The sequence below is a fragment of the Phyllobates terribilis genome, unplaced genomic scaffold (assembly GCF_046119375.1).
Source record: "Phyllobates terribilis strain yellow unplaced genomic scaffold, ASM4611937v1 Scaffold_2__4_contigs__length_985480577, whole genome shotgun sequence".
Lineage (NCBI taxonomy): Eukaryota > Metazoa > Chordata > Amphibia > Anura > Dendrobatidae > Phyllobates > Phyllobates terribilis.
Genome location: NW_027362762.1, coordinates 533,988,516 through 534,132,694, shown reverse-complemented (window position 1 = coordinate 534,132,694; position 144,179 = coordinate 533,988,516). Strand labels below are relative to the sequence as shown.

At 46.4% G+C, this 144,179-nt stretch overlaps 3 protein-coding genes across 7 annotated transcripts; 2 read left to right on the top strand and 1 right to left on the bottom strand.

The window, feature by feature from the left end:
* Nucleotides 1-29,484: 29,484 nt before the first annotated feature.
* KDF1 (keratinocyte differentiation factor 1) lies at nucleotides 29,485-56,660 on the top strand. Of its 4 annotated transcripts, none has more exons than XM_073666174.1 (4): nucleotides 29,485-29,720; nucleotides 35,806-36,744; nucleotides 38,427-38,504; nucleotides 55,817-56,660. In XM_073666174.1, the coding sequence occupies exons 2-4, from the start codon at nucleotides 35,823-35,825 to the stop codon at nucleotides 55,897-55,899; spliced, it is 1,083 nt and encodes a 360-aa protein (XP_073522275.1). In that variant the 5' UTR covers nucleotides 29,485-29,720; nucleotides 35,806-35,822; the 3' UTR covers nucleotides 55,900-56,660. The 4 variants fall into 4 exon arrangements, with proteins under 4 accessions (XP_073522275.1, XP_073522274.1, XP_073522277.1 ...); XM_073666173.1 differs by having other exon boundaries at nucleotides 29,718-29,852; XM_073666176.1 differs by lacking the exon at nucleotides 29,485-29,720 and adding an exon at nucleotides 29,880-30,037.
* A 639-nt stretch (nucleotides 56,661-57,299) lies between these two features.
* Nucleotides 57,300-112,020, bottom strand: NUDC (nuclear distribution C, dynein complex regulator). 2 transcript variants are annotated; one of them, XM_073666171.1, is made up of 9 exons: nucleotides 111,764-112,011; nucleotides 109,179-109,256; nucleotides 108,898-109,098; nucleotides 106,206-106,259; nucleotides 98,596-98,715; nucleotides 90,257-90,451; nucleotides 73,694-73,777; nucleotides 73,484-73,602; nucleotides 57,300-57,600 (listed from the first exon to the last, which is right to left on the bottom strand). In XM_073666171.1, exons 1-9 carry the CDS (start codon nucleotides 111,839-111,841, stop codon nucleotides 57,549-57,551), a joined length of 981 nt encoding a protein of 326 aa, XP_073522272.1. In that variant the 5' UTR covers nucleotides 111,842-112,011; the 3' UTR covers nucleotides 57,300-57,548. The 2 variants fall into 2 exon arrangements, with proteins under 2 accessions (XP_073522272.1, XP_073522273.1); XM_073666172.1 differs by lacking the exon at nucleotides 106,206-106,259 and having other exon boundaries at nucleotides 111,764-112,020.
* Nucleotides 112,021-112,140: 120 nt separating this feature from the next.
* GPATCH3 (G-patch domain containing 3) lies at nucleotides 112,141-124,989 on the top strand. The gene is made up of 6 exons (XM_073666169.1): nucleotides 112,141-112,623; nucleotides 117,995-118,413; nucleotides 121,374-121,548; nucleotides 121,880-122,058; nucleotides 123,810-123,937; nucleotides 124,087-124,989. Exons 1-6 carry the CDS (start codon nucleotides 112,215-112,217, stop codon nucleotides 124,274-124,276), a joined length of 1,500 nt encoding a protein of 499 aa, XP_073522270.1. The 5' UTR covers nucleotides 112,141-112,214; the 3' UTR covers nucleotides 124,277-124,989.
* The last annotated feature ends 19,190 nt before the right edge of the window (nucleotides 124,990-144,179 follow it).

Below are 144,179 nucleotides of genomic sequence, written 5' to 3'. Positions count from 1 at the left end.
ATTGCCGTGGGGCAGGGCGACCAATATGCCCCTGAGATGGGCACGACAGTCCCTGTCCCTGGCTGGAGTGGGGGGAGGGAACACTGAGGAAGGGGAACCCTGTAGTGCAGGAGCAGGGAGGAAGCAGTTCCTGGGTGCATTGAGAAGGGAGTATAAAAGGTGGGCACCATCTTAGTTCAGTGCAGAGAAGTCTGAGCAGAAGTGGCAGGGAGCAGGGGCTCTGCATGAGCTCTGCTCCGGAGGCGGGCCTAATAACAGAGGCCCAGGCCTGGAAGAGGGAGAAGGAAGGAAGAGGAGCGGAGAAGGCTCCAGGAACGAGGAATGAAGGGATCCCAGGGGTGCGGACGGGCGAGTCGCCACCGCACGCCCGAATCCACCTGCGTGGAGGGGTCAGGCCAAAGGGGGAGACCGGTCCCCGAACTAGTGGAGGCAGGAAACGACCCTCAGCTAGAAACCGGAGGCTCTGACATTTTATGTGGCGCAGCCCCTCGCTACACCCGCTAGGAAGGCACCACATAGGGTCAGGGAAACTGGCGCCAAGTTTACCAAGAGGAGGCCCGAGGCAGCCGGACAGAAGTGTTGGTAAGAAAGGCCAGACAAAGGACACACAAAGGGGGTCCTGTGAAGTGCTCCAAAGTTATCTGGGAGTTGTCTGAGCCCCTCACCTGGTGAGCACAGTACGACGTGGGCAGCCGTTACCTGCAGACGTGGTCTGGATAATAAGAACTGTGAGTAAAGGCCCTGAACTGCATCACTGACTCCGTGTCGTTACTGCTGCTGCCCTGCACCATCACCCCCATCCTCCGCATACACTGCCCTGAGGCTATACTCCTCCCGTGGGGAGTTATGCTTCGCTCTGCTGCACCCACAACACCAGCCTCAGTGGTCTGCCCTGTAGCGGCGGTTCACTCTGACCGCAATCCACGGGTGGCGTAGTCGGACATTTAAACATGAAAACCACATAAATAGTTCCGCCACTGGTTTGACCGCCCTGAGCCACGGAACTGGGTCGCCGCCACGAAGACTACAACCACCAGCATCCACCAAAAAGGGTCCGGCTCCGGGTGTCCCAAGGCCCAGGGGGTGCGTCAGAACATTTTCATCACCTTTCACAATCACCAATGGGACAAGGCAGTGATGTCCTCTGTCCCCTCTCTTATACATCCTAGTGACGGAGCACCTGCTCTCATCAATTCGCCATAACCCCAATATTAGGTGGATTGAGGTGGGAGGCACCGAGTACAAGTGCTCTCTATTTGCTGATGATGTCCTAGTATATAGCACTCAATCACATATATCCATCCATGCTGTTATGGCTGAAATAGATCACTTTGTTACATGGTAAAATTTTAAAATCAATGCAGCGAAGTCTGAGGCCCTCGATGTCTCCCTCCCCAAATCCATATAGGATTCCATCCAGTCCAACTTTCCCTTTGCCTGGCCCTCACAGGGTATCAAATACTTAGGAATTCCTATTCATAGAGACCTCTCCCATCTATGTTATCTTAATTTTGGGCCCTTTATTGAACAACTCCATACAGACCACGGTTGGCAAGTTAGAACTGTAAGATTCACTACGTGAACCACTGGTGTTTTGTGGAAAAGCACATGTACACTGCGTTCCAAATTATTATACAAAAAGTGTTTAGGAGTGATAAGGGAAGAATTTGTTTGTTTGTCAGTTAAACTCATTGATGGTGATGTGTGTCAGGGCTCTTTATATCACTGTAAGCAATTGCAGACACCTGTGCTAATTAGTTTGGCAGGTGTGTCCAATGAAAGGCAAGACTACTTAAGAAGGCTCTCTCACATTATTAAGCAGCCTACATTTTCTGCCAAAATGGGAAAGAAAAAGGATGTGTCGGCTGCTGAGAAGCAACAAATTGTGGAGTGTTTAGGTCAAGGCATGACTACAATCAACATTGTGCGATGATCAGGATGAAGTGTCTTGGCAATCAAGAAGTATGTAGCTGATTCACAGTACACACGTGTGCGTGCTGATAAGGGCAAATTGAGGACTCTTTCCTACAGGCAATTACGTCAGGTTGAAAGAGCAGCGGCAAAAAAGCCTTGTCATAGCAGCAGACAAGTTTTTGAAGCTGCTTGTGCCTCCAAAGTCCCCCGAACAACAAGATGCAGGGTCCTTCAGAGGTTTGCAGCTGTGCATGCGCCATCCTGTCGACCTCCTCTATCCACTTCACACAAGCAGAAACGGCTCCAGTGGGCCAAACATTACATGAAGACTGATTTCAAAACTGTTTTGTTCACGGATGAGTGCCGTGCAGCGCTCGATGGTCCAGATGGATGGAGTGGAGGATGGCTGGTTGATGGACACCCCACGCAAACACGGCTACAGCCCCAACAAGGAGGAGGTGGAGTAATGTTTTGGGCTGGAATCATGGGGAGAGAGATTGTCGGCCCCTTTAGGATCCCTGAAGGCGCTAAAGATGAACTCCATAATGTATGTGGATTTTCTCCAACAGCACTTCCTGCCATGGTTCAAGAAGAAGAACCGTGTATTTCACAGCAAGATCATTTTTCTGCATGATAATGCACCATCTCATGCTGCACATAAAACATCTGCATCTCTGGCTGATATGGGCATAAAAGGGGACAAACTTATGGTGTGACCCCCATGCTCCCCTGACCTCTACCCCATTCAGAACCTTTGGAGCATCATTAAAAGGAGTGTCTATGATGGCGGGAGGCAGTTCACATCTAAGCAACAGCTCTGGGAGGGTATTCTGTCCTCATGCAAAACAATTGAAGCAGAAACCATCCAAAACCTGACAAATTCAATGGACGAGAGAGTTCAGAAGCTCCTTTCGAACAAGGGGTCCTATGTGAAAATGTAACATCACCTAGAATAAAGTTTTGAGTTGAAAACTGTTTGATTTCAGTTTCTAACAACCTGCTAATGCTTATAATTTCAAAAATGACCATTTTTTTGGTCTTTATTAAAATGAAAAGGTTGATCGAAAAGTTTGGGGGATCTAAGAGTGTGGCAACCCAGTAGTCATGATTACTTCGAATTCTGACAATATGAGGGTCATGCTGCAGGTAGTGCAGCAAGAAGGCACTTATGTGCCTTGCGCATCTCGGAGCCCCAAAATTATTTTCCGGGCTAGATGCAGCTAAAAATTATTTTTAATTTTAAATCTGGTGAAGCTTTAGTATAGATGGCCTAATAGGATCAGTGCTGCACACTGCTACAAAGCCCAAATTATTTTCCAGTCAAGATACAGATAAACATGATTAGTAATTTGAAAGCTTAAAACGGTTGGTAGGGTGATTTTAACCAATCATCAAGCTTTTACTCTCCCCAGGATGACACAGGGGTAGAAAAGTCGTTTCGGATCCATGATTTGTTCATCTTTATGAACGTGAGTCTGTCTACATTATCAGTGGAGAGCCGCGTGCGCTTATCTGTCAGCACACCACCAGCAGCGCTGAACACACGTTCAGACAGAACGCTGGCTGCGGGGCATGACAAGATCTCCAAGGCGTAAGTGGCTAGCTCCGGCCATTTATCCAGATTGGAAGCCCAAAAAGAGCAAGGGTCCAGTGACACAGTCGTGGCTTCAATGTTTACTTGGAGATACTCCTGTACCATCGTCTCTAGGCGTTGACTATGTGTCAGACTTCTTGTCTCCTGTGGCCTTGCAAAGGATGGGCTAAAAAAGTGGTGAAATGATTCCGCAAAATTGATGTTACCAGCAGATACTGTGGTTCTGTTACGGTTTGAGTGCTGAACACTTGACGGTCCCACGGTTGGCAAGTTGGAACTGTGAGATTCACTACGTGCACCACTGGTATTTTGTGGAAAAGCACATGTAAGATTCTGCAACAGTCTCTGCTGATACTCCTGCATGCGTGCATCCCTTTCTATGGCAGGAATAATTTCTGCAAATTTACTTTTGTACCGGGGATCTAACAGTGTGGCAACCCAGTAGTCAGGATTATTTCTAATTCTCACAATTCGAGGGTCATGTTGCAGGTAGTGCAGCAAGAAGGCACTCATGTGTGTTGCGCATCCAGGAGCACCAAGTCCCTGTTGTGTTGGTGGCGAGGTAACAATCATGCTTCCTTCCTCTGTCCTCTCCCCCCAACCTCGCACAACAGAAATGTGATCAAGGTCTCCCTCATCTGATGAGTCTTCCATCAGTTCGTCCTCCACTTCTTCCTGGGCTCCTGCACCTTCCTCACTAGTTTGGCTGCTACCATGCGCCCTGGTAAAACCATCTCCCCCACCCTCACATGCCTGCCGCCTTGGTGCTGCCGACCGTCTGGACCTTGCAGATGTTAGCCCTTCCGCATACAACTCCTCCTCCTCTACTTCCTCCACCTCCTCTTGTGCCACCACCTGACTCCGAATTCTGTTTAACATGTGCTCCAGCATGTAAATCACCGGAATAGTCATGCTGATAATGGCATCGTCAGCACTAAACATCTTCGTCGCCATTTCAAAACTGTGCAGAAGGGTGCATAGGTCCCTGATCTGAGACCACTCCTCCAGCGTGATTTGCCCCACCTCTGAATCTCGTTGGCCCAGGCTATACGTCAGAACGTATTGCACCAGGGATTGTCGGTGCTGCCACAGTCGCTGCAACATGTGCAGAGTTGAATTCCACCGGGTAGGCACATCGCATTTTAGCCGGTGAAGTGGCAGGCCCAACGACTTCTGTAGAGATGTAAGTCGCTGAGCTGCGGGATGCGAACGGCGGAAGTGAGCACACAGCGACCGTGCCCTCTGCAGAAGGCCATCTAGTCTGGGATAGTGGGCTAAAAATTGCTGGACAACCAGGTTCAACACGTGAGCCATACAAGGCACGTGTGTGACATTGCCCCGGCGAAGGGCCGCACCCAGGTTTGCAGCATTGTCGCACACGGCCTTCCCTGGTTTCAGGTCCAGTGGAGACAACCATTCATGAAATTGGTTCTCCAGAGCTGACCATAACTCCTCAGCTGTGTGACTCACATTTCCCAGACATTTCAATGTAAAAACCGCCTGATGACGTTGAGCCCTACTGCCAGCATAGTAAGGAGGTGTGCAGGATCCCTTCTGCGCAGTTAGAAAGCTTGTGGCATGACCAGACAGGCTTTGGGTGCAGGTGGAAGACCGAGAGGAGGTTGAGGAGGCAGAAGCAGTGGAGGAACTTTGACATAAAGAGGATTGACGCACAACTCGTGGGGACGGCAAGACTTGGACAGCAGCCCCTTGTCCTGCTGTCACCATAGTTACCCAGTGCCCAGTCAGCGACATGTAACGCCCCTGTCCATGCCTACTCGTCCAAGTGTCTGTGGTGAAATGCACCCTGTCACACACAGAGTTTCTCAAAGAAGCGGTGATGTTGTGTGCGACATGCTGGTGGAGCGCAGGCACACCTTTCTTTGAGAAGTAGTGCCGACTGGGCATCTGGTACTGGGGCACTGCGACGGACATAAGGTCTCGAAAATCCTCTGTGTCCACCAGGCGGAAAGGCAGCATTTCTGTAGCCAAGAGCTTGCAGATGGTGAAATTCAACCTCTTAGCTTTCTCATGGCTAGGAGGAAATGGTCTTTTACTTGTCCACATCTGAGGGACCGAGGGCTGGCTATTGTGCTTAGACGGGGTTGATAAGGGTGTCCCCGGCAAACTGCCGGTCTGTGAGGAAGATGCAGGCGGACATGTTAGGTTGCCTTGATCCAAAGGTGGTGCTATCGATGTCGGACAGCGCTCAACACCAGCTGGTGTTACCACCTCCAAAGAAAATGATGACCTGCCAATCACGCTGGCTGTTGCGGGTAAAGAGGTGGCAGGTCTGCGCCCCAAAACAGGTGTGACTGCTGTCCCCCCAGTCACAGAGGATGAAGAGGCCGCGGATGCACAAGATATGGCAGACGGTGATTGGCCCGGCCGGCTAGGCCGCATTGTAGCACACTGAGCTTCCCACTGCAACTTACGCTTCATGTCCATGTGCCGGTTCATGCATGAAGTACTCAAACTATGTATTTTTTGGCCTCTACTTAGCTTTTGCTGACAAATGTTACAGATAACACGAGTTGGGTCATCTTTATCGATCTGAAAAAATGCCCAGGCTATGCAAGGCTTAGCACCCATGCGACCTGAAGAGCCACCACGACTTGTGGTGAGAGGCAGAGTTGTGTTTGAGGATGCAGTTGTTGACGTGCTTCCAGTACTACGTCTCTGTCCAGGAAGGCGCAACCTGACCTCGTCGTCACTAGCATCTTCCTCCACCTCCTCTGCTGACCTCATCTCTTGGCTGACTGTGGGTTGACAGTAAGTGGGATCTCCGACCTCATCATCATCACCCTGTGCGTTATCACACCCGTCGTCCTCAAAGCCAACCTGTTCCTGCCCTGACAAAAAACTAAAGTTGTCGCTCCAATCAGGTATTTGAGTCTTATCATCGTCTTCCTCATTGTCTCCACCAACAGGAGTTACAGTTTGGGAATGAGGGTCTACATTATGGTCAGAACCTTCTGCGTCTGGTCCTGGATCCGACTCATAAAGATTCTGGGCATCAGTGCAGATCATTTCCTCGTCTGGATTCACAGAAGCGCTGGAGTCGACCTCTGATTCCCAGGCTATAGTATGAGTAAACAGCTCTGCAGACTCAACCATCTGTTCTACCTCATACTCAGACGGGCAGCTGGAGATTTGGGAGCTGTGAGGAAGCAAGTGCGATTTGGGTGACACCTTTGAGGACTGGAGTATTTGTGATGTTGAAGTTGATGTGGAGGAGAGCCCACTTAAAGGAGCACTTGATATCCGTTGAAGCACCTGCTGTTTTTGTGCCTCATCTGGAATTTGTAGCGATTGGCGTGGCCGTAAGAAAGGGATCTTATCACATTGTCCGCTAAAAGAAGTAGACATTTTAGTTTGGCTGGAAGATGGTCTTTCTTCTGCAGATGTTACTGTTGCTTTAACACCTACCCCACGGACACAACCTTTTTTCCCCTTCCCAACACGCCTATTCCCCTTTCCACCAGCAGCAGGCCTTTTTCCACTCATTTTGGTGGTTAACTAATTCACAACTCTGGAGTTGTTTGCACAAAAAAACAATGGATGGTAACCGAGCAGAGCTGAGTGGCCAAACTGTGGTATTAGGCCAAAACTATTGGCTGGGTTAGATGCAGAAAAAAATTATTTTGCATTTGCAACCTGATGGAGGTCAGTATAGATGGACTAATACAAATAGTCCCACACACTGCTAGAAGCCCAAATATTTTTTCAGAGGTACTGTAGATGCAGATAAAAATTATTTTTAATTTGCAACCTGATGGAGGTCAGTATAGATGGACTAATAGACCAAGTCCCACACACTGCTAGAAGCCCAAATATTTTTTCAGAGCTAGATGCAGAAAAAAATTATTTTTAATTTGCAACCTGATGGAGGTCAGTATAGATGGACTAATAGACCAAGTCCCACACACCGCTAGAAGCCCAACTATTTTTTCAGAGCTAGATGCAGAAAAAAATTATATTCAATTTGCAACCTGCTGGAGGTCAGTATAGAAGGACTAATAGAACAAGTCCCACACACTGCTAGAAGCCCAAATATTTTTTCAGAGCTAAATGAAGAAAAAAATTATTTTTAATTTGCAACCTGATGGAGGTCAGTATAGATGGACTAATAGACCAAGTCCCACACACTGCTAGAAGCCCAAATATTTTTTCAGAGCTAGATGCAGAAAAAAATTATTTTTAATTTGCAACCTGATGGAGGTCAGTATAGATGGACTAATAGACCAAGTCCCACACACCGCTAGAAGCCCAAATATTTTTTCAGAGCTAGATGCAGAAAAAAATTATTTTTAATTTGCAACCTGATGGAGGTCAGTATAGATGGACTAATAGACCAAGTCCCACACACTGCTAGAAGCCCAAATATTTTTTCAGAGCTAGATGCAGAAAAAAATTATTTTTAATTTGCAACCTGATGGAGGTCAGTATAGATGGACTAATAGACCAAGTCCCACACACCGCTAGAAGCCCAAATATTTTTTCAGAGCTAGATGCAGAAAAAAATTATTTTTAATTTGCAACCTGATGGAGGTCAGTATAGATGGACTAATAGACCAAGTCCCACACACCGCTAGAAGCCCAACTATTTTTTCAGAGCTAGATGCAGAAAAAAATTATATTCAATTTGCAACCTGCTGGAGGTCAGTATAGAAGGACTAATAGAACAAGTCCCACACACTGCTAGAAGCCCAAATATTTTTTCAGAGCTAAATGAAGAAAAAAATTATTTTTAATTTGCAACCTGATGGAGGTCAGTATAGATGGACTAATAGACCAAGTCCCACACACTGCTAGAAGCCCAAATATTTTTTCAGAGCTAGATGCAGAAAAAAATTATTTTTAATTTGCAACCTGATGGAGGTCAGTATAGATGGACTAATAGACCAAGTCCCACACACTGCTAGAAGCCCAAATATTTTTTTAGAGCTAGATGCAGAAAAAAATTATTTTTAATTTGCAACCTGATGGAGGTCAGTATAGATGGACTAATAGACCAAGTCCCACACACTGCTAGAAGCCCAAATATTTTTTCAGAGCTAGATGCAGAAAAAAAATATTTTTAATTTGCAACCTGATGGAGGTCAGTATAGATGGACTAATAGACCAAGTCCCACACACCGCTAGAAGCCCAACTATTTTTTCAGAGCTAGATGCAGAAAAAAATTATATTCAATTTGCAACCTGCTGGAGGTCAGTATAGAAGGACTAATAGAACAAGTCCCACACACTGCTAGAAGCCCAAATATTTTTTCAGAGCTAAATGAAGAAAAAAAATATTTTTAATTTGCAACCTGATGGAGGTCAGTATAGATGGACTAATAGACCAAGTCCCACACACTGCTAGAAGCCCAAATATTTTTTCAGAGCTAGATGCAGAAAAAAATTATATTCAGTTTGCAACCTGATGGAGGTCAGTATAGATGGACTAATAGAATGATGCTATGCCCAAAAGATTTTACTTCACTAGGTGCAGTAAAAAAATTGGTATTCTATACACAGGTGTTATATCTTGCAACACAGATAGGCTACTCCACTGACTAACACACTCTGCAATAGGCCAAAAAGGATTAGCTTTGCTAGATTCAGCCAAATGCTGTGAAAAAAACTTGCACAGCACTGGCACAGACCTGCCTGGCAAAAACTGATAGGAACTCATGTAACCTAGTCCTGAAAAGGACTCCAATTACAATTAGTCTTTACTCCCACAACCTATCTATTTAAGAGCACAGACCTCCCTGATAAAAGTCGTAGGAAATGCTGTAACCTAGTCCTTAAAAGGACTGCAATCACAACTATTCCCTACTCCCAAGCTATCTGTATATTTGTGCGAAAATTGGCTTGAAATTAACAAGGTATAGCGCACACAGCAACAGCGGTGCCGTCTAACACGCAGCTGCAGCAGTGAGAAAATGGTGGCGACGGGGAAAATGGCTTGGTCTTATAGGGCAAGGACATGTGACATACACTGCCAATGACACATGCCCTTGCTTGTGTGAAAAAAAGCACTTCGCTCCGTGTGTGCGCTGCTGATAGGCTGACAGATTGCACCTCCCCAATGCAAATGCGGGAAAGAGAAAAAAAAATGGAGATCTTCATTGTTCCTGCAGAGATCCATCCCCTGCCCCTCCCCCCACCCCGCTGTACACTCAAACTGCGTATTAACATTAATTTTCATCATTACTGAGAAAAAATCCAGTTATGATTTTGGTGCACGAACAGTTATCGAACATAACCTCGAACAGCCGAATTTTTCTCAAATTGTTCGTGTTCGCCGAACGGCTCGAACACCGCCCAAAACAGCTCGAATTTGAGATTGGCGAACAGTTCGAGTAGAACAACGCTCATCTCTAGTGATGACCCCAGGGTACAATGGCTAGTGAGATCCAGCTTATAGCTGAATCTCACAGGCACAGTAAGTGAGACACTGAGTCTCATGCACTGTAGTACATGAGTATTGCAAGTTATGAGACCCGTAATCAAAATAAAAAATATACATGTCCCACAGTGAAAAAGTAAAAAAAAGTAAAATAAAATATGTATAAAAGATGAAAAACATACAAAAAAGCGTACACAAATCACGAAAAGCTGTTTCGCTACACAAAACGCAGCATTTGTAATAAAACGAAAATGAACAAAAAGAGTACACCTAATTGGTATTGCCGCGTCCAGAACAACCAGCTCTATAATACTGGCACGTTAGTTAATCCGTATGGTAAAACAATAAAAAACACGCCTCACAGCCCTCTATCTCACACAACCTGCATCCCCTTGCAGCCCTCTATCTCACACACCCTGCACCCCTCACAGCCCTCTACCTCACACATCCTGCACCCCCTCACACCCATCTCTCTCACGCATCCTACACCCCCTCGCACCCCTCTATTTTATGCACCCTGAACCTCCTCGAAGCCCTCTATGTTACGCACCCTGCACCCTCTCGCACCCCTCTATCTCATGCACCCTGCACTCCCTCTCACACCTTGCACCGCTCTATCTAATGCAGCCAGCACCCCCGCGCACCCATATCATGCAGCCTGCACCCTTCTAACGCACCCTGCACCCCCTCGCGACTGTCTATCTCAGCAACATGCACCTCTTTATCTCACCCATCCTGCACCCCCTCGCAACCCTTTATATCACGCACCCTGCACCTCATTGGACTTCTCCATCACACGTACCCTGCACCCCCTTGCAGGTCTACATCTCGCGCATCCTGCACCCCTTCGCACCCATCTATCTCATACCCTGCAACCCTCTATCTCACGCACGCTCTTACACCCCTCTATCTCACGCACCCTGCACCCCCTTTCAATCCTACAGCCCTTCACACCTCTCTATCTCATGCACCCTGCGCCCCCTTGTAGCCCTCTCTCACGCACCCTGCACTCCCTCGCACCCCTTTATTTCACCTACCCTCTCAGACCCCTCTCACGCAACGTGCACCCCCTGAGACACCTCTATCTCACGCACCCTGCACCGCCTCGCAGAACTCTATGTCACTCAACTCTGCACTCCCCCACAGCCCTCTATGTCACGCACCCTGCACCCACTCTATATCACGCACCCAGCACTCCATTGGACCCCTCTATCTCATGCACCTTGCACCCCCTTGCAGCCCTGTATCTCACGCATCCTGCACCCTTTCGCACCTGTCTATCTCACACACCCTGCATCCCTCTATCTCATGCACCTTCTTGAACCCCTCTCACAAACACAGCACACTCTCACATCCGTCTATCTCAAGCACCCTGCACCCTCTCAGACACCTTTATCTCACACACCCTGTACCCCATCTATCTCACTCACCCTGCACCCCTTTGCACCCGTCTATGTCACACACCCTGCACACCCTCAAACTGCTCTACCTCAGTCACCCTGCACCCCCTAACACCCCTATATCTCAAGCATCCAGCACCCCCCTCTATCTCACGCACCCTGCACTCCTTTGCAACCTTCTATCTCACGCACCCTACACCCCCTCGCTGCCCTTTATGTCAGGAAACTCTGCACTCCCCCACAGCCCTCTATGTCACGCACCCTGCACCAACTTGCACCCCTCTATATCACGCACCCTGCACTCCATTGGACCTCTTCTATCTCATGCACCCCCTTGCAGCCCAGTATCTCACGCATCCTGCACCCCTTCGCACCCGTCTATCTCACGCACCCTCTTGCACCCCTCTATCTCACGCACCCCCTCGCACTCCTCTATTTCACACACCCTGCATTCTTCTATTTCACGCACCCTGCACTCTCTCGAATCCCTTTATCTCACGCACCCTGTGACGCGCCCCCAGGGCCGTGGGGTACTCAGCAGCCGGGCCTCTGGATGACCGTGGGGGGTATCACGGTGGCTGACCCAATCCGTGGCCCAGGGCGGTCAACAAAAGGGGATTTCTTTATAGGGGATTTGTAAAGTGTTCGTGACGCCACCTGTGGAATGCGGCTAAAGGGAGCCGCCGCTGCGGAGCAGTCCTCTGAGGCAGATGGTAGGACAGCTTGTGATGGAACGGCTCCCCTCAGGGCAGCGTGGGGGTAATGGATGGTGGTACAGGGGAGAGATGGCAAGGACGGTTCAGGAAGAAATGACGGACACTCACACGGGGGTTCGCTTCGGTACCTTTACTGGTCTTGATGCAGGTATGGTCCAGGGTACTCGGTACGCAGGGTGCACTTCTGGACTCTCCCCAGTGAGCGGGTATAGGGCCTCCTGATCCGTTGCTTTCACTTGCTAAGCTTCTGACCTGCCTGGAGCTAGGCCTGGCTTTATTACTGTCTCTCTTTCTCTTTTGCACCTGCTGACCTGGTGGTAGGGCTTTCTCCTGGAGATCACTCTCCCTGGACGCTGGGGCCTCCGTGATTCCTAGCCCTGGTACTGTAGTCAGCGTTGGTTGACCTGGGACTTGTAGTCTTCCAGGTATCCGGAGATCCCTACTGGGTGTAAAGGGTCCCTGTAGGCGCGGACCCGGTGTCCGGTGTATACTTCGGGGTGAGCCTGGTACGCTCCTCTGCCCACTCAACTCCTCTCTCTTTTCCTCCTTGCTGTCGGCCGCACTCAGGGCCCTCACTACGGCAGCAGCAGACAAGCTGCGTCTTCGCTGCTCTTAGCGTCAGCACGCTCTCAGACTCTCTCTTAGTCTGACTCACAACTAAACTCTCTTCTGACTAACTGAGCTGCCTGGCTCCACCCTCCATATATATATCCCTATCAGGGCTCCCTCTGGTGGTCTGAGGTGGTAGGGTGGAGGTGTGTGAATGTAATGAAGGCCTCTTGTGGAGAAGTCCATCCATGCACCCTACTGGGTTCTGTGGCACCCGTGCATAGCAGGGCGCCACACCTGCACCCCCTCATTCCCTTCTATCTAATGCACCCTACATCCATCTATATCACGCAACTCTGCACTCCCCTGCAGCCCTCTAAGTCACGCACCCTGCACTCCTATATATCACGCACCCTGCACTCCATTGGACCCCTCTATCTCACGCACCCCCCTACCTCACACACCCCGCACCCCTCTATCTCACGTATCATGCACCCCTCTATCTCACACACACTGCGCACCCTCGGACCCGTCTATCTCATGCACCCTTTAACCCTTCGCACCTCTCTCTCTCATGCAACCTTCAGCCCCTCGGACACCTGTATTTTACACACCCTGCACTTCCTCACACCCCGTTATATCACATACCATCACATACCCTGCACCCCTCTATCTCACACATACTGCGCTCCCTTGGACCCATCTATCTCACGCACCCTGTACCACCTTGCATCCCTCTATCTCATGCACCCATTTACATCCCTCTATCTCACGCACCCTGCACCCCCTTACAACCGTTTATTTCTCACACCCTGCATTTCTCTGTTTCATGCACCCTGAACTCTCTTGCACCCCTCTATCTCACGCACCCTACCCCCCCTCGCAACCTTCTATCTCACGCACCCTACACCCCCAAGCTTCCCTTTATGCCAGGAAACTCTGCACTCCCCCGCAGCCCACAATGTCACGCACCTTGCACCCCCTTTGCACACGTTTATCTCATGTATCCCGCACCACTCTATTTCACACACACTGTGCCCCATTGGACCCGTCTATCTCACGCACCCTGCACTTCCTTGCACCCCTTTATCTCACGCACCCTGCACCCCATCGGACCCCTCTATCTCACACACCCTGCATCCCCTCGGACCTCTCTATCTCATGCACCCTGCACCCCCTCTATCTCACACACTCTGTACTCCCTCAGACCCCTCTATCTCGCGTACACTGCACCCCTTCTAGCTCACGCACCCTGCATCCCCTCGGACCTCTCTATTTCACACACCCTGCACCCACTCGGACCCCTCTTTTTCATGCACCCTGCACCCTCTCTCATCCATTTATCTTAAGCAGTCTGCACCCACTCTATCTCGCACATGACTTTCTGATTGTTTTTATTCAAGTTTTTGTGTGTCAGTATGATAAAAAAAAGCTACATTTTTGGTGTGTTTCTTTATTTTTTTTACAGTCTTCACCATACGGAATAAATGATTTTACAGTTTTATAGATCTGGTCGTTCTGGACGTGGCGATACCAATTATGTGTACATTTTTTGTTTATTTTTGTTTTATCACAAAAGCTGTGTTTTTAGTGTGTGAAACAACTTTTCATGATTTTTGTGCACTTTTTTGTGTTTTTTTTACATATTTTATTTCACTTTTTTTAAAAAAAAAAAAACTTTTTCACTTAGTCCCACTGTGGGAAATGAATATTTTTTACTTTGATCGATGGTCTTATTTATTACAGTACTCATGTACTGGAATGCCTGAGACCTTAGTCTAATTGACTAAGCCTGTTAGAGGCCACCATAGCCTGGGGTCATCAGATGACCTCAGGGTACCATGGTGAACATCGAAACCCGCGGTTACAATTGCAGGGGGCCGATGCTGTTGATGTGCCCACTGGGCCATGGGGTACTCGGTAGCCGGGCCAGTCGGTGCTGAGGGATGCCAGGGTGACAGTGACCCTGTCCGTGACCCAGGGCGGTCAATAAAAGGGGAAAAGTAAAAGGGGAATAAAGTTTTTATAGATAATGTTCGTGACGCCACCTGTGGTATGCGGCTATATGGACCCGCCGCTGCGGTACCGATCCACTGGAGCTGATGGCGACGCAGCAGAGTTGGTTCAGCTCTCCACAGGCAGAGCTTAGCTCCAAAGCAGGAAATAGTGATGTTATGAGGTAGATGTTGTTGGTGCTGTGTAGTGCAGGGCTGGTGATGGCGCAGCAATAATTCTAGGATACAGTGGGGTGCAGTATTCAAGGTTTACTCACAGTTGTTCAGACTCCAGGTTACCAGCACCAGTGTGTAACCTCCCACGTCGTCCTGCGTTCACCAAGGAATGGGTTCAGCAATCTCTCAAGTATCTCGGGAGTACTTAAACGGGACCCCGTTCTATGTGCCTTCCTTGTCGTCTTCCTGCGCTGGCTCTCACCCTCCTACTCTGCGCCTCACAATCAGTGTCCCAAGCCGGTAGCCTAGGGTCTTGTCGGGCAACCCGCAGTCCCCTGGACCCTATGCGGCCACCTTTTCGGCGATATAATTGTGGTAGTGGGCAGCTGCACCCTGAAAGTACATTAGCCTCCGGTTTTCTAGCTGAGCCTTGCTGTTCTCTACTAGTTAGGGACCGGTCCCCTCTCTGCGGACTGATCCCTCTACGTCCGTGTAGATTCGGGCGCACGGGTGGCTTCCTGCACTCACCGTGCCCCTGGGATCCCCTCTGTCTCTAGAGCCTTCCCTCTGCTCCCGTCCTCTCTCAGTCTGTCCTCCTGGGCCTCTCAGTCTAGGCCCTGCTCCTCTCTCCTCTCCTCCTGAGCAGAGCTCCTCCAGAGCTCCTGCTCCCAACTCTCTCTCCACAGACTCTCTCCTCAGACTGACCCCAACTGTCTGCTTCTAGATGGTTCCCTTTCTTCTTATACTCCTACTGATGGTGCTCCCCTGACCTACTTCCTCCACCCACACCCACTACATGGTTCCCCCTCTCTTGGTTCCCCCCTTCCAACCAGGGACAGGGCTCAGCATTGTACACGTGCATCTTGCCCCGCCTGCTGGTCTGGAATGGTGTAGTGTTGGATGCAGGTGGGTGGGTCCCGGGCAGTACCCCATCCTTACCTGAGAGTGGGATACCACACCTCTGGGTGAGATGCAGTACCTCTGTGGTGACTGAACCCGCAGCGGCGCCACAGTGTCAAATGGGGGCTCTTAGAACTCTTTTAACCACTTAGATGGTATTTAATGGCTTAACTGGCCTCTATTGGTTCAATAACCAGTAGGGGCCAATGAAGTAGGGCGTCAGCTGTCACATACAGCTGTCACAAGTGGAATTTTCACCTGCTGGGGGGCACTACACATTTAATCCTCAGCGCCATGAAAAAGCATCGCTGAGGATTATAGCCCCTTAACGGCCACCATTAAAAGATGTATCCGTGGCCATTAAGGGGTTAACCAAACACTCACTATTTTATATTTTATACTGCAATTCTCCCTGGCAGCTGGATATCAGCTTTTGGGCCAGATCCTGACTGATGACAACCCATTCTAGTCTAATCAGTTCTCAGAGTTTATCACAATTCTGTGTTTTTGTTTGCCCACCTACTTTTTGAGGATTGCCCACAGGTTCTCAATGGGATCAAGATCTGGGCAGTTTCCTGGCCATGGACCTAAAATTTCAATGTTTTGTTCACTGAGCCACAGTTATCACTTTTGCCTTGTGATATGGTGGTCCGTCATTCTAGAAAAAGCATTGTTCATCACCAAATTGTTCCAGGATTATTGGTAGAAGTTGCCCCTGGACGATGTTTAGATACCATTCTTTATTCAGGTCAGAGTTCTTAGGCAAAATTGTGAAAGAGCCCACTCCCTTGGATAGAAAGCAACCCCACTCATGAATGGTCTTCGGATGTTTTAGGCTATGTTCACACATTGCGTTTTTACTGCGTTTTTTCCCGCAGGCAAAACCTGCTCTCTTAGCATTAAAGAAACTGCGTAAAAAAAGCGTGTTTTTTTGCTGCGTTTTTGTCAGGTACATTTGTCTCTTGTGCATGTTGATAAAGTTTAGTGCATAAAAAAAACATGATTCAACTTCACCAGGTTTTTGCTCCAAAAACGCAGCTAAACCTGATACTTGCGTTTTTGCACTTACCATTGCTTTCTATGGGTGAAAAACGCTGATAGAAGTGACATGCTGCATTTTGCAAAAACGTAGCAGTTTGACAAATCAGTCAGGAAAAACAAAAACAATGCATGTGCATGAGATTTCTGAAATCTCATAGACAATGCTGGTACTGTAAAATGCAGCTTAAAATTTGCATAAGAAAAGCTGCAAAAATGCAACGTGTGAGCATAGCCTTACTGTTGAAACAGAAAAAACTGACTGGCACTTCCAAAACAAGAAATAGGTGTGAACAGGTGCTTACTAGGAGCAGCTACCTCCATATATAACTAACAAACAAAGTAGCACTCTGCAATGCTAAGTATGCGAACATGAAATATATGAAATATGAATAGCATTACTGCTGTAGAAAATAAATGAGAAATCTTAGCGCATAAAATGGCCAATTCATGTGTACCTGGTAGCCACAATAAGGCGTTTCTCGTCATATCAGGAACCTACCAATCCTGGTATGACGAGAAACGCCTTATCGCGGCTACCAGGTACACATAAATTGGTCATTTTATGCGCTAAGATTTCTCATTTATTTCTATTTTCTACAGCAGTAATGCTATTCATATTTCATATATTTCATGTTCGCATACGTAGCGTTGCAGAGTGCTACTTTGTTTGTTAGTTAATAGCGTCACTGTTGGCATGACACAGGACTCATGCTAGTGCTCACCTTTTCTTCTCTGGACAATCGTTCCTTCAGATATCGCAAACGGTTTGAAAGGAGTGTGACAGATCTATTTTAAAGGGTACTTGTACCTCATCCAAAATATGAAAAAAACGCATTGTTTGAGTGCCCTCAATCCCCACAAGTTAAAACTGTTTAAGGTACACATACCAGTCGAACATGTCAAGAAATTATCTCAATTGTCATGCTCTGTAACTTGCGATTTACTCTTCTTAAATGAGTTGTCCACTACTTTTTATTATCCCCCCAATGTATTCAGCCGGTGCCCATAAGGGTTTTTCGAATTACCTCCTGCTGTCCTTATTGCCTGTGAGCGGCGCTATCGCTGGCCGCTCACAAGCATCACATGACCCCCGGCTGCAGCCGGCTCTGACATCCACTGATGTCACGTCAAGTCCAGGCTGTAGCCGGGGGTGACTTACTTCTGCATTCCACGGTTGATGCCGGGCTGTGGGTGGGGTTACCCTCCGTGTCACACCCAGCATCCACCGCCTGCTCTCCTTCTCCTCATTCATTGGGAAAGCGCACGGTGGATGCTGGGTGTGACGCGTGGGGTAACCCCACCCACAACCCAGCATCCAACACGGGGACCGCGTTACTGATGTCACGCCCCACTTGACGTGACATCAGCATGGGGGTCACATGATGCCTGTGAGCAGCCAGAGATAGCGCCGCTCACAGGCAAAAAGGACGGCAGGAAGTAATTAGAAAAACACTTATGGGCACAGGCTGAATACATTGGGGGGATAATAAAAAGTTGTGGACAACTTCTTTAAGTGTGCAGTTGCTTTTCGTTAGGATCCTATCGGTACTATACGTCTTGGAACTTCCTTTCCCTCACTTCACAGTATGCATTGCTCTTGTAAATATCATGTCATGTGGTACACCTGCCTCTCTGTTATTCTTGTGTACAGTTTGTAAACAGGAGAGGAGCAAAGAGATAGAGATCTGTCTAGGCATCTCTGCTGCTAGAGATGTAACACACCACACAGGCCATTGATATCAAGTTAGGTAGTTAGATAGAGGGGAGACACCCAGAGGCCAGAAATTTGGAGTGATTTGAGATCTGGTAAGAAAGTATAGAAACTAGTTAGTTTTCTAAGTCTTCCTCCACTATTGAGGGTCTCCAGACCTTCTTGCCTCTGATAAATCGATATCATCTGCTGCTCTGGAATCTCCATCTCCCGCGCTTATGACTCCCTTTCTTTGGCTTTTTGAGGCACAGTCATGACATTAATAAGGTTTAGATGAATGGATTTTCTTTTAAAGTCACATTGATAAACGCTATGTATAATGGTACGTTTTCTATTTTTGCTTTAGAAATTAGATGACAATCTATTATTCATACTGGTTTTACTCTTCGAGCTACAGTATAAAGAATGCGTAAAACTGCATAAAACTAATTTATAAAGGATGTAAATCATGTATATGTCAAAGTATATATGTAATATAGCATTGTACTAAAAAAATGGTAAAAATGTATTAGGAGTACTGGACTAGGAGAGTGGCACTCATTTCACACAGCTGAAGTATGTAGAATAAAAGCCTAATTTTGGGCACAACTCTAATAACATGTCCTACCTTGATTCTTATATACACAAATGATTCCATAGAAGGTGGTGGGCATATGTCTATGCAGCTATCTTCTTTCCATACTTGTCATTAGTCCACAACAGATTGTAAGCCCCCCAAGGACAGACAGGGTCCTCTCCCTCTGTAGCAGGCTCTCAATATTAGCTCAGATTTATTGTACTTTATGTTATGTGTGTAAAGCCTTTTCACATATACAACATGCTAGACTTGATGGTGCTTTAAAATAACTAATAAGAAATACAAGAAAGTATAATATGGGGATGGAGTTTCCTATGTCAAACACCAATTAAACATGTAACATTTAAAATACATTTCATTAGATGTATTGATCTTCTTTTGAGGCACAATTCAATTCCTCTAGAAGGCAAATGATTTCCAAACACATTAATAAGAAAAACTTGTGAATAGCAAAATAAAACTTTATTGTAAGACTGCAACTCAGCAAAATCGAAGGTTTACAATATCTCCAAATAAATATCCTCTGTACATACATTCATAAATTGTTATATTCATTACCAAGGTCAGGAAAGTAGAAGCGTCCTGAAATGTGGGCAACTTACTTGGGCTGGCATAACCCAATATTCAAGTGGTTTAGAAGAATCAGGCTGAAAATACCTCAATGCAAAAAGTGCATTTGGTTTGGAGAGTTATAACGCCACTTTCCATCGGCATAAATGGCTTATTGTCACAAGTAACAAAATACAATGGAAATAGCTTTGGGTTCCAATTACGAATGGGAAGCAAAAGAGATGCACAACCATATGTCTCTGGATCCAATTTTGATGTGAGTTAATTTGTCCTCCATAATTAGGTAAGGCTATGTTCACATTTATGTTTGGATAGTCTGTGTGTCTTGAACTAGAGGAACCCCATTGATTATTATGGGTTCAGTTGTGTATCAGTTTTTAGAGAGAAGAAAAAGTTTTGCATGATGCACTTCTAAAAATGGACACATACTGGAACCCAGATGAACTCCATAATCAACAGGGCCCCTTTGCTTTTATTTGCATTAATTATTCAATAGATCCATTATAACGGATATGAATTCTGTTTGTCTGACCCATTTTGAGAAACAAACGTAATGTCCAAACGTTAGTGTGAACTAGCCCAAGAAAGAGATTCCTTCTGCACATTAAGCATTAGCTGAAGCCAACAGTTATTCATATTAAAGGGCACCTGTCATGTGGAGACTGCTATCTGATCTGCAGGCAGGGTGGTAAAGAGCAGGAGGAGCTGATCAGATGGTTATACATTTTTTGGGGATAATTTGGGGTAAAATTAGTATTTTATTCATTGAAATCCACGGTGTTGATATGCATTGGAGGAAAATGGGCATTGCAGTTCAGTGACTGACAGCCTTCCTGTATGAATTCTACTGGAACTTTTCTAAGAAACCTATATTTTATTCTGTTCAGCTTCTTCTCTCTACCATGTGGTCCACAGATAGGACTGCATGTACAGCGGGACAGGCTCCTTTTACACATCAGAATAAAGCAATGAATAATGGATATCTTCATCTATTGACTTTCAAAGGAGCTGTTTTAGCCTATTCAGGAGAAAGCCACTTGATGAAAATATTGCAATGCTTTCTGCTGCGGCGCATAACGGATACATTTTATGAGTTTTATACTAATAGAATATAAGGCTGCGTGCCCACTATGTGTTTTTCAAGCGTTTCTGCCCCAGAATTTCCGCAGCGAAAACGCTTAAAAAACGCTTGGTAATACGTACCCCATGGTCCCCAATGATAATCCGCATGTGCTGAATTTCCGCTGCGGATTATCATTGAAGAAAAATCCGCAGCATGTCCATTAATTTTGTGGACACGCAGCGTAATTTCCTCCATTGACTTGCATTGAATCGCTTAATATCCGCATGAGTACATGTGCACATGCGGATATTATGCGATTCTGTGTGCGGATGGTACCCGAGTCTGGAGAAGAGGAGACTCTCCTCCAGACCCGGGTACCATACTACCTGTAATAAAAAGAATTTAAAATAAAAAATATACATTATACTCACCTTCCGATGTCCCCAGGTCTCCTGTATGATGCGTCCTGGCCCCCCAGTGGCTCGCGCTGGTGTAAAAGGACCTTCCATGATGTCATTTAGTTATGTGACAGGTCACACGACCGCTGACGTCGGCGGTCGCGTGACCAGTCACATGATCAAATGACGTCATGGAAGGTCCTTTTATACCACTGCGAGCCGTACAAGAGACCGGACGCACCGGAGAGAAGACGGCGGGCCATCAGAAGGTGAGTATAATGTTTTTTTTTTATTTTTTACCATTTTTATTCTTTTTTTTTTTTTTTAACTATTAACTTGGTCACACTATATAAATAGATGCCGGTTGCATGGATTTATATAGTGTGACTAAGTTGTCAAGCACTTTTCCAAGTGATGCTAAAATCGCTTGGAAAAGCGCTTGATAACCCGCATGCGGAAATGCATGTGAAGAACGCTTCACAAACGCTTCTACCTGGCGGGAAAAACGCATCTAAAATCCTCATGTACAATCCGCATGCGTTTTTCCTGCCAGGGAGATGCAGAAAAAATCAGCACCATTTCTGCATCGTGGGCTTAGCCTAAATGAGGACTGGGGCACAATTACTTCTTCAGATCTACCCATAGCCAATCAGTTACAGCATGTGCGCTGCTTGCGCCCTTTCATGAAAGTAACCTTTATGCACATAAAGCAGCCATCTCCTTCTGGATGTAATGGATCTGTTACTACTTACAACAAACTATTTCTATATGACTGATATCTATAAGACACTCTTCCTACAGAAGAGATAGAATGCATTCTTATATTGGTTTAACTGAGAGAACAAGTCCCTCAACTTTGTGGAAACATCTGGTCTCCTTATTCACATTAAAGTGGTTTTCTACAAGGTCCCTAAGGTTATTCCATAAATATCCCAGGAGATAGCATTTTTATAGATTTTTTCAATTTAAATGAAGATGTTTTAGTTTTATAGACCTAAAGATAAACATGAAAATGCACATTATAGCACTGTTAAAAATCAATAAATGCCCTAAGTTCAGCAAATGTATGTATACGTAATAAGCTTCAAACTAGTGTCTATTAGCTTTACATTTCTGCTTTTGTATTTTTTGTCAGTTTGCATCAGATTTTGCATTCTACTTTCAACTACCGTAATTTGCAGTTTAGCCTCATTCAACCGGACAGCCATTTCAAGATGCCCAAACCACAAGCTACATGACATCCAGAGAGGATCTGCCATTACAGAAAGCCATGTTTTATTCTGACAAGAGTCAGAAAGTGGTTTTCCTAACTCGGCAAGTTATCACATTTCCACAGGGAAGGTGATAGCTTGCAGATCACTGGGAATCCAAATGGTAGGACCTCTACTGATCCCAAGAACAAAATCTCTGGAGTGGTGCACATGCACATCATTGTTAGTAGGACTGCTGGATATAAACAAGCTGTGCGCTCAGGTATCTTTGCTGTTCCATAAAAAATAGTGTCGAGCATGCAAGCCTGCTGTTCGATATAAAATGGTGGTGAGCATGCAAGCCTGCGGTTCAATATAAAATGGTGGTGAGCATGCAAGCATACTGCTCCATTCTGATGGGCCTGTTCTCAATTTAGGACAATCTCGTTAATAATTTAACAGCTTCTACAGAAGCATGGACTCCGCCAGTAAGGACTTACAATATACAATTTGTTACAAAGCTTTCTGTAACTATCCATTCATCTGCATGTGATAGAGATGCAACTCCATTCAGATGTATGGAAAGAATTTTGCAGTTATAGAAATTCCTGCAACTACTCTGCTACATATGGATATGCCATTACAATCTTGTTTATCCGCAGAGAACACTTTCACTATGAAATGTATGCAAATTGTGTCTTCAGAGAGGAAGAGGACAAAACTCTAGTGCCACCTATAGGAAGTAGCAATCCTAAAAGTCAATAGTGACCCTTTAACGAGTCATATCACATGACTTAGGATAAAAAGCCAAGACCAGAAACTCAATTTGCAGACACTGTGTTTCGGGGCACTGCCCCGCGTCAGTGCAAAGTGTGAGTTCTGGTTTGGCTGGATGAGAGACGTCAGACCAGTATCTAGGGGTGGCACTAGAGTTCTTCCTCTCTGAAGAGACAATTTGCATATTTCCCAGAGGAGCATTGCAGCTTTAAAAGTCTCCTCACCTGCGGTGCTTAACACGTCACTCTCCACAAGGAGAAATATTACCCCTAGATACTACTATAAAGTGTAGAAATATTTACACCTGTATTATTTCATATGAAAGAGTCCTAAAATCTGTCAGCAGGAGTGCAGAGAAGTTCATTTCCAAACACAAGCATGTTACTGCGCTAACAACTTCTGCTGTCGGACAGTAGGGACAAGAAACTCCATGTAGATTAAGATTAGATCTCTCATTAGTTGTGGAGGGGACAATTACCATAACAACATTTAAGGGCTTTCTAGGACTTTTGATATCCTAATGATTCTTTAAATTTATCATGGGAACATTGGTTTGTCTTACATCGTTTTAACCCACTCTTAGGTTATGTGCCAACGTAGCAGATTTGAAGCAGAGCGTTTTTGCCTCTCTGGCAGAAAAAAACGCATGCAGATTTACATGCGTTTTTTCTGCCAGAGAGAAGCTTTTTTTCAGCGTTTTCGCATGCGTTTTTTCAAGCAGTTTTCCAAGCAATTTTGAGCATCACTTGGAAAAGTGCCTGACAAGTTGGTCACACTATATAAATCCATGCAACCGGCATGGATTTATATAGTGTGACCAAGTAATAGTTAAAAAAAAAAAAAAAAGATTATACTCACCTTCCGGCGTCTTCCCGGTGTCATCTCTGCTGCGTCCGGTCTCTTGCAATGCTCGCGTTGTTGTGAAGGACCTGCGGTGACATCATTGAGTCATGTGATGGGTCCCATGACTCAGTGACGTCATGGCAGGTCCTTCACAACTGCGCGAGCATTGCAAGAGACCGGACGGAGCAGACAAAACACCGGGAGGCCATCAGAAGGTGAGTATAAACTTTATTTTTTATTTTAAATTCTTTTTTTTACAGATTCTATTGTACCCAGATCTGGATGAGAGTCTCCTCTCCTCCACACCCGGGTACCATCCGCACATTAGAACGCGCCAATTACGCAAGTACAGATGCAGTCTTGTGGAATTGGGGCGTTCTAATGCAAGTCAATGGCGGCAATTACGCTGCGTGTCCGCAAAATTAATGGACATGCTGCGTATTTTTGAGTTCAGCATAAACACTGCGGAAAAATACGCAGCATGGGCATTGAAAGTGCGGAATTGCATTGGAGACCATGTGGGCGGATTACCAGGCGTTTCCCAAGCGTTTACGCTGTGGAAATTCCGCAGCATAAACGCTTGAAAAACGCATCGTGGGCACACAGCCTTAATTTTAGCTTACAAATACTGATACAAAATACTGATGAACTGAGTATTATCTCTTTCTTTACATCCAAGATTTCTCAGGTTGTGAAGCAAAAGACTGTGCAGGGGGTACTTAAGGCTGATCAGGGGGGCGCATACCAACAAATTGCCTCCTTTACAAACATTCTCTAAACTTTAACCATTCAGTTTAATGCCAGAGTTCCAGTGATCATCAGCAAGTGAGTACAATGTAAGATACATGGTAATCAATAATTCATTGTAAACATATCATTGTCATGCAATGGATAAACATTCAAAGTACATTGGATAAGCCTGAGAGTGTTTTTACCTCATTCTGTCAGGCATCTTTTTTGTTGACAGGCAAATGAAAAGGTTAAACTAGTGAGATCAGTGTATACACAGAATACAGCTCACTCATAAAAAGTATACAGCTTTAGTATCCTTCATAAGTCCTTGCTCTTACAGGGCTGAAGAAATCCCAAATGCTTGTGGCCAGTATTCTATATTCTATCAAGGTGAATAATCTTCCCTCACTCCTCTTGGCTTCTAGATATGACTTTTGGGCTCCAGGTTTCTACATTACATTATTTATTATTATTATTATTACATTCAGATTCACTGTGCTAGAATAATGTTTCCACTATATAAATATATCAAGATTCTAATATATCTATTCAGAGAGGCTGCTATAGAAAATATTGAACATTTGTAACAGGATGAAATTGATTGGTATTATTTAAACCTAATAACAGTAATGTAATTATTATTGTATTTGAAAATAATGTTAAATAAACCCACTCTGTGTATATTGTGAGTTACAGCAGCTAGGTAACAAAGTAGAAATAGATGACTCTAGTGTGATATATAGATGCTTAAGCTCACTAAATACTATACATAGAGAGATCAATAAAGCCTGAAATGCAGATTACAGCCATTTTCCACATTTCCTGCTGCCTGCGTAGCTGTTAGTAAGCCAAATTGCTAGCATAATTGTTTCCAGTACTAAAAAAGCCCCTCTCATCTTTATAGTTCCATCGACTATTAAGGAATCATGTAAATACCCAAAGAGAATGACATTTGAATTCCTAGTTTCCTTTCTTCTAAAGTCCTTGCACACTTCCTTACAGCCTGATCTTGTCATAAGAAATAAAGGGGTTGTGTGGTGAAAGCAAGTGATCACCGATCAGAAAGACTAGTGATAACTTATTGATCAGTGAGTGGCGGACCACTGGGACCCGCACTGATCAGCAGCCTAGGGCACTTTTATACCCGTTAGAATTGAGATGCAGTGTGCACGCCCGACCACTGTTCCATTCATTTCCTGCGCCTGGTATTTTCTGGCAGCCCCTCAGAGAATGAATGGGGCAGTGGTGGTCGGGCATCCGGCCTGCTGCTCCATTTTGTAACAAAGAAAAAAATTTCCTGATCTGAAGATCGGTGCTGGTCCCACCGGTGGGCTACCCATAGATCAGGAAGTCCTGCGCATAGGTGGTTGATAACTTTTCAGAGGACAACCCCTTTAAGGTTAGCCAAGAGGTCATCCCGATATGATAACACCCTTCCCCATATCATTCTCCCAGGTGAACAGGATGCTGAGATGCATGAGGCAGGACCCTCACACTGGACAATTGCTTACGCCGCCTCTGTACATAGAGCAATCACTTTATTTCCTATTATTTATTAAGGGAACACTCTGAGCACAACTCATACATGGTCTTATGCCTAATAAAGGGCCTTGGGGATGGTGTATATGTCAATAAATCATTCTTCACGCCCGAGTCATGCAGTGAGCATTGAACAGTGCTTGAGCTTTGCTTAATCCATGTGCACTGTGGTATACATGCTCAGACAGCATAAACAGCCATCCAATGTTAAGGTGACCATACAGAATAATGATGGATGGACCCGCCATTTTTTTGGGACTAATCAACCATCTCATGTGTATGGGAGCCTTACCCCTCTGTTAGTCCCTTTCTTTTTCTTAGACATCTATTTAAACAGTATGGCCATTGTTAGAATCCTACCTAACATCTCATATATTCATGCCCTGGATCCTTGTGAGGAGGAAAAAGAGTTGACAGTTGTTACACACCTGTCCCAGTCTGGGCTCTGCTCCCTACACTTCGGTCCGCTGACCTTTGTGCCCCACGTCGGGCTTTACAAGGAGCCTGACATGCTCCCATGTGTTGATTTTCCTAGGCCTATATGGGGCCTCCCAAGACACACACCTGTGTCTTGGTGTTAATTCTTTCTAGTAAGACTTTTACTTTGTCTTTGCACAGTTGCTGTCTTCAGTCTCCTGGCTGCCTGTGGTTTCCATCCCTGAGTTACCCGTCTGTGACTTTCAGTAAACCTGCTCCTTGTCTGAGGTCTCCAGGACACCTCCTGTCTGCCTTTGGCTTTCAGTTCCTCAGTTACCCGCCCGCCTGCGGCCATCAGTATCTCTGATAACAGTCTCCTGTCTGCTATCCGTGTCCTGCCTGCCTCACCTATCTGATGCACTGATGCCCGTGTGCCCACCTGGACTTTGGGCTTAGAGGATCCACCTCACCTAGTGAGCCCCTTTTTTGTGACAATAGTCAGCTTGGTTAATGCCAATTGTGAGACATCAACAAAGTATTTTGCAAAAGCTTGCACTCAAATGCCCAAAGTGTAATGTTTCTAGTTAAAAAATACACAGTGTCCACTTCACTGGTGGCTTGTGGAACCGCACAACAGAAAATAAGACAACTAATGCAGAGGGTTTTTTTAAAGAATGGAGAAGATGTAAAACAAGCCCTGGAGCAGAGAAGCAAAATTCTTGTGGCCAATTATTCCTGCAAGCAAGGCTCCAAAAGGCTGTTTTAGTGTTTATAGTAGTCTTAGTCTACAGTAGGCAAAGGTGATAATATCTAGAGCTACAAGTGAAATATCTTTCCTAATCCCTTGTCCCCAATTCCTCGCCACTAACACATGCTCTAAGCACTTGACTTCTACCCTGAAAAAGAGCACAGCGGGGATGTCTTGGATGCTGTCCACCACGTCGCTCCTGTTTACTAGGCCACGGAACACACAGAGCACAAGCTAGAAGTCGTGGTTTCTGGCGCCGAAGTACTCTTCGGATTCTCTGACCATGAACTGCAGCCTGCACTTCTGCCCGACCAGCAGCCTCCACCAATCTTGCCAAACCTTCTTTTTGCCTCGCCACTCGTAGCTCAGCTTGTAGGAATACACAATGTACCTGTTGTATCCGCATCTCTAATGCACATAGTGCCCTTCTGTGACCTTCTACTGCCAGTAACCGGCGCCGAGCCTCTATTATCTCTGACCAAGGGGGGCTTGGAGTTACAGGAAGCTGTTCACCTTGAGTAGAGGCTCTTCGGGATGAGGGTGGGGGGGAATGAGCAGGGGACGAGTGATGTGAGGAGCATGATGATGATGAACGCTTACGGGGGGTGGTTTGAGATCCATTTGATTTTAAAGATAATGATGATTTGGGAAGGGATGGACTGATCGCAGTATTAAAGAGATTATCATCAAATGCTGGATTAACAGACTGGCTCTTACTGCTTAGTTGTGGGGAGGGGAATTTTGAAGGTAATGGTTTTAGGTCAAAAACAGATTGCAAATCAGAAAGTGTTGGGAAAGGGTCTCCCGGGCTTATAAGAGGTTCACCAGAAGATGCTTTTGGTGCATGAGGATCTGAGGTGAGAGGGTTAGGAGAAGAGTGAGATATGTCATTCTGTGAAGAAGCAAGTGTACTGCTAGAAACGACATCATGGAGGGATGTATTACTGTTCTTATGTAATTGAATGGCATTTGGCTTCAAAGTGAATGTGTGAGGGACTGAAATGGACTTACTTATGCTCTTTTCCTGAGTACAGTCCTGTCTTCTAGAAGATGAAGGTTTAGGAGAAGTATCACTGGGAAAAGCAGAAGACTTTAAAGGTATATCACGCATACCTTGGGGGGCAGATGCTGAGCGCTTGGGGGATGCACAGGGTGCAGAGGAAAGTCTTCTAAGGAAAACGCTGGGGCCACTCGATGACTTCCAGAAGGAAGAGGTTTGAGAAGGCACAGACTTGGCTTCTTTGGTCTGAGGCTCCTTGGAAGACCTTGGATGGTTGAAAACCCGCTGAAGACTCCACAAAGCACTGCCCTGCACTAAAGGCATTGCAAGACACAAACGAGTAGTGAAAGGCAAGAATGAGAAAGGCTAAGGAGCTCAGGCAGGGAAGTTTCAGTGAAGATGCAGCTTCCTCAGTGATGTCGAAGTCATTGTCCCAAAACCACTCTACTCACAGCAATCTCACTGCAGCTGCTGAGATCCTGAAGATGCAGAGATGATATGATCCCGGGGATGCTGATATTCTGGTTATGCTTTCATCTCAGGGATGCTGATATGTTGGTTATGCTGAGATCCCAGGGATGCTGATATGTTCGTCATGCTGAGATCCCAGGGATGCTGATATGTTCGTTATGCTTTGATCTCGGGGATGCTGATATCCTGGTGATGCTGAGATCCCAGGGATGCTGATATATTGGTTATGCAGAGATCCCAGGGATGCTGATATATTGGTTATGCAGAGATCCCAGGGATGCTGATATATTGGTTATGCAGAGATCCCAGGGATGCTGATATGTTGGTTATGCTGAGGTCCCAGGGATGCTGATATCCTGGTGATGCTGAGATCCTGCAGTGCTCACTGGCTTGGTATGATGATCTCACTTGGAAGCCATTGGTGTACTGCTGATAACTCCTTGCAGGTTAATGTCTCCTTGAGGCCTCTTTCCCAGAGCCTATGTAGTTATTCCTGCATGATCATGCACAGAGCATCTCCTCTCATTCCCCATCTTCCTCCTCTGAACATCTGCTGCTCTGCAGCTCTCTATTAGCATGTGACGTCATCGCCCGATTAGAAGGGGGGGCTGGTGATGATGCGACGGTGTATCCAGCCACTAGAGGTCGTGCTGCGACTGTCTAGAGACCAAGAGCTCCATTCTCCTTTCATACAGGTGTAGAGAGCCGCCATTTTTCTGGAGACACCTATATTTGCCTGCACAATGTAGCTCTTCACAAGACATATTACATTCTGGTGAATACATAATACTAGTGTACAAATAAAAGCAGCATGACGAGCGTGTATCTGACTCACCGGACGAGTATGAGCCTTTCAGCGCCTCTAGTGATGTATTAAACGCTGTGATTTGTAACAATACGTGCGGCAGACCAGTCACTTCAGTCTATTTCTCGGCTGCAGATACCTGTAAGTCAGCGCTAGGTGGCGTACGAGCCTGGAGGAAGCATGACGTAAGCGAGCAGGTAAGGGGCGTGGCCGAAAGGTTCACCTGGCCCACAGGTAGAGGCGGTGGTGCCGGAAACGGAAGCTGGTGGCTGCGGGGAACCCGGAAAATTCCGGAACCGACCCCCTTACTCTTTGTGAAGTTGATCAATGTAAGTAGTATTACGAGTGAGGAGAGGAGCGCACAGCACAGCGAGCAGCAGGACGGGGGAGAGAGGAGAGGAGCGCACAGCGAGCAGCAGGACCGGGGAGAGAGGAGAGGAGCGCACAGCACAGCGAGCAGCAGGACCGGGGAGAGAGGAGAGGAGCGCACAGCACAGCGAGCAGCACGACGGGGGTGAGAGGAGAGGAGCGCACAGCGAGCAGCAGGACGGGGGTGAGAGGAGAGGAGCGAGCAGCATGACGGAGGTGAGAGGAGAGGAGCGAGCAGCAGGACGGAGGAGAGAGGAGAGGAGCGAGCAGCAGGACGGGGGTGAGAGGAGAGGAGCGCACACCACAGTGAGCAGCAGGACAGGGGTGAGAGGAGAGGAGCGAGCAGCAGGACGGAGGAGAGGAGCGAGATGCAGGACGGGGGTGAGAGGAGCGCACAGCACAGTGAGCAGCAGGACGGGGGAGAGAGGAGAGGAGCGCACAGCACAGTGAGCAGCAGGACGGGGGAGAGAGGAGAGGAGCGCACAGCACAGTGAGCAGCAGGACGGGGGAGAGAGGAGCGCACAGCACAGTGAGCAGCAGGACGGGGGAGAGAGGAGCGCACAGCACAGTGAGCAGCAGGACGGGGGAGAGAGGAGCGCACAGCACAGTGAGCAGCAGGACGGGGGAGAGAGGAGCGCACAGCACAGTGAGCAGCAGGACGGGGGAGAGAGGAGCGCACAGCACAGTGAGCAGCAGGACGGGGGAGAGAGGAGCGCACAGCACAGTGAGCAGCAGGACGGGGGAGAGAGGAGAGGAGCGCACAGCACAGTGAGCAGCAGGACGGGGGAGAGAGGAGAGGAGCGCACAGCACAGTGAGCAGCAGGACGGGGGAGAGAGGAGAGGAGCGCACAGCACAGTGAGCAGCAGGACGGGGGAGAGAGGAGAGGAGCGCACAGCACAGTGAGCAGCAGGACGGGGGAGAGAGGAGAGGAGCGCACAGCACAGTGAGCAGCAGGACGGGGGAGAGAGGAGAGGAGCGCACAGCACAGTGAGCAGCAGGACGGGGGAGAGAGGAGAGGAGCGCACAGCACAGTGAGCAGCAGGACGGGGGAGAGAGGAGCGCACAGCACAGTGAGCAGCAGGACGGGGGAGAGAGGAGCGCACAGCACAGTGAGCAGCAGGACGGGGGAGAGAGGAGCGCACAGCACAGTGAGCAGCAGGACGGGGGAGAGAGGAGAGGAGCGAGCAGCAGGACGGGGGAGAGAGGAGAGGAGCGAACAGCACAGCGAGCAGCATGACGGGGGTGAGAGGAGAGGAGCGCACAGCACAGTGAGCAGCAGGACGGGGGAGAGAGGAGAGGAGCGCACAGCACAGTGAGCAGCAGGACGGGGGAGAGAGGAGCGCACAGCACAGTGAGCAGCAGGACGGGGGAGAGAGGAGCGCACAGCACAGTGAGCAGCAGGACGGGGGAGAGAGGAGAGGAGCGCACTGAGAGCAGCAGGACGGGGAGAGAGGAGAGGAGCGAGCAGCAGGACGGGGGAGAGAGGAGAGGAGCGAACAGCACAGCGAGCAGCATGACGGGGGTGAGAGGAGAGGAGCGAACAGCACAGCGAGCAGCATGACGGGGGTGAGAGGAGAGGAGCGAACAGCACAGCGAGCAGCATGACGGGGGTGAGAGGAGAGGAGCGAACAGCACAGCGAGCAGTAGGACGGGGGTGAGAGGAGAGAAGCGAGCAGCAGGACGGAGGAGAGAGGAGAGGAGCGAGCAGCAGGACGGGGGTGAGAGGAGCGCACAGCACAGTGAGCAGCAGGACGGGGGAGAGAGGAGAGGAGCGCACAGCACAGTGAGCAGCAGGACGGGGGAGAGAGGAGCGCACAGCACAGTGAGCAGCAGGACGGGGGAGAGAGGAGAGGAGCGCACTGAGAGCAGCAGGACGGGGGAGAGAGGAGAGGAGCGAACAGCACAGCGAGCAGTATGACGGGGGTGAGAGGAGAGGAGCGAACAGCACAGCGAGCAGTAGGACGGGGGAGAGGAGAGGAGCGAGCAGCAGGATGGGGGTGAGAGGAGCGCACAGCACAGTGAGCAGCAGGACGGGGGAGAGAGGAGAGGAGCGCACAGCACAGTGAGCAGCAGGACGGGGGAGAGAGGAGAGGAGCGCACAGTGAGCAGCAGGACGGGGGAGAGAGGAGAGGAGCGCACAGCGAGCAGCAGGACGGGGGTGAGAGGGGAGGAGCGCACAGCGAGCAGCAGGACGGGGGTGAGAGGGGAGGAGCGCACAGCGAGCAGCAGGACGGGGGTGAGAGGAGAGGAGCGCACAGCGAGCAGCAGGACGGGGGTGAGAGGAGAGGAGCGAGCAGCAGGACGGAGGAGAGGAGCGAGATGCAGGACGGGGGTGAGAGGAGCGCACAGCACAGTGAGCAGCAGGACGGGGGAGAGAGGAGAGGAGCGCACAGCACAGTGAGCAGCAGGACGGGGGAGAGAGGAGAGGAGAGGAGCGCACAGCACAGTGAGCAGCAGGACGGGGGAGAGAGGAGCGCACAGCACAGTGAGCAGCAGGACGGGGGAGAGAGGAGCGCACAGCACAGTGAGCAGCAGGACGGGGGAGAGAGGAGAGGAGCGCACTGAGAGCAGCAGGACGGGGGAGAGAGGAGAGGAGCGAGCAGCAGGACGGGGGAGAGAGGAGAGGAGCGAACAGCACAGCGAGCAGCATGACAGGGGTGAGAGGAGAGGAGCGAACAGCACAGCGAGCAGCATGACGGGGGTGAGAGGAGAGGAGCGAACAGCACAGCGAGCAGTAGGACGGGGGTGAGAGGAGAGGAGCGAACAGCACAGCGAGCAGTAGGACGGGGGTGAGAGGAGAGGAGCGAACAGCACAGCGAGCAGTAGGACGGGGGTGAGAGGAGAGGAGCGAGCAGCAGGACGGAGGAGAGAGGAGAGGAGCGAGCAGCAGGACGGGGGTGAGAGGAGCGCACAGCACAGTGAGCAGCAGGACGGGGGAGAGAGGAGAGGAGCGCACAGCACAGTGAGCAGCAGGACGGGGGAGAGAGGAGCGCACAGCACAGTGAGCAGCAGGACGGGGGAGAGAGGAGAGGAGCGCACTGAGAGCAGCAGGACGGGGGGGAGAGGAGCGAGCAGCAGGACGGGGGAGAGAGGAGAGGAGCGAACAGCACAGCGAGCAGTATGACGGGGGAGAGGAGAGGAGCGAGCAGCAGGACGGGGGTGAGAGGAGCGCACAGCACAGTGAGCAGCAGGACGGGGGAGAGAGGAGAGGAGCGCACAGCACAGTGAGCAGCAGGACGGGGGAGAGAGGAGAGGAGCGCACAGTGAGCAGCAGGACGGGGGAGAGAGGAGAGGAGCGCACAGTGAGCAGCAGGACGGGGGTGAGAGGGGAGGAGCGCACAGCGAGCAGCAGGACGGGGGTGAGAGGAGAGGAGCGCACAGCGAGCAGCAGGACGGGGGTGAGAGGAGAGGAGCGCACAGCGAGCAGCAGGACGGGGGTGAGAGGAGAGGAGCGCACAGCGAGCAGCAGGACGGGGGTGAGAGGAGAGGAGCGCACAGCGAGCAGCAGGACGGGGGTGAGAGGAGAGGAGCGAGCAGCAGGACGGGGGTGAGAGGAGCGCACAGCACAGTGAGCAGCAGGACGGAGGAGAGAGGAGAGGAGCGAGCAGCAGGACAGAGGAGAGGAGCGAGCAGCAGGACGGGGGTGAGAGGAGTGCACAGCACAGTGAGCAGCAGGACTGGGGAGAGAGGAGAGGAGCGCACAGCACAGTAAGCAGCAGGACGGGGGAGAGAGGAGAGGAGCGCACAGCACAGTGAGCAGCAGGACGGGGGAGAGAGGAGCGCACAGCACAGTGAGCAGCAGGACGGGGGAGAGAGGAGAGGAGCGAGCAGCAGGACGGGGGAGAGAGGAGAGGAGCGAACAGCACAGCGAGCAGCATGACGGGGGTGAGAGGAGAGGAGCGAACAGCACAGCGAGCAGTAGGACGGGGGAGAGGAGAGGAGCGAGCAGCAGGACGGGGGTGAGAGGAGCGCACAGCACAGAGCAGCAGGACGGGGGAGAGAGGAGAGGAGCGCACAGCACAGTGAGCAGCAGGACGGGGGAGAGAGGAGAGGAGCGCACAGTGAGCAGCAGGACGGGGGAGAGAGGAGAGGAGCGCACAGCGAGCAGCACGACGGGGGTGGGAGGAGAGGAGCGAGCAGCAGGACGGGGGAGAGAGGAGAGGAGCGCACAGCGAGCAGCACGACGGAGGAGAGGAGCGCACAGCGAGCAGCACGACGGAGGAGAGGAGCGCACAGCGAGCAGCACGACGGAGGAGAGGAGCGCACAGCGAGCAGCACGACGGGGAGAGAGGAGAGGAGCGCACAGCGAGCAGCACGACGGGGGTGAGAGGAGAGGAGCGAGCAGCAGGACGGGGGTGAGAGGAGAGGAGCGCACAGCGAGCAGCACGACGGGGGTGAGAGGAGAGGAGCGCACAGCGAGCAGCACGACGGGGGTGAGAAGAGAGGAGCGAACAGCGAGCAGCATGACGGGGGTGAGAGGAGAGGAGCGAACAGCACAGCGAGCAGTAGGACGGGGGAGAGAGGAGAGGAGCGAGCAGCAGGACGGGGGTGAGAGGAGCGCACAGCACAGTGAGCAGCAGGACGGGGGAGAGAGGAGAGGAGCGCACAGCACAGTGAGCAGCAGGACGGGGGAGAGAGGAGAGGAGCGCACAGTGAGCAGCAGGACAGGGGAGAGAGGAGAGGAGCGCACAGCACAGTGAGCAGCAGGACGGGGAAGAGAGGAGAGGAGCGCACAGCACAGTGAGCAGCAGGACGGGGGAGAGAGGAGAGGAGCGCACAGCACAGTGAGCAGCAGGACGGGGGAGAGAGGAGCGCACAGCACAGTGAGCAGCAGGACGGGGGAGAGAGGAGAGGAGCGCACAGCACATTGAGCAGCAGGACGGGGGAGAGAGGAGAGGAGCGCACAGCACAGTGAGCAGCAGGACGGGGGAGAGAGGAGAGGAGCGCACAGCACAGTGAGCAGCAGGACGGGGGAGAGAGGAGAGGAGCGCACAGCACAGTGAGCAGCAGGACGGGGGAGAGAGGAGAGGAGCTCACTGAGAGCAGCAGGACGGGAGAGTGAGGAGCGCACGGCGAGCAGAAGGAGGGGCGCTGCCAGGTGAGACCCCATTATGGCCTTCCTACCTATGCCCTGGGGTCGGCCCTGGTTGCGGAGAAGTTTTCCTAAGCACAGACCGGTCGGATCCTCCCCAGATGAGGGCACAGGGACCAGTGTAGCGGTGTATGTGAGAGCCCTGGCTCGGGATGGGCCTACTGCCCACAGCTGCGGCCGAGGGATTGCCCTTCCTGTATCTGATTCTCCTCTTTCTTTGAGGTTTCTCCAGGTTACCTAGGTGCAGTGTCACACTTGCTTTCTTTGCAGGAAGCTGGTGGAGGTGGATGAGGACACAGGGACCAGTGTATGTGAGAGCCCTGGCTCGGGATGGGCCCAGTGCCCACAGCTGCGGCCGGGGGATTGCCCTTCCTGTATATGCTTCTCCTCTTTCTTTGAGGTTTCTCCAGGTTACCTAGGTGCAGTGTCACACTTGCTTTCTTTGCAGGAAGCTGGTGGCTGAGCTTGAGGCGCTCGTGGGTATATGTGAAGTGCATGGCAGGCAATGATGTGGAGCATTGAACCTAATGGATGCCACAAAGCCATGTTGCTAGACCCTAAGCCAAGTGTCCTCTGGAGCCAGGCAATGCCAGGTGCCCGCCTGCACACCTGCTGTATGCAGACCAGCCTAGTCCATGCTGTTTTTTTGTCCTTATACATGGGCTTACATAGGTCTGTGCCGTCCATTGTGCATACAAAGCGGAATGACCCTCCTCTAGACTGTCCATATGGGGGATTATCTCTTCTTGGCTGCCATATGGAAATGTAAGTATTGAAAGCTTGAGAATGTACAACTGATTGTATTTTTTTTTTTCCTTAGGACTTATTCATGAAGCAATGCCCCGACCCCATCCTGTGACTGTTCCTCCTGGTCGGGTATCACCCCCAACCCATCATCCTATACATGAGACATCAGGTCATCCAAATTCCCGGCGTAGAAGTCCTCCAGAAGACATAACTTTTATTTCGGGGTCCGCTGAAACCCCACCTGAGGAGCCACCATGCTGTCCTACTGTCTACAGGGCATGGGCAACTTACAAAGCTGTATTGTGCTATGTGGTGTCTTGCAGTTGCTGCCCAGAGAAAGACCCCGACATATACCTTCCTTGCCCTGTAGAGAACTCATCTGGTCCACCGATGAATGGGCATCCTGCTAGTAGCCCCCGTCCTCGTGTTACTGTTAGAGACAAGAAAACAGCCCTTGGCAATAGTTTTAGTTACCCAGATCTTAAATTAATGGGTGTGCCGGTGTATAATAGGCCAACTGGTGCCACAGATATAGAACCCATTAAAGAGCCCCCCGCTTCACTGCAACCACTAGTGTCCCGCAGCTCTATCAAGGACTACTACTCCTCATTGCGGGACTCTGATCCAGAGTTGCCTAGGTTGAGTGGCTCCATGTCCAGTGCAGAGATTGATGAACTTATCTGGCACAAGCTAACAGAATTGTTTAGCCTCCATCAGATTGATGAACTGGCAAGATGCACCTCTGAGACGGTTTTCCTGGAAAAGAGCAGCAAAATTACCGAATTAATCAGCAGCCTGACACAGGACTACCAACTGGAGGAGCAAGATGCAGAGTGTCGGCTGGTGCGGGGTATTATACGCATTAGCACCCGTAAGGAACGAAAACGTGGACACGCTGGCCGTGGTGGTGAAAAAGGAGGCATTGGGCAACAGCAGAACAGCCAGAATGGTGTCAAAACCCCAGACAGTGGCAATGAAAGCATGCAGGAGTCTGGACTGACCAGCCAGGATGGTGCGGATAATTGGGAAATGGGTGGGATGTATATTTTTAGTGTGCAATCAATGGAAACATTTGCCGCATTTCATTCATTCTTTCATCTGCATATATTTAGCCAAAATAGGAACTGATCCCAAAAAGATAAAGATGTTCCTATTTTAGGAAAGAAACATGTAGCTGAAACATGCATGAAAATATTTTATATGATAATGCCCTTGTCGTTTACAGGGGAAATGCTGCCCCACATGGTGTGCTGGAGGGCTAAACATACAGCCTGCATGTGTGATCTTGGGCATGTCCTTAATGTGTGCTATAAGATCGCCTTGAGCATGTGCACATAGTGTCCTATTCTGGCCAGTGAGCCTGTTGGGTTTTTCAAGATGAATATTCAGGAAATTCTGGAGGGAAGTGTGTGTGTGTGGGGGGGGGGGGGGGGTTTGTCCTGAAGCTTTTTTTCCCCCTTGTCACTTGAGCGCATTCTCAACATGTTTGGCCGCTGGCCATTTTTATTTTTTTAGCGTTTTTCTGAGGCTTTTTTTTTTTTTTTTTTTTTAAACTCCATTCAACAATGAAGCAATGGATAGTGTATTTTCAAACAATAATGCTCGGATGCCATGGTGTTTTTTTGAGCCTTCCCATTAACTTGTATTGTAAAGTATAGAGAACTTTCAGAGCAGAAAACCCCAGAATGGTCGGGTCACTATTTAACTTCTCGGCGTTTTTGAATACCTGAAATGAATAAGACACTCAAAAGACTGAACATGTGAAAAGCAAGTTGTTTTTACATAGAAATGCTGATGTTCATTCGTTTGAATGTTTTTGTTAACTTTATCCGGTGGGTTTCAGAGCAGACTCTCCTGAACAAGCGGTCTTATGTACATGCCCAAGATGGATTTCTTCAAAAGGGTAATTCATTTCTCAACTAGTGCTAGATTGATAGGTCCCAGTGTCCCAAGCCCAAAACTGCAGGAAGCAGTAGTTTGCATAGAGCGGCGGTCAATCGTCTGCCCAGCTCTGATGACTGTTAAAACCATACAAAGCACACACATTGGAAGCGGTCACTGTGGATGTGAATTCTGCTCTCTGTACTTCAGTAGGGGTGTTATCTTCATCAACTACATTGCCGGTAGTCATTGTCAGTGAAGAAAACTACATTAAAATTAGGGACAGGGCATACTATGATGTAAAGAAAAAAATGTAGCATGCCTTAAGACCATTTGGCAGACATCTTGTGTGAGCAATGCTACTTTTTAATATCTTGTTTATTACAACGCAAAATTTCTGAAATGATACGTGGGTTAACCTCTCATTTTAGGGTAAATGTTTATTTTAAGTATGGGCCACATATCAGTTTGAAGTAATGAAACGTTTCCTCCCCGTATTTGGCCATTGTTGGAGATCAGCAGCCATGGGTCTTGTGCGTTTGTACAGCATACTCTGCTTAGGGACCAATAGCCCAAGCACCTGTGCAACCTTTAAGTACTGCAGTGTGAGGATCAGTGGGAAGAGAGGAAAATGATTTGGTTAGTGGCCCAGGATTTCTGCGTGTAATACCCAGCTGGTCATTGCAACCTACATGTTGGTGGTATGGGGAAACAATGGCTGGGGGTATGGCCGCCTTTGCAGTTCATGTATATGTTCTCATTTTCTCTTAACACTATGCATGAGCTTTGATCCAAATTTGTTTCATCTTTCAGAATTTTTGGACGTAAAGATTTCACAAGAGACGACTGCAGATCTCATAGCAAGAAACATGAGGCGGTACAGTGCACCAGGTATATAAATGCTATATATTTTGTTTGGGATAACCATTTACTTTGTCTTGTAGCTGATGATGTTTCAAGACTGGGGGGGAAAAAAAAGCCCAAAAAACTAAAGCCTTTGAGATGAGATCGGTGGTGAAAAGGAGAAATGTGAAGGGCCTTTTACATGGGACGATTAAGTAAAAACTGATATCTAGCAAGGGTTCCCAATATCCAGTGTGTACATGTGCCACGATTGAATATGTGGGAATTTACTTGTTTGATTAATTTAAGACTTAACAAATATAGTTTGTAATATACAGTATCCCCTCCTGTAACTAGATGTGCTAATACTCAACAGGCGGTAGGGGGCCACTTACTCTGTATTAGAGGAGGGCTTGATGGATACTTCACAAGCAAAATCACTTTTAGGCCTTTTTCACATATCTGCAATTCACTGACCTCAACTCAGCAGCCTGATCTATGCCTATGAGGCCGTTGAGATCAGGTCCAGATGCGCATAGCCGGTCCACATATGGCAGTTTGCAGATGGGCCATGACTTGCAACCTGTTGTGTGAAGCTAGCCTGAGGTAGTCTGTCTTTTTTTGTTTTTTTTTCCTCCCATATTCTCCTTTAAAATGTGACAGCTCCCTTCCCCTCTACAGAAGCAAAGAGAACAGAGGATGTTTGATTTCAGTATGTAGCACGCTTAGGACATCTTACAATACTCTTTCCTGCTTCCCATACTAGACTATAGTTTCATGTTTAATTAATAAGATTTGCTGCTGACAAACTACGACTTTAGGCCATCAAATTGCTAGGTTCACAAAGTCCAGATGAGTTACTGTTGAACTACATTTACTTACCGCATTGTTAAAAAAATGAAAGTTTTTTCCAATTGTGGTTTTTGATGGTGTGTTTTTTTGTTTTTCTTGCAAAATAACCACATCTTCTACTTCAGTACTCAGTAGAAACAAGAAAATATCATTATTGGCTTGCTGCATATGTCTACTTCTGACTATGGTGGGCAGCCTTTACTCAATCTAAGGCACGATAAACACTTAAAGGGGTTGTCCGGTCCAAATCGACCGCATTATGATTTTTCCCCCAGCGCACACTGTGCTGCAGGGATTCACCGGGATTGGAGGGTATGTATGAGTTATTCATACTCTCGGCTAGAGCCTGACTAGTGGCCGTGGCCTCACTCCATACACTTGTATGGAGTGAGGCCATACCTCGACTAGAGGGCGCGACCTCGCTGCATACAAGTGTATAGAGTGAGGCCACGGCCACTAATCCGGCTCTAGCCGGAAGTATGTATAACTCATACATGCCCTCCGATCCCCGCTCAGAATCCGATGAATCCCCCGCAGTGCCTGCGCTGGGGGGATTCATATGTCTACAGTCACACAGAGTGACTGCAGACTTATCGATTTGGACTGGACAACCCCTTTAATATAAAAGGTTCCTTATTCTTCAATCCTCAGATGTTATATATTTTAGGCATGTTTCTTTTAAAGCATCAACATTACGCTTGTAATTTCTATGACACAACCTAATATCTAAAAATGTAGAGCCCTTTTATGTATGTGTCTGCCATTTCTGGGAGTAAATGTCAGTCCAGTTATGTTATTTCCAAAATGTGTGTTTTTGTGTAAGAAGTGTTTATCCTCTGCAAAGCGCTACTAACAGGAAAAATATACTGTAACATTCCCAGGCCAATATGTAGCCTCAGTCTTACAGGTTTGCCTCAACCATAGATTGCAACAAAAACATGTAATGTATAAGAATTACAGAAGCGTAAGTTCTGGGTCTCTTCAGGCAGGGTGCGTCATGAGGATACTGTCGAGAAGGCACGGAGGGTGGTGTGCCTTGTGTTATGGACCTGACAGAATGTATAATATTAGTGTTTTTTCCTGCAATACACTATCATTTTTCACACTGTCAGGTCCATAATACAAGGCACACCACCCTCCGTGCCTTCTCGACAGTATCCTCATGACGCACCCTGCCTGAAGAGAGCCGAAATGTATGTAATGAGTAAGAGTGACAAAAGCTGTATTTTTGTTGGGTCGGGAATATTTCCGTAGATTTATGGTTGAGGCTCTGGAGTAATGCACTAGTTTTCTCTACATGTATGGATACTGGGAGGAGGGGTGGCCAGCTCACACAACATGCACACTTGCCCCATAAAGGAGTTGTGCTGCCTGAACTTGTAACACACATTGGATTCCCTGGCAAGTGACCAGTGTAGTTGGCAGTGAATGCTGTATATCTTTTCCAGAAGAATCCCCTTTGCAAGGATCTGTAATTCTGTGCATGTATTATGTTAAAATCAAACCGTGAACTGTGTTTTGTTTTTGTCCCCCATGAGAGATAACCAGGCATGTTTCCCGTGTACGTATTTTGATGATCTCTCTCTAGGAAAGTCAGAAAGGTGATCTTAAGTGTTGTGTGAACCCATCTGTCACATGGTGTTTTAGTGGTTGGGTGGCACGTTTTTCTGAGGCACTGGGTGACTGTCATATAATGGTTTCTTTTCTTACATTCACTTCTGTAGTGTGTGAAATGTTAAAGTGTACCTCCAGTTTCACAGGAAAGTAATGATGGCGCAGGACTGTGCAGTATAAAGTTTCTAAATCTATTAGCGATGTTTGCTGATAAGCCGCAGTACAGACCTCCTGAATGCGCTACGTGCTACAGTAATCTAAGCAGGGCAAGAGCGAGCGCTGTAAAATCCTCAGCCGCACTGAAGATGGTGTGCTAGCAGCAGGATGCTGCCTAATGTACTGCAGCTCAGACCTTAGGTGGTCCGTGACAGTCAGATATTGCTAATAGTGATTATAGTTGTAAAACTGGAGATGGGCTTGTATAAAATCAGTAGCCAACCTATACTATTAGCAGCCTTAACTTTATACATTTAGGGAGGGGGTCCATTTAAAATGATCTAATGGATTAGAGAAACGTAATTAAATGACAATGGTAATGTCCAATCTCAGACCACCATGCAACCCCCCAGAAGAAAGCTAGAGCCCCACATACTTGTTATAAACATCTGCAGGGCTCTTACTCTACAGGTCTAACCAATATGTACTTACACTATTATAGACTTATGGCAAAGGATGTTAATGATATAGCCTGCTGCTTGAAAACAGCCGATTTACAAGTTGTCTTCTCAATTAGATTAGATAAAAAAAGATTCCATGCTTTCCGAGCACTAGCAACATCACTGGGTTGTAGCCATACTTTTCGTCTAGTATTGCAGCGAGAGTAGGAGCTTAGCTGAACTGCACAATTAGGTTATGTTCCTAAGAGGCAGTTTTATTGTAGAAACTTCCATATGGTATACATTGGAGGAGGTAGTAAAATCTATGCACTTGCTGCACACCATCATTTTCTGCTGTGTGTCTGAAAAAAGATTAGGTTACATCTGTAGGGATTCATGTGTATAAATAAAAAATAAAAAATCCAGTAAAGTACTTGAAGTCTCATAGATGGTAAACTTGCGAGCAGCGTCCTCTTGGTATACAGCGTGTGGAATTAGTATGAAACACGTCACCAATTTTCTAAGTAAATATATTTCTAAAGGTGCTATTGACATGAAATTCTCACCAGATGTTGGTGGTAACCATTCCAATCCACACAGGCAAAGAAATCAAACCATAGATGTCCATAAATTATCTGTAATAATGATAAATGACATAGGGAAAAGTATTGAACACGCTTACTGAAATTTATTTAATACTTCGTACAAAAGCCTTTGTTGGCGATGACCGCTTCAAAACACCACCTGTATGGAGAAACTAGTCGCATGCATTACACCTTTAGAAGTGCATCTACTTAGAAAATTGATGACGTGTTCAATACTTATTTCACCTGCTGTTTGTTGAATTGTTACTCTGTAATGTATGATATTGTCTGCTCGTACCCATCTACAAACAAAGTACCCTTTAATCAATAGATATTGGAATAAAAATGTTTCACAATGGATGTTTAAAAAAGAAAAATGGCTGTGTGTGAACATACTACTTCTGGGCAGGGAAGGAAGCAAGAGTGTACAGACATTACAGCAGTATGGGATCATAGCTGCTAGCTTCTGTATGAAAAAAAATTTCCCTGCCACTTTAAAACTTGTTTTACTTCAAAGAATCAGCTGTGATCCCGGGCTGTCCTGTCTGCATACTCTTTTGCTTCCTCCCCTGCCCAGGAGCTGTAATATCCAACCGTGTTCCTGTATGGTCGGACAAATCCATTACACAGGGGCACATTTACGGTATAAGATTATCTCGGGACAGGAATATTTTTTTTTTATTTTTACACACATCCAATTGTGAAACTTATTTTTATTCCAAGATCTATTGATTAAAGTGTACGTTGGTCATAGGATAACCCCTTTTAAGTACCATACTGGTCAGATTGACAAATACCAATGTTCAGCTTATGTACACTACAAATTTGATGTGAACACATGTCACTCATGGACACAGATGTGAAGACTATCTTTTTGGCTTAAGTTTGGCTGGCATACAACAACGTACAGTGTTTGTGTGTGTTGTAACAGTAATTTCTTCATTAAAAAAAAACACATTTCCCATTAATTTCAGTGCATGGATGTTGTTGCCATTTCAGCGCACGGTGCTTAAAGGGGTTTTCCCACAAACAAAAGTATATTTTAATCAACAGATCTTGGAATAAAATAAGTTCCATAATTGGATGTCTTAAAAAAAAAAAAAATGTTCCTGTGCTGAGAATCTTATAAGGCTATGTGTGCATATTCAGGATTTGAATGCAGAAATTTCTGCAGCGTTTCTGCATCTCTTGGCAGGAAAAACGCACCCGTAGACACTGACATGCAGTGCGTCTTTCAGGGCCACAGCATGTCAAATTCTCTTGTGGAGTCGCTAGTCTCCGCAACAGAAATTTGACCACTAGCATGTACTGAATGCGGTAAATCCGCATGGTTCATTGAACACATGTGGATTTACCTGCATTCAATAGAACGTAGAGTTTTGGACGCAGCAAAAATATGCTGCATCCAAAGCGCTGCTACGTTTGGATGGTGGGCACATAGCCTAAAACACTTAAAACAAAATGGGGCTGATATTAATAGCCGGGGAAGGCGCCATTGGCCAGAAATGTTCCCTGGCTATTTAATAACAACTCACAGCTGTTTGCTTAGCTGTTACTGGCTAGATTACAGGGGGACCCCAGAAAAAAAATTGGTGTATGATCCCCCTATAAAATTTAACCAGAAAAGGCTAAACAGACAGCTGCAGGATGATATTTAATAGACAGTGAAGGGGCCATGGATACTAGCCCTCTCCGCGGCTAATATCACCCCTCAGCAGTCCCAGAAAAGGCGCATCCATAAACCGCGCCAAATCTAGCACTTAGCCTCCGCTCTTCCCACTGCCGTGTAGCGGTGGGGAGTTTGGTAATGGGGTTGGGGTTCATGTCAGCCTTGTATTGGCAGCTGACATGAAGCCCAGATTAGTAATGGTGAGGCGTCTATAAGACACCCCCATTACTAACCCCGTAGTAAAAAGTATCAACGCTTTTTCAATAAAGACACCGCCAGAATAAAGTATTTTATTGAAATAAAATGACAGTGTTAATTTTTTTTATTATTCTGCCAATCCCCGAAGCCCTCGATCTTCTATAAAAAAAAAAACATATGCCTCACCTGTCCGACGTCACAACGTAATCCAGATTGTCCCTCGGCGATCTGGGTCACTTCTACAGCAGCCACATCAATCACTGATGGGACTGCTGTAGAAGACAGAACTGAACACTGACAGGAGTGTAAAATCACTCCTGTCAGTGTACATCACTGCTACAGGATGAGGTCGGGTGAGGTCATCAGCTGATCAGCTCTGGTGACCTCATACTGCATCAGTACTGCGTGAGAATGTTCCCACACAGCACCGGTACCGTAAACTGAGGTCCTGGAGCTCTCCGCTGATCTTCAGCTGATGAACTCTTGTGACCTCAGTCCTGGCAGCAGCGATGTACACTGCCGGGAGCGAGCGCGCTCCCGTCAGTGTATCGCCGACTACCGGGATGATCACGTCGCTGGGGAATGCCGGACCGGTGAGGATAAAGGTGTTTTGTTTTTTTGTTTTGTTTTTTTTTACATCACGCACAGCCCCGGCTTGGCTGAGGAGACTATTGCTCTCCTCAGCCGTGCTGCTCTCGCTGTTATCAGCGGGAGCGGCGGTCGGATAATGAGAGAAGTAGTCTTCTTCCCCGGGTACCATTCTTTGAGCTTTTTGCGCTGCAGAAACGCTACATAGAATGGATATGCTATGTATTTTAGCACAATGGCAATCCTGAGCGGAAATTTCCGCATCATGTGCACAGCACATCAGGATTGCCATTGTATTAGCTGGCAGACGGATTACCTAGCGTTTTTGATGCATTTCCGCGCGGAGAAAACGCATCAAAAAACGCTCAGTGTGCACTTAACCTAAATGTGTCCCTGCTATGTACTGTGTAATGGCTGTGTCTGACTGTGCAGGAACATGGCCTGATCATACCACATCTCCTGGGCATGGGAGGAAGCAGAAGAGTATACAGACATTACAGCACGGGATCACAGCTGATTCTTTCTTTGATATAAAATATTGTTTAAAAACAGGCAGGGAAATGCTTTACCTCACAAAAAGAATCAGCTGTGATACCCTGCTATAGTGCCTGTATACTCTTGTGTTCTCCACACACACACAGCAGGAGCACATTTATAAGATTTTCTTGGCACAGGAACTTTTTTTTTTTTTTTTTTTTTAACACCTCCAATTGTGGAACTTATTATTATTCCAAGTTATATTGATTAAAATGTACTTTTGTTCGTGGGACAACCCCTTTTAAGTTGTTAACGGGAATCTGTCACCTGTTTTTTGCTATGTAATCTGACAACCGCATGATGTAGGGGTTAAGACCCTGATTTCAGAAGCATATCACTTAGTTTATTGGATGCAGTCACCGTTTTCTTTGCAGAGCTCAGTTGCTGAGCTGTGTATAACCCTGTCCACACCACAGCTTTCTGTCTACTTGTATAGTGACAGAGAGCTGCTAATTGTTGCTGGTGGTGTGCATGAGGCCACTTGTCCTATAGTGATAATCATCTGCTTATAAAACATTTGAGTTGAAATCATAAAACACATCCCAGAAAGTGACACATTGCTGGAAATCCAGGTCTCTGCTCCTAAATTATGGTGCTCTCAGATTACATAGCAAAAACCTGGTGATGGATTTCCTTTAAGCTGGTTGAATGGATTACTGACAGTCCCCATTTATTTGGGATCGATTAGTTATAGTATGAAATGCCTAGAGACCCCGTTAAATGTGGCAGTAAAAACAAATGTTTCATTTTGAAAGGCCTTTACACTCCCTTAATAAATGGTTACTGGTATTTATTTTTTAAGTACCATTGATTCCATGGTGCTGTACATGAGAAGTGGTTACGTACAAAAGTTTATTCACCGTAATTTACATTTCTAACTGGCAAACTGGTACAAAAAGGAGCGAGCCCTGCCCTTGCAGGCGTTCATTCTACAAGATAATGGGGAAGGAGATAGTAAGATAGGGGATTTCGGCAGCATCAGTGGTGGTGCAGTGGCAGTGGGGTCATTACAGGCTGTAAGCTTTCTTGAAGAGGTCGGTTTTCAAGTTCTGTCTGAAGGTTCAGTGTGTGGCAGATAATCGAATGTGTTGCGGCATAGAATTCCAGAGGATGAGGGATAACTTGGGAGAAGTCTTGGAGGCGATTGGGTGACGAATGTATGAGTGTGGAGGAGATAAGGAGGTCTTGGGAGGACCAGAGGTTGCGTGTTAGAAGATATCGGGAGATTTAGTTCGGAGATGGATGGCTTTGTAGGTTGATATTAGCAGTTTGAACTGGATACATTGGGAGCCAGTAAAGGGATTTGCAGAGGAGTAGTGTGGGGAGAGGTGGATTAAACGGGCAGCAGCGTTAAGGACTGACTGGAGAAGTGTGAGCGTGTTAGCAGGGAGGCCACAGAGGAGGATATTGCAGTAGTCAAGGCGGGAGACTATGAAGGCATACACTAACATTTTAGTAGATTGACGGTTGAGGAAAGAAGGGATTCTGGAAATATTTTTTAGTGAGTCTGCAGGAGGTGGCGAGAGTTTGGACATGCAGTTTTAAGGACAGGGCTGAGACTAGGGTTATTCCGAGGCATCATACTTCCGGTACTGTGGAGAGTATGGTGTCATTAATTGTGATTGATCTGGTAGGAGGGGTTAGGTGAGATGGAGGAAAAATTTTGAGTTTAGTTTTGTCCACATTAAGTTTAGGAAGCGAGAGGAGAAGGAAGATATGACTGATATACACTTTGGGATTGGACAACAGTTGGGTAGATCGGAGTGTCATCAGCGTATAGGTGGTAAAGGAAGCCATGGGACTGAGTTGTCCCAGGTCAAAGGTGTAGATTGAGATGAGTAGGGGTCCCAGGACAGGGCCTTGAGGGACACCAACAGAGAGAGGGAGGGATGAGGAGGTAGTGTGAGAGACGCTAAATGTATGTTTAGAAAGGTATGAGGAGATCCATGAGAGAGCAAGGTCTTTGACGCCAAGGGAAGAGAGGATTTGTTGAAGGCAGAGAATGGGTCTAAAAGGAGGAGTATAAAGAATTGTCGGTTAGCTTTGGCAGTAAGTCGTTCGTCATTTTTGTCAGGGCAGTTTCGGTGAAATGGTGCCAGATTGTAGGTTGTCAGAGTGAGTTAGGTGGGAGGAAAGTACAGCATGAATATGCAGTTCGAGGAGTTTGGAGACAAACTGGAGCAGCGATGTGGGATGATAGCTGGATGTAGAGGTCAGGTCAAGGGATGGATTCTTCAGGATAGGTGTGACTTGTGGCATGTTTGAAGGCAGAAGGGAAGGTACCAAAAATTGACAATAGGTTAGAGAGATCGGTTAGGGCTGGGGTAAGAGTGGTGGTGAGATGAGGTCAAGTGCACAGATGGTGAAATGGAATTTGGAGAGGAGATGAGAGCTCTCCTTCACTGATGGTCGGGAGGAAGGTTATGGGGGAGTGGCAGCGGTCTGTTATACATAAGAGTTGTGCAATAAAGGCTTGTCTTGATTGGTCGATCTTATTTTTGAAATATGCTGCAAAGTCAACTGCAAAGATGAGGGGTGGTGGTGGGCAGAGGAGGGCGTTAGGTATAGAATAACTGTTTGGGGTTGTGGGATAAAGAACTTGAATGTGAAAGTTGCTGTTTTGAATGCAGTGAAGTTTTCTTGCTAGTGTATTTTCTTACAGCTCCGTGCTGCAACCCTGGACACTTGCCGAAGCTGCTTTGTGAGGTTGTTGTGCCAGGGTTTTCTATTGACTCGTTGCACTCTGCCTTGAACGAGAGGGGCGACTGAGTCAATAGCTGATGCGAGTGTGGTGTTGTAGAAAACGGTCTTGCTGTGTGTGTCTTGCAGTGAAGATATGGAGGATAGTGTTAGAATAGAATCAGGGTGTGTGTGAATGTCTAGATGTGCAAGGTTTCTCTGGGGTGCGGCAGTTGAGGAGGACCGAGGTGAAAAAGTGAGTAGATAGTGGTCCGATAAGGGGAGAGGTGAGGTTAGATAGGGAGAAGAGGCGGATGAAGATGAGGTCTAATGTATGGCCGTCTGTGTGGGTGACCACATAGTAAGACTAAAGGCTGATGCGAGCAACTGGAGTTGGAGGCTGCAGACTGGGGGGGGTGTCAGTGGGGGATGTTGAAGTCGCCCATGATGGTGGGAATGTCAGCAGAGAGGAAGTGAGAAAACAGGTGGAGAAGTGGTCAATAAAGGCAGTGGCCAGGCTATGGGGTCGTTATATGATGGCCACTTGTATGTTAGAGGGAGAGTAGATATAGACAAGAGTGCACTTCAAAAGAAAGTGGGGTGAGGGAGGGTAGAGGCGGTATGGGGTTGAAGGTGCAGTTGTTAGAAAGAGGACCCACTCCACCACTGTCTATTGCAAGGGCAAGGAGTGTGGGTGAATTGAAGGCCACCGTAACACCACTCAGCCCTAGGAAACATGGCCTCTTCTGCTGTGTTCAAACATTACATCCAAAGTGTTTTTTTTGTTTGTTTTGTTTTTTAAATCTCTGCATGCAGCGATATTCGAAAATTGCAGCAAAAAGAAAATCTATTCACCGTGGCTGCAATAAGAACTCTAAGCAGTAGTGAAATACTTTTTTTTTTTTTTTTTTTTTAGCTATGTGATAAAATAGATGGGCACTGCCGTGCTAAAAGTGATACAGCAATAAAAAAAAAAAGTGCCAGAATTGTTGACTAAATCAATATATATACAATAGAATAGATAAATAAAAAAAAAATAGAATTAGACTTACCGGTAATTCGGTTTCTAATAACCCTCCACCACAGCACCAAAAGAAGGAGGAGGATGTCACCCCACCCTAATAGGGACAGGAAACACAAAGAGGTCAAATAGCCCCTCCCTCATCCTCGCTCCAGTGTTTTTATAAAGGACCACACAAGTATGGATGCTTCAAATTATATTTATTCGAATTAAATGATTGGCTAACCAAGCCTGGGAGGGAATTACCCGTGCTGTCATGGTGGGTTATTAGAAACCGAATTACCGGTAAGTCTAATTCTATTTTCTCCAATAACCCCACACGACAGCACCAAAGGAGGAGTACCAAAGACTCATGCTCCGGGAGGGACAATGGCCTGAAGCACTTTCCGCCCAAAGGCCAAGTCCTTAATGGACATTAAATTAAGTTTGTAATGTTTGGTGAAGGTATGGACCAAGGACCATGTAGCTGCTCTACATATCTGCTCAAGGGAAGCATTAGCCTTCTCTGCCCAGGAGGAGGACATGGCTCTAGTGGAGTGTGCTTTCAGCTTTTCTGGTGGTGAGATATCCTGGATCTGATATGACTCCACAATTGCCTGGAAAATGTCTGAGTCCAGTTCCCATTCCCCGGGATGGATATTCCTTCTGCTCAGAAAATCGGCCTGGATGTTCTCTGAGCCTTTTATTTGCAGACCTGATAAGGAACGAAGATGTCTTTCCGCCCAGAAGAATATTCTTGCTGAGATACTTTTTAGATTCTCGTACCTTGTACTCCCTTGATGGGACAGGTGAGCTACGATAGTCATGTCTGAATAGACTTTTACGTGTTTGCCCGCAATGATTGGAGCCGATGTTTTGAGTGCCTCCTCCACTGCCTTTAATTCGCGGAAGTTGGAGGATCTCCTGCTGATCTCTTCTGTCTAGACCCCCTGGAAGGGGGTTTGGGCGACGACTGCTCCCCATTCCGTCTTGCTGGCGTCTACCGTGACTGTTATCAGAGGGGACTGAGACCATGGAACCCCTGTTCTAAGGTTTCTTGAGCTGAGCCACCATGACAGGGATGTTTTCACATAATGAGGGATCGGGATCTTCTTTTGACGGAGTCTGTGGATCCGTCCCACTGTGCGAGAATATGGGTTTGCAATACCCTGGTGTGAGCTTGAGCCCAGGCTACGGATTGGATTCAGGCTGTCATGGAGCCGAGGGCTGACATGGTAAATCTTAGGGACACCTTGTTCAGGGTCTTCAGCTTCGATATCTTGGATCTCAAAAGTATCTGCTTGTCCTTTGGTAAGAAGGAGGTTTATCTAGCAGAGTCTAATAGAACACCCAGGAATGTTTTTTCTGTGGCAGGGACCAGGTCTGATTTTTTTTATGATTTATCAACCACCCTAGGGTGGTCAGGATTTGGATTGTTCTTTGCTGATCTTCCTGGAGTGATGCCACCGAGGGACTTGCTAGCAAGAAGTCGTCGAGGTAGGGAATGATGCAGATTTTCTCCTGTCTTATTAGAAGCCACTACCTCTGACATAATTTTGGTATATATTCTTGGTGCTGAGGATATTCCGAACGGCAATACGTTGAATTGAAAATGTAACATTTTATCCTCTTGAACCACCGCAAACCTTACAAATTTCTGGTATGTTGGATGTATAGGGACGTGGTAGTATGCGTCCTGTAAGTCGATGGTTGCCATTACATATCCTTGTCCTAACAAGGGAACTGCTGATCTGATGGACTCCATTTTGAATCTTCGGTAGATGATGTATTGGTTTAAGGGTTTTAGATTTATTATTTTTCTGTAAGGGCCGTTTGGTTTTCTTATCATAAGCAGGCGTGAATAGTGGCCTGTTTGTCTTTCTGTTTTTGGGACCGGTGAAATAGCCCCCAATGATAACAGGTTTCTTAGGCCGGAGATCAGAGCGGTTTTTAATCTCGGGGAGGCTAGACGGGTTATTCTCACTTTCTTTGGTGGATATGAGGAGAATTCGATCTTCACCCCCTCTTGAATTGTTTTTAAGACCCATTGACTGGAGCAAATCTTTTGCCATTGGGGAAGGTATTTCATGATTCGTCCCCCTACTGCTCTGGCGTCACCGCTTCTGTTGTCACTGTCCTTTTGGGAAAAAAATATTCCTATCTTTCTCTCCTTTGGGGTAGCTCCATCGACCGGACTTCCCTTTCCCCTTGTACTGGGGATTCTGCTCCCGAGGGGGGCGAAAGGGGGTCTTCCTGTAGTGTCTGGGTTCAGGCAGGGATTTCTTTTTATCAGCCACCTTCTCCAGGAGGTCGTTGAGGGCCTGGCCAAACATATATTCTCCCCTGAAGGGAATGGAACAAAGTTTTATGTTAGAGGCCACATCACCGTTCTACGATTTCAGCCATAATGCTCGCCTTGTGGAGTTCGATAGGACTGCTGCCCGGCGGTTACCCTCACAGATTCTGCTGACGCATCCGCTAGAAAGTCAGTGGCCTTCTGCAGTAAAGGTAGGGGAAGCTTGTATCTCCTCTCTGGATGTGCCCATAGCCAGATGCTCTTCAAGCTGGTTGAGCCATCTTGACATGGATCGTGCAACATACGTGGAGTCTACGTTTGTGTTCAAAAGGACTGCTGATGTTTCCCAGGATTTTCTGAGAAGGCTGTCCATCTTGCGGTCCAGAGGATCCTTTAGTTGCGACGAATCCTCGAATGGCAATACTGTCTTTTTAGCGACTCTTGCCACTTGAATATCGACCTTGGGTATCTCGGTCCAACATTTTGAGGTTTCTTCATCTACCGGAAACCTGTACTTCAATTCTGCTGGTGTATTCAGTCGTCTTTCAGGATTTTCCCATTCGTCCAGGATTGGATCCTAAATGTTTTTATGCATTGGGAACACCATCTTTTTCTTTGAGCGGAGACCACCGAACATCTCTTCCTGGACTGATCAAGTGGGCTTCTCTTCTTCCACTTCCATCGTTCTTCTTACTGCTGTGAGATCTTCCATAAATTCCATTGAGAAATAATATTTCTTATTTCCTCTGCTGGGCTAAGTTCACCTTCCTCTGGAAGGGAAATCTTCCTCTTTTTAGCCTTTGGAGGCGAATCAGAAGTGGATCAGGAAAAGGAGGCCAATGAAGACTGAACCTCCTGACGGACTATCCCCTTGATCTCGTCTATGAGGGACGGCTGCTCTTCCCTAATAATTTTCTCCGTGCATTTCTGGCATAAATATTTTTTGTTTTAAGAAGATATAGCACACTTCTGGCTAGATTTATTTCCTGGTGCAGGATCCTTGTCCCCCTAAAAAAAGAGGGAATTAATGTATCAATTCTAACCTGCACCTAGGAAAGGACCCCCAGTGCCAGACTTACTGGGACTGGAATTGCGTTGGCCTCTGCAGACATGGAGAGGATAGATTCCTGACCATCCAGTGTATAAAAATACAAAAACGGATTAGGTCCTACCTTAGATGTCTTCTGTCCAGGGCTCTTATATAGGTGACTGGACTCTGCGCTCTCCCTCTTTCCTTGGAGAGGGAAGGCTCCTCCCCCTTGGTCCAATTGGTGAAGCAGGAACACCTGCGGGATTGATTATTTATATTTTTTTTTTGTATGTGTGTGCAGAAGATATCCCTAAACGGACCGGAAGTGACCTAAGGGACCCTGTTTCGGCATCCCACGTCACTTTCCGGCCGCTTTCAGGTTACTGCGTTCCAGGGTGGAACGCACACCGGAAGTGACGTCATCAGCGGTCCACGTCTCTCCACTATTGAGACCGCCTTGAGAGGGGGGAGGAGCTGGGCGGAGAGCTCGAGGAGGCCTCCAGCCCGACACCCACCGGACCTTACCCGCAGGCGCAGACTCGGTGGGGATGGGGGTCCTGAGTCCCGGAGGAGACGGGAGCAGCATAAGAGGAGGAGGAAAACTGGCCGGTCCCAGCTGCCCGGCTTAAAGGTATGCTGGGTGTCTGCGGCCGGCACAGAGCACCCTGGATGACCTCTTCATCCCAATAGGGACAGGAAAAAACACTGGAGGGAGGATGAGGGAGGGGCTATTTGACCTCTTTGTGTTTCCGGTCCCTATTAGGGTGGGATGACATCCTCCTCCTTCTTTTGGTGCTGTCTTGGGGGGTTATTGGAGAAAAACATCATTAGGTGAAGGCTGGATAAGTAGTAGTAGTAGTAGTAGTAGTAGTAGCAAAAAAAACAAGAAAACAAGCCGGCCTCCACCTATTGACTTATTTATGTATTAATTTAGCCAACCATTTTGGCCATTTTTTATTTTATTTTATTTTTTTGCTTAATCTATTTTATCACATTACTTTTTACGGGCAAACAGTGTTCGTTTTTGTTCGCCTGCAGCTATAGGCCCGTATCTGCTTTATTCCAAATAGTGGGCGCTAGTGTTTATTTTTGTCTGTTGGCCTACTTATTTTTGGCTGCTGCAGTTTGAGGCTATGTGCCCACGTAGCAGATTTGATGCAGAGCGTTTTTGCCTCTCTGGCAGAAAAAAACGCATGCAGATTTACATGCGTTTTTTCTGCCAGAGAGAAGCGTTTTTACATGCGTTTTCGCATGAGTTTTTTCAAGAACTTTTCCAAGCGATTTTGAGCATCACTTGGAAAAGTGCTTGACAAGTTGGTCACACTATATAAATCCATGCAACCGGCATGGATTTATATTGTGTGACCAACTTGGATGCTTTAAATGCAGCATCTATAATTTTTTTTTTTTTTTTTTATACTAAAGTTAAAAATAAAAAAAAACCCTGTATACTCACCTCTCCAGTCTCCTCCCAGCGGCGGCGTCCTCTCTCCTTGGCGTCCTGTGGTGTATTTGCAAGACCTGCGGTGACGTCATTTAGTCAGCTGATGGTCATGCGACCATCACCTGACCGCTGACGTCAGCGGTCGCGTGACCATCAGCTGACTAAATGACGTCGCCGCAGGACGCCGAGGAGAGAGGACGCGGCCGGGAGAAGACCGGAGAAGTGAGTATACAGGGTTTTTTAATATTTTTAACTTTTTCTTTTTTTCACCACGTGGTAGCCAGGATGAAGAGGAGTTGTAGTCTCCTCTTCATCCTGGGTACCACACGCACCGCGATTACGCCGCAAATTCGTGGCCATTGAATTTAATTGAAACAAACGCAGCAAATCCACATATACCTGCTGCGTTTCAGTGTTCCTCAATGGCTGCGAATTTGCAGCGCAATCGCGGTAGAAATGGTCATGCTGCGTTTTGCAACGCAATGCGAATTCGGCACGCTAATTAGCGCATCATGTGCACAGCACATCCGAATTCACATTGCTTTGCATGGCAGATGGTTTTACAAGCGTTTTCGCGGCTGTAAAAACGCTACGTGGGCACATGGCCTTAAAGGGAATGTATAATCAGAAAATGATTTATTGTTCATATCAGGTTTTTGTGTTTAATGTGTGTTTCTTTTTTTATCACGGTCTATATAAAATAAAACTAGTAATCTTGCAATTTTCACACTACCCACTGGGGCTATTTTAGACTATAGGTGCAGATTCATTAAAAGGGATGTCCGGTCTCGGGGTTCAAGTCTCCAGTCACTGTGACTACAGACTTGTGAATCTTCAGTGTGCACACCAGAGGGGTTCTCCTTGGGCCAGGAGCAGTGGGTGCATATGCATACATACGGCGATTTACATACATGAGGTCATGTACCGTGGTCTTGCTCAATGCAAGTGTATTGTGTGAAGTTGGACACGTCTTGTCGGAATGTGGCAGTAAGTATGCAAATTGCATATTTACAGTCACATGACCATTGACCAGTGACTACAGACTTGTACCCTAAGGCCAGACAACCCCTTTAAGATTGGTGATGTGCACGCCAGTCTTAATGAATGGCTCGCTGGAGTATAATGTACCAAATTTATTAAGAGCCACACAATACTTCATGAATTTGACGCATTTTCTGTGGTGTCCGCCGTGGACTGGAGTAGCATTTTTGTCATTAAAACCGCCATTACTTTTACTGAAATTGATTGTTGTAACTCCAACTATTTTGAGGACCTACTTCAAACTGTCGTGACGCAAAAACTTTACAACTTTTCAAATTCTGCTTTGATGAATGGCACCTGTACTGTCCTTTAAAAACCGTTTAAGGGGGCTCCTTATAGACAGGTTCTGTTTCTTGCTGCTTATATACATTTGAATTTCTTGAAACGGGAAGTATAAAATAATCAGTGTCTACAGTTCAAACTGCAAGATTTACAATTTTTAATGATTGTGATATGAAAAAATAAAATGTAATACAAAAATACTGATTTAAACAATAGATAATTTTCTGGTGACATTCCCTTTAATTAGTTAGTTGCTAATTCTTACATTTGATCACTTTGTAGTTCTGTAGACATTACTCCTATAGGCTGCACATCTTGGCAGGGCGAGGGTGATCAGTTGTGCTAGAAGTTTAGTTCTCACTAGCAGTCCATTTCCTTTTGCACAACACCTGAATATATGGCTACAGTGAGACTTGATATTACAGGAGATATAATCTTGGGTGTGTAGAATTCCATGCTTACTGGCTTATCTGGGCCAAGCATCTCTGGAATCTTTAGTAGGGCCTGGCCATATGGGTATTTGCATGATGGAGCGCTCGTCACAGACAGCTCAGGCCTGAACATACTATAGTGGAGGAACAATCCTGCCTGGACATTGTGTGCCTATGATTATGTATGCGAATTCCAGTAAGGCGAGTCAGAATACTTGTTTTATGAGATGCCATGCAAGTGACCCAATACTTACATAAAAAAACATTAGTGTTAACTTTAAGCTGTCATTATGGTTAGTCCTTCTTTAAAGGTTAGGTAATAAGCACTCGCCCTACCAATGTATTGAAACGACTACCTGTGCTTTAGTTGCTATTGATGAGCCTGGCATATACCATGCTAAAAGTTGATCTGTTAGTTCTTCACCTTCTGTGTGTATACACATCTACAACTTGTACATTCTAAGGCTAAAAATTTCTCCATTGTACTTTTGCTGACTATGTAATACAATTCTTCTTCAGGAACTACTTTCCAGAAAGATGATTCCCTTCCAGACACAGAAACTGACTCTTCAGGAACCCCCCTACTGAAGGTTTACTGCTGACAGAAGATCAGCTGGAAACGTTAAGGCATTTTTGTGGCTAGACCAATTTCTATACATGTCACCCATGCTACTTTCTAAAGTTGAAATCCTAGAGGAACTGTTTAGGCTCTTACCAACAATGGCATTGGTCAGGTCTGCTATGTAATGTAAATGGTAAAACTGTAGATATTCATTTAATGCTTTGTGCTGCTTTCCATTTCTGTAATGTTACATGAAAGCAGCGTAGTGTCAAGCTATGAGTTATCTACCTATGTATATAACTGTATAATGTGTAATTAGAAGATGCTGTTGCATAAGACGTTGTGTTAGACTTGCATGCATCCACCAGCTACATGTCGGTCAGGAAAATGTTAGTTCAACTATTTGACTTTTTAAAATCCCTAAGTTAGTTATTCACAACTTTAAGACCCTTTTTAGTTAGTTTATCCCATACTCTCACAGTTGTCAAGGGTTGGATTCAGTGTGACCTAATTTAGTAATTACTGTAGCTGTTCTCAATTTTAGTCCTTAATGAAAAACCAAGCTTTTTAAAAAAAAAAAAAAAAAAAAAACAAGGCTGCTTTTTCCTCAAACCACAGCATTGATGTCATTTCGCAAAGCCCTGATCAGTTGAGAGTTGCTTTGGGGACTGGAATTGAGAAATACAGCTGCGGAGTACACTCTACAAGAGGTTGGGAGGGGAAGTTCAGGGTTTGTATGGTAATTTGTGTCAATATGTAAATGTATCTATGAATTACACAATAAAACGTCATTGTTATGTACTCAGTCTGGTGCCTCATCCACACATGGGTATTTAGCATCAGTATCTGTAAACCAAAACTAAAACGGGATGGAATAATGTGCCTTCTGTTTAGGTTTCATCCCAGAACATACTGATGTAAAATACTGACCAAAGCACATGTACTATGATCCAAGCTTTTAGGCTGCGTACCCATGTTGCGGATTACAAGCGTTTTTGATGCGGAATTTCCGCAGCGGAAACGCTTGTAAAACGCTTGGTAATCCGCACCCCATGGTCCCCAATGGGATTCCGCAAGTTCTATGCACATGCTGCGGATTTTTCCGCAGCGTTTATGCTGCGTTCAAAAATCCGCAGCATGTCAATTAATTTTGCGTTTCCACAAGCGGAATTGCCTTTGTCCAATGCATTAAAAACGCAAGGCAATTCCGCATGTGGAAAACGTGCGATAAACACGAGAAAAACGCACGATAAACGCGTGCGGAATTCCGCATGCGTTTTTCCGGGAGAGGACTTGCAGAAATGAAGCAGAAATTTTCTGCTTCATTTCTGCAACGTGGGCACATAGCCTTAGAGAATTTCGCTCTCTTGTGTAAGACTAGATCTAAGCATTGTGGCTATTCACAAAGACCAGAGCAAAAAAAAACACAAATTAATGGTATACATTATATATAGTCTTTATTTAATGCTTAGCATGCTTCTTCATGTTCCAGCATTGGACCTTTCTCACTATACCCACACAGCAGAAACACTTAGACGTCGCCTGTATATGGAGCACATTGGTATTGTTCCTGATGAAACTCTGCTTCAATATGCCAGTGGAAATATTGTACAGGTATTGGGATTATGGATCGCTGCTGTAGGTTTCCAAAGTGATTTCATATGAACCATAAGAACTTCTGCATGAAGATTAACTAAATTTGGCTTTAGAGAAATCCATTTCTGGATGCTGTTCCATGAACCTTAAGGGAGAAAAGACACTATAGTTAGTGATTTTATGGTTGTTTGAGTAGCCTGTCCCAGCATGAATGGTATATTGCTACGCTCCATAAATGAATCCTGCAACCATGAGGACACAGCAGTTAGACATTAATAGTTTCATCCATGTGGCAATGATTTTTTAGTTTTTTTGCAGGGAGTTTTGTTTTTCTTTCTCATGGCACAATTTTGGGGGTACTTTTCTTTTTCTTGCATTCACTGTGTTATAAATGACGCCTTAATTTATTCTGTTAGTATAAGAAAAAAACTCTGGCATAGGGAGACTCAAAACAGACAAATACTTATGTTCTTTTCACCCTTTAAGCGCCCATACACATTAACCTAAACTGTTCAGCCAACAGTCTAACTGAGAATGATTGAGGCAGTTAAGGATCCTTTTTGTTTTCTCAGATATGCTACCACCCCAGACATCTAGCAGCAGCTCTAAGGCTGTGTGCCCACGTAGCGTTTTTCAAGCGTATATGCTGCGGAATTTCCACAGCATAAAAGCTTGTGAAACGCTAGGTAATCCGCACCCCATGGTCCCCAAGGGGATTCCGCAAGTTCTATGCACATGCTGCGGATTATTCCGCAGCGTTTATGCTGCGTACAAAAATCCGCAGCATGTTCATTAATTTTGCGGAAGCGCGGCGTAATCGCCGCCATAGACTTGCATTGAGACGCATATAATCCGTGTCAGTACATTTGTACTCACGGATTATATGCGTTTCAATGTGCGGATGGTACCCAGGTCTGGAAGAGAGGAGACTCTCATCCAGACCTGGGTACCATTGTACCTGTAAAAAAAAATAAAATAAAAAATTGTTTATATTCACCTTCCGACGGCCCCCGGTCTCCTTCCCTTTGCTTGCGGGCAGGACTGAAGGACCTGCGGTGACGTCACAGTCATGTGACCACATACTCTTCAGTGCAGTGTCCCGCGATCAGCTGGCAGCCAGCACAGGAGCGAGCGCAGCAACACACGCCGGGCCATTGGAAGGTAAGTATAGGTTTATTTTTTTATTTTTTACCATTCTTTCGGTCACACTATATAAATGCATGCTGTTTGCATGGATTTATATAGTGTGACGAAGTTGTCAAGCACTTGCCAAGTGATGCTAAAATCGCCTGGAAAGCGCTTGTCAATCCGCATGCAGAAACGCATGTGAAAACGCTTCAAATCCGCATGTCCCTGGCAGGAATCCGCATGAGTTTTTTCTGCCAGGGAGATGCAGAAATTTTCTGCTTCATTTCTGCATCGTGGGCACATAGCCTAACACTGGCGCACTCAGCTGAGTGAGTTCTATCCCATATGCAGGAGTGAGCACTCAGTGTGCTCACTCCTGCGTATGGGATAGACAGAGATAGATAATTGTTTGACCAACAGCTAAGGTGTATGGGGAGAGGACTGTCAAGACCAAGCCTAAAAGGACCTTAATGACTGGCTTATTTTCTCTGGCTTGGCAGCATGACACTTCAGGGAAAAAAACTTTACTTTTGTGGTAGGGTCATGTTTAAAAGTGCCATATTTTGAGTCTATAAAACACACTTAGCAGTAAAGAAGTAAGATTTTTTTTTTTATTATTCTATAGGCAGAGGCTTCCTGTGATTGAGCCATATGCTGACACCACATCCTTCCCAATCAGAGACCTGCTATCTCCTGCCCCACACTAATCAGTCTGATAGGGGCAGGGCAGGAGTGTAAGCTACCAGAACCTGCACATTTCTAAAGTTGCACAGATGATGCAGGTCCTAGCTAGCTGAAGGACTTTTCAGGTGATGTGATTAGTTACATGCCTAGAATGTGGTAATGTCTTTTCATGATGTAGCTAAGCCAAATGCATGTACTGTACATGCAGCAGTGCCGAGTGTACATAACGTGCGTGCTGTAAAGCTATATATAATACACATGCTGCAGAGCAGGGCTGTGGAGTCGGTAAGCCAAACCTGCGACTCCCACATATATTTCTTATATTTAAGTGAAAAATTTATTGTAGTACAATGTGAACATCAGATATTTAATCATTTTTATGATACAATAATCAAGATATTTAGATAGCTGGAGGGATAGAGTGATAGACAGATGACAGCAAATAGTACATTGCACATATAGTTCACACACATTGTACAGAGCACATAATAATCACCTACAATATTAGCATTAGTTACGTTCCTGTGACAGATGAGCAGTAGTACTTTCACTTTCTCCAGCTTGGGGCCCAGGAATCAGATCCTGTGCAGGGCAGGCACCCCTCCCCCTCTCTCTGGTGAAGACGGCAGAAGACAGGACAGAGGAGGGGAGATTGCCCCCTGCAGTCTGGAGCCAGTGCAGAACGGGAGCACTGCAGCATACAAGTGAGTTTTGATAGGTGCGTGCCCCTGCGGATCCATTTTTTTGCAGTAAAATGCAGTGATTCTGGGCATCCCAGCAAAGTCAATGGGTTTCAAGATATGACATTCAGACACATCGTTTTGTGAGGATCCGTTTTTGGGCTCAAAAACGGATCCTCACAAAGAATGAGCATGTCAGTTTGTTCGGCGTTTTTCTAATCTGCTTTTGCTATTGAAAACATTATCTATGAGCTCAAAAACCTTTCAGGTGATGCGGTGTTATAAAAAGCTGATCTGCTTTTGCAGCTGAAAAACGTATCCTCAAAAAAAGCTGTGTGTGAATGTAGCCTTAGACCAGGAATAGAACAGCAATTTATAGGACATTTCATAACTTTCCCAAATTCCTATGAAAAAATATTCCCCACAAACTGCATTGATCTACTGCACCCAATTTATTATATATTGTCGGAGTCAGTCCATTTTATACAGACTCCACCAAAATGAGCACCGACTCCGCTTCACAGCCCTGCTGCAGAGAAACATCAATTACTTCCAAATTTTATGCTACTGCATTAACAGTAAATTGTCAGTAGGATCAACCATGCTAAGCTTTCTATATAGGCAGGTGCAGGTCATAGAAAGCAGAATAAAGCTATACATTGATATCTGCGATCTGATGTCTTAAACGTGGATTTCTCTGGAATATGTAAATGAGGTTAAGATCTAAGTTCTGGATACATATCTTATAGAAAATCTGCATCAAGAGCTTATTTTACATGAAAGTGTGACACATGTAATGGCAGTCTGCTCTCCCAATCTCACTGCAGAGCTGTGTATGATCATTACAAAGACACCTGCAGCTCTCCTCATAGTACCGTCTACCCTCCCCCTGCCCCACTGACTGACCAGAGATGGAAGCGAAAGAAGTTAGTTGTACTGAGGCCCAGTGCTGCAGCTGGGCTGACAGCACTCAGGAGAGCTACAACTGCAGATGTGTTCGTAGTGGGAAAGGGTTCAGCACTGCTGTACTGTGTTAATTATAGTCACATACAGCTCTGCCGTGAAATCAGTAAAGCAGACTGTCAGTCATTAGATGTCTGATAATGGTAAGGCCCCATTTACAAGATTGAGGGAAATCTGTGTACAGCCCCAGGATCTTAACAGCTCATTTACAGATTAAGAAAAATGTGAATTTTTCTGTAATAAGAGATCAGATCACAGATATTAAGGTATCATTTTATTTAACTTTCTATGACCTGCATGCCAGTGTAGATGGCTAAAAAGGGTTGATCCTACTGGCAAGTTCTCTTTAACCCCTTCTTGACATGTAAACTATGTCCTGATCTGGAAAGGGTTCCTGCAAATTGCTGTGGAGTAAAGTCATGGCGATTATATGGACACACAAAATGGCGCGCACGATCGCTTTAAGAAACTCGGCTTAAAGGGCATCTATCAGTGTATGCAGGTACTTTTTTTTTTTTTAAATATAGATTAAAACAAATATAAAAATTCACTTTTGTATTTCAGTACGGTCTTGGTCATGCATCTCATGTTAAGATTTTTAGGATATGCTACATGTGACCTTTACTTATAAATGGGCCTATATCGGTATCAGTTATGTAAAAGCAGCAAAACGAAGTTATAAATGTAGTATCGCTATAATCGTACTGACCCGAACAATGACTGTTTTATCACCCTGTGAATGGCATAAAAAAAATCAAAAACAATTCCTAAATTGCAGTTTGATAAATTTGGCCTCCCCACAATCAAAAGGAAAGTGATCAAAAAAATGCCATGTGCCCAAAAAAAAATGGTATCAATTAAAGCTCCAACTTATCCCACAAAACACAAGGCCTTATGACTTGGCAGAAAAATCTCTAAATGGTGATGCAAAAGTTTTTTAGGTATTTTTTGCAAAAATCTGTGTGTGATGGTAGCAGAACCTAAAAAAAAAAAAAAAGCAAAACACTTAATATGGTATCGCTGTAATTATACTGACCCGAGGAATAAAACTGCCCTATCCCTTATACTGCACAATGAACGGTGTTAAAAAAAAAACTGCAATAAGGCTCAGTTCGTATTTATCCTACGCTTCCACGTGAGTCACACAACATCCCTAACAGAACAGTTACTGTATTGAAGCAGATGTGATGCAGCAGCCCCTCTTTTTACACATGCACAAAAGCATGGTTTGTGCACCTCCGATAAGATGGACGCTGCTGAACAGAGGCCAGAGCGTCCAGAGTCACGTTCACATGGTCAGTATTTGTAAACCAAAACCAAGAGTGGGTGAAAAATGCAGAAGTAGTGCTCGTGTTTATATTTTCCTCTGATTGTTCCACTCCTGGGTTTGGCTTACAAATACTGAGGTAAAATACAGACCAAATACTGAACATGGCCTAAAGGGTATGTGCACATGATCAGTGTTCACTGCAGATTGGACACAGCGCAAGATGCTACAGCATAGTGGATGGGATTTACACAAATCCCATGCCCACTATGCGTCTGCGGCACATCCACGGAAACAGACATGCGGCGTGTCTTTCCAGAGGGCAGCATGTCTTTCCCCATAGACCTAATCTCTATGGGGATAGCCCGCCTGTGAGAGGAGAAAAAAAAAAAAAGGCCAGCGCTCGTTTGCATAATGAGCTGAAGCCAGAGGCGGCTCCTCCACTGCCGGCTCCGGATGCTCTGCACATACATAAACTCTGCTGCCTCCTAGTGAATGAATCCATCAGGGTTTCAACTGAAACATTTATTTTGATGATTTATATGGAAACCCTGATTTAAATGCTAGCAGAGCACAAGATGAATGAACAGATCCAAAATGCCACTAATAAAAGCTTCAACTCGATCCACAAAAAACAAGCCCTCACTCAGGTCCGTCACCAGTTAACCGAGATATAGGGAGTTTCCACGTTACTGGTAGCACAAGCTCTGGAAAAGCGCTATGGCTCCACCCAAAAGATATTCAGCAAAATCTGTGCTCCCAAATCCCCCCTCTTATTGAGCCCCACTGTGTGCCTAAACCACAGTACGCGATCACGTTTGGTATTCCTGTAGCGAGCAGAGTCTGCTTAATTTACAGGGTTCATGTCTCTAGCAGCATGAGCTGGGTATAATGTACAGGCACTACAATGACATATTTGCACTGTCACTTTGCAACTTCCACTGCTGCTTATTTCTGGAAACCACCCACAGAGTCAAAATAGTCACTACACCCGTAGATGAGTTCCCAGAGTGGTGTAAATTCCAATAAGGGTTCACTTGAGAAGGGTGTCTGCTAGGGGCTCTGTATATGGAGTCTGCAATCTGTTCTAGGAAAATGTGCTGCAAAAAGTCAAACAGCTTTCCTTCCCTCCCGAGCTCTGCTGTGTGGCCAAACAGTACTGTACAGTTACATATGGGATATTGCCACATTCTGAAGAAATTGTGAAAAATCTGGTGCTAAAACAACATTTTAGTGGTAAAAATGTAATTCATTCTTTGCCCAACAGTATAACGTTGTGTGACACCTGTGGTAGCAATATGCTCACAGCATAACTAGATGAATTCTCTGAGGGGTGTAGTTTGTAAAATGTTATTACTTATGGCCTCTGGCAATGTGACCTGGCACCCACAAACCATTCCAGCAAAATCTGCACTCCAGTATGGCTCTCCTTCCCTTTGCACTGTGGCTGAAAAGTAGCTTCCGACAACATATGGGATATCATCGAACTCAGGAGAAATTGTGTAGTAAACTATGTGGTCCATTTACTCCTATTTGCCGTTGTTAAAATTAAAAACTTGAGGCTTAACGTTCTAGGGGTTGGTGGAATTTTTCATTTTTACAGCCCTATGTAATGCAACTAAATGAATCACCTGTGGGTTTAAAATGCTCACTAAACCCCCAAGACCAATTCCTCAAGAAGTGTGGTTTCCAAAACAGGGTCACTTGTAGGGGGGGGGGTTGCTGCTATTTGGTCATCTAATGTGACATGTGATCTGCAATCTATTCTAGCAAAAATTAATTGTGCTCCTCACCTTCAGTTTACACACACAGTAGTTGTCCCCCACATATTGGGCATCAGTATACTCAGAAGAAATTGCACAAAAATTGGGTGGTCCATTTTCTTCTATTACCCTTGTAAAAATGAAAAGTTTGGTACGAAATCAACAATTTTGCGGAAAAAAATGAATTTTTAAAGGTCCACTGTTTTAAAATTCTGTGAAGCACCTGTGGGTTCAAGATGCTCACTACACCTCTATATAAGTTCCTTGAGGGGTGCAGTTTCCAAAATGGGGTCACTTCTCAGAGGGTTATGCTATTTTGGCACCTTGAGGACTCTTCAAATGAGACATGGAGTTCGCAGCCAAATCTGTGCTGGACAAGTCAAATAGTGCTCCTTCCCTTCAGAACCCTGCTGTGTGTCTGAACAGTAGTTTTCCCCCACATATGGAGTTATCGGCGTGCTCAGGAGAAATCAAGCAACAAATTGTGTGGTTTATTTCTCCTGTTACCCAAAAATTTGGAGCAAAATAATTTGTGAAAAACATGTAATTTTTCATTATTTTCTTCCACTTTGCTAGGATTCATGTTAAGCACCTGAATGGTTAAACTTCCTGAATGCGGTTATTATAATAGGGTCTTGTTTGGGGGTTTTCTGACACACTACCTTAAAAAGTTACATGGTCTCAAAATAAGATTTGTAAATTTTGTTGAAAAAATGAAAAAAATTACAGCTAAAGTTTTAGCTAGTGTTGAGCATTCAGATACTGAAATATCTGGTATCTGCCGATATTCGCGGTATCGGAATTCCGATACTTAATTCCGATACTTTTACAATATCGAATACCAGAATCGGAAGTTCCCATAATGCCTGCGCTCTGCAGTGTCTCTGAAGGATGACAAGCTGGATGGCAGCGCTCAGCTGAGATCCAGCCTGTCATCAGAATGCCATCCCAGCGGGGGAGAATTCTCCTGATTGTTTAAAAGCCGGCGCGCGGTAAAAAGCCGCCGGCTTTTAAACAATCACACAGCCCCATACTGCTTCCCCGCAGCCTCCCACCCCGATCCTCCACTACCCTCGCCACCTCCAATCCCAATCGTAAGTTAGGACCGGGCGGGGAGCGCAGCACCAAGGAGCGAAGGACCCGGGCGGGGAAGCCGGCAGTGAAAAGACTTCACCGCCGGCTTTCCCGTTCTGTGCTGCGCTTTCCCGCCGGTTATTTCAAATAAACAGCTGAGGTATCAGGTGATGCCGATCAGCTGTTCATTTGAAGTAGCCGCGGTGCCCTCAGAGGGTTCATGTGAGTTCATGCTTGACTGCATGAACTCACATGAACTTTCCCACGGCCGCACAGGTCAGCCTCACCTCCCAGACCATCAGACCGGTCATGATTAGTGTGTGTGCGTGTGTGTGTGTGGGGTGTGTGTGCGATGTTTGTGGGTGTGTGCGCGGTGTCTGTGCGTGCAGGCAGACATAGGCCGATGTGACACTACTACTCCCATCGGCCTATGTCTGTCCCCCGTCCACTCGTGCCAGCAGGATCAGCTCGATGGGAGCAGTAGTTCCCATCAGCCTGATCCTGCTATATAAATTGCCCTACTGTGTCCCCAATAAATGTTAAATACATGTCATTGGTGGCCAGTGGTTACCTACAATAAATTAGTTCATACATTACCTGTCCCCGCCGATCGCCACCTAAAATAAAGTAAAAAATAAAAAACTACACCTATACTCACCTAGACACCTAATTCCCCGAAGCCATCGATCTCCTGTAATAAAATATAAAATAATAAACCACAACCTTATCCTTACCCCTCCGTAGCAGTCCACGAGTATCCCACGAAGATCTCCAGTTCAGAGCAGCCACATAGAATGTGACCGCTCTGAACCGCTGCCGCCGCTAGAATGACTGGGCCGTAAGGGTTCGCCGGAGTTCAGGCAGCGCTGCTCCGGTTAGCTCCTTTACGGCCCTGCTGTATCGTGAGAAATTCCCACGGTACAGCACTGCCATAAAGGAGGTCTCCGGAGCTGCGCTGCCTGAATGCACTCCGGTGACCTCAGTCAGTGGCTCCCGCTGCCGGGAGCGGACGTGTTCCCGGCAGCGTGAGCTTACAGCAGCCATGCACAGCTGTCACCATCTCCAGATGTGACAGCTGTGCATGGGAGATCAGAACAGGAACGTGGACAGGTAACTATTATTTTTAGTAAACTAAGAATTAAATAAAATGGTGTGTTTTATTTCAAATAAATTATTTTTTTCTGGGTGTAGTGTGTTTTTTCTTTTTAACACTTTGTAGGTTAGTAATGGGGGTGTCTTATAGACGCCCATCATTACTAACCTGGGCTTCATGGCAGCTGGCGCTGACATGAACCCCACCACTATTACCCCCTGCCACCGCACCAGGGCAGCGTGGAAAAGCGAGGCTAAGTGCCAGAATTGGCGCATCATAGGGATGCGCCATTTCTGGGGTGGCTGATGGCTGGTGTTTCTAGCCTGGGAGGGGGCCATTATTCATGGCACCCTTCCTGGGCTATTAATATCAGCCCCCAGCTGTCTGCCTGTATTGATCGATATTGTAATACACACAAAGCTTATTTGTATTTCAATCAGGTTTCATGATCTGTGCATCGAACAATCTTTCAGATAATAAAAACGTCTTCCTCTGATGTATACAACTGATAGAAGATGCATTGCCGAGCTCTTAGCTACTGCCCAAGTCATTCTTAGTGCTTGGTTCACACAGCATATTGCTTGCAGAGCTGCGGAATCCACATAAATGGAAACAGGTATACAAAGACAGGTCACTGCTTAAAAGCTTAGATAGAAGTAGTGACAAATCCAGCACTCTAATAGATGATGAAGATTTAATGGATTTGTGTCAGCCAATTCACAGTGTTTACCTGTGATGTTTCAATTTTAATGACTTTCATCGGACATACATTGATGGTAGATGGTTTACCTGGTAAGGTTAATGGCATCAGTAGGAGAGGAAGATGGTGTGTGAAAACGTAGCAAAATTAGGATAATTAGAAATACATCCACAGGTGACTAACTACAGTGGACAAATTATGATATACCCGATAGGTGATATTAACGGTGCTGTGTCCTTTGGTTCATAGTAGATACAGGGCTGGGTTATCAATGAAATATGGAAAAAGGATTGCTAAAACTACTCTTTGCAAAAAAAAAAAAAAAAACACGTCTTTTAGTGTGTGACAGCTGTCAATCATAAAAACCAGATATGATTCTGGTATCTCTGTAATCGCACCGACCTGAAGAATAAAGTAGTCTAATCACTTATACCGCACGAGGAACAGCGTAAAAAATAAACTGTTAGGGCTGTATCTTAGGGTTGGGATTTTTTCAAAAGTAAAGGAAAAAAAAATGACAATATGGCGACTAGTTTTGAGCGCAAATGCTCGCTACTTGAGTTTGCATCGGGTATGCACTGAGTATCGCTGGTGCTCGAGTGACATGCTCGAGTCTCCGTCCCATATGTTTCGTGGCTGTTTTACAGGCAAAAAAAACTTGCGGGGATTGCCTGCCATGCACGAGCGATGCCCGCATGTTTTTTTTTGGGCGTCTTATAATCTGAAACATGTGGGGCAGGGACTCGAGCATGTCACTCCATACATGATGCATACCCAAGTACCCGATGCAAACTCAAGTAGCGAGCACTTGTGCTCAAGACTAATGACAACTTATTCAATATGATGACCTAATGTTATCAGATTCTGTGTCGTATCTCTGGGTTCAAAATGTTCACTATACCCCTTGATAAAATCCTTGAGGGGACTAGTTTCCAAAATGGGGTCACTTGTGGGGGTTTCCACTATTTAGGCACATCAGAGGCTCTCCAAACGCGACATGGCATCCGCTGTCAATTTCAGCCAATTTTGCGTTCAAAAAGTCACACAGTGCTCCTTCCCTTCTGAACTCTGCCGTGCGCCCAAACACTATTTTCCCCACATATGGGGTATTGGCGTACTCAGGAGAAATGCACAACAGTTTTTGGGGTCCATTTTCTCCTCTTACCTTTGTGAAAATAAAAAATTTGGGGCTAAAAGATCATTTTTGTGGAAAACGTCTGATTTTTTTTTCTTTTTTTTTTTTCACAGCTCTACGTTATAAACTTCTGTGAAGTACCTGGGGGGGGTTCAGGGTGCTCGCCACACATCTAGAGAAGTTCCCTGAGGGGTCTAGTTTCCAAAATGGTGTCACTTCTGGGGGGGTTCCACTGTTTAGGCACATCAGGGGCTCTCCAAACGCAACATGGCGTCCGCTAATTATTCAAGCAAATTTTACATTCAAAAAGTCAAATGGCGCTCCTTCCCTTCTGAACCATGTGCAGAAATAGTGGCTTTCCCCAACATATGGGGTATTGGCGTGCTCAGGAGAAATTGCACAACAAATTTCAAATTTTGAGGTCCATTTTTCCTGTTACCCTTGCAAAAATAAAAAATGTGGGTCTAAAGTAACATTTTTGTGAAAAAAGTTAAATGTTCATGGTTTTCTTCCACATTTCCTGTGAAGCACCTGAAGGGTTAATAAACTTTTTTAATGTGGTTTTGAGCACCTTGAGGGGTGCAGGTTTTAGAATGGTCACTTGTGTATTTTCTGTCAAAGGCCCCTCAAAGTCCCTTCAAGTGTGATGTCCCTAAAAAATGGTTTTGTAAATTTTGTTGGAAAAAAAATGAGAAATCGCTGGTCAATTTTTATCCCTTATAACTTCCTAACAAAACAAAAATGTTGTTTCCAAAATTGTGCTGATGTAAAGTAGACATGTGGGAAATGTTATTTATTAACTATTTTGTGTGACCTATCTCTCTGATTTAAGGGCATGAAAATTAAAATGTTGAAAATTTTTGCTAAATTTCCGATTTTTTCACAAATAAATATATATCGAATAAATTTTAACCACTATCATGATATACAATGTGTCACGAAAAAACAGTCTCAGAATCAGTGGGGTCCGTTGAAGCGTTATTACCTCAAAGTGACACTGGTCAGAATTGTAAAAATTGGCCTGGTCATCAACGTGCAAACCACCTTCGGGGGTAAAGGGGTTAAATAATAATATAGTCCTAGTTTCATCACATTGGGTCTTTAACCACTTCGCGCCAGAGCCTGTTTTTGCCTTCGTGACCGGGCCAATTTTTTCAATTCTGACCACTGTCACTTTATGAGGTAATTACTCTGGAACGCTTCAACGGATCCCCCTGACTCTGAGACTGTTTTTTGTGACATATTGTACTTCATGATAGTGGTAAAATTTCTTTGATATCACTTGCGTTTGATTGTGAAAAAATCGGAAATTTGGCGAAAATTTTGAAAATTTTGCAATTTTCAAACTTTGAATTTTCATGCCCTTTAATCAGAGAGATATGTCACACAAAATAGTTAATAAATAACATTGCCCACATGTCTACTTCACATCAGCACAATTTTGGAACCAAAATTTTTTTTTGTTAGGAAGCTATAAGGGTTAAAAGTTGACCAGCGATTTCTCATTTTTACAACAAAATTTACAAAAACATTTTTTTAGGGACCACATCTTATTTGAAGTGACTTTGAGGGGTCTTTATGAAAGAAAATACCCAAAAGTGATACCATTCTAAAAACTGCACCCCTCAAGGTGCTCAAAACCACATTCAAGAAGTTTATTAACCCTTCAGGTGCTTCACAGGAATTTTTGGAATGTGGAAGAAAACCATGAACATTTAACTTTTTTTCACAAAACTGCTACTTTAACCTCAAATTTTTAATTTTCACAAAGGCAGCCAGAAAAAATGGACCCCAAAATGTGTTGTGCAATTTCTCCTGAGCACGCTGATACCCCATATGTGGTGCAAAGCCACTGTTTGGGCGCACGGCATGGCTTGGAAGGTAAGGAGCGCCATTTGACTTTTGGAATGAAAATTTGACTGGAATGGATAGCGGACGCCATGTTGCATTTGGAGAGCCCCTGAGGTGCCTAAACAGAGGAAACCCCCAACAAGTGACCGAATTTTACAATCTACTCCTCTGTATAAATTAATCTAGTGGTGGGAAAATAAGTAGATAGGTAAATGGTCACTAAACCCATAGATGAATTCCCACAGAGGTGTCATTTCTATAATGGGGTCACTTCAGGGGGGATTATGCTGTTCTGGCACTTTTCAGAGTACCAGAGCTAAAGAATCCCCCCTGAAGTGACCCCATTTTGGAAATGAAACCCCTCTGGGAATTCATCTATGGGTTTAGTGACCATTTTAACTCAATGGATGATTTCCAGAAACAAGCACGCAATGGAAGGTTTAGATTCTGGAGAACCCCCCCTGGAAATTAAGTGAGCTCTACTCGAATGTGTCATTCACTAAATGAACCAAATGTTTGAATGACAAATTGGGATACATTTTTACAGTTTAAAAACGTGGTTCTGTGTGGAAGATTTTAAAGCAGTCAGTGACGCATAAGGCTGGCAATGATGGGCATTGTGGGCAATAGTAGCGGGTATCACGCCTCATTCCTCTCTTAGTACATACACAACATCTTTTCTGGGGGTTCCTTCTTGTTTCCGTTGCTGGAATAAGTGCAATAAAATGTCGCTCAGTGAGTCTTTTCACATCCTCAGATTCTAATGGATGAGAGGGGCTAACACTTTGAAATACAAGATTTTCAATTACCTTTTCTTGATAATCAAGAAAAGGATCTGAATTTCCTGCTTTTTTGTACAACACAAAAGAATTGTATGTGGCCACCTGAAACAAATAAATCACCAACTTTTTATACCAGGTATAGGACTTTCTTGATACCTGGTATGGCTGTAGAACCTGGTCTGCAAGGTCCTCACCCCCCATGTGTTTGTTGTAGTCAATGACTGACACAGGTTTTTGCTTCGGAGTGGTGGATCCTAGTTCTACAGTGGCCCTTGTGGCATCTGTGTGGATCGAGCTGAGGACAAAAATATCCCTCTTATCCCTATATTTCAGGGCAAGCAGCTCTCCGTTGCGTGCGTACAGCCCCTGACTGCCCCTTTTGAAACTTTTGGTTGACCAATGGTTGTGGAAACCCCTGACGGTTTTTACGGATGGTCCCACAAGCCCCGATGTTGTGTTCAACCAGACTTTTAAATAGGGGTATGCTGGTGTAATAATTGTCCACATATAGATTGTAGCCTTTTTGAAAAAAATGGACTTATCAGCTCCCAAACAATTTTTCCAGATGTCCCCAGATAAGTAGGGCATCCTGGTGGGTTTAGTTGGCTATCTTTCCCCTCATATATGCGAAAAGCGGATGTGTATCCGGTTGAACTTTCGCACATTTTATAGAGCTTTATTCCAAACCTTGCCCTTTTAGATGGGATAAATTGCTTGAGGTGCAGTCTTCCTTTGAATTTTACAAGGGACTCGTCTATAGAAATATTTTGTGTTGGGGTGTAGAGGCTTAAGAATTTTTCTGACAAATTTTCAATGATGGGTCTAATTTTATATAACCTGTCATGTTCTGGGGCATATCTGGGCAGGCATTGACTATTGTCGTTAAAATGCCAAAACCGCATGAGCATTTCATAACGGGTCCTAGGCAGAATGACTGAAAACATAGGGGTGGCTTGAACAGGGTGGTTGGACCAGTAGGATCGAATGCTCGGTTTTTTAACAAGCCCCATGGCAAATGTAAGTCCTAAAAAAATTTTTTTATTTCCGGGACATTAGTTGGTGTCCATAAATTTGCCCTAGCATAGTAAGATCAGGGATTCTGGCTTATGAATTGGGATGCGTATAAATTTGTTTGCACGACAATATGCTCTAGCAAGCTGTCTGTAAAAAACAAATTAAAAAAATGAATTGGTCCAAAATCTTCCACCTCCACATTTATACCAGGAATGGCGTTGAAATCAGGGCTGAATGGAGCAGCCGAATCTGAAGCCTCCCATCTGGGAAATGCTAGATCATGTGGCAACGCCCCTTGTACACTGGCGTGCGCCAATTCACTAGTAGCAGGGACAGCGCTTGTACTGGGCAGTGTTCCCTGATTTGGAGACGTTTCTCCAGTAGCGCTATTTGCCCCTATTGCTGTACTGGTCCTTGGGCTTGAGGATGGAACAGAATCACTGCTCATTTCTGGGCTCTCAGTGTCACCGCTACTAAAGCCCTCAAAATCCATGTCTCCATCTGAGATTGCGCTGTCATCAGTGTCAGAACATAGCAGGGCATACACCTCCTCTGCAGTATAAGTCTGACGGGCCATTTTATTTTTATATTTTTTGACTGGACCGGACTGATCGGACCGGACTGATCGGACCGGACTGATCGGACCGGACTGATCGGACCGGACTGATCGGACCGGACTGATCGGACTCCCTAACCCTAACTCTTACTTTCTTTTTTATTTTATTTTTTTTTTACTTTCACAGTGGCAAGGCTGACAGCTCTTGTCACACTGTTTCTCCTCTGCTCTCTCACTGAGATCGGAGGAGAAACTGCATTTATCAGGCAGATCACCCGGGAAAGTTTGTTGCTAAAACAAACTTCCCTGGTGATCTCTCTGTTTGGCTCAGGTCTCGATGATGTCAGCGTCACACCAGCCAATCAGGTCTCGATGATGTCAGAGGTCACAGCACCGGGATCCCCGCCGCTGACAGGTATGTGGGGGGTCCCGATCGCCGACCACCGGCTGTCCCTATCTTCTAAATGCCGCGATCGCTATGGATAGCGGCATCTAGAAGATAGGAACAGGTTAACATCATGGGGACCTGATCCAATCAGGTCCCCATGATGCCACATGTCAGAGCTATCGCTCTGAACCGATACCGCAGCGCTAGCAGGACCACCCACCGTTTTTAAACGTCGGCGCTGCACAGAGCCCAGGCAGCGCCGACGTTTATGTACAGTGGGCGGTCCTGAACCGGTTAAAAGTATGAATGTCTATGCTGCACATGGGTTCATCTGCATTGGAGAATATTTTTGTTAAAGTGGGGGGGGGGGGGGAGCCTTAGCAATGATCTATAACATCTGCCACCATCATGTTCTCCTGAGCAAGAGCTGATCCTAGCCACCACTCTGCTCAGAATAAGGCCTCCCTTCACGCATCCATATAAGACCGGTACAGGTGTAATCAGTGTGCCATCTTTTTTTTCCCAGTATGGCTTGAGAAGAATCAATTCCAAAGTTTCTCCTGTACTTTGCAATGTTAAACACATCCGAATGCCACCCATGTGCTATACGTGATTTACACAGACCCATAGACTTGTACTGGACCTTGTCATCAATGCAGCTGGTAAAAAACAGCCATGTCAACGTGTGGTGTGCAGCAGCACAGGTTATAATGGGTAAGTGTGACATCTGTGACAAAAGACTAATGCCACACGTACTGCAAACACAGACATGTGAAGGAGGCCTAATAGCGGATGGGCAGAACATCTTTCAGGATATTTAAAATGCATTTTGTAAACTAAAAATCCTCTAATAAAAAAACTGAAATTTCAAATACAGAATAACCATCTCTGAATGATCATAAAGTGGAAATCATGAAAAAACATTTGCTTTTAGCTCCAATGTAACTCACTTTTTCAAGATGTCTTGCTTCTTCTGTTCATCTGAAGTGGGAAGGCCCATTGATTTCTGCCTTTGATCATACATCATTTTCTCTACCATACTGCGTGTTTCTCCATCTAAATCAGAGAGCTAGATAGAATATAGATACATCTGGTGAGTGGAGATCTGAAACATTACAAAGGATTCAGATTATGCCTGGGCTTTTATTTTTCATTGTCACCTTAGAGTTCTCAGGATTAATTTTCTTGGTATTAATTTCTGGCTCTGTCTTGATGACACGACTCCACCACTCCATAGTGTTGATCTGCAAAAGATTAGAGGTTAGCAAAAACAAAGAAAAAAATGCTTTTCCAACCATGGGCTGCATTGTATAGAGCAGGAGAAGTTGAACAGACCTATGATGAAAGGAACACCATTCCTACAGTAAAGCACAGAGGTGGATCGCTAATGTTTTGGGGATGTGTGAGCTACAAAAGGCACAGGAAACTTGGTAAAAGTTGAAGGAAAGATGAATGCAGCACGTTATCAGCAAATACTGGAGGCAAATTTGCACTCATCAGCAAGGAAGCTGCTCATGGGACGTACTTGGACGTTCCAACATGACAACGATCCAAAACACAAGGCCAAGTCGACCGGTCATTGACCAGTTGGATGAATGTCTCAAGTGGGGTACCACAGGGCTCTGTCCTGGGACCTGTATTGCTCAACATCTTTATCAATGATTTAGATGAAGGAATTGAGGGTAAACTGATTAAATTTGCTGATGACACAAAGCTAGGAGGGATAGGTAATACTAGAGAAGAGAGAGAGAGGATTCAAAAAGACCTAAATAAACTGGAGCAGTGGGCAGCAACCAACAGAATGGTTTTTAACAGGGAAAAATGCAAAGTACTACATCTGGGCAATAAAAATGAAAAAAACATATTCAGAATGGGAGGAATAGAGCTAAGCAACAGTACATGTGAAAATGACTTATGTTCAGTCTATGATCTATTAGTATACCTAAGTCAACAGTGTGATGCAGCAGCAAAAAAGGCAAATACAATTCTGGGATGTATTAACAGAAGCATACAGTCTAAATCACGTGAAGTCATTATCGGACTTTACTCCTCTTTGGTCAGACCTCATCTGGAATACTGCATCCAGTTTTGGGCACCACATTTTAAAAAAAGACATCAACAAACTGGAGCAAGTTCAGAGAAGAGCGACCAGAATGGTGACTGGTCTGCAAACCATGTCCTATGAGGAACGGTTACAGGATTTGGGAATGTTTAGCTTGCAAAAAAGAAGACTGCGAGGAGACTTAATAGCTGTCTACAAATATCTCAAGGGCTGTCACATTGTAGAAGGATCATCTTTATTCTCATTTCCACAAGGAAAGACTAGAAGCAATGGGATGAAACTAAATGGGAAGAGACACAGATTAGATATTGGAAAAACTTTTTGACAGTTCGGGTGATCAATGAGTGGAACAGGCTGCCACAAGAGGTGGTGAGTTCCCCCTTCAATGGACGTCTTCAAACAGAGGCTGGACAGATATCTGTCTGAGATGATTTAGTGAATCCTGCTTTGAGCAGGGGGTTGGACCAGATGACCCAGGAGGTCCCTTCCAACTCTACCATTTTATAATTCTATGAACAGCAGAACAAAGTGAAGGTTCGGGAGTGGCCATCTCAGTCTCCAGACCTCAATATCATGGAGCCACTCTGGGGAGATCTCAAGCGCGCAGTTCATGTTTGACAGCCCAGGAATTTACAGGAACTGGAGGCTTTTTGCCAAGAAGAATGGGCAGCTTTACCATCTGAGAAATTAAAGAACCTCATCCACAACTACCACAAAAGAATTCAAGCTGTCATTGATGTTAGAGGGGGAAATACACGGTATTAAGAAATGGGGTATGTGAACTTTTGATCAGGGTCATTTGGTTGTTTTTGGTTTTCATTAAGATTTAACCCCTTTACAGCCCATGACGTCCTAATACGCGTCTGTGCCCTGGGCTTTAGGAGCCTGACCCGTATTAGTACGTCATCGCGATCGCGCGCGCACACACAGGCTGTGCGGGCGCGATCGCCGCCGGGTGTCAGCTGATTGTCACAGCCGACACCCGGTACTATGTGCAGGGAGCGAAGTCGATCGAAGTCGATCGCAGCATTGCGGTGGCAAGGGGAGGTGATCGCAATACTCACCTCCTCTTCCGGCCTCCAGCGCTGTCTGCCGGGGCTTCCCAGGTGTTGCCATGACGACCCGATGTCGTCATGACAACATCCGGGTCACCAGGCAGCAGGAACATTGTTTGGTCATGCGCAGTGCACGACCAAACAATCTTCTCACTGTGCAGCGCTGACTGCCTGCATGGCACAGGGATAGTGCTCCATCCCTATGCTATGCAGGCGATCAGAATAAAAAAAGTGAAAGTCCCACAGTGGGACAAAGTAAAAAAGTGTAAAAACTCTCAGAAAGTGAAAAAAAAAAAAAATGTAAAAATTACAAAAAAAAAAATAATCCACCAAAAATATGAAAAAAAAAGCAAACAAACGATAAAAGTACACATATTTGGTATCACCGCGTCCGGAACGACCTGACCTATAAAACTGTCACACTAGTTAACCCCTTCAGTGAACACTGTAAAAAAAAAAAAAAAAAAAAAAAACGAAGCAAAAAACAATTCTTTATCATACCGCCAAACAAAAAATGGAATAACACGCAATCAAAAAGACGAATATAAATAAAAATGGTACCGCTGAAAACGTCATCATGTCCCGCAAAAAACAAGCCGCCATACAGCTCCATCATCCGAAAAATCAAAAAGTTATAGCTCTCAGAATAAAGCGATGCAAAAAAATAATTTTTTCTATAAAATAGCTTTTATTGTGTAAAAGCGCCAAAACATAGAAAAACTATATAAATGTGGTAGCGCTGTAAACTTACTGACCCGAAGAAAAAAGCTACCTTATAAATTTTACCACACGCAGAACAGAATAAAAAAAAAAACAAAAAAAAACACAATTCCTGAATTGGTGGTTTTTGTTTATTCTGCCTCCCAAAAATCAGAATAGAAAGCGATCAAAAAATGTCACGTGCCTGAAAATGGCAGCAATGAAAACGTCAACTCATCCCGCAAAAAACAAGCCATCACATGACTGTCTGCCAAAATATGGAAAAATTATAGCTCTCAAAATATGACGATGCAAAAACTAGATTTTACAAAAAATGCGTCTTTTAGTGTGTGACAGCTGTCAGTCATAAAAACCCCATATGATTCTGGCATTGCTGTAATCACACCGACCCGAAGAATAAAGTCGTCTAATCACTTATACCGCACGAGGAACGGCGTAAAAAACAAACTTACAAAGTAAGAAAAAAATATGACGATATGGCGACTAGTGTTGAGCGAAAGTGCTCGCTACTTGAGTTTGCATCGGGTGCTCTGGTATGCATTGAGTATCGTGGGTATTTGAGTGACATGCTCGAGTCTCCGCCCCATATGCTTCGCGGCCAAAAAAACTTTGTGGGGATTGCCTGCCATGCACGAGCGATCCCCGCATGTTTTTTTTTGGGTGTCTAATAACCGTGAAACATGCGGGGCAGGGACTCTAGCATGTCATTCGAGCACACGCAGTACATGGTGCATACCTGAGTACCCGATGCAAACTCAAGTAGCGAGCACTTGCGCTCAAGACTAATGACAACTTATTCAATAGGATGACCTAATGTTATCAAATTCTGTGTCGTACCTCTGGGTTCAAAATGTTCACTATACCCCTTGATAAAATCCTTGAGGGGTCTAGTTTCCAAAATGGGGTCACTTGTGGGGGGTTTCCACTATTTAGGCACACAGGGGCTCTCCAAACGCGACATGGTGTCCGCTAACAAATTGAATGGAAAATCGGCTCAAATTGTTAGCGGACACCATGTTGCGTTTGGAGAGCCCCTGTGTGCCTAAACATTGGAGCTCCCCCACAAGTGACCCCATTTTGGAAACTAGACCCCCCCAAGGCACCTATCTAGATGCATAGTGAGCACTTGGAACCCCCAGGTGCTTCACAAATTAATCCGTAAAAATAAAAAAGTGTTTTTTTTTCCACTTTTTCATTTTTACGGATTAATTTGTGAAGCACCTGGGGGTTCAAAATGCTCACCACCCATCTAGATAAGTTCCCAAGGGGGTCTAGTTTCCAAAATGGGGTCACTTGTGGGGGGTTTCCACTGTTTAGGCACATCAGGGGCTCTCCAAACGCAACATGGCGTCCGCTAATTATTCAAGCAAATTTTACAATCGAAAATTCAAATGCCGCTCCTTCCCTTCCGAGCCCTGCCGTGTGCCCAAACAGTGTTTTTTCCCCACATATGGGGTATCTGCGTGCCCAGGGGAAATTGCACAACAAATTTTGGGGTCCATTTTTTCCTGTTACCCCTGCGAAAATAAAAAAAATTGGGTCTAAAGTAACATTTTTGTGAAAAAAGTTAAAATGTTAATTTTTTTCTTCCACATTCCAAAAATTCCTGTGAAGCACCTGAAGGGTTAATAAAGTTCTTGAATGTGGTTTTGAGCACCTTGAGGGGTGCAGTTTTTAGAATGGTGTCACTTTTGGGTATTTTCTGTCATAAAGACCTCTCAAAGTGACTTCAAATGTGATGTGGTCCCTAGAAAAATGGTTTTGTAAATTTTGTTGGAAAAATGAGAAATCGCTGGTCAACTTTTAACCCTTACAGCTCCATAACAAAAAAAAAAATTTGGTTCCAAAATTACGCTGATGTAAAGTAAACATGTGGGAAATGTTATTTATTAACTATTTTGTGTGACATATCTCTCTGATTTAAGGGCATAAAAATTAAAATTTTGAAAATTGCAAAATGTTCAAAATTTTTGCCAAATTTCCGTTTTTTTTCACAAATAAACGCAAGTGATATCGAAGAAATTTTACCACTATCATGAAGTACAATATGTCACGAAAAAACATTCTCAGAATCAGGGGGATCCCTTGAAGCGTTCCAGAGTAATTACTTCATAAAGTGAGACAGTGGTCAGAATTGTAAAAATTGGCCTGGTCATTAACGTGCAAGCCACCTTGGGTAGTAAAGGGGTTAAAAAGAAAAAACACAGTAGTTTGACAATAAATGGCTTCATCCAACCGTTAACCATGAGTGGAGAAAAAGTTTTTTTGTTATCATTCATATTCTCTGAAACAAGGCCAAGAAAGGAAAAATTTTGCTGGGGTATGTAAACTTTTGAGCACAACTGTATTAGCAGTACAGATGAAGGGGCCAATTCACCAAGCAGTTAATGAATTTTATGCATCTTACTTCAGAGAACACTTCATCATGACTGAACATAAAAAGGCCAGTCTTAAATTGAAACCATAATCTTTAATGTGACATTCTCCTTCCAAAACCTAGGATAAAAACAAAATGAGCAAATACCTTGCAGTAAGTGAGGAAATACCAATTGTACAACATATGGTACTTGGTTACCCTTTTTTGATCAAAATCGTGTTAAGTGCCAACCCACCACAACAAGGACAAAGGACTCCTACTGACTGAGGTCTATAACAGTGGGGACAATACCATATATACTCTAGTATAAGCCGACTTTTATACCCATTTTTTGGGCTGAAAAAGCCCCCACCTCTGCTTATACATTCCGGTGGTGGATAATGGTGGGGGGGATGGGAGGGTTGCGTCGGGGAAGGAGCGGGGCACACGCAGTAGCCGCTGCTGCAGCTACCACGTGTGCCCGCTGCTAAAGGAAAGTTAATATTCACCCATGGGAGTGGAGAGGAGTGAATATTCATTTCTTTAATAGAGTGAGCACAGTTGTCAACAGCGCCGGCTCAGTGATCCTCTGTGCCCGCTACGAAAAAGAATGCATATTCACTCTTCTCCACGCCCATGTAGCGGGCACGGAGGATCGCTGAGCCACAGCGGGAGATGCGGTGCTGCTGACACTGTGCGCACGCTGTTAAAGAACAGGGATATTCACTCCTCTCCACTACCATAGTCCTGGCATGGAGAGAAGTGAATATCCCCGCAGCTCACCTCAGCGTCTGAGTCCACATGGCAGTGATGTCATGCGCTGCTCAGATGCGGAGGTGAGCTGCTGGCAGAAAAGGAGCAGTGCTGGAGTAGAGGGAAGGTGAGTAGAAGTCATTATTTTTTTTAATGTGTGCAGTGATGGGGGTACCATGCATACCAGGATTGGGGATTAGTGGGCAATACTTAGCAGGAAGGGGAAATTTACCAGTAGCTGCTGAATTTCCCACCCTTGGCTTATACTCAAGTAAATAAGTTTTCCCAGTTTTTTGTGGTAAAATTAGGTGCCTCGGTTTATACTCGAGTACATAAGGTAAGTACAGGTGCATCTCACTAAATTAGAATATCATCAAAAAGTTAATTTATTTCAGTTCTTCAATACAAAAAGTGAAACTCATTATATAGAGTCATTACATAGTGATCTATTTCATGTGTTTATTTCTGTTACTGTTGATGATTATGGCTTACAGCTAATGAAAACACAAAAAAGTCATTATCTCAGTAAATTAGAATACTTTATAACACCAGCTTGAAAAAGGTTTTTAAAATCTGAAATGTTGGCCTACTGAAATGTATGAAACACACAAGGACACAGTAAAACAAACGTATAAAACTACTCTGTTGTAAAAAATTGTTGGGTCTGGTATCTCTCTTCTTCCTCTTGACAATACCCCATAGATTCTCTATGGGGTTATGGTCAGGCAAGTTTGCTGGCCAATTTTAAGCCAGGTATTGGTACGTTCGGCAGTGTGGACAGGTGCCAAGTCCTGCTGGAGAATGAAATTTCCATCTCCAAAAAGCTTGTCGGCAGAGGGAAGCATGAAGTGCTCTAAACTTTCCTGGTAGACGGCTGCGCTGACTTTGGTCTTGATAAAACACAGTGGACCTACACCAGCAGATGACATGGCTCCCCAAACCATCACTGATTGTGGAAACTTCACACTAGACCTCAAGCAGCTTGGATTGTGTGACTCTCCACTCTTCCTCCAGACTCTGGGACCTTGATTTCCAAATGAAAATTGGAACTCTGAGGCTATGTGCCCACGATGCAGAAATGCTGCATATTTTTTCTGCATCTCCCTGGCAGCAAAAACGCATGCGGATTTTACATGCATTTTTCCCGCCAGGTAGATGCGTTTGTCAAGCATCTTTGCATGCATTTCTGCATACGGGTTATCAAGCGCTTTTCCAAGCGATTTTAGCATCACTTGGAAAAGTGCTTGACAACTTGTTCACACTATATAAATCCATGCAGCCGGCATGGATTTATAGAAGTGTGACCAAGTTAGTTAAAAAAAATAAAAAAAAAAATAAAAAATGAATAAGAATGGTTAAAAAATTGAAAAAAAAATAAAGATTATACTTACCTTCCGATGTCCTCCCAGTGTTTTCTCTGCTGCGTCCGGTGTATTGGGCAGCTCGCGGTGGTGTGAAGGACCTGCGGTGACGTCATCGAGTCATGTGCCAGGTCACATGACGGCATGGCAGGTCCTTCACACCACCGCGACCCATACAACAGACCAGATGGAGGGGAGAAAACACCGGGAGGACATCAGAAGGCAAGTATAATCTTTATTTTTTATTTTAAATTCTTTTTTTTTTTTTTTTTTTTTTTTACAGTTTCTATGGTACCCAGGTCTGGAGGAGAGTCTCCTCTCCTCCAGACCTGGGTACCATCCGCACATTGAACCGTGTGATATCCGCTTGTGCAGATCCAGTGATGCGGATGTCAAGCGGTCCAATGCAAGTCAATGGTGGCGATTACACTGCGTGTCCGCAAAATAAATGGACATGCTGCGTATTTTTCCGCAATGATAATCCGCAGTGGAAATTTCCGCAGCATGTGCACAGCACATGCGGATTATCATTGGGGACCATGGGGCACGTATTACCAAGCGTTTAAGCGTTTTCGCTGCGGAAATTGCATGGAGGGAATTAACCGTGCTGTCATGGTGGGTAATTAGAAACCGAATTACCGGTAAGTCTAATTCTATTTTCTCTAATAACCCCCCCCCCATGACAGCACACAGGAGGTATATCAAAGATATACTAGGGAGGGACAATAGCTTGAAGGAACTTCCTTCCGAAGGCTAAATCTCCAACAGACATTAGGTCTAGTCTGTAGTGTTTGGAGAAAGTATGAATTGAGGACCATGTGGCAGCTCTGCAAATCTGTTCGAAGGATGCGCAGGCTTTTTCAGCCCAGGAGACTGATATCGCCCTTGTAGAATGGGCCTTGAGCTTTTCTGGAGGAGGTAGATCCTGGATCTGGTAAGCCTCTGTAATCACCCTCTTAATCCAGTTGGCTATTGTGGATTTTGCTGCTTTCTTTCCTCTGTTTGGACCTTGTGTATGGACAAATAGGTTCTTGTCTTTCCTTCCTTCTTCTGTTTCATGAAGATAGTGTAGTACTATTCTCCGAACGTCCAGAGTGTGGAATTCCATCTCTTTTTTGTCTTTTGGGTTGTCACAAAAAGATGGAAGGATTATCTCCTGAGATCTGTGGAAATTTGAGACCACCTTAGGTAGAAATTGAAGTTGAAGGGTCAAGTTGGAAAATTAGACAATCTTCCAGGATTCTCAGGTAGGATTTGTTGACCGAAAGGGCTTGTAGTTCACACACTCTTCTGGCTGTAGTTATTGCCACCAGGAAAGCAGTTTTCCAGGTCAGCCTGTCTAGTCTTATGGTTGATAAGGGCTCAAAGGGTGGAAGGGTTAACCCTTTCAGAACAAAGTTAAGGTCTCAGGGGAGAACCAGGTCTGTTACTCTAGGGTGGATGCAGGTGGCTGCTGACAAATCTTCTCACCCACTGATGTTCCGCTAGTCTTTGATCGAAGTTTGAATTAACGCCGCTAACTGGACCTTAAGAGTACTAGGTCTGAGACCTTCTTGTAAAAAGTCTAGAATCTGAGCCACATCAGCCCTATGAGGGTCTGGGCGAGTGGGTGCACACCACCTTAAGGTTTTCCAGATCTTATGGTAAATGGTGTTCGTTACAGGTTTCCTGCTCTTCTGGAGAGTTTTGATGACTTTCTCTGAGAAGCCTCTTGTTTTTAATATCAGGAATTCAGAAGCCAGGCAGTTAGGGATCTGGATGGTGAATCGGTCCCTGGAGAAGGAGATCCTTGATGGGAGGAAGGATTAGAGGGCTCTCCACACTCGACTGGTTAACGTTCCGAACCAACTTCTTTTTGGCCAGCGAGGGGCCACTAGAATTACTCTGGTCCCTTCGGTCCTTATCTTCTTTAAGGTTTTTGAAAGGATAGGTAGTGGGGGAAAGGCATACGCTAGTTTGAACTCCCATTTGTAAGCGAATGCGTCCACACCCAGGCGAGGGCCGTTTGGATCCAGGGAGAAATATTGAGGTACTTTTGCATTCTGGTGTCCGGCGAAGAGATCTACCTCTGGATAGCCCCATCTCTAGACTAACATCTGGAAGACGTCTGGGTTTAGGCTCCACTCTCATGGATGAATCTTTGTTCTGCTTAAGAAGTCGGCCTGGATATTGACTGAACCTTTGACATGAAGAGCCGACAAGGATAGAAGATGTTCTTCGGCCCAGGAGAATATTCTTGCTGAGATTGCTTTTAAGCTTTCGTATCTTGTGCCCCCTTGATGACGAAGGTGGGCTACCGTGGTGATATTGTCTGAATGTGAGATTTCTGGACCAGAGGCTCTGCTGCTCTGAGGACTTCCTCTACGACCTTTAGTTCTCTGAAATTTGATGAGTGTTGGCTCACCTCTTTGGTCCATATACCCTGGAATAGCTCTGTTCAGATTTTTTCCGTTCAGCCACCAGAATAGAGAAGTCCTTACTCGTGGTGGTATACGGATTCTCCTGTTCAGAGACCGTGGGGATCCGTCCAAATTCGTAAGGATGTGGGTCGGTAATGTTCGGGTATGCGCCCGAGCCCAGGCCACCATCTGACTACAGGATGTCATAGACCTGAGGACCGACATGGCGTCTCTTAATGATACTGATCTTGTGCTCCTTAGGACATTAATTTTTGCTTTTATCATGACCTGTTTTTGTTTGGGCAGGAATGACATCTGGCTGTGGGAATCCAATAGTACTCCTAGAAATGTTTTTGTCATGGAGGGAACCATCTCTGATTTTTTCTGGTTCACTAACCAGCCCAGAGACGATAGGATCTGAGTGGTCAACTGCAGATGTTCTCGGAGTACTGGTATTGAGGGCCCGATTAATATCGGGTCATCGAGCTATGGTACTGTTGAAATGTTCTGACCCCTGATATAAGCCATGACTTTTGTAAATATTCACGGGGCTGATGAAATTCCAAATGGGAGAACATTGAATCGATAGTGGACTATTTGATCCCCCTGAGCCACTGTAAATCTTAGGAACTTCCTGTGAAGTGGATGTATGGGGATGTGGTAATATGAATCCTGGAGGTCGATTGTGGCCATGACATGGTCCTGTCCTATCAGGGGGACCGTCGACCTGATGGATTCCATCTTGAATCGTTGGTAGTGGATATACTGATTCAGTAGCCTTAAATTGATTATAACTCTGTGTGAGCCATTTGTTTTTTATTAGGAAGAGTCTGGAATAATGTCCTGCGCCTATCTCTCTAGTAGAAACCAGGGATATCACCCCTGAGGACAATAGGTCTGTAAGACCGGCTATCAGGGTGGCCCGACTACTCTGAGAGGAGAGCGGTGTTAACCTTATCTTCTCTGGAGGATAGGAGGAGAAATTTATTTTTACTCCGAACTCGACAACCCTCAGGACCCATGGGTCTGAGCAGATTTCTTTCCAATGAGGGAGAAAATTCACGATGCGGCCCCTGACTGTCCTGACGTCATGGTCTGTTCTGACGTTGGTTTTGGGAGAGAAAGATTTTTGCCTCCTCTACCTTTTGGGTAGCTCCATTGTCCTGTTTTGCCTTTACCCCTATATTGAGGGGTCTGCTCTTGGGAGGGATGAAAAGGCCTCTTCCTCACATTCCTAGGTTCCGGGAGGGCCTTCTTGTCTGAGGCCTTCTCTAGAAGATCATCTAGGGCTGGCCCGAACATGTATTTACCCTTAAAGGGGGATGGAACAACTTCATTTTTGATGCCACGTCGCCGTTCCAGGATTTCAACCATAAGGCCCTTCTTACAGAGTTTGATAGCCCAGATGTTCTTGCCGGCACTCTCTCAGATTCTGCAGAGGCGTCTGCTAAAAACCCCGTAGCTTTCTGTAGAAGCGGTAGGGATGCCAAGATGTCTTCTCTGGGGGTGCCTGAAACTAGGTGTTCCTCCAGTTGATCTAGCCAACGAGCCATTGATCGAGCTATGCCCGTAGAGACTGCGTTGGTGCTTAAGTGTTGCCGAGGTCTCCCAGGATTTTCTGAGTAGTCCCTCCATTTTGCGTTCCAAGGGGTCTTTTAATTGAGCGGAATCTTCAAAGGGCAATGTGGTTTTCTTTGCTACTCGTGCAATTTGGATATCCACTCTTGGGACTTCAGACTATTCTGCCGTCTCATTGTCTACAGGAAATCCATCCCTTAACTCTGTAGGGGTATTTAATCTCTTTTCTGGAGATTCCCACTCCTCTAAGATTAAGTCCCTAATACTCTGGTGTATCGGGAACACCAATTTTTTCCTGGAACGTAGTCCCCCAAACATCTGATCCTGTACTGTTTGGGGCACTTTTTCTTCCTCGACCTCCATAGTTCTCCTTCCTACCATAAGGAGTTCCTCCAAGCTATCTGATGGAAAGTAATATCTCTCTCGTTGGGAGTTATCAGTGGTTGGACGTAGCTCACCTTCCTCTGGAATATCTTCCGAGATATACATCTCCTCTTGAGAGTCTTCCTCCCCTCCCTCTGGCGGGCTAAATTTTCCTCTTTTTGGCTGCTGAGGGAGAAGATGTAGAACCCTGACTAGGCGAGGACGTAGGGAGAGTGACCGAGGCTAAGGAGGATTTGATCTCCTGATGTACAATCCCCTTTATCTCCTCCATTAAGGAAGGTTGCTCCTGCCTGATAATCTTCTCCGTACAGTCCTTGCATAGGGGCTTTCTATGGGAAGACGATAGTTTTTTTGTACAGATGGGACATCTGCGTGACGGTTTAACTTTTTCTCCAGATTCAGGTTCCTTGCCCCCCTACAAGAGAGGGGAGAAGGGGAGGGGAGCTATAATCACTATTTCCTGCATCTGGGAGATGGACTACCAGTGCCACACTTACTGGGACCGGACCGGCGCTGGGCTCTACAGATGCAGAGCGATAAGCTTCAACAGACATGGTTTTGTCCTACTTGTAGATGTCTTCCTGTCCAGGACTCCTTTTATGGGCGACCGGACCAGCGCCTCCCTCTGTTTAGAGGACTCCTCCCCCGGTGTCCAGATGAATATTTCTGATCACCGGCGGCATTCCGCTCTTCTTCCCCCATAGCTTTTTGATGCGGTTCACAGTTGAACGCAAACTGCCGGAAGTGACGTCATCATCCACCGCCCGGCGTCACTTCCGGCACCGTGGCGTGCGCTCCACATCCGGGAGCCGGCATCACCTGCGCATCCAGAGGGGGAGAGGAGGAGGAGATGGACCGGAGAGCTCAGAGAGGCCTCCGGTCAGAAGATCCTGCAGACCTTACCCGAGAGCACGGACTGCAGGAGGGGGTCCCGAATCCGGAGGAGAAGGGAGCAGCGCCCTGAGGAGGAGAGGTAAAGACCGCTAGATCCTCCGCAGCCCGGCTAGTAGCTTTCCCCCAGTGCCTGTCGCCAGCCCAGCACTCCGGGGATGACCTCTTTATCCCTGATAGGGACGGGAAATAACACTGGAGGATGTGGGAGGGGCTATTTAAACCTCTTTGTATTTCCTGTCCCTATTAGGGTTGGGGTTACATCCTCCTGTGTGCTGTCATGGGGGGGGGGGTTATTAGAGAAATAGATCACTGTTTGTTATGACTCTATATAATATACTAGCTATTGAACCCGTTCTACGCCCGGGTGGCGAGCATTTTTATTGGTATATGGTCTCCCATGTGGGTATGATTTTGAAATAATTAAATTGCATTTTATTGCATGAAATAAGTATTTGATCACCTACCAACCAGCCAGAATTCTTGCTCTCACAGACCTGTTAGGGCTTCTTAAAGAAAAACTCCTACTCTGCACTCACTACCTGTATTAATTGCACCTGTTTGAACTTGTTACCTGTATAAAAGACACCTGTACACACACTCCACCATGGCCAAAACCAAAGAGCTATCTAAGGGCACCAGGGACAAAATTGTAAACCTGCACGAGGCTGGAATGGGCTACAAGACAGTAGGCAAGCAGCTTGTTGAGAAAGCAACAACTGTTGGCACAATTATTAGAAAATGGAAGAAACACAAGAGGATTGTCAGTCTTCCTTGGTCTGGGGCCCCATGCAAGATCTCGCCTCGTGGCGAAAGGATGATTCTGAGAAAGGTCAGGAATCAGCTCATTACTACATGGGAGGACCTGGACAATGACCTGAAGAGAGTTGGGACCACAGTCTCAAACATTACCGTTAGTAACATTACGCAGTCGAGGATTAAAATCCTGCAGGGCACGCAAGGTCCCCCCTGCTCACGCCAGCACATGCCCAGGCCCATTTGAAGTTCGCCAATGACCATCTAGATCAGGGGTCTCAAACACGCGGCCCACGTGCCGCATGCGGCCCCTCCGGCTGCTTCTTGCGGCCCGCAGGCACATAGACCCCATAACGACCACGGCTCTCTCCAGCAGCCGCCAACATCAGCGCTGTAATGCAGTGTATTGCCACGCAGAGACCCCAGTATTGGGGGGGGGGGGGGGGCGACGACCCTGTGCGCAGTATTGGGGGGGCCTGGATGGGGGACCATGTCTGCAAGATAAGGACCAGGATGGGGGACCATGTCTGCATTATGGGGGACCATGTCTGCAATATGGGGGACCTGGAGGGGAGACCATGTCTGCAATATGGGGGACCTGGAGGGGAGACCATGTCTGCAATATGGGGACCATGTCTGCAATATGGGGGACCTGGAGGGGAGACCATGTCTGCAATATGGGGACCATGTCTGCAATATGGGGACCATGATGGGAGACCATGTCTGCAATATGGGGACCATGATGGGAGACCACGTCTGCAATATGGGGACCATGATGGGGGACCACGTCTGCAAGATGGGGGACCACGTCTGCAAGATGGGGGACCACGTCTGCAAGATGGGGGACCTGGAGGGGAGACCACGTCTGCAAGATGGGGGACCTGGAGGGGAGACCACGTCTGCAAGATGGGGGACCTGGAGGGGAGACCACGTCTGCAAGATGAACAGTTCAAAAGGTGTATAGAAAATAAAATGATATCACTAAAAATGTCACTTTGTCATGCAAATAATGCGGCCCCCCAAATTAAATGTTTTTCTGTGTGCAGCCCATATGCCCAGCTGAGTTTGAGACCCCTGATCTAGATGATCCAGAGGAGGCATGGAAGAAGGTCATGTGGTCAGATGAGACCAAAATACAACCTTTTGGCATAAACTTCACTCACAGTGTTTTGAGTTAGAAGAAGAATGAGTACAACCCCAAGAACACCGTCCCAACCGTGAAGTATGGTGGCGGAAACATCATACTCTAGGGGTGCTTTCTGTCAAGAGGAGAGGACAACTGCACCGTATTGAAGGGAGGATGGATGGGGTCATGTATTGCGTGATTTTGGCCAACAACCTTCTTCCTTCAGTAAGAGCACTGACACGAAACACAGCCAGGGCAACTAAGGAGTGGCTCCGTAAGAAGCATTTCAAAGGTCCTGGAGTGGTCTAACCAGTGTCTCCAGACCTGAACCCAATAGAAAATCTTTGGAGGGAGCTGAAACTGAATGTTGCCCAGCAACGGCCCCAAAACCTGAAAGATCTGGAGAAGATCAGTATGGAGGAGTGGGTCAAACTTGGTCAAGAACTACAGGAAATGTCTGACCTCTAATTGCAAACCAAGGTCTCTGTAACAAATATTAAGTTCTGTTTCTCTATTGTATCAAATACTTATTTCAAGCAATAAAATGCAAATTAATTCTGTAAAAATCATACAATGTGATATTCTCTATTTTCTTTTTTAGATTCTGTCTCTCACAGGTGAAGTGCACCTACGATAAAATTACAGACCTTTCCGTTCTTTGTAGGTGGGAAAACTTGCAAAATCGTCAGTGTATCAAATACTTATTTTCCCCACTCTATGAGTATGATAAGCCAGCCAAAAGGGAGCTATCCTCTTCCAGTAAGAAATACTGAAGCAGGGCTATCTGGACTTAGCAGGTCTGACTCACTCAGGTAAGAGGTCAGAGTGCTGTATGGATCACTTCTGCAATGTGCCACCTTACCTGATGTAAGAAGTGGTCAAATAGTGGCAGGGTCGCAGGCGAGGGTCTGACTCACTCTAAGAGGTGGTCAGAATAACATTGTGATTGCACAGTCTTCTGAGATTTTCCCGACTGTGAGGTCTCAGCTTGTGGGTCTCAAACTCTAGGAGGTGGTCAGAACATCTGGGTCACAGGATCACCTGCTGGATTCACCTGGTTCCGGGGTCTCAGCTGTTGGGTCTGACTCACTCAGGGAGGTAGTCAAGAGTAGCATCTGGTTGCAGCGTCCTCTACCGGACGAATGAAAACAATTATTTTTTTTATTTTATAATTTTTTATTTGACTAATAGGGTAACAATGGGGGATTTGATTAATTATTGGCTTCTGATCACTGCGATCAGCAGGCACCAATAGGAAAAAAAAAAAAATCTGATGTTGCCGGGTACAGGCCGGCAGATCTTGGCGGGCTTACTTCGCATGCGCCCGCCATTTTTTTTACAGGAAGATGAAGCGAGCGCCAGGGGGTGGAGGAGGGGGGCCCAGGGATGGCGGAGGTACCAGGTGAGCATCATTTCTCTCTCTTCTGGCATGTATATCATGTGAGAAGAGAGAGAAATCATTGTAACAGCGGCACTATTTTTTTTTTTTTTTTTACTTGATTGCCGCCGCTATTCATTGAATAGCAGCGATTATGTGATCAGAGAGGAAAAACCGGCCCTGATCATGTTCTCCAGGGTCTTAGCTACCCCCAGTAGCTGAAACCCCGGAGATTTTCCAACGCTCGGGGGTGCTACAGCCTTATTCCTCAGCGATGTGAAAGAGCATCATTGAGGCATAAGTACCCTTGACTGCTGCCGTGAAAATGTGTTACGGTCGTTAAGGGGTTAAAAAGAAATAATAGCACAGCATTTTAAAAATGTAGCACTAGGGTTTGAGACTAACAGAATCATCTATTTGGTTAAATAGTAGCAATCAGAGCTGAAATCACCACTTATATCCACACTCTTCCCTCTGGTTCCCATAGGGTTCCTCTGCAGGGGATCTCCCCTCTAGAATATTCATAATCCATAATAGGGCATATAGACAGAGGTCCTTAAACAGAGGGAAAACAGTCCAGTAATAAGTAAGGAAAAATTGCTTTTAAGCAAATCTGCTCTTGATGCATTTCCCATCTAAATGACAATTGTTGATAAGCGGTCTCAAAAGGAATCGCATAGCTAATGCAAATATAGTTGGAATGTATCTAAGGGACCATGTATGGGCTATTTAGATCCATGTCTTAAATCTCTAAAGTGCAGAATTGAGAAAAAAAAAAAGAAAAGACATGGGAAGCAAGGAACTAGGATTGGATGCAGGGTCATACCTATGATAGAAAGGCATACAAGTAAAGAATGCAGATGAGTGCACTTCATGAATTCACTACAGGTAACAGCATGCTCACCTTTTCTAGATGTACAGTCACCACCTTCCCATCTTCTATTAACCATGAACACTCTTCTACTTTGACGTCATTGTAAAGCTCACCATCAAGCACAGGATTTTGCCCTTTAAGCCCAATACTAAACTTCCTCCGCCGAATATCCACGACCACATCCTTACTTTTCAGACGGAATGAAATAGGGAATGGGATAACCAACTGTAAAAACAAGAAACCCAAATAAATTAAGGCACTTCTTTGTGAGTCATTTAAAGTGATATTAGAATTCCAGGTTATGTACTACTTAACCCCTTAACAACATCTGACGTACTAATACGCGTCTGTGCCCTGGGACTTAAGAGCCAGACCCGTATTAGTACGTCATGGCGATCGCGCGCGCACACAGGCTGTGCGGGCGCGATCGCCACCGGGTGTCAGCTGATAGTATCGGGTGTCAGCTGTGACAATGTGCAGGGAGCGGTCCTGTACCGCTCCCAACACATTAACCCACGCGATGCTGCGATCGAAGTCGATCGCAGCATTGCGGGGGCAAGGGGAGGTGATCGCAGATACTCACCTCCTCTTCCGGCTTCCAGCGCTGTCTGCAAAGGCTTCCCGGGTGTTGCCATGACGACCCGATGTCGTCATGACAACATCCGGGTCACCAGACAGCAGGAAGATTGTTTGGACATGCGCAGTGCATCTCCAAACAATCTTCTCCCTTTCCAGCGCTGACAGACTGCATGGCACAGGGATGGTGCTCCATTCCTGTGCCATGCAGGCGATCAGAATAAAAAAAAGTGAAAGTCCCACAGTGGGACAAAGTAATAAAGTATATAAACTTTCAGAAACTGGAAAAAAAAAAAAAAAAAAAATTGCAAAATTTTAAAAAAAATAATCCACCAAAAATAAAAATATAATGTACCCATCAATAAAATTATTATTATTAAAAAAAAATTAAAAAAAATAAAAGTACACATATTTGGTATCGCCACATCCGGAACAACCTGACCTATAAAACTGTCCCACTAGTTAACCCCTTCAGTGAACACGGTAAAAAAAAAAAAAAAAAAAAAAAAAAAACGAAGCAAAAAACAATGCTTTATCACCATACCGCCAAACAAAAAATGGAATAACACGCGATCAAAGAGACAAATATAAATAAAAATGGTACCGCTGAAAACGTCATCTCGTCCCGCAAAAAACAAGCCAACATACAGCTCCATCAGCCGAAAAATAAAAAAGTTATAGCTCTCAGAATAAAGCTATGCTAAAAAATAATTTTTTCTATAAAATTGCTTTTATTATGTAAAAGTGCAAAACATAGAAATACGATATAAATGTGGTACCGCTGTAAACTTACTGACCTGAAGAATAAAGCTGCCTTATCAATTTTACCACACGCGGAACAGAATAAAAAAAAAAAAAAAACAATTCCTGAATTGTCGGTTTTTGTTTATTCTGCCTCCCAAAAATCGGAATAGAAAGCAATCAAAAAATGTCAAGTGCCCGAAAATGGCACAAATAAAAACGTCAACTCATCCCGCAAAAAACAAGCCGTCACATGACTCTCTGCCAAAATCTGGAAAAATTATAGCTCTCAAAATATGGAGATACAAAAACTAGATTTACAAAAAATGCGTCTTTTAGTGTGTGACAGCTGTCAGTCATAAAAACCCCATGATTCTGGTATTGCTGTAATCACACCGACCCGAAAAATAAAGTAGTCTAATCACTTATACCGCACGAGGAACGGCGTCAAAAATAAACTCTTGGGTTAGGATTGGGCTAGGGTTAGGGCTGGGTTTGGGGTTGTGCTACGGTTGGGGCTGGGGTTGGGATTTTTTTCAAAAGTAAGAAAAAAAGATGACGATATGGCGACTAGTGTTGAGCGCAAGTGCTCGCTACTTGAGTTTGCATCGGGTGCTCTGGTATGCATTGAGTATCGTGGGTATTTGAGTGACATGCTCGAGTCTCTGCCCCATATGCTTCGCGGCCAAAAAAACTTTACGGGGATTGCCTGCCATGCACGAGCGATCCCCGCATGTTTTTTTTTGGGTGTCTAATAACCGTGAAACATGCGGAGCAGGGACTAGAGCATGTCACTCGAGCACACGCTGTACATGGTGCATACCCGAGTACCCGATGCAAACTCAAGTAGCGAGCACTTGCGCTCAAGACTAATGACAACTTATTCAATATGATGACCTAATGTAAACAAATTCTGTGTCGTACCTCTGGGTTCAAAATGTTCACTATGCACCTTAATAAAATCCTTGAGGGGTATAGTTTCTAAAATGGGGTCACTTGTGGGGGAGCTCCACTGTTTAGGCACATCACGGGCTCTCCAAATGCGACATGGTGTCCGCTAACAAATTGAATGGAAAATCGGCTCAAATTGTTAGCGGACGCCATTTTGCGTTTGGAGAGCCCCTGCGTGCCCAAACATTGGAGCTCCCCCACAAGTGACCCCATTTTGGAAACTAGACCCCCCAAGGCACCAATCTAGATGCATAGTGAGCACTTTGAACCCCCAGGTGCTTCACAAATTGATTCATAAAAATGAAAAAGTGTTTTTTTTTTTCACTTTTTCATTTTTATGAATCAATTTGTGGAGCACCTGGTAGTTCCAAGTGCTCACTATGCATCTAGATAGGTGCCTTGGGGGGTCTAGTTTCCAAAATGGGGTCAATTGTGGGGGAGCTCCACTGTTTAGGCACATCAGGGGCTCTCCAAACGCAACATGGTGTCCGCTAACAATTTGAGCCGACAATTTGTTAGCGGATACCATGTTGCATTTGGAGAGTCCCTGTGTGCCCAAACATTGGAGCTCCCCCACAAGTGACCCCATTTTGGAAACTAGACCCCCCAAGGCACCTATCTAGATGCACAGTGAGCACTTGGAACCCCCAGGTGCTTCACAAATTGATTCATAAAAATGAAAAAGTGTTGTTTTTTTTTTCACTTTTTCATTTTTATGAATCAATTTGTGAAGCATCTGGGGGTTCCAAGTGCTCACTATGCATCTAGATAGGTGCCTTGGGGGGTCTAGTTTCCAAAATGGGGTCACTTGTGGGGGAGCTCCAATGTTTGGGCACACAGGGGCTCTCCAAACACAACATGACGTCAGCTAATTATTCAAGCAAATTTTACAATCAAAAAGTCAAATGGCGCTCCTTCCCTTCTGAGCCCTGCCGTGCGCCCAAACAGTGTTTTTTCCCCACATATTGGGTATCTGCGTGCCCAGGGGAAATTGCACAACAAATTTTGGGGTCCATTTTTTCTTGTTTCCCCTGTGAAAATAAAAAAAATTGTGTCTAAAGTAACATTTTTGTGAAAAAAGTTAAATGTTCATTTTTTTCTTCCACATTCAAAAAATTCCTGTGAAGCACCTGAAGGGTTAATAAAGTTCTTGAATGTGGTTTTGAGCACCTTGAGGGGTGCAGTTTTTAGAATGGTGTCACTTTTGGGTATTTTCTGTCATAAAGACCTCTCAAAGTGACTTCAAAATGTGATGTGGTCTGTAAAAAAAATTGTTTTGTAAATTTTGTTGGAAAAATGAGAAAATCGCTGGTCAACTTTTAACCCTTATAGCTCCCTAACAAAAAAAAATTTTGGTTCCAAAATTGTGCTGATGTAAAGTAGACATGTGGGAAATGTTATTTATTAACTCTTTTGTGTGACATATCTCTCTGATTTAAGGGCATAAAAATTCAAATTTTGAAAATTGCAAAATTTTCAAAATTTTCGCCAAATTTCCATTTTTTTCACAAATAAACGCAAGTGATATCGAAGAAATTTTACCACAATCATGAAGTACAATATGTCACGAAAAAACAGTCTCAGAATCAGGGGGATCCATTGAAGTGTTCCAGAGTAATTACCTCATAAAGTGACAGTGGTCAGAATTGTAAAAATTGGCCTGGTCATTAACGTGCAAACCACCCTCGGGGCTTAAGGGGTTAAAGGGAACCCAGTCATTATGTGACTGCAGAATATTGACAGTGTGCAGAGAAGATGCTGCTGCGATTCCCCAGTATTCCCGTGGCAAGCAGTTACGTTAAGCAATGTATGCAATTTCCATATATGTGGTCACGTGCCAAAAATTGAGAGAAGCCACATTAGTCTAGTCAGCATGTGACCACAAGCATGCAGTTCAGACATGTGGGCATGTGTCCACCTGCTCACATAGGCGAATCACAACAGCGTGCGCTCTGCAAGCTGTAATTTTTTGGCAGTCTGTAGTCACAGAGTGATTACAAACAAGCACAGATAACCTTGTAAAACCGATTTAGTCATCTTGCTGACCCAGCGGCTACAGGGAGAAAATGAAGATTTTTACCCTACAGCTGCTTGCGTCCAGTTATTGTGGCACATCATGGAGCGGATGAAGTCACCCCGTCACCATTCAGTGAACACTCAGTGAACAAATATGCTACAGAGATGGCTGTCAAAATGCCAGGGACTGATCACAGCCTGTGTAGTGAACAGTAACTGTAAACTAGCTCCCTGCTAATAGCTCCCCACCAAGATGACTGGGAGCGAGTGGCTGTAGAGAGGATATACTGTATTTTACGGACTATAAAAGACACACCGGACCATAAGATCCACCCAAAATTTTGGGGAGGAAAATAGGGAAAAAAAAGATTTTTAATAAAATGGGGGTCCATTTTATAGTCCGAATTTGCGGTAGCTTACCGGGGAGGAGGGTACAGGAGGCAGGGTCGCTGCTGCAGGAAGCTGGCGACAACAGGAGTGGAGTCCATTGATTTCCTGGCGGTGGCCTTCGGGAAGATGGCCGCCTGTGGCGGAGTATGCGCTGGCAAATCAACGCACTCCACACTGCCTCACCACTGACATCCCTCCTTCCAGCCCAGGGCCTGCAGCATCGTCCCACTTCTGAGGCTGCCATCCTGCAGCAGGGACCCTGCTCCAGTGCCGCGGCCCCCCACCATTCCTGCAAGCTACGGTCGGACTATAAAATGCACCCTCATTTTCCTCCTGAATTTGGGGGGTGGTGAGTGCATTTTAAACAGGGCTGTGGAGTCGGTAAGCCAAACCTCCGACTCCTCAATTTCCATGACACCGACTCCAACTCCGACTCCACGACTCCCTCATACATGGCTCATGTTTAAGTGATAAATTTACTGTGGCACAGATTCATCTTGGCTTAAAGTCCACCAAAATGGACTCCGACTCCACAGCTGCTTTTTTCTTGCCATAATACAAATTCTAACAGTCTATTCAGTAGGACTATCAGCTGTGTATCCACCTGACTTCTGCACAACACAACTGATGGTCCCAACCCCATTTATAAGGCAAGAAATCCCACTTATTAAACCTGACAGGGCACACCTGTGAAGTGAAAACCATTTCCAGTGACTACCTCTCGAAGCTCATCAAGAGAATGCCAAGAGTGTGCAAAGCAATCATCAAAGCAAAAGGTGGCTACTTTGAAGAACCTAGAATATAAGACATTTTCAGTTGTTTCACACTTTTTTGGTAAGTATATAATTCCACACTGTAGGCGTACACTCCCGAAAATGGTGCACGTCAAAGCGCATGTTCACTCTGTCTGCATCACTACAGTCTATGGCCCCATCAGCGTCCAAACCCAGTTTTGCAGGGGGTTCGGACGTATGCCCCGACGGGACCCGTGAATGCAATGTGAAAGCACTTGAAGTCTACAGAGACTAGCTGTGCCTGTGAAACTTCATCATGGAGTTTGGACAAGATGAAGAAGAAAGGAAAGAACTACTCCAATCAGAGACGTCATCTATCAAAAGGTACCTAGATGTAAATGTTTTTTTTGTGATAATGCCATTCTCATTTTCAATTGATAAGAGCATTAAAGGGGTTGTCCAAGTGTGTCAGGAGTTTGCAGTCATTCTATATGACTGCAGACTTCTGAATTCTCACAGTGCGCACTGCATGCTGTCAGGATGCTCTGCTGCTGGTGATTTGCATACAAGTGGTCACGTGCCAACTAGACTTGTGTGGCTTCACTCAATGAAAATGAATTGAGCGAGGCCGGACACGTTTAGTCGGAATGTGGCCAGAAGTATACAAATCTCATACTTGTGCTGACATGACCGTCCACTCTTCCCACTGGCAAGGGAGAATCCTAAATGAGTGCAGTGCATGCACTGTGAGAATTCAGAAGCCTGCAGTCACATACAGTGACTGCAGACTTTCATCTCAAACCTGGACAAGCCCTTGAATTATAAAGTGAAGCTCTGTAGCATGCCAATGCCAATTGTGTAATATACTGTCAGGATTCTGCACTGCTTGCTGGTTTCTGGTGGCCATTCCACTCATATGAGATTTTCATACTTACGGTAATGTGACAACTAGCCTTTCTTCCCACTTCTCTCAGTTTTTCACTGAAAAATTAGATAATTAGGGAGATCAGCTAGCACGGCCCCACTATCAGTATTGGGTCAGTATTTTTTCTCAAGAGTGGGAGCCAAAACCAGATGAAGAACAATAAGAAAAAAGGTATAATAGAAACAAGTCACCAATTAAAAATAACAATTGTTTACCTAGTCCAACAATGGGACTTCAACTTTTAATTCTCAGATTACTGCTGTAATGCATTGCATTATATCTGTCAGTGTTACACTGACAGAACGCCTCATGGACCATGTCTAACAGGCCATTGTAGCTTGCAGACTCTGAGGTCATTATTTGACCTCTGGTTGCCATGACTAACATCGATAGACCATGATTACGTCACTGGGTGCCCATTGGGTGGGAGAGAGAGCCCCCTCCCTCTCCTAACCTTCTAAATGCTGCGATGAATACTGCTGGGTGGGAGAGGGTGCCTCCTCCCTTCTCCTAGCCTTCTAAATGCTGTGATCAATACTACTGCTGCGAAACGCTATATAACTTCAGGTAGAGGGGTATTATTCTGGCAAACGGGGATTAAATCCTGCCTCGCTGCCTTACTTGAACAGCGGCTACAGGGAGAAAATTAAGTTGTATTCTTCCTGCAGCTGCTGGCTTCTAGTCATAGGGGTAGTGCAGGGAGCGACTACAGTCACAGATCACTACACAGAGAGTGTAGCTGTAATGTGATTGACAGCCTGCCCAAGGAAGTAGATGTAGGACACAGCCAGCAGTGAATTTTGCAAAGAGCTGGCAGTAATGGCTGGCTACATCACCGCTGCCTCCTAGGACATGTGCAGTGTGCCGATAAAGCCGGGGTGTTTACACCAGATTTCACTGCACATTGCCAAAAAGGTAGAAATTTACAAAGAGCAGGCAAAGATGCTGCTCTTCCAAATCATGTCATTCGTGCCCCAGGGTTGAGAGAACATGATTAGGGGGACGATTAATGTGGAGAAAGCAATGCCCCCCACGACTGAGTCATCCACTAATTAGTATATCGCAAGCCCAGCTATAAAATTAAATTTTAGGCATCCACCGGATTCCAGTGAGGAGTCAAATACTGGACCGTGTGCTGCCGTTTCAATAAAATCAGTGTTTTATCATTACAGGTCTAGGTGTCTCACGCCTCCTAGTCACCTGCTCTCTGTGTACACTGTACATGGACAGAAAATGGATAATCAGTTGTGTGGGTGGAGTTATTCAGGGCTCAGCATTCTGAGAACTGCTAGATCTGCAACAGAGAAAACATTTTATCAAATGTCAGCAAACATCTCAGTAAGTGACACATTGCTGGAATCAAAGCTTCAACCCTTACATCATGCTCCTCTTAATTAAATAGCAAAAAATATTGTGACAGATTCCTTTTAAAAAAGGAACTGTCAGCACAGAATGAGTGTTCAAACTACTTCCCCACCCCATGGTGCATCATGGGGTGGCCAATCATTTATATACACCTTCCCATCTGCTTGTTTCCCCTCAATCTCCACCCACTTCTGTGATTGACAGCTCTGGCTTCATAGAGCCACAGAAGGGCAGAGACAGATGGAAATCAAGCAGGTGGGAAGGTGTAGTGAAATGATTGGCACCGCCATGATGCACTGTGCGCCTGTGCTTCGTTTGAACAGCCATTCTGTGCTGACAGAGTTCCTTTAATTCTATTGAAACCCCAACTTCACTACCTGCTGGACGATTTCCACTTTGTAAAGGAATGGTCTCTTTCTAGGTGAGGCCATTTCCTTATGATCAATAGGAATTTGAAAATTTCCTGCATGGTGAGTAACCAAGGTGTTGCTGTGTAGGGAACTGTAAGAAAGTGCCATTCAAGTGAATCAGACCATGCTGCAGTTACCTGCACTGCCAGGTGCCCATGGGCACCGCTGTTAGCGCTAAATAAGCACTGTCGTCTTCTCATTCTTAAAATCAGTGGGTCCCAGAAGTTGACCCTGACCAAGTCGTAAAACTCTTCAACTTACATCTACTTCAGAAAGGGTTTGCGTCCAACGATAGCTGGGAAGGTCTGCTCCATTGCCTGAATTGGGCTTGATCTTGCCTTTATCTTTTTCATCTTCTTCCTCCTCCTCATCAGCAGCACCCTGTGTCGTAATACATGGAGTGTAAAGCACAGATTCAGGCAGGTAACTTTGGCTCCAGAATTTAATGTCAAAGAATGGTTACCAGTAAAGTGACGGTAACAACACACAGTACCTAATTAAAGGATATTAAACATAGAAATATACAAAAATGCCCCAGCCTCTTCCTCAATCTCCTCCTATCCACTGATCGTGTTTTGTTTCATATTGCAAATGTAAACTGAGAAATATATAGAGAAATATCCTGTAATTGACCCACTATTCTGTAAGTGTGATTTTAGGACAACTGGCTGCAGCAGGAGCCTCCCCCTCTACACCATCTGCATTCGGTAACAAATGTGGCTTCCTTAAAGTTGGTTGACTGGTCATCTGAAAATGGAAGAACCTCTACAAATCTGCTTGATGTTATTAATATTTTCTGTCCTAGAATTAGTGTTCCTTCAAGACAAAAAGGTATGAACAACTCACGGCAACAAGATCATAGAACTAAGGAGCTTTCATGTGTTTAGGTAATTTCACATAAGTGAAATTCAACCTAAAAATGTACATTATTAAAGGGGATGTCAACACTTGGGAAAAAAGTCTGCAATCCCTGTATGTGACTGCAACTTGCCAAATTGTGATTATGTGCGATAAGCATGTGGTCACGATTCCTTGGTATTACCGGTGTGAGCAGGTGGTCACATACCGTATGTATGGAATTTGCATACCTGCGGTCACATGCCGACTAGTCTCTTCTGCCTTCTCTCAAGTCACTGCAATTGAGAGAACCTGAACGTATTTAGTGACAAGTGACTGCAGTATGCAAATCGCATACATGTGGCTACTTAAGTGCACACTCACACATTTTGACAGCACATAGCCCACTACCACAATTCTGAAAAGTGCCAGCCCCTTCAGCTGACAAGTGCTGCTTGTCATTAGAAAGGGCCAAATGCCTGTGCTCCAAAGCATTGGCTGAATCAATCTGCACCATGCATCAGCAAGCTTAGTGTCTTGCAGATACTTTGGAACGCCGGCCACTTCAATTGAAAAGCATAGCGATATGCTTTCTAATGACAACAGGACATCGCACTGCTTGTCTGCACTGGAGAGCCGGCCTCTTCAGCTTCAGCAGTATCAGTGTAGAGGAGACTGAAGACTGATCTGGGCATACGAGTTGACACCCGATCAATTCAAAGTCAACTCTGTCCCCCCATCAGCGAAGTGCTCTTCTTATTTTGTCCAATTGCGGTGTCCATTATGGGAGTAACAGACACGAAGCAATGCCTGCATGACAAAGGGTTACGTGACCCACACTGAGATGCACTCGTAGAAGCAGTGCAGGTAACAAAAGTATATTAGAGAACTGATTGTTAAGAAAGGTTAGGGGGGCGTGGCCTGGCCGGGCATGTGAGAAGACGTGAGGCAGAAGAGCTCCTATAACCCGGTCCTATAATCCTTCCTGCCCGAGGGAATCATTGCTTCTAAAAGATCTCACCAGGTGGCCTGGGGTCTCAGGAGTGCGGGGGGGGGGGAGGGGGGGGGGGGAATGAAGCAGTCGGTGGTGCAGAACGAGATGACCCGGCGAGATAGCAAGCAGAGGTAGGCGGCTGGCTCATCACAGCACGAGGGCCAAAATGGAGCCGTGGCCTCTGAGGCGGGAGCTGAAACTCCAAGACAGCGGGAGAAGCGCATGGAGGTGGTGAACAGGCTCTCCAAATATGCGCATGGCGGAGGAGCTGAGGAGCTTACACCCGACCGGAATGTGCAGACATTGAAGAGCACGGTAACTGAAGGGGATGTGGAGAGGGCAGCGGGGGAGACACATGAGAGGAATGTGCAGGCTGCTAAAACAACAACTACCCCCAGCAGAGAGGCTCAGGTTACCAGTGGTGCTGACTCACTGGCCAAGGATGATGAGCCTACTTTAAAAGGCGTGCTGCTGGCCATCTCACATAGTAAGGCAGATCTTACTGAACACATAGGGTCTGTGAAAGTGGACATATCTCATATACGCCATGACATGCAGAAAATGAGGGAGCGCCTCACTGCAACAGAAGGCAGAGTGGGGGATTTGGAGGATACTGTGTCTCCTATGACTAAAACGCTTAAAACAGCTACTGACTCTTAACTATTTACTCAATAAAGCGGATGATCTTGAAAATCGTCTGAGAAGAAATAACGTGCGTATTGTGGGTGTGCCTGAGAAGGCGGAGGGCAGGGAGGTGGTGGACTTTTTTGAGAAATGGCTGCTGCAATCCTTTGGAAAGGATAAATTCTCTAGAATGTTCGCTATTGAGAGGGCACACAGGGTCCCCACCAGACCTTCACCGCCTGGGGCACTGCCGCGTACAGTTCTAATCAAAATGCTGCATTTTCGTGACAGAGATAAAATCCTACAATTGGCGCGGTCTGCTAATGACTTATGTATAGAGGGGGCGAGAGTGTCCTTCTATCCTGATTTTTCTGTGGAGGTTCAAAGGAGACGCGCCCAATTTCAAGATATCAAGCGCAGACTGAGAGCACTTCAAGTACCCTATGCAATGCTATATCCTGCACAGCTGCGGGTCACAGCACTGGGTGAAACTCATTTCTTTGATTCACCAAAGGAGGCTGCAAAGTGGATGGACTTAAAAGAGAGACAAATCCAGGCGGGCTGACACCAATTTTGAGAAGATTCTTGACAGATTATAATATAATAATTCAAGAAATTTGAATTCTAGTGGATAATACTCCGCTGTTGGCTAATGAATCTCTGTTTATAAATGTTGATTATTATTTTACAGTTATTATATACTGTTCATAACCTGGCTCTCATATATACCTCGGGCAGGCCAATATACTTATATGGTTGTTGAGGTGCTGGTTTCACCTACAATGTATAGGCAGGGTTAAGACACTCTGCCGCTTGAATGTTCTGGGAACGTTGTGTGGGGGGGGGAATGAGGGAGTCTCTGATGCAACTCATGTCGCGGCTCCTCGTGCGCTTAAGGCCTACTAGGCTGCATGAGGCTAAACACCAGACTCTTCATGTTACGGCTGTTGGTATTCATTTGATCAAGGGGGGGGGGGGGGGGGATGTTAAATGAGGTAGTGAGGGGGGGGGGGGGTAAAAGAACAGAATTTACTTTGATTGGTGCAGACTGTGTATTATTACAATACCATAATCTTGATGATCAGACACACGTGTGGGTACAGAGGGGGGCATGTGACAGTTCATTTTCAATCGTTAAAACATGGTCAAGCAGATTAATGTAGTATCCTGGAATGTCAGGGGTATGGGAGATCACAACAAAAGATTTGCGGCACTTAAATATCTTAAGGAATATCGGGAGTCGATAATCTGTCTGCAAGAAACGCATTGCAATACGGAGGCCGCTGCGGCACTGAGCAAGCTTTGGAGGGGGCCAGCCTATCACTCTATACATAGTACATACTCTAGAGGGGTTAGTATATTGATTCATCCGAATTTACCCTTTGAATGTGAAAGAAGTATTTGTGACAGGGAGGGTAGGTATGTATGTCTAGTGTGCAGAGTGGCTGGGCTTAGAATTTGCCTAATTGCTCTATATGTTCCTCCACCTTTCTCTATACAGACTCTGCGACAACTATTCCCGTGGATAACGGAATTTGCTACTATACCCCTGTTAGTTATCGGTGATTTTAATATGTATCTACACGCTGAGCTTGATAAGTATAGGGGTAATGTGGGGGGAGGGGCTGCTCAAGAGACATCGTTGGCAAGGGTCCTACAAGAAATCAATCTGGTGGATGTGTGGCGGGTTCGTTTCCCTAATGTTAAACAGTATTCGTGCTATTCAGCATCCTATTCCTCTCTGTCCAGAATTGACCTGGCTCTGGGAAATAGTCATCTGGTCCCTCTAGTCACTAAAGTAGAATACTGCACAAGATTGTTATCTGATCATTCTCCATTATTGGTTGTTCTGGGGGTTGATCCTGGCATCATAAACAGAAGGGCACTGTGGAGATTTAATCCCTACTGGCTGGACGTATTCGGGGAACAGTTAGATTTAGCAGGTAAATTGGCTAATTTCTTTAAAGACAATATAGGCCCTGCTCCTTTAAATACGGTATGGGAAGCCATGAAGGCGTTCTTAAGGGGGATCCTGATTAAGGAAATTTCCATGATCAAATCCAAAAATAGGGCTCGTACTCAGGAGTTGCGGAGGGAAGTAGACATATTGGAACAGAGGTATGTTGAGTCTCCAATCATAGAGAATAGGGAACACTGGACACGGGCACAGGCTACACTAAATGACCATATATTGAAACAAGCAGAACATAAACGATTCTTTCTTAAACAACAGTTTTATGTGGAGGGAGAGAGTGCAGGACACTTGCTGGCCACTATAGCTAAGGCCCAAACTGGGGCTCCTATGATTGCAGCTATCAGGGATACTAAGGGTGTGGTAATTACTGATTCAAAGGCTATAATGGAAGAATTTTTTCAGTTCTATAGACAATTATATGCGTCCAAACTGACTAAGGCGCAAAGGGACATAGATCTATACCTTCATGATATGCAAATACCATGCCTAACAGATAGCCAGAGAGAGCAACTAGATGCACCAATCACCCTGGAGGAGATGCAGGAAGCTTTAAAAGATTTTCAAAATAACAAAGCCCCTGGTGCTGACGGGATCCCCGCGGAAATTTATAAAGGAGGCTGGGGGGGGGGGGGGGTGTTTACTTCCCAGGTTACTGGAAGTTTTTAAGTAAGTGAGGGAGGGAGGGGGGGGGGCCTTGCCGACTTCAATGAGGGAGGCTAACATAGTTCTTTTGCCAAAACCTGGAAAGGATGCACTAAACCCCGAATCATATAGGCCAATATCCTTACTCTCGGTAGATGTTAAAATTTTAGCTAAGGTCTTGGCTACCAGATTGGTGGCGGTTATTACACATCTGGTTGCAGAAGACCAAACTGGGTTTATACCGGCCAAGTCGACGGCAATTAACTTGCGTCGGCTTTTTCTTAATCTACAAATGCAGTCACAAAATACAGGTGGTAGGGCAGTACTATCACTTGATGCCGCTAAGGCTTTTGATAGTGTCGAATGGGAGTATTTATGGGCTGTTTTGCGAAAAATGGGGTTCGGTACTGGATTTCGGGCCTGGGTACGGCTTCTATATAACAATCCGCTAGCTCGGATTAGAATTAATGGTAGTCTTTCTGGTAGCATCGAAATGGGCAGGGGCATGCGTCAAGGCTGCCCGTTGTCTCCCCTACTGTTCGCCCTGGCTGTGGAGCCATTGGCTGTTAAGCTTCGTTCCAGCAGTGAAATTCAGGGTTTCCGCTACAAAACACTGGAGGAGCGGGTGGCCCTATATGCTGACAACCTTCTGTTGTTTTTGGGTGACACGGAGCAATCTCTGACGACAGCTATGAATTTAATAAGGGAGTTTGGAGATCATTCCGGCTTACGGATTAATTGGGACAAATCAGTTCTTATGCCGGTTGATGGTTTGTCTCAGAATACTAGGGTAGGGAGTACTTGCTTGAAGGTGGTGCGAGAATTTAAATATCTCGGAGTTAGAGTGACCGCATCTATCGGAGATTATATTTCTTTAAATTTACTTGAACTGCTTACTAAATTTCAACAAAAGGCCAATACTTGGAGCAAACTTCCCCTATCAATGGTAGGTCGAACTAACTTAATTAAAATGGTGTTAATGCCCCAATTATTATATATCCTTCATAATTCACCAGTTTGGATCCCCATGAGAATATTTTATAAATTTCAGGCACTGTTTCGGGAATTGATCTGGAAAAAAGGGGTGGCCAGAATCAGCTTGGATACACTTCAAAGGCCCAAAGATCAGGGGGGACTAGCCACACCTAATCCATGGATATATTTTCTAGCTTCTCAAATGCAACAGCTCTGGTTAATCCAGGGGAACCTAGATAAACTGATACGTCTATTATCACACAATTTGCCAATACCTCCTTTCTAGAAACAGGAATCTCGGGGTGGGATGCTAGGAGACACCTTCCGACCCTAACACTTATGGGGAAAACGTGGCAGAAAATCAAATTGTTGTTGGGAATAAAAGGCTTTACCCCGTTTACTCCGCTGTGGCATAATGCGGGCCTTACAGAGATCCATAAACTGAAAGGATTTGGAATATGGGAAAAATTGGGAATAACTAATGTGGCGCAAATATTAGAGGGGGAAATATTTAAATCGTTCCAACAGATAAAAGAAGAATACTGTATTCCACAAACTAGTTTCTTTTATCTCCAAATGAGGCATGCATGGTTTGTACAGCCGCGACATATGCAAAGTAAAATCCAACATCATCTACTGTTTAACACATTATTATGCCATAGAGGTGGGAAGGGAATGATATCCAGAATCTACGGGATACTTATGCAGCAATTTCAGTGGGACAGACCCTTAAATGTTAAGGAGAGGTGGGAACGCGACATTGGTACTATATCCTCAGAGAAGTGGGAAGATGTGGTGGGGAGCGTTCCGATTCTATCTACATGTGAGGCACATAGACTCTCACAGTTGTACTTATTGCATAGGGTATATAGAACCCCCAAATTTCTACAGCGCATTGGGGCAAGGAATGAGTGAGTGTCCAAAATGTGGAGAGGAAGGAGCTGATCTTATGCATATGATGTGGACGTGTAGAAGGGTCGCTGTATTCTGGAATGAGTGTGTGCAGTACATTAATGATGTGTTTGAGTGTAATTTACCCCTATATTCTAAAGTGTGTGTATTAGGCCTTGTAGAAATAATAGGATGTGAAGAGGATGAAATAATAGCTGTTAAGAGGACTCTATACCAGGTCAGAAAGCTTATAGCTGCACATTGGTTGGATCCCTCCCCTCTCAAGTTCCAGGAATTTTTGGATAGAATGCGTCTTTTATTGAGATTAGAAGAGGGAGTGTACAAAAAGCGGAAGGCTATACGTAAATTCGATAAAATCTGGGGTAAATGGAATATGTTTCATGGTTATCATATTATGTCTATTTTAAATATCACTTGAATTTAAAATGTTGTGGTCTCTCATGTTCTGTATAACTAATTACTGATTATCAGATACTAAGCTCTGTACCTATGGATCAAACTAGTAATGCTTTAACAGTCGGATAAGCTTTATGATGGTATACGGTTTGTAACAAAATTTGTTTTTTTGCCATATGGTTCTTGGGGCTGTTATGGGTGGGGGGAAGGGGGAACGGGTGGGTCTTGAGAGGCACTGCTAGTTTAGTGATGCTTCACTGTTGTTTATGTATAATGTTATAAAAAGTCTTTTAATAAAAAATATCTGATTTAAAAAAAAAAGAAAGGTTAGGAAATATCGCCATTTCAGGTAAAGAAAATGCATATAACCTTCACTAACCCACCAATGCTACGTCTCCAGGCGCTTTATGATCCCACATATAGTATATTACATGTGTGACGTGTGCAATAAGAGGTCTGACATTCTCATTGTGCAATTTCTACCTTTACTCATTAAATAACAGTCCTCCACTTTACCTCCTGTTGTTCAGCATTTTCAGCCTGCATCTCCTCTTTCTCTTTAGCTTTATTCTACAGATAAAAGCAAACGCTGTGTGACACAGAAAATCTAAACAACTGAAAAATATAAAATCAAGATTTTCTGACTCTAAAGACATTCTCTGAAAAATAAAGAAAATTAAATTCAGGGAAAAAAAACAAACAATGCTAAATTCACATGTACCTTCAATTATGTACAAGCATTTGTCTTTTCATATGCAGGTCTTCAGCTCTGTCCTGCCGAGTGTTTCATGTAATTTTGTGCCTACTTAAAGATAATCTGTCAGAATGATCCAACCGCCCCCTAATCTGTTTACATGGTCAGTAAGCAACACATCGCTGGAATCAGGGTCTCTGCCCCTACATTAAGCTGCTCTCAGATTAGTTGTCAAAAACCTGCTGACAGATTTCCTTTGAATGAACCACCGATGCTCTCTAAAAGGTGTGTCAAATGTCTGTGGTTGGAAATGTTCTTTAAAAGGGATGTCCGACAATAAAAAAAAAATATTAGGCATAGATTGATTAAAAATAATGAATGGAAGCATAATCATCTTCCAGAGGTGTCTGCCCCATTAGAAGTCACAGCACCACTGCAGCCAATTACAGGCCGCAGCTTGTCAGGTAGACTAAAAGAGCACGACATTGGATGTTTCTCCGATGGTATGCTCTCCTACTCATTAGTGACTGACTGCAGCACAGTGCTGGGACTTGTCAATGGAATAGACACCGCATCCAGAGTCTGCTCAGTCCTGCAGAGCGGCCTGCATTGGATCTGTGGGAGTGCTGGAAGGTGAGCAAGCAACTATATTATTATTTAAAGGGGTACTCCGAGGAGATAGAAAAGAAAAAAAAAAAATTGTACTGTTCCTGCCCTCATACACTATAAAGATGAGATGGTCAGTGCACTTCTATTATTTTGATAGCCCCTGCAATTCCATGTGACAGAATCTGCTCCTGACCCCTCACCCCTCCTGTCTGTGTCATTACAACATACACAAGTGTTCATCTCCCCCCTGTAAGGAACAGCCAGCCTGAGAAGAGGAGGAGGCGTGGCTGCTCCAGGCTGTTCAGATCTCCAGCCCCCTGTAAGGAACAGCCAGCCTGAGAAGAGGAGGGGGCGTGGCTGCTCCAGGCTGTTCAGATCTCCAGCCCCCTGTAAGGAACAGCCAGCCTGGGAAGAGGAGGGGGCGTGGCTGCTCCAGGCTGTTCAGATCTCCAGCCCCCTGTAAGGAACAGCCAGCCTGAGAAGAGGAGGGGGCGTGGCTGCTCCAGGCTGTTCAGATCTCCAGCCCCCTGATATCTGTCTCTAGTTAGTCCAAGAACAGGGTGAGCTCCCTTCTAGTAGCCAGGATGTCAACAAAAAGATGCAAATACATGCTGCGATCCTCTGCTGTGCAACCCATGACAGTGCATAACTGTCACACAAGGTGAGGGAAAGACTAAGTGCACTATGATGGGAAGAGGGGGAGGAAGCCCAAACACTAGGGAAAGGGGGAGTGGAGACTCCTAGGCATATCTGACAACATCCTGACTATAATGTCCCTAAATAGGTTCCGCACCTATTGCCGAGCAGGAAACCTAATCCCTGACTGCCCCTAGATATAGGCCCTAGATAGGGAGAGGACGGGATGAGCACTAGTCAGCCCCCACTGCAACTAAAGACAAACAGGTAAACAGACAAGGGAATACACTTAGCTTGCGAACACTCCAGAGAGATCACGCCAACTATCCTCCAAGAAGACACTCGCCGACTACTAGTACTTCAAGCCTGGACAGAGGAAAATAGAGCCATCACCAGCGACTCTCTGGAGAGACTGAAGGTTTTTAAACATCCAGCAAGGCTGTGTCAATTAGCAGCAGAAGGTAGAGGTTACTGCTCGGTCCTAGAGGGAAAAGGATATCACTACACTACAGAGATGAAAAGATCAAGAAGGTGCCTGCAGAGCCAAGCGCAATGACCTTCTACAGCTGGATCCAGAACGACTGTCTGTCACACCTGTGACAATAATGTATCCTGCCATGTGTCATACAGGGAGCAGAGGCAGAGCACTGCATTGGTTTATTCAGTACTGCCATGGTCAATCCCCCCTCTACCATATCAACTTGGTAGTGTCCTGACCCCTGCAACTTTATTACTCTTGGTTGTCAAGTGTCTTCTCAGCCTGAGGACAGCAGTGTCAAATGCAGCATCAGTCAGACATGGTGTAAACCCCCCAAGTCCCAGTGTTCTGTGCACCAAACATACATGGGCTTATAAAATATCCATCTATGCCTTATTTGTCCATCTATTTATCTATCACATATCTATCTATCTATCGAGACAGATAATATCTGAAATAGAGACACATCAGGGGGCTGGAGATCTGAACAGCCACGCCCCCTCCTCTTCTCAGGCTGGCTGTTCCTTACAGCGGGGAGATGAACACTTGTGTATGATGTAATGACGAGGGGTCTGGAGCAGATTCTGTCACATGGAATTGCAGGGGTCATTAAAATAATAGAAGTGCACTGACCATCTCATCTTTATAGTGTGTGAGTGCAGGAACAGTACAAAAGTTTTTATCTCCCCAGAGTACCCCTTTAATCAAGCATAAAATAAAATAAATAATTTTACTGCCGAACAATTAATTTAAGGTAATCCATGGCAATCCACAGCCCCCATACACACTACCTGGTCGATTTCTTTCTGAAGTTTGTCAGCCTCTTCCTCCGTGAGCTCGGTGATTCGTGGCTCTCCAGGTTCCATTGCTTTCTGTTTGGCTGCTTGCTCATGTTCCTGTTTTGCAGCAGTATGCTCCCGCTGCTCAGCAGCCTTCTGTTCTCTAGCTGCACAGGCTAGCTTGTTGTGGTGGTTGAATGCATTATTCATGAGCTGGAATTACAGCAAACCATGTATATGAATAACCTGCGAGAGGCTAAGGTTCATCAAGCCACCAAATTAACCCTTCTCACCTTTTCAGCTGCTCCACTATCCCCGCCTACAAAGAAATCTGTTTTTCTTCTTAGAAAACCGAAGAAAGTATTTATCAACTGTATAAAGGAAGAAGGTATAGGTTTAGTCCACAATTACAGATAATGAAAGGGAATGTTATAAAAAAAATACCTATTGTTTAAATCAGGTTTTATTTTAGGTACTGAGGTTTCTGTTTTTTACATATTTGGTCATGTAGTTTTATAGTTTCATTTTCTATGTAATTATCTATTTAAAATAATGTAATTATCTATTTAAAATAATCCTGAACGTTTGCAGTTTTTACTAACCTTTATAATGAGCTGACATTCCCTGTTCTGTATAGATATGCTGCTAACAGCTAAAGTGAACCTTTAACTGGGTAGGCTGCGGAGCCCATCATGGTGTGGGGGGGGGGGGGTGTCGGGGGGCTGTTGAGTCCATCATACAGCGTGTGTGTGGGGGCTGTTGGGTCCATCACACAAGGCACATCACGCTTCATGGGGGATGGGGGGACATGGATCGCTCATGTCTGTATACAGTACATTCTATGTTCTAGAAGTTCCATCTAGTGATTACATAGTTACAATGCTGATGTTTGTTTCGTCTTCACCAGTTTCTTATTCGGCTATTTTTTTATAGGTTTAATAACAAAAAAAAAAAAATCACAATAATAAAATACAATGCAGCGAGATGCCCAATGTGAATACACTTAAAAGCAGCTTAAAAAAAACCTGGCATAAATAATGGTCATCAAAGCTTGCCCCAAAAAGTGTTAATGAAAGAGTTAAATGACTTTGGGCCACTGATCTCACATCACCTTTACATAAATAGTCACTACAGCCTGGTCCAAATGGGTTCTGGGCATCAGAACTGGCATCAAAATGGGCAAATGACCAATTTTCACAGATTTGAAGAAGTATGGTAACTGGTGTTTGTAGGGGGGGGGGGGGGGTTAATGCGTTTGGGCCAGGCTGGAGTGAGCTGAGTTTTATGCAGGGCATCACTATCTGTTTGATGGTAGGGTGAGTTCAGTGGTCCAAAGTTATTTAACCCCTTAAAAACACTAATTACTTATCCAAATCTGTGAAGCTTGGCTAATTGCTCACATTAATGACAGCTCTGATAACCCAGAACCCATTTGGGTAAAGTTGGATTGAGCTGAATTTGATACAGGGAATCACTATAGGTGTGACAGTGGTGTGAGATCAGTGGCCCAAGGTCATTTAAACCTTTATAAATCAGTTATTTATTCTAATCTGTGAAAATTGGTAATTTGCCATTTTGATGCACAGAACCCATTTGATAAAAGCTGCAGTGACCTGAATTTGATGTGGGGCATCACTATATATGTAACGGTGGTGTGAGATCAGTGGTGCAAAGTCATTTAATTCCTTAAAAACACCAGTTATTCATTCCAATCTGTGAAACTTGGCTACTTGCCCACTTTGATACCCGTTTTGATGCCTAGAACCCAATTGGGCCAGGCTGCAGTGACCTGAGTTTGATGCGGGGCATTACTATGGGTTTCACAGTGGTGTGAGATCAGTGACCCAAAGTAATTTATCCTTTTAAATAAAGTCTTTCGGTGCCCACTTTGATGCCCATTATTTGTGCCAGTTTTATATTTTTTGTAGCTGCTTTTATGTGTATTCACATCAGGGAACCTCGCTGGATTGTATTCTGTTATTAAACCTGAAAAAAAAACAGGGGAAAAAAAAAGCTTCTGAACAAGAAATCAACTTCAGCATAGTTGCTTAATTGTAGTCAGTAGGTGAAGCGCAAAAGTGACAGGGGTAAGCTGTGAGTGGGTGATACAGGGGCGCGGGTAAAGCACATCGTATATGAGATGTAACAAGTGCCTTGGATTGTACCATTCAGGAGCAGCCACATGGCCCCCTTCCCACAGCACCGCCCCGGCGTGGGGAAGCGGGCCCCCCTCCCACGGCACCGCCCCGGGGAAGCGGGCCCCCCTCCCACGGCACCGCCCCGGCATGGGGAAGCGGGCCCCCCTCCCACGGCACCGCCCCGGCGTGGGGAAGCGGGCCCCCCTCCCACGGCACCGCCCCGGCGTGGGGAAGCGGGCCCCCCTCCCACGGCACCGCCCCGGCGTGGGGAAGCGGGCCCCCCTCCCACGGCACCGCCCCGGCGTGGGGAAGCGGGCCCCCCTCCCACGGCACCGCCCCGGCGTGGGGAAGCGGCCCCTCTACCACGGCACCACCCTAGTGTGGGGAGCGGCCCCTCTACCACGGCACCACCCTAGTGTGGGGAGCGGCCCCTCTACCACGGCACCACCCTAGTGTGGGGAGCGGCCCCTCTACCACGGCACCACCCTAGTGTGGGGAGCGGCCCCTCTACCACGGCACCACCCTAGTGTGGGGAGCGGCCCCTCTACCACGGCACCACCCTAGTGTGGGGAGCGGCCCCTCTACCACGGCACCACCCTAGTGTGGGGAGCGGCCGTACCTCAGGTGCACCGGGCGGTGGATACCCAGACACATGGCTGCACGGGGGTCTCGGGCCTGAGCCCAGATCCCGCACACTGACCACACGGACATGTACCGGCTGCAGGGTTGGAGCCGCTCACCTCCTGCACGCCCCCCTCATGCTGTTGAGCCATAGCCAGCAACATCCCATCAAAGCGCTCATCATCCGCAGCCGCCATCCTGCTCTGCCCCGCACACGCCGCAATGTTTCCACGGAACCGGAAAGCGTCCTCCCAGCCCTGCAGAGACCATCCAATCAGCGAACACGATACGTTACACGGCCCTTATTGCCATGGCGACCCAACCGCCACCGAGGGCGCTCTGTATCATGGGGTATTGAGATTTGTAGATAGCGCTCTATGGTTCTGGGCTAGACCGGATTGATTACCATGGTAGAGCTGTAGAGACTGCCCTGTGCCGTCAGAAGGCTTGTAGACAAGTCTACACGTATCACGTGTTCATGTCCGATGACGTTGTACTCTGTGAGACTGAGACTAACGGTTATGAGATGGCGGATTACCACGTGATCGGATACCAAGCCCTTCCATTAAGATGGTTGATCATGATTGTGTTCTCCAGCCAATAGGGCGACAATTTCCTACCGTCGCCAAGATGGCGAATAGTCACATGACTGCACCTGGAAAGATGGCGGAAGCCGGTGCCCTAGTGGTGTTTTTAGTCAGTGGCGTACCCCGCAGGTTTCGCTCTGCTGATCTGCGGCATTATTTCAGTCAGTTCACTGAAAGCGACGGTTTCGTGTGTTTCCACTACCGCCACCGCCCGGAGCGGAGGGGATCTGCGGCTGAGAGCAGCGCCACCTTCTGCTGCCCGGTCACCACCAGGCCGCACAGGGCTGACAGCTTCATGAAGATGTATCATGGGAAGCCATGGCTGGACCCGGGGGGGAACCAGGTGCCTGGGAGGTGTCTGATCCACAGAGTGCGGGACACTCCTGGCGAGGGTAAGTGAAGGCAGGTGCTGGTGCGTGGGTATGGGGAGGGTGGAGGGCGCTGGTGCGTGGGTATGGGGAGGGTGGAGGGCGCTGGTGCGTGGGTATGGGGAGGGTGGAGGGCGCTGGTGCGTGGGTATGGGGAGGGTGGAGGGCGCTGGTGCGTGGGTATGGGGAGGGTGGAGGGCACTGATGCGTGGGTATGGGGAGGGTGGAGGGCACTGATGCGTGGGTATGGGGAGGGTGGAGGGCACTGATGCGTGGGTATGGGGAGGGTGGAGGGCGGGCGCTTGTGCGTGGGTATGGGGAGGGTGGAGGGCGCTGGTGCGTGGGTATGGGGAGGGTGGAGGGCGCTGGTGCGTGGGTATGGGGAGGGTGGAGGGCGCTGGTGCGTGGGTATGGGGAGGGTGGAGGGCGCTGGTGCGTGGGTATGGAGAGGGTGGAGGGCGCTGGTGCGTGGGTATGGGGAGGGTGGAGGGCACTGGTGCGTGGGTATGGGGAGGGTGGAGGGCAGGCGCTTGTGCGTGGGTATGGGGAGGGTGGAGGGCAGGCGCTTGTGCGTGGGTATGGGGAGGGTGGAGGGCACTGATGCGTGGGTATGGGGAAGGTGGAGGGCGCTGGTGCGTGGGTATGGGGAGGGTGGAGGGCGCTGGTGCGTGGGTATGGGGAGGGTGGAGGGCGCTGGTGCGTGGGTATGGGGAGGGTGGAGGGCGCTGGTGCGTGGGTATGGGGAGGGTGGAGGGCGCTGGTGCGTGGGTATGGGGAGGGTGGAGGGCGCTGGTGCGTGGGTATGGGGAGGGTGGAGGGCAGGCGCTTGTGCGTGGGTATGGGGAGGGTGGAGGGCACTGATGCGTGGGTATGGGGAGGGTGGAGGGCGGGCGCTTGTGCGTGGGGAGGGTGGAGGGCGGGCGCTTGTGCGTGGGTATGGGGAGGGTGGAGGGCGCTGGTGCGTGGGTATGGAGAGGGTGGAGGGCGCTGGTGCGTGGGTATGGGGAGGGTGGAGGGCACTGGTGCGTGGGTATGGGGAGGGTGGAGGGCGCTGGTGCGTGGGGAGGGTGGAGGGCACTGGTGCGTGGGTATGGGGAGGGTGGAGGGCAGGCGCTTGTGCGTGGGTATGGGGAGGGTGGAGGGCAGGCGCTTGTGCGTGGGTATGGGGAGGGTGGAGGGCAGGCGCTTGTGCGTGGGTATGGGGAGGGTGGAGGGCACTGATGCGTGGGTATGGGGAGGGTGGAGGGCACTGATGCGTGGGTATGGGGAGGGTGGAGGGCGCTGATGCGTGGGTATGGGGAGGGTGGAGGGCGCTGGTGCGTGGGTATGGGGAGGGTGGAGGGCGGGCGCTTGTGCGTGGGGAGGGTGGAGGGCGGGCGCTTGTGCGTGGGTATGGGGAGGGTGGAGGGCGCTGGTGCGTGGGTATGGGGAGGGCGCTGGTGCGTGGGTATGGGGAGGGCGCTGGTGCGTGGGTATGGGGAGGGTGGAGGGCGCTGGTGCGTGGGGAGGGTGGAGGGCACTGGTGCGTGGGTATGGGGAGGGTGGAGGGCAGGCGCTTGTGCGTGGGTATGGGGAGGGTGGAGGGCACTGATGCGTGGGTATGGGGAGGGTGGAGGGCACTGATGCGTGGGTATGGGGAAGGTGGAGGGCGCTGGTGCGTGGGTATGGGGAAGGTGGAGGGCGCTGGTGCGTGGGTATGGGGAAGGTGGAGGGCGCTGGTGCATGGGGAGGGTGGAGGGCGCTGGTGCGTGGGTATGGGGAGGGTGGAGGGCAGGCGCTTGTGCGTGGGTATGGGGAGGGTGGAGGGCACTGATGCGTGGGTATGGGGAGGGTGGAGGGCACTGATGCATGGGTATGGGGAGGGTGGAGGGCGGGCGCTTGTGCGTGGGGAGGGTGGAGGGCGGGCGCTTGTGCGTGGGTATGGAGAAGGTGGAGGGCGCTGGTGCGTGGGTATGGGGAGGGTGGAGGGCGCTGGTGCGTGGGTATGGGGAGGGTGGAGGGCGCTTGTGCGTGGGTATGGGGAGGGTGGAGGGCAGGCGCTTGTGCGTGGGTATGGGGAGGGTGGAGGGCAGGCGCTTGTGCGTGGGTATGGGGGGGGTGGAGGGCACTGATGCGTGGGGAGGGTGGAGGGCACTGATGCGTGGGTATGGGGAAGGTGGAGGGCGCTGGTGCGTGGGTATGGGGAAGGTGGAGGGCGCTGGTGCGTGGGTATGGGGAAGGTGGAGGGCGCTGGTGCGTGGGTATGGGGAAGGTGGAGGGCGCTGGTGCGTGGGTATGGGGAAGGTGGAGGGCGCTGGTGCGTGGGTATGGGGAAGGTGGAGGGCGCTGGTGCGTGGGTACGGGGAAGGTGGAGGGCGCTGGTGCGTGGGTATGGGGAGGGTGGAGGGCACTGATGCGTGGGTATGGGGAGGGTGGAGGGCACTGATGCGTGGGTATGGGGAGGGTGGAGGGCGGGCGCTTGTGCGTGGGGAGGGTGGAGGGCGGGCGCTTGTGCGTGGGTATGGGGAGGGTGGAGGGCGCTTGTGCGTGGGTATGGGGAGGGTGGAGGGCGCTGGTGTGTGGGTATGGGGAGGGTGGAGGGCGCTGGTGCGTGGGTATGGGGAGGCTGGAGTGCGTGGGTATGGGGAGGCTGGAGGGCGTGGGTATGGGGAGGGTGGAGGGCGCTGGTGCATGGGTATGGGGAGGGTGGAGGGCGCTGGTGCATGGGGAGGGGGGAGGGCACTGGTGCGTTGGTATGGGGAGGGTGGAGGGCAGGCAATGGTGCGTGGGCATGGGGAGGGTGGAGGGCACTGGTGCGTGGGTATGGGGAGGGTGGAGGGCAGGCGCTGGTGCGTGGGTATGGGGAGGGTGGAGGGCAGTCGCTGGTGCGTGGGTATGGGGAGGGTGGAGGGCAGGCGCTTGTGCGTGGGTATGGGGAGGGTGGAGGGCACTGGTGCGTGGGTATGGGGAGGGTGGAGGGCAGGCGCTGGTGCGTGGGTATGGGGAGGGTGGAGGGCAGTCGCTGGTGCGTGGGTATGGGGAGGGTGGAGGGCAGGCGCTGGTGCGTGGGGAGGGTGGAGGGCACTGGTGCGTGGGGAGGGTGGAGGGCACTGGTGCGTGGGGAGGGTGGAGGGCACTGGTGCATGGGGAGGGTGGAGGGCAGTCGCTGGTGCATGGGTATGGGGAGGGTGGAGGGCTGGTGCGTGGGCATGGGGAGAGTGGAGGGCAGGCAATGGTGCGTGGGCATGGGGAGGGTGGAGGTCGGGCAATGGTGCGTGGCATGGAGAGGGTGGAGGGCGGGTAATGGTGCGTGGGCATGGGGAGGGTGGAGGGCGGGCGCTTGTGCATGGGGAGGGTGGAGGGCGGGCGCTTGTGTGTGGGCATGGGGAGGGTGGAGGGCGGGCGCTTGTGTGTGGGTATGGGGAGGGTGGAGGGTGGGTGCTGGTGCGTGGGTATGGGAAGGGTGGAGGGCCAAAGACCCTGTTAAAGCTTTAACAGTGCAAAATTTGGAATGAAACCCAATTGCAAAAATTATTTTCAACCCAAAATACATGCATTTAAAGTGCACCTGTCAGTAGGATTGTGCTTAGTAAACCACATAAATTGTCAGGTGGGCCCCGTTACACTGAGTAAAATGATACCTTTGTTGATGAAATCCGTCCAGTGGTTCTTTTATAATCTTTAGTTTCAGTTCTGCCATAATGATATGCATGTGCTCTCATTATGTATTCATATCTCTGCATTGTGACAGGTCACTGTGCTTTCAGTGACTTGCCTACTTTTTTACATACTGCCTGTGTAATTTCTCTGCCCATGTGAAATTTACATTCTCCAATATGGCCGCATGCGCAGTAGCATCTTTTGGTTGCCGAGAGATGCTACTGCGTACGCGGGGGCGCCATTTTGCTTTTGGAAAAAGAAACTTGCCTACAGCAATATGGCCCCCGCCGCCCTCGTTTTCACAGTAGCATTTCTCGATTGCTGAGATGCTACTGCACATGCGCAGCCCAATATTACTGCACCCACATTCTTTTTCCAAAAGCAAAATGGCGCCCGCACGTACGCAGTAGCATCTCCAGGCAACCAAAAGATGCTACTGTGCACCGAGGGCGTCGGGTGGCCATATTGGGGGATGGAAATTACTCAGGCAGTATGTAAGACATCCGTGGGGGGCTGCCTAGTACTCTAACTACCCAGGCTGCTTAGGTTGCCCTTTTCAGTGATGTCTTTTCAGAATTTTTTACCTTTAGTTCAGTGAATTGTTCTTGATTTTAGTGTAGGGACTCGAATGGTAATGACGACCATTGACGTGGTTGTGAGCTTGTGTATTTTGGCCAAAATAACTACCAATACCTCATGTATTATATATATTTTTTTCACGTTTTTTCTGCAGGGTGCAGGCCAAGCCCCTCAGTGGTGGCCGGGTAATGTGGGGTGTGTGACCTGTGGGTGCACATATGGTATAGGCAGCCCGACTGATGTAATAGTAGGGGTGTTGGTAATAGACTATTATACAGATAGGGGCGCATCTCACGTAATGGTGTGAATGACGCCCTATGCACACCTTTGTGCAGTTAGAAAGAATACTAGGCAGCCCCCCATGGATGTTTTGCAGGTTAGTAAGTGGTTGGTTGTTTTATTAGTACTTTACACCTGTGCTTTCCCCCCTTTATCATGGAGGACCTGCTGCACCCTGTTCATGTGTGTCTGGACACGGCTGCTATTTCTTTTCTTTTTTTGTGATGTCAGAATACAAAAATGAAGTGGGGGAGGCTGGGGTGGGTATGTCAGGAACAGAGAGGCCTCTTTAATAGATTTCTGGTTCTGGAAATTGGGGGAAATCCGTGCAGCTGGTCGCCATAACCTTATTTTTCGGTCTCAAGTGATTTCCTTTCCAAGCTCAGAATTGTTACCTCTAAAGGCCCCTGCTAGGTTAAGGTTGGCCAAACATGTCATTTTCAACAGGACTAGGTGACCATCTGTTGTGTGAAGAAAAGGGCCAGGCATGATAAATTGTGTCCCTATGGGAAATGTCTGGTGTTAGACATGTCTAACAGCTTTTTTAATCCACACTCCCCATTGAAAATGCACATTTGACCGACAGCTAGCTAAGGTGTATGGGCCAGTACGATGGTCTAATATTACGGAGTTGTATTGGCTACCTAGTAACAATGACAGCTGATATATAGATCAATGTTTAGCCACCATTGACTTACAAAAGATTCATATTAAGAAATTATATTGCCAATTTCAAAGCTTCACTTCTCTCTATTGCTAGTGCTTCATGGAGGCAGGTCCTTATGAGCCATTGATTTTACGCTTCATACAGTTGGATAAAGTTTTATGGGGAAAACATGGATTTAAATGTGTTTTGTACTATAGTATTTTCCAATAATTGTATGTTTTTTTTCCTCAGACCCCCTGATCTTCCCCTACAAAACCCGACGTGAGTTGCTGGGTGCCCGATGTTCAGTGGATGGAGAGAAGCGTGTAACATCAGCAGAGTTGCTCAGCATGTCGGAGCTTAATCCTCCAGCGCTCATGCCCCAAGGAAATGTTGGCACCCCCAGGGTTGTATTCATGCAGCTAATACGAACATGCCGCTTGCCACCCAAGCTCATAACTCGACTGGGTCTGCAGTTTCGTCGTTCAGGTCGACGTTATGGCAGCGTCCCTTATGTTTATGCTTGCACAGAGATTTCAGAAAAGGAAGAGGGTGTGTACACTGCTAATGGACATGAGATCAGCGAAGAAGGCAGTATTGGGTCCAATGTGCCCGAAGCAGACATTCCTAAACAAGAGAATGACAATGAGGAGCAATCCCACTCTGAAGATGTAAGTCCTGGAATTGCTGGCTCAGGTCCCAATTGTGGCATGTCCAAAATAGTCTTTACTTGTTTAAATGAGAAATACAGCCATGCTGGAGACAAGGCCTTGCTCGGATTTCAAAGAGCTGTCCACCCTTTTTTATTTTAGAAAAGGACCCAGCATGGTCTAAAAAAGGCATATATTTATTTACCGGCCCTCCCCCTCCTCAGCTCTTCCATACTACTGCCCGGGTCCTCTACCAGTCCTTATCCCATTTTCCAATGGGACCAACTTTGGAATAGCTACACAACGGTGACCAACGTGTCACTACTGTGGCCGGTGATTTGGCTGCAGTGGTCATGCTAATACAAATGGTCCTCACAAAATTAGAATGTCATCAAAAAGTTAATTTATTTCAGTTCTTCAATACAAAAAGTGAAACTCATATATTATATAGAGTCATTACAAACAGAGTGATCTATTTCAAGTGTTTATTTCTGTTAATGTTGATGATTATGGCTTACAGCCAATGAAAACACATAAGTCATTATCTTAGTAAAATAGAATAACTAACAAAAAACACCTGCAAAAGGCTTCCTAAGCATTTAAAAAGGCCCCTTGGTGTGTTTCAGTAGGCTCCACAATCATGGGGAAGACAGCTGACTTGACAGATGTCCAGAAGGCAATCATTGACACACTCCACAAGGAGGGTAAACCACAAAAGGTCATTGCTAAAGAAGCTGGCTGTTCACAGAGTGCTGTATCCAAGCATATTAATGGAAAGTTGAGTGGAAGGAAAAAGTGTGGTAGAAAAAGGTGCACAAGCAACCGGGTTAACCGCAGCCTTGAAAGGATTGTTAAGAAAAGGTCATTCAAAAATTTGGGGGAGATTCACAAGGAGTGGACTGCTGCTGGAGTCATTGTTTCAAGAGCCACCACACAAAGACATATCCAGGACATGGGCTACAAGTGTCGCGTTCCTTGTGCCTAGCCACTCATGATCAATAGACAACACCAGAAGCGTCTTACCTGGGCCAAGGATAAAAAGACCTGGACTGTTGCTCAGTGGTCCAAGGTGTTGTTTTCAGATGAAAGTAAATTTTGCATTTCATTTGGAAATCAAGGTCCCAGAGTCTGGAGGAAGACTGGAGAGGCACACAATCCAAGCTGCTTGAGGTCTAGTGTGAAGTTTCCACAATCAGTGATGGTTTGGGAAGCCATGTCATCTGCTGGTGTAGGTCCACTGTGTTTTATCAAGACCAAAGTCAGCGCAGCCGTCTACCAGGAAAGTTTAGAGAACTTCATGCTTCCCTCCGCCGACAAGCTTTTTGGAGATGGAAATTTCATTCTCCAGCAGGACTTGGCACCTGTCCACACTGCTAAAAGTACCAATACCTGGGTTACACACAACAGTATTACTGTGCTCGATTGGCCAGCAAACTCGTCTGACCTTAACCCCATACAGAATCTATGGGGTATTTCGAGAGGAAGATGAGGCACCAGACCCAACAATGCAGATGAGCTGAAGGCTGCTATCAAAGCAACCTGGGCTTCCATAACACCTCAGCAGTGCCACAGGCTGATCGCCTCCATGCCACACCGCATTGATGCAGTAATTGATGCAAAAGGAGCCCCGACCAAGTATTGAGTGCATTTACTGAACATACATTTCAGTAGGCCAACATTTCAGATTTTAAAATAATTTTTCAAGCTGGTGTTATAAAGTATTCTAATTTACTGAGATAATGACTTCTGTGTTTTCATTGGCTGTAAGCCATAATCATCAACATTAATAGAAATAAACACTTGAAATAGATCACTCTGTTTGTAATGACTATATAATACATGAGTTTCACTTTTTGTATTGAAGAACTGAAATTAACTTTTTGATATTCTAATTTATTGAGAAGCACCTGTATATGATTTTAGACCCATTTTGCATTCAGGGGAATCATAGTTTAGTAATATACAATATGCAGATTAAAAGGGTTGTTTAAAATGGTTCTCTGGAACATAATTGAGGATTTTCTATTACAAGGCACAGCTGTCTGTACAGGTAAGCCACTGTGCCTGCGTAAAATCTTTGATATTTAGGTGGATGGGACATGTAGTATTGAGCACTGCCCTCTGATTGTGGGTGTTCCAGATGCATAACTTTACTTGTTTAAAACTTAAAGGCACAGTCTAAGAATCATCAGTTGTCCTGGGAGATGCCCTCTAAAGTTCATATATGAAGACAGTATTTCATTTTGGTCACAAAGGAAAAATGTAGTCCATGGACATGCTGGTTCTATCAGGAGGGACAGGTGCTTTCCTCAGTTAGTCACTAGTTATGATGATGGAAGACCTGATTAGCAGGACTTCAGTCCATCGGCCACATCAATAATTGGTGACTGCTGAACGGGAGGCCTGTGAATCTCCTAGCATTCCCGGCTCTTCTTTTGATTAGCTGATCTGGCTCATCACACTGCAATTGATGACATTGCGTCAGCCCAGCTAATCAAAGGAAGAGCTGGGAATGCCAGAGGCGCTAAGGGCATTCACAGGTCACCAATTACTGGCCTGGCCAATGGACTAGCGTCCTGCAAATTGATTCTCCTATCTCTAGTTACAGAAATTCTTTGCCTCATATGGTTTTGGAAATCAGTCGAGGTCAGTGGTCACAGACCACCAATGTAATCTTGTATTTACCTCTTAAAAGGAAAAAGTTGCCACCACCACTTTTATAATCCTAGAGTGTAATATCTGTCCAAACACTCTGTACAAACAGAATATACACGGAAAATAAATGATGTAAACCTTGAGAGTATATTCAAAAATTACTTTATTACATCACTGAAAAAAACACCCACCATGATGACAGTAAAAGTAATGTGTTTGGAAAAGCTGCTCCACAGTAAAATTCTCCCCATGTGAGGTGTATCTAGCATATGGGACGTTTATGTTCATTACATTTAAGTAATCTATAAGGGTTTTGTCTTTTATAGGACAACGACACCTGTGAAGAATGGGAGCGACATGAAGCTTTACATGAAGATGTCACTTCACAAGAAAGGTCTAAGGAACGTTTGTATGAAGAAGAGATTGAACTGAAATGGGAGAAGGGTGGATCAGGATTGGTGTTTTACACAGATGCCCAGCTATGGCAGGAGCAGGAAGGCGGTAAGTTGAGTGCCTTGGCAAACATAAAGGCCGACGGATTCTTTGTGCTGACCAGCTTTTTGTAAGGTTTTTTTTTTTAGAATAATATAATTATAATCTGTCATATGAGTTATTTTCTTTCTATACTTTTCCTAGTAACGTCTTAAATTCTCTCATATGCTAGTAAAATGATTCCAGAATAGATGCACCGTTTCCTTGACAAAGTGACAGATTGCCAAATAAAGGTCCGCATTAACTGTTACCTTTTACAAATTTTCTTTTAGCTCACAAGGGCAGATTTACCAGAAAAATGCCCCCCATTTTGACATTATCTTCTTGTACATCTTCCCAGATTTTGATGAACAGACGGCTGATGATTGGGATGTGGACATGAGTGAGTATTATGATCCCGGGACTGGAGATAAGGATGCTAAAGATTTTTTGAAGATGCGACTAGAGACAAGAAGACGAGAAGGACTGGATGCAGATGGAGAGAAACTTGACTTGGGTGGCTTTGAACGGTACACAAAGGTGAGAACTTCTTACTGATTGTGATAATTAATGCTGTAATGACGCATGCAGTTTTTGAAAGACTTCTCTGTTGTAGTGATCAGTTGGTGTTGGGAAATGAAGTTTTAGAGGCGAAGTTCATGTTCTATATAAACATTGTACCAGAATCACTGCATGTTAGCCTCTCTCTGCCCTGACCTAGTCTCAAAGCGGTCCGAAACAACTGCCAGTTCTTTCAGAGGATAAAAGATGTACTGCTTATATGGTGATTTCATCTGCATGAAAACTACCCACAATCCGCCTCCCATTTAAATGGAAAATTTGTGTTGCTCTTCCTATGACGGCAGATCTTTCTTTTGGAGAATGAGTATTATCTCAGTTAGGACCTGCTGCAGTTCAAACTGCAAATTGTTGGCGTAAACCTCAGATTTCTGCTGCAGATTCCGCTGCAAGTATACCGGAGAAATACGCTGTGTGAACATTCCCTTACAGTACTGTTCTCCACACATAATGTTGACTGATCCTCATTCAAAGACCACAAGCAGAGCTCTTTACCACCCTTAGATTAGCATGCCTGACGAGGGCTGGGTTTCAGATATAGGTGTAAAGATCTGAGGTTGTGGGTTGAAACAATCACCTAGGCAGGTTAACAATGCAACTATTTTTTATTCCTTACGTTCATGGTCTTACAACAACACCGGGTAGATGGCTAAAATACAATGCCCCCAGTCCAAAAGATCCCAACCCGGCGCCGGTAGTTCAATTGCCCCTGTGCCAGGCAATACCCACTGTGTCCCAACTTTTGGTTAGCCCACAGCTTTTGTATTTCCCGCCAGTGTAGTCTTTAGTCACTATCCAAGCCGCCCCCTGGAATTGAATTAAGCCTGTCCCTAGGGAAAACCCACCCCAAAGCTAACTGAGCATTGGTGGAGGTATTTTCCTGAGGTCGAGCCAATCACCTGGGACTGCATGTGAGACCCCCTGTGGTGACTGCTCCAATGGGTCTATTATCCTCATCCACATAATGGGACTAGTGACTGGGAGAACATTGGCTTAATTAAGGCCCTGAGATACTAACGAGATTGATGGAATGATTGCTTTACTCTCGCCAATCTCCGGTCTGGCCTTATACATAAGATCCAGCAGTCTTTCCTCTGCTTACTGTCACTGAAAGGAAACATCGATTCCTGAAGCTGAATAGTTTCCAGGAGAGATTTGTGCACCTTAAACTGACGAGCAAGCAAATCTCTAATAAAACACAATAATAAAATCTGTTACCGGTGCTCCTTGCTGGAAAAACTCCTCATCCCTTAGAGCTGTGGATTCCGCTTTACATCCATTGGTCCAAAAGTCTAGTCCGTGGCCAGCTCCTCACAAAAGGTTTGCCTTTTAAGAAAATGAAACACGGCAACTCAGTGTAGTCTGATCCTGCTCTAATACTTCTTTCATCTGACACCCACTTATCTATTGGATGTGTGTAGGGACAAGAAAGGTCACCCCACAGTTTGGTTGTTGTCTGTTACTATGGAGACACATTAATCTACAGAGAAGTTGTAGAAACATATTTATAATCAACACCTATTGGAAGGTTGCTTCAGTTTTCCTTTTAGATAGATTGGAGCAATACAAAAAACTGTCTGCACATGTTGACTTGGCCTTTCAAAGGGTTTACATCTACCTCCTCACTCCAGTGCTCTGACTGGTTAGTACAAATTCAAGGTTGGTGAACAGAACATATGAATGTTACTTAATCTTTCCGTATGTAATTTCAGGGGGTTGGGCGAAAGTTAATGGAGCGTCAAGGCTGGACTGATGGATTAGGACTTGGTTCAAGTGGAGCAGGAATGCCAGAAGCATTGGAGAATGAAGGACAACATCCAAAATGCAAATATGGCTTGGGGTAAGAGCCTAGTTTAGTATAATAATAATGTGTCCCTTACACTGCTTATCATGGATTCCCACTTCTGTTACTCTGTAACTTTGTACAGAATAATGTATTGTATTTACAACAGTTTACTGATTTTAAGTGTGGAATTACTGTTTTTCTAGGTATCATGGAGAAAAATTGTCGACTTTTTGTCCAAAACAGAAGAAAGCAAGACATTACATATCTACAGTGTATGATGAACCACGAGAGGAAGACATGGGAGACACTTTATTGCGACGTCAGCCTTCTACGACTCTGAAACACCACAACTATAAGACAAGCTCTCTTTCGAAGTTAATGGGCAATGAATAGACTTTTCGATAAAGACTGAAACCGGAATAACTTGTTTAAGATGACCTCCTTAAACTTGAGTATTGTGGTGTTTGAACAGTGAAGAGGATTTGTCATAATATGATGCCTTGTATAACGGCCGCATATTGTGGTAATAGGTTTGCTGCACTGTTAGCCTAAACCCTGCAAAGAAATACAGTGCCATTTGGTTAACACAACTCGAACCATAAGCAGTGAACACAATGAGTCTGCTGTATTCATAAAGAGATTGATCCTTCCCTTACCCTAGCCTGACAGATAATGTGTATCTGCCGGTAATCACAGTGGCCATCAATCACTGGCGATGGGGGATGCGCTGGGCGCGCATTCAGACTGACACACAATGCCATAAGTTTGTTACAGTCCGTCTTGGCTATAAACAAAACACATTATTGGACCATTTGGTCTAATATTATAGCAGATCTGTCCGTATATGTTGTCTTTGGGTCAGCAAATCGTGATGACAGAACCATTTCAAATGCTGCCTGGATTTTTACAATGACACTACTGTTTTTGAGAGATATATTTTTTTATAAATGTGCATTCTGGTAATTTATACAGTTTAATGTTTATACTTGCTGCTTTTAGATTGGGTAGAAAATATTTAGTAACAGATTTTTTTAGTTTTGTAACTTTCCAAAATTTGTTCATGATGAATGCATGATGCATATGATGAATACATATATTTTAATCTACATACTCCTGCTCTAATTTAGCTGGATGAAGCCCTATTACCAGCAATTAAAGTAGTTATCTGGGATGATCTGTTTCTTAAAACACACAAATATAAATTGGGGAATTTAAGCCCTTCCTGACATGACGATTTTCCATTTTAGCCCTTTTGTTCTTTAATCCCCTTTTTTCGAGAACAATAACTTTTTTTTTTATTTTTCTCTCGACGTAGCCATATGAGGACTTGTTTTTTGCAGGACAAATTGTACTTTTGAATAATGCCACCCCTTTTATCATGTGATATTGTGATATATACTAGAAAATTGGGAAAAAAATTCCAAGTGCAGCAAAATTGAGAAGTGCAATTCCCAATGGTTTGTTTTGGGTTTTCTTTTTACAATGTTCATTATACAGTAAAAATGAACTGCCAATATGATTCTCCAGGTCAGTGTGATTACAGCAATAACAAATGTACATTGACCATCATGTATCAAAGACTGACTGCAGCTTTTCAGAGAAAGACATGGTGTAAAAGTCACCGGGGACCGAGACGCATGAGAAACTAACCGGACAGGCAGGTTCCTGGCAGATTCTGCCCACCCGCTGCCATTGATATGTTTCACCCTGCGAGCGTGTATAGGGAGAAACCAGTCACTCAAGGTGGGAGCAGGCAGGGGAGAACCTGCCTTTGACCCGCCTATCTGACTAGTCTCCTATGCGGCTCACTTCCCAGCAGCTATTAAATTATACTTTTCTCTGAGTCACCACAGCATTTCAGGGTTAAACACATGGCTGAAATCATACAGCCACAGTCTGATACATGCTGCCTGTGGATCAGGCAGCACATATCATAAGAGTGTTTTTTGTTTTTTTTTGTTTGTTTTTTTAATAAAAGAGACTGCAGCCAGATAGTTTCTGTTAATCTGAATGAACACATACACTTTGCTGAAACCTTTCTGAAGCTTGATTTAGACTTCAAAATCAAAAACCTGAGCTGGACTATAAGCTGGTATACATGCATAGTGTAAGAGCATGTTCACATTGTCGCCCTTTCACAAGACAAAACCCAAGAAAAAACAAAATGAGCATATACCCTACGAGTAAATAGTAATGGGGTACATGCAAGTAACATTGGGTGCTTAGTTAACGCTATTTAGATTAAAAAAAAAAAGCATAAAAGCCATCCTACCACGTCATCGTGTACCAAACCTACTGCATGGTACAAGTTGGAGTGTATGTGTGTGTGTGTATGTATATATTATATATTTTTTTTTTTTAACAGAGGAAAGGACTTACACTGAAGAAATAATTATTTGATCCCTTGCTGTTTTTGTAAGTTTGCCCACTGACAAAGACATGAACAGTCTATAATTTTAAGGGTAGGTTAATTTTAACATTGAAAGATAGAATATCCAAAAAAATCAAGAAAATCACACTGCATAAATTAGATACATTTATTTGCATTTTGCAGTGAGAAGTATTTGATTCCTCTGGCAAACAACACTTAATACTTGGTGACAAAACCCCTGTTGGCAAGCACAGCAGTCAGACGTTGGCAGGAAGAATTTTGGTGCACTCCTCTTTGCAGATCACCTCTAAATCATTAAGATTTTGAGGCTGTCGCTTGGCAACTTGGAGCTTCAACTTCAGTTTTCTATGGGATTAAGGTCTGGAGACTGGCTAGGCCACTCCATGACCTTACTGTGCTTCTTTTTGGGCCATTCCTTTGTTGCCTTGGCTTTATGTTTTGGGTCATTGTATTGCTCAAAGACCCAGTCACGACCCATCTTCAATGCTCTTACTGAGGGAAGGAGGTTGTTGGCCAAAATCTCACGATACATGACCCCATCCATCTTCCCTTCAGTACGGTACAATCGTCATGTCCCCTTTTCAGAAAAGCACCCCCAACATATGTTTCCCCCACCATGCTTCACGGGTGCGACAATGTTCTTAGGGTTGTACTTGTCGTCGCCACATAATGTGAGACGTTGTGCCTGTTCCAAATTAAATTGTAAGATTCAAATACGTGCACGGAAGAACTAAGACTGATACATTTGAGCATCAGGTTAGATCTGCTTTTTTACATACAATATAACTGGCTCAGTTTATCTCTAAATATATGCTGGCATTAGCATACATACATCTAATTGGCTAAATGTAATTCTATCTACATTCAGCTTTCTGACTTTCGTTTCTTCCTTATATTTTCTCTGAGTCTCCAGACAAAGACATTCCAAAAGACTCCTTATCTCACACACGTACCAGCTCAATCTCCATTCTGGTAAGCCGAAGATGCACGTACAAAAATCAAAATGGAGTCAGGATAGATAAAGTATAACTCCTGCTCTCACAATTCCCTTCTCTTGTGGCAGTGGGTAGCTGATCCAGCCGAAGTGCCTGTCTACAGACTCCCCCAGATATGTTCTCCCCTAATAGAAGAAACCGGTCTTCCTACACTGCTTCACCGGATCGGTTTGTCTGTCACACCATCGGATGGACACACATACACACACTCAAGCCACAACAAGCAAGGAAACTATATGGGTGCCACATTTATGTGCTGGTCAGAGTTTGCATCCAACAGTTTGTCATTGTAGATATCATTTATCCAATCCACATTTTTATTTGCTGTAACAATGTGGAATAACGATTCAAGTCCCACTTCTAATTGATCTCTGACTTTGAACTCGTCGGGTACTCCTCTTGGAATCTCAATAGAGTGAATGTACATGTGAGGGTCGAAAGAAGTAGGAATGCTGGTGTCACGCTTGTGTCTCCGATTTTCTGTTGCATATTTGTGGAACGTGTCTGTATTTGGAGTCATAATCTGGAGAGGTATCAGGAATTTAACAATAGCTCAAGAACTCTCCCATCCCACTGGCAGTACTGGATAAAAGTCACCATTTTCACAAGTCAGCCCTGGCCACCGTCTGATTTTAGAGGGCCTTGTACCAAGTTAGTGGTGGTGTTAGGACTTCAGTAGGAGGAAGCTAAATGGTTTAGGTCAATGTTAAATTCTGGAATCTAGTGTAATTCCCGGGCCCATTGACCTTTACGTTTTTAGGGTTTATAAGGGGATACAACTGCTGAAGCAGATTACACTCAGAAGTATTTTCTCCTTCTGTAGCAGAATTAGGCAGGAGAAAACAATGAGATTTGTCTAGTTGCTTATAAGGCAGGGCACCAGGAATAAGTCTTTACGTTGCAGGGTCTCAGTCTTATCTAGAATAGGTCGGTCACTGATATCTTTAAGGTAAAAGTGTCCTAATCAGTCAGTGCCCCCCAGGATATTTATGCCCATCACATATGTAGTCCTGCATCCGTAACAGACGGGTTCTCCATCGTCAAGTATAGGGGAAGACCGTTGTCAGACTTACAAGTAAGACAGGACCCTACTGTACAATGTTTGGACACGTATTGTGGTTGTAGCAGAGTCATTCTAGTAAGGAGGCTTCTACCCGTGCTGTCTGTCTTTTCTTGGGCTATGGAAGGTTTGTAGGCCCAATCTTCCCCAGTGTTCCACCCTACCATACTCCAGGACTTGCAATCAGACCCATAGCCAGTATTGGCGGTGGTGACATATATATACTTTTGGATGAGTCTATAGGTGTCCCCAAGCTGCCACTCCTCCCTAGGGCAGGAGACCATGGTTCATAAGTCAAATTTATAACAGACAGGGTCTGAGGTATCAAACCAGGAAGTGGTAACTAGCTCCCCATTCTTTCACTCTTGGGACATAGTCCTCGTTGAGCCCCCATTTATCAAGGATAAAGCACAAAGGTGTGCGTCTTCATCACTCGGTGCCTTTCTTGGGCTCAACTGTCCCCCTGCAGTGTAAGGCATGGATCCAGTTGGGCTTTCTCTCAAGCTTTCAGCAGCAGAAGGGAAGGAAGGGAGACACAGAATCATTACTAGTGTGTAGGCGGAGCCCCACAGGATAGTTCACCTCAGATTTATAAAAAGTGACGACCGGCTCCTCCTACTCCCATGATTCTCCAGTCTAAAATTTGAGGTCGCAGAGGATAGTAGCTGCCTTTGCAGCTCCTCAGAAGATTTTTTTATTTTTTGTCCCGGAGACCTGGACCCCCCGTGGTCTAGAGGTCTCAGGGGGTCTCAGCGCTGCTGAGACCCCCACCCCTCCCCTGGCGGATCTGCGTACCCCCTAAGGCGGTCCCCGCAGAACCCTGCCGGCCCCGGGGGATACAGGGCGCTTCCTGGCGGAGACGCAAACCGTGCCTGTGGGGTCCCTGCGCGCTCCGCCGTGGGGGAAGCTAAGGGCCACGGCGCCACACATCCCTGGGGGTCCCTGTGGCGCTCAGCTGGGTAAGTGCTCAGTATGTATGAGTCCTTCAGCGGCTGCTGCGGCAGCCGCTGTTACTTTAATCAATGCGGTGACTGCTGGTTTTTTATCCGCAGGTGGAATCCCTGCAGTGATATGTCAGACGAGCGGGAGCGGAGGACGGAGAAGCTGCTCGCTTTTTTGAACGGCGGCGGGGGGCGTGGCCTCGCGTCCCCTCGGCTGCCTGTCTTTCGCGGGCAGGAAGAGCTCTAAGCGCGCGCCGGAGCGATTCCCGCCCCTTCCTCTTCCGGCTTCTTCATGCGCGGTGGCCATACCACGCGGCGTCCTCCTGCTCCTACCTCGTCTCTCGTCTCTCATCATTCCGGACGGTCCACTTCAAAAAAAGACCGGGAAGAGCAGTCACCGCGGCCAGCTGGGTGAGTCGCTTCTGTCTTTAAGGCAGAAGGTTCCGCTCTCACCTCCGCAGCGCGGGGCACCTCTCTGCAACCCTGTTAAGATAGTCAGACTGTGCTGTACCTGCCGCTGTTACCTCTCAGCTGAGGTATTTCTGGGGCTCGCACACCTCTTTTGAAAAAAGCAGAGGTTGTCCGCAGTCTGCAGCATTAACCCCTCGAAGGCAGTTAACCCTTAAATCCTGCTCTGTCGGGCTGCTGGGGTAGCTTTCTTTCCTAGAGGAGCTGTAACCATTCAGCGTTTGGTTTCCCCTGGGAAGAACAGGTTGTGGTACGGGATCACTCTGTCCTAGTTACTGACCACACCTTTAAGGGGTTATTCGGCCTTGCAAAATTCTGTGTGAGGGCATGTCGGATCAGGGTCCAGAAGGCGCGGACCGCCTCCCAGGTCCGCTTCAGGATCTGTCTCGCGTATCTGACACGCAGGAGTCCTCGACGGCGTCAAGTTTAACGCTGGTCGGGGGGCTCAGTGATGTTAAAGTGGAGGCGCTCACTCGCTCCATTGATAGCCTGTCTGGCCTTCTAGGTCATTGAGTATCAGCTAAATCCCAACAGACTTCTCGTGGCAAGAAGCGCCACAGGCCGGTACTGTCCCCTCCGCACAGCGAGACCGAGGCCTCAGAAACTCCGACAAGCTCTGCTGGGGAGATCTCCGATTCTGACGAAGAGGATCGGCAGGGTCGCTCTAATTCGCTTGTGGGCCGCGTGGATGCCTTTATTGTGGCTATGAGAGAGACGTTACAGTTGCCTGATGAGGTATCGAGACGCCCTGGTAAGTCGGCCCGGCTGTTTCAGGAGTCGCGTCGGACTCGGTCGACTCTGCCATCGCTCGATGAGCTTAGCGAGGCGGTGGAGAAAGAACGCCTGTGTCCGGATAAGCGTTTTCAGGGGACACGGATTTTTGATGCTCTGTACCCCTGTTCCACGGAGACGGTCGCTAATTGGGTTCCCTCTCCTGAGGTGGACGTTCCTTTATCTCAGCTGAGCAAATCTTCTCTGCTTCCTGTTAAAGGGAAGGCGAGTCTGCAGGATCCGCTAGACAGAAAGACAGAGTTAGCGGCGAAATCCATCTACGAGGCCGCTGGTCATGGATTCCGAGCGTCCTTAGGAGCCATGTGTGCTGGTGAGGCGTCTCTACGGTGGTTGGATCAGCTATGGACGGCGTGGCAAGATGGGACCCCGTTATCTGAGGTAGAAAGGCTCATCCAGTTGTTGGAAGAGGCAGCCCGATATGGCAGAGACGCAGTTCTGGATACTACTTCGGTTCTGTCCAGAGCGCAATCCTCGGCCGTCACAGTCAGAAGAGCGCTGTGGCTTAAGCAGTGGACTGGAGACGCTGTATCCAAGCAAGGTTTGCTGAGTCTGGCGTACAAGGGCGGTCAGCTTTTTGGTTCTGACCTCACGGAGCTGATTGCTAAGGCCAAAGCAAAGGATACGGCTTTGCCGCAGCGGAGAGCAGCGGCGTCTACGTCTGGCAAGTCTAGTGGCGGTGGTGGTCGTCGGTCCTTTCGGCCCAGGGGACGGTTCGGTCAGCCCTCTTGGGGGTCGGGTCGTCCCTCGTCTTCCGGAAAGAAGACCTCTCAAAAATCCCGTACTCCCTGGAAACAGAATTTCCGTCAAGACAAACGGGAAGCTGACAAAAAGCCCGTTAAGGCGGACTGACGCCAGGTGCTCACCCGAGGGTTCCCGGGTGGGGGGTCGTCTGCTCCAATTCGAGTCGACTTGGGCATCCCACGTATCGGACGCCTGGGTGACGCGGGTTATGTCGGCAGGCTATTTCATAGAGTTTCACTCTCGACCCCCAGACAGGTTTTGCCAGTCTCACATCCCGTCCGAGCCCAAGCTGGCAGCTGCTCTGCTGCGGGAGGTCGATTCTCTTCTGCAGAACGGCGTAGTGGTTACGGTTCCACCGGAGGACCGGGGAAGGGGGTTTTACTCCAACCTCTTTGTGGTTCCCAAAAAGGAGGACAAGTTTCGCCCCATTCTGGATCTCAAAGAGTTGAATCTTCATGTCCGGACCCGGAAGTTCCGCATGGAATCTCTTTGCTCTGTTGTGGCGGCCCTGTCACAGTACGATTTTTTGGTGTCAATCGACATCCGCGATGCCTATTTGCATGTCCCCATTGGAAGGGCCCACCAGCGCTTCCTGCGTTTTGCCATAGGTCAGGCCCATTATCAGTTTGTGGCCCTGCCGTTCGGGTTGGCCTCGGCGCCCAGGGTTTTTACAAAAATTCTGGCGCCACTTATGGCGATTCTCCGAAGACAAGGGGTTACAATTCTTCCCTACCTGGACGACCTGTTGATAGTGTCATCCACAGCGGAGGAGGCGGTGACAGCTCGCGATCTATCCCTTCAGCACCTGGAAGACTTCGGGTGGCTGGTCAATTGAAAGAAGTCATCTCTGGAGCCGTCACAGTCAATCCTGTTACTGGGAATGCATTTCGACACGGTCCCTGCCTCCGGACAAACAAGCAAACCTTCGTCACCAGGTTCAAGCCATGAGGTCGACGACGGCAATGTCCCTTCGAAGGTGTATGCGCCTTCTTGGTCTGATGGTGGCGACAATGGAGGCAGTACCGTTTGCTCAATTTCATTCCACGGGTCTCCAAGATCTCATTCTGACCCGTTGGGATCGATCGCCGGCTTCGCTGGATCGCAGTGTCATTATCTCCCGCAGGGTGCGAGAGTCTCTCGGATGGTGGTTACGTCCGGAGGTGTTATCCCTGGAGAAATCTTTCTTCCTTCCACGGTGGTCGGTCATAACCACCAATGCCAGCCTAACGGGCTGGGGGGGAGTTTGGAACGATCTCTGGATTCAGGGAGTCTGGTCGTCAGAAGAGTCTTCTCTGCCGATCAATATCCTGGAGTTGAGGGCGATTTTTCTCTGCCTCCGCCATTGGACGGTCCCTTTGAGCGGTCTGCCAGTCCGAGTTCAGACGGACAATGCGACAGCGGTCGCATATATCAACCATCAAGGCGGAACGAGGAGTTCCAGACTCATGATGGAGGTCTCTCGGATCATGTTATGGGCCGAGTCCAGGGTTCCAGTCATCTCCGCGATTCACATTCCAGGAGTGCGGAATATCACAGCGGATTTTCTCAGTCGCGAGCAAGTGGATCCGGGAGAATGGAGCCTTCATCTGGAAGTGTTTGCACTGCTGTGCTCCCGTTGGGGAACTCCCCAAGTGGATTTGATGGCATCCAGGCTGAACGCCAGGATTCTGACGTTCATGTCCAGGTACAAGGACCCGGAGGCCGTGGCGGTGGATGCTCTAGTAGCCCCGTGGGACCAGTTCGAGCTGATCTACGTATTTTCACCGGTATCTTTACTACCTCTGGTGATCAGACGGATCAAACTCGAGCGAATCTCGGCAATTTTGGTGGCGCCAGAATGGCCGAGGAGGGCGTGGTTTTCAACGCTGGTGTCGCTTCTGGCAGCACCTCCGTTTCCACTACCTCTTCGCCCGGACTTGTTAACCCAGGGACCCATTCGTCATCCGGACCTGAAGTCTCTTCGTTTGACGGCGTGGCTCTTGAGACCGAAATCTTGACCTGTCAAGGGTTTTCAGCCGAGGTCATTGCCACTCTGCGAGCGGCCTGAGGGCCTGCTACGACTAGGGTTTATCACAAAACTTGGGAAGCCTTCTTTTCGTGGTGTTCTGGATCTTCAAGAAAGCCGAGGGTTTTTTCTATTCCCAACTTATTGGCTTTCCTGCAATATGGATTGGACAAGGGTCTGGCAGTCAGTACCTTGCGGGGTCAGGTATCTGCTCTATCCTTGCTTTTTCGGAAAGCTATTGCCTCGCGCAGGGATGTGCGTTCCTTTTTTCGCGGGGTAACACGTCAGTTTTCGCCTCGGAAGAAATTTTTGGCTCCTTGGCGGCTTAATCTAGTCTTGGAGGCTCTTCAACACAGACCTTTTGAGCCTATGGATTCTGCTACGCTTTTTTTGCTTTCTTGGAAGGTGGCTTTTCTGGTGGCGGTCACCTCTTTGAGAAGGGTTTCTGAATTGGCGGCACTTTCTTGCTCGCCCCCTTTTCTGGAATTCCACTCGGATCGTGTGGTGCTTCGCACCCGTTGTGACTTTCTGCCTAAAGTGGTGTCACGTTTCCATGTTAATCAGGACATCGTGTTGCCCTCACTCTGTCCAGAACCGAGGAATTCAAAGGAGCGGGCCTTGCACTCGTTGGATTTAGTGCGGGCTTTGAAGTTTTATCTTTCAATCACGCAAGGGTTTCGGAAGTCGGACTCTCTTTTTGTGATTCCAGCTGGTCGTCGGCGTGGTCAGCGGGCGTCCAAAGACACTATAGCTCGGTGGATACGGTCGGCTATCCTAGAGGCGTACCGGCTCAGAGGCGAGCCTTGCCCTATTAAGGTTCGAGCTCACTCCACTAGAGCTGTGGGGTCGTCGTGGGCCTTTCACCAAGGGGCCTCGGCAGCTCAACTCTGCCGGGCAGCTACCTGGAGTTCCGTTCACACTTTTACAAAATTTTATAAGGTGGACGTCAGTGCTTCCGCTGATGCGGCCCTACGATGTAGGGTCCTGCAGGCTGCGGTGGTTTAGGTTATCTCTTTAACTTGAGTTTAGCGCTGGTTGCGCGTTTATCTAAGTTGTTGGGGTGTTGACAATTCTGCCACTGTTTCCCACCCTTAAATTCTGGACTGCTTTGGGACGTCCCACTAGTAATGATTCTGTGTCTCCCTTCCTTCCCTTCTGCTGCTGAAAGACGGATTTTGGTAAGACCTTACCTGTAAAATCCTTTTCAGCGAAGGAAGGAAGGGAGACACAGCACCCTCCCATGGCAGAAGTTTATTATTGTTTTCAGATGCGGCGCGACCCCTCTCTGATGGCGGTTATCTGGGTTGGGGTTGGCGCGCAAAGGCTCTGTTCCAGCATTGCCAGCTCATCGCAGTTGTCAGGTCCAGTGAGTAGTACCTGGGACTGTGTGGTTTCTTCTGTTATATGCATAACCTGTTCTCTCGTTTTTTCTGAGTTTTCAGAAGAGGTTGTGTTGCTCTGCTGGTGTTATCTGCTCTTCCTTAGCTTGTGTACGGACTGGAGAATCATGGGAGTAGGAGGAGCCTAGGCTGGAGGGGCCGGTCGTCACTTTTTATAAATCTGAGGTGAACTATCCTGTGGGGCTCCACCTACCCACTAGTAATGATCCTGTGTCTCCCTTCCTTCCTTAGCTGAAAAGGATTTTACAGGTAAGGTCTTACCAAAATCCGTCTTTTACAGCTATCGCAGTTGTCATCAGGACTTGGAAGGGTCCATCAAATCGGGGCTTAAGGGCTCTCCTGACGTGTCTTTTGACCACCACCCAGTCTCGGGGCTGCAGGGGGTGGCTTCCTTCCACAGAATCTGGATCTAGAAAACTCGAGAATATATGTTAGACAAGCATTTTGTAAGTTCAATAGCATAAGAAGACAGCCTATCATGTTGCATCTGGAGCTATTGTGGAAAATACAATCCTAGCCTAGGGGCTGACCCAAATAACACCTCATATGGGCTGAGGCCTGTCTTTTTGTTGGGAGTATACCTGACTGAGAAGAGTGCAAGGGGCAAGCATTCTGTCCCCAGTCTGCCCGTTTCAGCCATGGCTTTCTGGATTTTCAGTTTCAGGGTCCCATTCAATCTCTCTACTCTATGGCTACTTTGTGGATGGGACACTGTATGAAGGCCTTTTTCACTCACAGGGCAGGCGTTATTTCCTGCTTTGCTTCACCGGTAAAGTGGGTGTTTCTGTCACTCTTTATGGTCTCGGGCACCCCGTATTTGCAGACAACTTCTGAGATTAGTCTCTTTGCTGTAGTCTTTAACGGTGGCTTTACACACAGGGTATGCTTCTGTACATCCTGAGAAGAGGTCGACACACACAAGTACATACTCGTAGGTTTGCATCTTGGGAAGTTGAATGTAGTCCTTCTGAAGACTCTGGAACGGGTACAGGGGCCTCAGTGTGTGTCTCATAGGCGTCTTGGTGGTGCGTCTCACGTTGTTGAGCGCAGAGGTCAGACAGGCTTGAATGTGTTTGACTGCAGTGACGCTGGACCCAGGAGCATATCAATGGCAGTGGACGAGGTCTGTAATGGCAGTCTTTGACTGGTGGGTATTGCCGTGGGTAGCTTGAGCCATCATGGGATACAGAACTCGGGAAAGGCAACCTTTGTCCCCCACGTGTCACAGTCCTTCTGGTGACTGCACAGCTCCCTTCTCTTGTCATCTGGCGAATTCTTCAACACCAGCCTGTTCTAGATTTTGGAGAAGGTCGTAGGTCACTGGTGAGTGTGCGGCAGAGTCCACCTGGGCAGCTGTCACCCTGGCAGGGTTGTCTGTTGGTTGGCAAGCTGCAGAGTTTGCAGCCTGGTTGGTCAGGTGGTTTCCTTTAGCTGTAGTTGAGTCGTCCTTTGCATGGCCTTTGACTTTCACCATGGCAACTTTCTCAAGTAAAGGTAGGTCCTCCATCATGCGTTGGACCGATTTATCATTCATGATAGGCTTACTTGCCGCTGTGAGGAAAGATCCAGCTCTCCATATAGGTCCATAGTCATGAAAGTATAGCGGCTGTCTGTAAAAATCATGGTAGTCTGATCCTTAACATGTCCGTAGGCTTCTTCAAGGGCACGGAGTTCAGCTTCCTTGGTAGATATGTGTGGGGGCAGGTACTCTGCATCTATGATTTCATGAAGGGAAACAGCAGCATATCCAGTGTAGAACTGGCCATCCACGCCATACCACGATCCATCCAAAAAGAGCTCATGGTCTGGGTTATCTAGTGGGACGTCGGTAACATGACTGAAACCCCCCTTGGGACATTATTTGTACACAGTCATGTTCCTCTTGTGGCTTAACTAGAAGATCACCCACATTACCACTACCACCCCCCCCCCCCCTCCAGAGGCAACAAGGTGGCTGGATTCAGAGTAGTGCAACTGTAAATGATGAAGTTATCAGGCATGAGGAAGGCACTTTAAAAGTCTGAGATGTCAAGCAGTACTGAGTAAGAAGGGCAGTAACAGCATGAGAGATGTAAGTAGTGAAAGAAAGTTAAAAGAAATTCCTGCAGACTGATACAGAAAAAATAGGATTCTTAGTGAGACACTGAATCTCCCCCCTCCCTGCCGGGAAATGGAGAAGGAGGGGGGTTATCACGCTCTCCTCTCCCTCGTGACCTTAGACTGCAGTTTTTGTGTGTTTTTAGGCTTCACACAATTAGAACGTGAAATTACTTTGTCCTTGCCTGAACTGGTCGTACATAAGAGGGTCTCTGGACTGGGTTTTTGCCTTGTTAATCGGGGCATTTATTGCTTCCACACCCTTGGCTACTTGGAGTATCACAGCTGGGGACATTGACAGGCACTCCGGGCAGGACACTATTAGTGGCTCTTTAATCATGGGCTTTAAACTTTCAACAGAGGCACGAGACAGTAAACGGGTGTAAACTTTAGACGTGTTCTCATATACTAAGTCGTGCCATCTGTGCCAGAGCTGGGTATAATATTTTTCTACTAACAAGAGAAAGCATTTCTATTATTATTATCTACTTTCTCTAATAAATGGCATGGAAAACATTTCAGGGTGTTACGGATCCGGGTGGTGGAACCTCTGTGCTGAGATGCAAGGAGGGACCAGAGGGGCGTAACTAAGTGCCAACCCAGACCGACCCTGGCTTAGTCGACTCCGTGAACCAAGGAGGGACTGGGAAGGTGAACCAGGTGCCACTCTGGGACCGACCTAGTATGAGAGCAGGCGACTCCCACGAGTCAGATGGCTGAAGCTGACAGGTACAGCGGGTGAACACGGCAGGTAGCCTGACAGGTGATCCGGGTAGGGAAGCAGGCGGACACGGCAGGTAGCCTGACAGGTGATCCGGGTAGGCAAGCAGGCGGACACGGCAGGTAGCCTGACAGGTGATCCGGGTAGGCAAGCCGACGGGCACGGCAGGTAAACTGACAGGTGATGCAAGTAGGCAAGCCAGCGGGCACGGCAGGTAGACAGGCTGGCGGGCATGGCTGATAGACAGGCTGGCGGGCATGGCTGATAGACAGGCTGGCGGGCACTGGAACCTGAGGGCTGAGGAGAGTGTTAGCAAACAAACAACAACCTTGCACAGGCATCTCCATCTTGGAGGAGATGCTTTAAATAGGAGTGGTCCTCCGGCCATTGACCGGGGACTCTTTAGGACGGCGTGCGCCCTAAGCACAGTGCCCGGGAAGCTGCGCGCGGTGCGCGCACCCCAGGCAGCAGCGGTGGAGCTGGAGGACGCTGGACCGGGACCGCAGCGGTAAGGGGAACGGCGTCTCTGCTCGGCAGGAGGCAGAGACACCGACGCTACTCAGGGTCTGGCATTTTACTCATTATGGCCAGCATTTCACTAGGATTCCAGGGACACCACACACTCCTGGGGCTCTACAGTCTCTGGTCCCCCAGACTGGAGTGTGAGGTCTGGTAATAGCAGTCTGGGCGAGAGCTGTGGGCGAGCAGCAGGGGGGTTAAGGTGAGCTGCCCACCCTGACTGAGTAATTGTCCTAATGAGTCTTTCATGGCAGCAAAAGGCTGACATATAACTGCTGCATCCATTTAGGTTGTGTCAGGGGAGGTGCTGGAGGGTAGGGTCTGAAGGGACACTAGTCCCATCCAGTGCAGACATGGTATTCATTGGGGGCCTGACCAAGACTTATGGGGACGTAGCACTTGGGGCACTGACCAAGGTGGGGGGCGTTAACAAAAAGGGTACAATCCTGTTTTAGGAGTAGGAGGTTTAATGGTTCCTATATGCCAACAGGAGGCACCACATACACAACAGGTCTCCACCCAATCTGGGTTCTGATTCCTACATACTCAACATGTCCATCCTTTAGAGACAATGTACGGGGTGAAGTCAAACTGGGAGCGGGAGGTGGATCAACGCCATCTTTGGTACATACTTTAACATACAAAAACTTATCACCATGTTTTTCTTCCTCCAAGTTGCCTCTAGTTACAGATTTAGAGGTTTTTTTTCAGCATATCTCAGCCTGGTCTAGTAAACCAAAATCATTTAAACAACCTTGCTGTTCCTCCAATACTTTCAAGAAACCTCCATCATCAAATCTGCCACCCGGTGGACAACCAAACACTTAACAAAACCTGTGCATTTTCAGCACAAATTTCTTTCCTTTCTCCGAATTCAGCAGCAGTCCTACCATGCTCAATCTGTTCCTTAGTGAACAGATTAATTACCCACCATCTTTTTAAAAACAGATATACAGGACTAGAGAGAAAAAAACAGCTGGGACTCAAAACCACACACACATTGGCTTTACTTCCCTGTCACTCATTGCCTGACTACAATCAGACAAAAAACATCAGCCCCTACGTCTAGGAGCTGAAAATATATGGGTTTCTTTAGCAATACAAGAAACTGCTGCCAACAATCACCAACATCTGGTCCAAAGGGTACAATCAACTAATTACTACAATCCAACCCCACATACAAATGACCAGTAAAATACCAAATCCACACTCCCCATACAACACAGAAGTTCAACGCAGTACACAAGGTCTCATCAGGAGACAAACTTGACAAACTTACCCAACTCAGACCAGAACCAAGAGAGAGAGACAAATTCAGGTAGTGTAAGAATAAAACTTCTTACCTTGCTGCAGCGGTCCTGATTTGCCAATCTGTCTAGGCGCCAGGAAACGTTTGGATAAAACTGTCCTTTAAATTAGTGGGTCCCTGTTCGTTGCGCCAGGTTTGTCGATGCCACATAATGTGAGACGTTGTGCCAGTTCCAAATTAAATTGTAAAATTCAAATACGTGCACGGAAGAACTACGACTGATACATTTTAGCATCAGACTAGATCTGCTTTATTACATGCTCTGGTCCAGGTTTATATAGGTTATTAGTATTCATACTTTAAAACAATATATTTGGCTCAGCTTATCTCTAAATATATGCTGGCATTAGCATACATACATCTAATAGGCTAAAGGTAATTCTATCTACAGCTTTCTGACTTTCGCTTCTTCCTTATGTTTTCTCTGAGTCTCCAGACAAAGACATTCCAAAAGACTCCTTATCTCACACACATACCAACTCAATCTCCATTCTGGTATGCAGAAGATGCACGTACAAAAATCAAAATGGAGTCAGGCTAGATAAAGTATAACTCCTGCTCTCACATACTCATCGTTCTTCTTCCTCCAAAAACGGCGAGTTGAGTTAATGCCAAAGAGCTAAATTTTTGTCTCATCTGACCACAGCACCTTCTCCCAATAACTCACAGAATCATCCAGGTGTTCATTGGGAAACTTCAGATGGGCCTGCACATGTGCGTTCTTGAGCAAGAGGACCTTGCGGGCATTGCAGGATTTTAAACCTTTAAGGCGTAATGTGTAACCAATGGTTTTCTTGATGACTGTGGTCCCAGCTGCCTTGAGATCATTAACAAGTTCCCCCCATGTAGTTTTAGACTGATCTCTCACCTTCCCCATGATCAAGGATACTGTCACGGGTGTGTCAGAGGTGACAGAACGTCCCCTGCAGTTGGTTACAGGAGATCTCTACATTTGGCGTTGCAGACATCTTCTTAGATAAGAGGCTGTCTTTAGGACCGAGCGGCTCCTCCGTGTTGCTAATTAGCTCTCTGGCCTGGGTGTATATATACCTGGTCTGTCTGAGAGGGAGTCGCCGGCTATACTCATTTCTAATTGTGTGGTTTAGCTGGAGCAATACTTCGTCCTCTCTGGAGCTTGAGGCCGTGTGCATATTTGGAGACTTCTAAAAGCTAAGCAATTTCCCCCTGTTTTGTCTTCTCTTGTTGTCTTTAGTGTTTAGTGGAGGTTGACTAGGGCTCATCTCCTTCCATCCCTAGCCGTAGCCATACGCCAGGGAAAGTAGGGTGAGGCACTCATGCGGCGATTGCTGAAGAGGCAATATAGGGACGTTAGCTGAGACTGGGTGACGCTAGACCAGACTAGGTCTCCACTTCCCCTTTTCCCTAGTGTCTGGGCTCCTTCTCCCTTTTCCCTCTGAGTTGCACTAACACCTGGCGTGACAGATACCCCACGAGGTGAGATTTTGCATGGTGCCCCAGATCGATATCGATTGAGTCATTTTGTATTTCTTCCATTTTCTTACTATTGCACCAACAGTTGTCTCCTTCTCACCGAGCGTCTTACTTATGGTTTGTAGCCCATTCCAGCTTTGTGCAGGTCTATGATCTTGCCATTGTCATCCTTAGAAAGCTCTTTGGTCTTTCCCATGTTGTAGAGGTTACAGTCTGACTGATTAATTGAGTCTGTGGACAGGAGTCTTTTATACAGGTGACTATGTAAGACAGCTGTCTTTAATGCAGGTAACAAGTTGATTAGGAGTGTCTAACTGGTCTGTAGGAGCCAGAACTCATAATGGTTTGTAGGGGATCAAATACTTATTTCTCACTGCAAAATGCAAAAAAATTGATCCAATTTATACAATATGATTTTCTTGATTTTTTGGGGGGATATTCTATCTCTCAATGTTAAAATTAACCTACCCTTAAAATTATAGACTGTTCATGTCAGTGGACAAACTTACAAAAACAGCAAGGGATCAAATAATTATTTCCTTCACTGTATAATACAATGGTAAAGACATACCGGTAATCAACATTTCAGATGCTTTACGTAGATGATGTTAGTTTAGGGTCTAAAAACCTGCTGACCACCTACACTCACCTATCTGGTCAGACCTGCCTCTTGTGTGTGGTGGCTGCGCATATGTATTTTCCATACAGGATGCACTGCCGGGGGTTGGTAATTACTAATTGTGCACTGTGTGCTGTGTCTGTGACCAGTCATCATCTTAGTAAGGAGATGAAGTAAAGAAGTGGCCGTGCATGAGTGTTGTCATAATCATTGCAGTTTACGGAAAAAGAGAATCATTCAACTGTGTCAGTGTCAGTGAAGAAAGCTGAATCAATGATCTCTAACTTTCTGGTTTGTGAACGGGAGAGAAAGCGACGTCTATCCTACTGATGGGTCGGAGTGCTAAAAATGGAATCCGCATCTGTTGTGTTTTTTTACTGCAGCTTATCGGGTTGGTTCAATCTGACAATGCGGACCTCATTGACCTCATCCGACCAACTATTTTGAGAATCTTGTGGAATGATATTCCAAAAGTTTGACCCAAGTCATTCAGTTTAAGGGCAATGGTACCAAATACTAATGAAATGTATGTAAACTTTTGACTTTGCAGTAAGTAATAAAAATGTCTTAAAACATTCTCTCTCTCTCATTATTCTGACATTTGGCAAATATCAAAAATTTTGGTAATCCTAATTGACCTAAAACGGGAAAGGTTTATTCTGATTTCATGTCAGATATTGAGAAAACATGCATATGGGTAAGTGCACACGATCAGTAATTATAATAATAATAACTTTTATTTATATAGCGCCAACATATTCCGCAACACTTTACAATTAAGCGGGGACATGTACAGACAATAAATTCAATACAAGGTAAGTCTAAACAGTTACATTAAGAGTGAGGTCTCTGCTCGCCAGCTTACAATCTACAAGGAAATGGGGGGACACAATAGGTGAAAACTGCTTGTTCTTTCAGGTCTGGCAAATATAATAAATAGGGATTTTCAAATAAAGCTGCATGATCCGGTCATCAGCCAGTATGTTTAAGTGCAATAATCAAGTATCGAGTGCAGTTATTGTGTGCATGGAGTGTGTAGAGACAGATCAACAGTAGGGAGCAGATTCTGAATAATATTTAGGAGGGAACAGGGGAAAGTTAGTTCACTGAGTAGTTGAGGTGGTAGGCTTGTTTAAAGAGATGGGTTTTTAAAGCGCGCTTGAAGACGTGGGGGCTAGGCATCAGTCGTATCATCTGGGGTAGTGCATTCCAGAGAACTGGCGCAGCACGAGAGAAGTCTTGGAGACGGAGGTGCGAGGTTCGGATTATGGGGGATGTTAGTCTTAGGTCATTTGTGGAACGGAGGGCACGTGTAGGGCAATAGAAAGAGAGGAGATATAAGGTGGTGCAGAACTGTGGAGAGCTTTGTGGGTGAGAGCAATGAGTTTATATTGGACACTATAGCGAATGGGTAACCATTGTAATGACTTGCACAAGATGGAAGCATCGGTGAAGAGGCTGGACAGAAATACGACCCTGGCTGCCGCATTCAGGACGGATTGGAGAGGAGAAAGTTTGGTAAGAGGGAGACCGATCAGAAGAGAGTTGCAGTAGTCCAGACGAGAGTGAATAAGAGTGACAGTAAGGGTTTTAGCAGTTTCAAAGGTGTGAAAAGGTCGGATTCTGGAGATGTTTTTAAGATGCAGGTGACAAGAGCGAGTGAGTGATCGGATATAGGGAGTAAAGGAAAGTTTAGTGTCGAATATGACCCAAGGCAGCAGGCTTGCTACTTGGGAGTTATGGTTGAATCCTCCAAAGTAATTTCGATGTTAGGTAGAGCTAGGTTAGTAGAGGGGAGAAACACAAGAAGTTCAGTTTTGGAGAGATTCAGTTTAAGATAGAGGGAGGACATGATGTCAGAGACAGCAGACAGACAATCCTTGGTATTTTGTATTAGGGTAGGGGTGATGTCAGGTGAACAAGTGTATAATTGGGTGTCGTCAGGAGAGATGAGCGAGCATACTCGCAAGTACTCGGTACTCGCCCGAGAATCTCAGTACTCGAGATGCTCGGAGCTCGCCGAATACTTGCGAGATGCTCGGGCGGATGCTCGGGTCCCCTCCCTGCATGTTTGTCGCTCTTTAGGGCGCCAATCAACATGCAGGGATTGCCTGCCACTCATTGTAATGCCGCAGCCATGGTGGTTGTGGCATTACAGTGATTGGCTGGCCGCACAGCGTCATCAGGTCTATATCAGACCTGGCGCCGCTGTGCTCGGCAGTCTACTCTGCGATCAGGCAGTGTAGGGAGAGGTGCTGCTGAGCTAGGGAGAGATTTGGTTGTGTATTAGGTAGTGTAGGGAGAAAACAAGTACATTACACATATCCATCTTAACAAACAGTCCTTCTGAGGACTTATCCATCTGCAGAGATATCAGGCAGGCAGTGTATATAGGCAGGCAGGCAGTGTATATAGCAGACTGCAGTGCATATAGCACAAGAGGCTCCATTCCAGTTCTGCCTTCTGCTGCTGTTAGCTATTTCTAGATAAAGGCCCAGGTCTCAGGGGCAAGGAATACTTTTTTTTGGATCTTAATCCTCATTATTTGCTTAAAAAGCAATCCAGAGAACACAGTTTTTCTGCTCCATTTGCTTGTTGGCACTGCAGAATACAGCCAGGTCCTTTCCATATTACAGCGCTAAAAATCCAGCTATTTAAAACTGTGGTTTGTCCGTCACACAGATCACATATAATTGCGCTGATAATACTGCCATTTTTGGCCTCCATTCAAATTTTATTTCACTGTGTCAGCGAAGTTTTTGACAACGGTTTGCTGTTCAAAATA

What these genes read in the sequence shown, in the direction of transcription:
- KDF1 (XM_073666174.1), top strand. Translation starts at nt 35,823, where the DNA reads ATGCCCCGACCCCATCCTGTGACTGTTCCTCCTGGTCGGGTATCACCC. An exon ending in TGGACTGACCAGCCAGGATG is followed by an intron (nt 36,745 to 38,426) that starts GTGCGGATAATT and finishes TTCATCTTTCAG; the next exon opens with AATTTTTGGACGTAAAGATT. An exon ending in GAGGCGGTACAGTGCACCAG is followed by an intron (nt 38,505 to 55,816) that starts GTATATAAATGC and finishes ATTCTTCTTCAG; the next exon opens with GAACTACTTTCCAGAAAGAT.
- NUDC (XM_073666171.1), bottom strand. Translation starts at nt 111,841, where the DNA reads ATGGCGGCTGCGGATGATGAGCGCTTTGATGGGATGTTGCTGGCTATG. An exon ending in ATAGTGGAGCAGCTGAAAAG is followed by an intron (nt 109,099 to 109,178) that starts GTGAGAAGGGTT and finishes CTGTAATTCCAG; the next exon opens with CTCATGAATAATGCATTCAA. An exon ending in AAGCAAGACATCTTGAAAAA is followed by an intron (nt 57,601 to 73,483) that starts GTGAGTTACATT and finishes TTCTCCCTTAAG; the next exon opens with GTTCATGGAACAGCATCCAG.
- GPATCH3 (XM_073666169.1), top strand. Translation starts at nt 112,215, where the DNA reads ATGGTTGATCATGATTGTGTTCTCCAGCCAATAGGGCGACAATTTCCT. An exon ending in GCGGGACACTCCTGGCGAGG is followed by an intron (nt 112,624 to 117,994) that starts GTAAGTGAAGGC and finishes TTTTTTCCTCAG; the next exon opens with ACCCCCTGATCTTCCCCTAC. An exon ending in ATGGCAGGAGCAGGAAGGCG is followed by an intron (nt 121,549 to 121,879) that starts GTAAGTTGAGTG and finishes ACATCTTCCCAG; the next exon opens with ATTTTGATGAACAGACGGCT.